Source organism: Somniosus microcephalus, chromosome 6, assembly GCF_052327205.1.
Source record: "Somniosus microcephalus isolate GS21.2 chromosome 6, FLI_Smic_1.0, whole genome shotgun sequence".
Classification (NCBI taxonomy): Eukaryota; Metazoa; Chordata; class Chondrichthyes; order Squaliformes; family Somniosidae; genus Somniosus; species Somniosus microcephalus.
This window is the reverse complement of record NC_140992.1, coordinates 40,410,262-40,554,440: the sequence shown is the minus strand read 5'-3', so window position 1 is coordinate 40,554,440 and position 144,179 is coordinate 40,410,262. Positions and strand designations below refer to the sequence as shown.

Genomic DNA, 144,179 nt, shown 5'->3' with positions numbered 1-144,179 from the left:
ATTTTTAAATACTTTAAAGAAAGGTTAGTTTATTTTTAGCCCTGTTAGAAAATGTAATAAATTTTTTCAAAAATTTAAATTATTGTTTAAAATAGTTATTTCATGTAATTTATAGTTATTTTAAAAATGTGATGATTTTTTAAACGTTTATTTGAAGTTTTAGTGATGTTTTGGGGCTTGTAGTATTTATAGGTTTGACAGCTCTTCCTGTCAAATTTATGAATGAAGCATTCCCTGCTACCATTGGCTCTCCATGGCCCACGTGATCCCAGGGGATGCTTTGAACTAACTGCGCCCCTGGGATACGCAAGCACTGCCGTCGGCAGTTGGAGGAGGCCCAGGATCGGAATACCACGTGGGCCAACAGCTCAATGGCTGGCGCGCAAGGTAAGTGCATGTCGGAGGCTTGCACCCGCGGGAAGTCTCCGACCTGAATTTCTGGGCCATTATTTTATTTAAGAGCCGACATTCAGTTAACATCTGTTGAATCAGTCGCAACATTAACAATTCAAAATACAATTAGCTTACATTCCTTATTTCTCAGAGACCCTTATTCTCAAATCTTTACTTCGTTACATTTCTTATTTCTTATTTCTTTCTAAATCTAGAACGTCCACCAAAATCAATCAATTTGACTTCCCGAGACTCATATTTAAAGACTTACAGAGATGCCTCTGGAGAGTTGAGAAACGCTTTGCCCATTCAGCAAGTTCTGCCTTTCTGTTGAAAAGGTCTATTTTTATATTCTTTTGGCAGTGGTTTCTTCTTTGATGTTCTCTGCTGATGTCAGCTAATTGTCTTTATTGATACTTCTGTTTGAATGCTTTCTATCTTTTCTTACCGTCAATTCAACTATTGCATGCATAATTATTTCTCTACCTTTAGGTGTTCCAAAAACCATCATAAAAACAATGACAACAATGGTTTCTGTTTGATGTCTTTCTTATCTAAGATTCTTCATTCAATTCTTAATATTGGCTTTACTGGTTTTTAGCAGACATTGTGACTATCCTTACTGCTCCAAGTTCAATACAAACACAATGAAATTGCTTGGTGCTTCTATTGAAGTCATATTTTCAAAGCCTTCTTGTTGGTATTATATTTACAATATGTAAATCAAAACCACTTTAACTGTATGTTTACTTGTTTTCTAGCTATCTCAATTGGTTGCATATTTAATCTTATGGTTCCTGACTTCCAAGTTTAACATAAAAACTATTTGACCAGCAGGTGTTTCTTTTACTTGATGTCATTCTTTCAAAGGCACTTGCCTCTTTTAATGTTTGTGTTTCTGTTTTACATGTTAACTTATAACACCTTAAACTGGGTCTCTCATTGTGTTCATTGCAAACCATAGACTTTTCGGAAGCACCAATGGTTTGCTCCAATCTTTCATTGTTTAAGAATTTTTAACGAATTCCCATTTCAAAGTTTGTTTACAACTTTGTTATCAACTGGTCTTTAGCTCAGAAGCCTGTTCTCAGTTTATAGCCTATGTCGCTGAGGTTTTACATTTTTAAACCCAATATATCATGTATTAATAATATTAGAAATCTGTTCATGGTATCGTGTATTTCTCTGAATCATGGCTATTCCTTCACACCCCCGCCTTGACCAAAAGATGAGCTTAAAACTTCAGGGCAGAATTTGGCCAATATTGCTCATGAGGTTACAGTATCATGGGCCAGTAATTCCGGTCCCAACGCGTGAGTACGGACGGCGTACTCACGCGTGGGCCCGTTGGAAGTGCCGGATTCCAGCATGCACAGCGCATGCGCGGGAAACTGGCATTTCCTCTCCATCGAACTAAGGGGTTAAGAGGTCCAACGCGTGTGCACAGGACTCTGCGCGCATGCGTTGAACTTCCTTCGTTTAGACAGGTTTGCGCGTGTGCAAGGGACTGAACCTTTTGGAAATGAAAAAAGGAGGCGCAAGCAATGGATTCTTGAAGGTAAGTGGTCTATTATTTAAAATTATTACATTTTTTCCACAGCTACATTGTTTTTAAGGACTTTACAGTAAGGTAAGTTTATTTTTAGACCCGAATTCGTAAAAAAAAAATGTTTCAAAAATTTTATTAATTGTTTTAAATAGTTTTTTAAAGTTATTTATAGTTTATTTAATTATTGGGATGTTTTTTAAAATTTTAATTAAAGTTAAACTAGTCTTTTGGGCGCCCGTACTTTTCATGAGTTTGACAGTCTTTACTATCAAACTCATAAATGAGTTTCCCCTCCCCTGATTGGCTGCAGAGTGCTCACCTGATCCCAGCCGGCACATTGCACTAACTACGCCACTGGATCAGGTAAGCACATCGCGCCGACATCGGAACCGGGCCAGTGACAGGAAATGCAAGCAGGCCCGGGCTTCAGATGTCAGCGCGCAGTGTGAGTGCAGATCGGGAGCTTGCACGCGCGGCAAGCACCCGATCCTAATTTCTGGCCCCATATTAATTTTACAAGATGCACGATCATGTGCTACATGAAAATTCCTTTTACGTCATCCTAGGACAATGTTTTGTCTTATTTTAAATTGTGCACAATTTAAAAGGATGATAAGTACATAGTCATGCAATGAGCGAAACAACAATGTCCTTAAAATGTCCAATTGGCAGATGTACGTTCCGTTGAGATGAGTTATTCATACGAGTCAAGAAAACATCAGTTGAAACTAGTTGAAGCTTGACACGCTGTTCGATCCGGCGTGTGTACAGATGCGTGTTGTCGTTAAGGCCCTACCAGGCACTTAGTTGATTCCTTCTTTTATCCGTAGTGTCTTCCTCCTTCGCTGAAGTAACTCATTGATCTTTCCTTGTTTCTGTTGTTACTTTTCGCAAATCCAATTCCTGATGTGTTGCCAAGCAACATGTAGAAGTGTCGCTGACACCTTCTGACTTCCCGTCATCAGTATTTCGATCGCATCCATTTCCTGTGTCATACTCCAAGCTGGGTCTTTAAAGACAGTGTACGACTGCACCTTGTATCTGTCCTCCTATTTGGTATCCTTCAGGACATCTTTTGATATTGTCTATGGAGACATTTTTAAAAATATGCTTGCCATTCGGCTGGTTAATATGTATTTGAACTGTTCTTTCGTTAATAACAGACTGTATTTGAACAGGTTTTTCCACTTCAGTCTTAAACCAGGTTTCTGCTCGAACGTTTTTTCCTGTACCCGTTCTCTTACTATGGGTTGCCATACTTTATTTGTCAATTTTTTCTGCCTATTTGCTTCCCTTATTCTTTGATTAATTCGATGAATCTCCTCTGTTACTTTTTTTCAATCTAACTGTCGCTGTCGGGTCAAGGACTCAGAGTGTGTAGAGACAATAAAAAAACAATGGTTAAGCAGTGTATGCATCTCAACCCCATACATCAGATAATATGGAGTTTCTTAGAGGACACTGTCCCTGATGCAGATGTGGGCACATTATTGAGTGATAGCTGTACTTCCGGAATGCTGGTGGTCCACTTATTTCCCTGATTCTCAACAGTTTGACCAATAACTTTATTACTTCCCGATTTTTTACATTCCACCAGCCCCGCTGATTGCGGATGATGTGGCATGCTGTGCTCTAACCCAATCCCCCTTTGTTTACAATAGTCTTTGAAGACCTTACAGACAAAGGGCTCGATTTTCATTGAGCCGTGGAGTCGGGCTTGGAGGCGTGCGGGGGGTTAAAATCGCAAAATCTGGCAGGCGGGACCCACCCCCCCCCCCACCGCCTGGTTCCCGACTCCAAGCAATTTTAACTCATGCCTGTCTGATGGTCCCGCATCCAACAGGCAGGACTGGTCTTTAAGGCCCTTAATAACCACTAAATGGCCTCTATAATCCTATTTTAATAGGCCCTTGCAAATGTAACCCTTTTCCCACGTAAAACACACCTGGTGGGAAACAGGAATGTGAAACCTGGCGGAAGCACTATTGGATTGCTGACTATCAACTGCAGGTCAACCATTACAGAGGAGATTTGATCAGCCATGATTTGCAGGTGGCAGGACTTAGTGGTCTCACGTCTGGGGCAACTTGCAGAAGGCTTACCCACACCTGTGGAAGGTTGGAGCCTCACACCCATCTCCAGTGTGGCCTCCTGGGAAAGCCCTCTCGCTACCTTCACTCAGCGCTTCCTCAACGGAGGCATATACCAGAAGCATGGGAGCCATTTATTTCCTTCCCATCTGGGCATTAGAGGAGCTCGAGCACCAGCCGCGGCAGCAGCAGAACCAGGAACAACAGCAGCACCAGCAACAGCAGCAGCAGCAGGAGTGCCAAGCTGCTGCTCAACCACCTGAGGCTGCACAGGCCAGAAAGCGCCAGTGCCTGGAAGCCCGTCGGCGCAGGAGATATCCGCCAAACAGGGTCTACAGACGCAGGGTCACCTATCTCACCATGTCTCAGTAGCAGTGCCAAAGGCGGCTCCGACTTTCGCGAGAGGTAGTGACTGACATCTGCGCAATGCTACAGCAAGACCTGTTGCCCAGAGGACCAGATGGACAATCATTACCAGTGGCTGTCAAAGTCACCACCGCACTCAACTTTTTTGCCTCAGGCTCATTCCAGGGATCAGCAGCAGACATCAGCGGCATCTCCCAGGCGGCCGCACACACTTGCATCACGCAGGTAATCGATGCCCTCTTTGCCCTCGTGCACAATCGCATCCATTTCACCAAGGATTGAGCAAGTGTCACGGCGCGAGTGGTTGGATTAGCTCATCTGGCAGGCTTTCCAAGGGTACAGGGCGTCGTTGACTGCACACATGTGGCCCTTACGGCACCCCATCGCAATCCAGGTATTTTTGTCAACAGCAAGGGCTTCCACTCCCGTAACGTTCAGCTGGTGAGTGACCACAAGAAGGAAATTTTGCATGTTTGTGCCATGTACCCTGGCAGTTGCCATGACTCCTTCATACTGCACCAGTCTAGTGTACCTCCGCTATTCAGTCTGCCTGACTAACTTAATGGTTGGCTACTTGGAGACAAGGGCTATCCCCTGAGGACGTGGCTAATGACGCCATTGAGGAGACCATCCAGCGAAGCTGAGGAGTGCTACAACTCCAGCCACATTTCCACCAGAGCCATAATCGAGCAAACCATCAGCTTGCTGAAGATGCGCATCAGATGCCTGGATAGATCAGGTGGAGCCCTGCAGTACTTAGCAGCCACGGTCTCCAGAATGGTCATGGTTTGCTGTGTACTTCACAACATGGCACAGCGTCGTGGCTTGCAGATTCCTGAGGACCAAGTGGCTCCTCACATATCCTCCTCAGATGAGGAGGAGGAGGAGGAGGAGGGGGAAAACGAACATCCTGCAGAGGCCCATCAACCAGCGGCAGCATTACGCGAGAACATTGCTGCCAGGGGTGCAAGGAACGCACTCATCCTGGCCAGATTTGCTTAGCCTAGTCAATCAAACAATTTTGTCTCGCAGCTTCTTACCAGAGAATTGACAATGGCCAAGAACCAGAGGATTCCGAGCACTTCGACCACCATACTGACAGTTGCAAGTATTCCTAAGGCCTCAATGTGTAAGTCCAAATAGCGAAATGACAGATGCCACAACTGCAACACTTGCCATCAGAATTTTTATGTACAATTATGACGTGATGGCATTTTTACACTAAACACAAAATTCCACCCAAGTGACTACCCTTGTCACTACTTGTGCTTTATCTGCCTTTTACGCATGCTCCTACATAGTGCTTCTCCTGTGGCTTCAGCAGATGTGGAGGCCCCTTGCTCACTTTCCTGCTGCTCCTGTCTCGACACCTTTGGCGGGCCTCCTCTGGGGTTGCGAGCCTGTGAGGGCTCGTCAACAGTCTGCTGCTCCTGCGGCTGTGCAGGTGTTGAGACGTTTATCTCACTTGGGTGTGGACTCCAGTGGGGCTCTGACCGAGGGCTCTGCAGTGCATGGAAGTGTGAGCACTTGGAGAGGAGCCCCCACTTCCTTGAGGTATGTCACCAACCTCCCTCTCATGGGTCAGGTCCCCCTCAGCGCCTGCAAGTGGCTGGAGAGCACCTTGCTGCATATCAGGGGGGCCATGGGGACCCGTATCTGCAATGGCAGTCCTACTCAGAAGGACTTCCATGAAGGTCTGGTTTCTCTGTTCAATAGATGCCCATCGCTCCTCAAGAGATGTCATTCTATTCTGAACAATGACCATGTTTTCCATACCCTGGCGACTAAGCTCCTCCATGGCCGTAGCCCTCCTCTCCTCTACCGTAGCCATCCTCTCCTGTACGGTAGCCAGCCTTACCACGGAGGTAGCAATCCCTTCCACGGAGGTAGCCATCCTTTCCGTGGTGATGCGTTCATGCGCCAATGACTCCACAAAGGCTCTGCTCATGTTCGCTATGGACTCCTCCATTCGCTCCACACTCGCAGCGACCCTAGAGACAAAACCTGCCAGAGACTCCTGCATCTGTGCCTGGAGTTCCATTACCTCTGATCTTATGGATGGACCCAGAGGCAGAGGGTCGACATGCTGCTGAGCCGAGCTGGCAGAGTCCTGCGCCCTCCGACTAGGGCTCTCCACTGCTGTCCCTGTCTCCACAATCTGCTGATGCTCACTTGTGAGCTCTGATACACCAGGTGACAACATTAATCTATGTCCTGAAGGTCCCACCGAGGTGTGAATGTCTGCGCTGGTGCTGGGTGCGCTGAATTCTGCTGATGCTGCGCCCTCAGAGGTTGCAGCTTCCTCTGAGGAGTCTGGCTGCTCAGCCTCTTCTTCCTGGCTAGGGGGGACAGATGCTTGTGATGGTCCTGTGGGGGAGTAAAGGAAAGAGTCAGAGATGTTATGCAAAGGCTACATGCACATAGCTTTTTGCAGATGCTCATAAGTGCATCTGTTACAGCTTCACAATCATTATCAGCGACTCATGCAATGTCAAAGAGAGAGATGGGAAACTTTTCTGTCACCAGCTTGCTGTGTTGCACCTGTCTGTCCATCCCCCACGCGCGAATCATCCTCAATGCCCATGATTTCCAGGACGGCCTCCTCCCAGGGGGTCAGGTGGGCTAATGAGGCTCTCCCTCCTCCTGTCGTGGCTCACTCTCTTTTGTTGTGAGCTCCCTTTTCCTGCAATGAGGGAGACAAGTGGAGGTTGAGTGAGAATGAAGGAGTGAGTGTAGAGATTGCATAGCATAGATACTTAGAAGGAGACAAAGATGGAGTGTGGTGGCAAGACCAAGGGCCCTCCCTATGTGTTGTCAGTTGTGTTCAAAGCATCAGAGTGATAGGGAGTGTGAGGGCTGCATGGTCGAATAGTTATGTGAATTGAGCATAGATCGAGAGGGAATGGGTAAGGGTGCATGGATGTCAGTGTCAAGTGGGATGTGGAAGAAGAGATTGCTAAAGCTGAGTGCTGGTGAGGAAAGGCAATGAGGATCAGATTGAGGATGATGGGAAATACATACTCACTTGTCCAGTGTGCGCTGAAGGTCATGAAATCTTTTCCTGCACTGTATCCAGGTTCTGCGGGTGACTCCCAAGGAGTTGACCTCTTCAGCCACCTGCATCCGCACTGCCTTGGTCTGAGTGGGAGGCCCCTTCCTCCCTGATGAAGGGAACAGCATCTCCCTGTTGGCCACAGCCTCATCGACTAATGCCTGCAGTACCACCTCGTCAAAGCGAGCAGCTGATCTGGCCCTCCTGCTTGTCATTTTTGCAGCAGCTCCCTCACACTGCACAGTCAAGAAGCTTGGCAGTCTGCAGAAGAAGCAAGGCTTGCTGTGGACCTTAAATGCAGCAGCAATGATGATGTCATCGGAGGGGACTTTCAGTCATGAAAAACCCATTTGCAAAGGCTTCCCACACATTGGAAATCAATTGGCCAATTGAGTTAAAATTGCATCAATCTCCCACATCCATTTAGATTCGCGTGGGAAACACGAAATTCGGATAACACGACAACAGCCCGCACCTGAGTTAAAATCCAGCCCAAAGGTTCCGCCTTAATCGGAGTGTAAGATTCTGGGTGCACCAGCTACAGTAATTATATCAGAAATAGCCCTGGTGAGTGCGTTTTCCGAAACAGTTTGTGGGGACCAGCCAGGAGAAGGAAGTGCATCCATCCACACAAACGAGAACATGTCTATATCCCAAAAATGGGGGAAGTGTCAAATAAAGTCAATAAAGAATTTTCCCATTTGCTCATCAGCTTTCACAGGAGCCAATGGTGGTGGCTTAATTTAGTGATGATTTATTGGTCGAATAGCATGGCTCACAATTTGCCACCTATGTTTTACAGGGTTTAAACATGCCTGGCCATCAATATAAGGGTCAATTTGCAGAATGTTATTCTGGCACTACAATATGATTGACTTATGCCCTTGTGAGCTTCTTTTACAAGCTGTTCTCGTTTGTGGCTCGGGGGTACTTCTCGGTTTCCTTTGGGCAACTTAACTAGTACAATACCCGTAGGGGTTTCTGAGTAAAAGTACCTTGATGGACATTCTGGTGGATTCTCTGTTATTGGGTCTAATAGCTGAATCAGTTCTTCATTGATTAGCTGCCCGTTCTGCCCTAGTGATTACACTAACATTGGCAGGCCCCTCTCGAGGGGGTATCATGCAGACCGAACGTTTCGCTTGTTCATCTGTAAGGCTGTTTCCTTTTGAGTGTGCTGTTCCAGTGGTATGCCCGTTTATATGAATCACCTGACACTTCTTTTTCTCCATTCTCGAATGGAGAATATCTTCCCACAGTGTGGGTTTAATAAAGTCTGCTTTCTTTAAAACATACCATAATGTTGCAGCTTCAGCATATTGCACTGTCTTATGGCCAAGGGGTTTAAACAGTAATTCTTTTGGATATAAAGAATAGGAATCTCGAAAAGTCCCTACTACTATCTCCATCCTAGCTGAGGATTGTTGGGGTGTCTCTTTTTTAATCGTCATTGACGTTCCATCACAGTAAATAACTTGATGGTAATCTGTAAGTGGCCTCATAAGTATGTGTCTGATTCTCTCTTCCGTATTATCATCCTCCATGATGGAGAGATATTCTATCTTTCCACATTAATTTGAATGGCTTGTCGATAAGGATAGTATTTATTAATGAGTTGCTCGAGTAGGTCTTTACCTCCCCCTTCAGGACAAGTTTAATCAAGCTGTGTTCGTTTGTGGGCAAGGTTACCAAGGTATAGGGGAATTCAAAAGGTCCTGGCTGGGTGCCAGGCCTTCAATGCTGGGATTGATCATCCTCAAGATGCTGAGGTTCATTTACTGCTTTATCTTTAATTATTTTAACTGATTTTTGTTCCTTCCTCTTGGGGATTTCATGTTTTCCAGATCCCTGATGGGGTTTATCGGACCATTTACTTTCTTGACGATCCTCCTGTTGAGGTGGACTTTGGTTCAGCCGGGAATCTTTTTGATCCCAATTTTGGTTTTCTCGGTACCCTCCCATGGCTCTTTGATAACTTTGGCCAGTGTAAAAGCTGTCCCCATAGGGAGTCCACTGTCCTTCGCTTTCCTTTCGAGGTCTAGCCCCTCGTCTATCCCATCTTTCTGGGGCGAAATCTGTCTCATATTGAGGGCGGGTTGGGGGTGTAAACCTTTTGGAATACCATCTTGGGGATCCCGAGCCATGAGTTTGTGCCTGGGCAGGGTGGACTTGAGACTTGGGTCCATACAGTCCTTCTTTCTGAGTACCAAAGGTACCTTCTTCATTTTTTTTATCCCTAGTTTCTGATCTTATTATAGGTTTAGTTTGGGGTAGACCTAAGCGGTCATGATTTAATTGGAAAATGCGATCGACATTATCCCATCTTTGTTGGTTATCTCGATAATCATTTAGAGCACCCTCACAGGCAAGTTTGAGGGCTGTATTTCGATATTGATTGGCCAGGCAACCATGAACAATGTCCCAATTATCCTGTGTAAGTACATTGCCTAATCTGTAGGCAGCTATCAGCCCTTTAATTGTGGCTGTATTTGTGAGTATTTCTTTGATTGAACCCATTAAATGCCCGCCCTGAGTTGCCATGAAGGGTATATTTGAACCCAGTTGTTGCACTGGTTTAATGGGGGAATAAAGTCTGAACTTAATATCATTTGCAGTAATTGCCTCAGGTTTTGAGCATTCCAATTTTGGCAACAGGTTTCCAATTTTTCAAGGTTGGTTAGAATCCAGCAGGTTTTTTCCTGGCTGGTGTTTCCTGGTTTACCACACATTGTGTAGATAGAGGTCAGGTTTACTTGACCTAGGGCACAATTTGTGGTTGCTGGGGTTGGTTTACTGGACCATTAATCATTGCACCTCCAGATAAGAGTGAGCTAGTGCCTGTCGGCATTGATTATAATGGATTCTAAGTTGTCTATAGTTTTCTCGAAGATTGTTGTCATTTATTTCATCATGAGTTTGCCACCTTAACCGGAATCCACGGCCCCCAGGAGCATAGGCTGTGCAGGGTCCTGCTATTCAGCCATGGTTGCCACCACCTTGTTGGGCACCATTCATTAGGCCTCCCAATTGTGCAGGTGTGCACCTTATCATTAAGGAATTTATTGGATTTGGAGTATTTGTTTGATTATCCCACAGGATATTCTGTATCCCCTGGTTCTGGGGATCAATATTAATCATGCCATGAGTTCTAACGGCTCCTTCGGCATCAAAGCCTTCTATTTCAAAAATTATCACTTGGTTTTGTGGAAGTACAGGGATAGGATTATTTCCCCTAATAAAGCAATCGTTTAAATTTTCTAATAAAAAAACTTGGCCAATTCTGACTGGATTTGCCATTTCTTCAAGACCTAACCTCAGTTAGGGTTTAATATTTCATCAGGACCTAACCTCGGTTAGGATTTAATATTGCGTCAGGACCTAACCTCGGTTAGGATTTAATATGAACTTTATAAGAAGCTTCTAGACCTCAATGGTATTTTGAGGGAGTTCAGATTTAAGCTCTACAAGGCCTGATCAGGGTCTTGTCGTCTCTAGAGACTTAAATCTGGGTCTTAGAACCACTGTCAGTAAACATTCCTTCTATACTTAACAATCTACAGGATATATATAGGTATAAATATAAGTATAGGTTCTGTATCAACTCGTTAACACACACGTTGGGCGCCATCTGAAGGGATAATTGCAAGTCCTAGCCCTTTTGGGCTACCCCAGATCAGGCGTATTCCCCAGTCGTTCACCCTCAACTTAAGTTAGAGATAGCCAAATTCCATAAGACTCTTAAATGGGTCTAAAGGTTCAGGCTATCTCTCCCTAAAGGAAAGGAACGACTGAAGATGTTACCGTCCTCCAGATAGTACTTTTAATAAGTTGAACTAGACTGTAACCTTCCGGATATTATGAGAGTCCGGAATGCTCCCCCAGAATTCTGCAACGCCTTATAAAAGAGTGTACAGAGTTTGGGTTCGCGAGTTGATACAGAATTACTCTTTGAGACAATTCTAAAAATATATAGTTTTATTTAAGAGCCGACATTCAGTTAACATCTGTTGAATCAGTTGCAGCATTAACAATTCAAAATACAATTAGCTTACATTTCTTATTTCTCAGAGATCCTTATTCTCAAATCTTTACTTCATTACATTTCTTATTTCTTGCTTATTTCTAAATCCAGAACATCCACCAAAATCAATCAATTTGACTTCCCGAGACTCATAGTTAAAGACTTACAGAGATGCCTCTGGAGAGTTGAGAAACGCTTTGCCCATTCAGCAAGTTCTGCCTCTCTGTTGAAAAGGTCTATTTTTATATTCTTTTGGCAGTGGTTTCTTCTTTGATGTTCTCTGCTGATGTCAGCTAATTGTCTTGATTGATACCTCTGTCTGTTTGAATGCTTTCTAACTTTTCTTACTGTCAATTCAACTATTGCGTGCATAATTATTTCTTTACCTTTAGGTTTTCCAAAAACTATCGTAAAAACAATGACAGCAATGGTTTCTGTTTGATACCTTTCTTATCGAAGATTTTTCATTCAATTCTTAATATTGGCTTTACTGGTTTTTAGCAGACACTGTGACTCTCCTTACTGCTCCAAGTTCAATACAAACACAATGTAATTACTTGGTGCTTCTATTGAAGTCATATTTTCAAAGCCTTCTTGTTGGTATTATATTTACAATATGTAAATCAAAACCACTTTAACTGTGTGTTTATTTGTTTTCTAGCTATCTCAATTGGTTGCATATTTAATGTTATGGTTCCTGTCTTCCAAGTTTAACATAAAAACTATTTGACCAGCAGGTGTTTCTTTTACTTGATGTCATTCTTTCAAAGGCACTTGCCTCTTTTAATGTTTGTGTTTCTGTTTTACATGTTAACTTATAACACCTTAAACTGGGTCTCACATTAGCCCAGAAATTGGGGTCCCAACGCGTGAGTACACACAGGGTACTCACGTGTAGGCCCAACGAAAGTGCCAGTTTCGTGCATGCACTGCGCATGCGTGGTAAACTGGCACTTCCGTTCCCCTGAAAGAAGGGGTTGACAGGTGGATCGTGTGTGCAGGAGAGGCAGCGCGTGCGCATTGAAATTACGATTTTTTCCAGGTTTTTCTGGGAGGGTAAGTCTCCAGCAGTTACACGTTTAAAAAGCAGGCGTAAGGCCTGCTTTTAACAAGGTAAGTGGTGAATTAATTAAAATTAAAACATTTTTTCCACAGGTTTATTATTTTTAAATACTTTAAAGAAAGGTAAGTTTATTTTTTGCCCTATTAGAAAATGTAATTAATTTTTTCAAAAATTTAAATTATTGTTTAAAATAGTTATTTCATGTCATTTATAGTTTATTTTAAAAATGTGATTTAAAAAAAAATGTATTTGAAGTTTTGGTGATGTTTTGGCGCTTATAGTATTTATGGTTTTGACAGCTCTTCCTGTCAAACTTGTGAATGAAGCATTCCCTGCTACCATTGGCTCTCCATGACCCACATGATCCCAGGGGACGCATCGAACTAACTGCGCCCCGGGATACGCACGCACTGCGCGCCGGCAGTTGGAGGAGGCCCAGGATCGGAATCCCACGCGGGCCCACAGCACAACGGCCGGCACGCTAGGTAAGTGCAGGTCGGAGGCTTGCACCCACGGGAAGCCTCCGACCCGAATTTCTGGGCCATTGTGTTCGTTGCAAACCATAGACATTTCGGAAGCACCAATGGTTTGCTTCAATCTTTCATTGTTTTAGAATTTTTAACTAATTCCCATTTCAAAGCTTGTTTACAACTTTGTTATCAACTGATCTTTATCTCAGAAGCCTGTTCTCTGTTTACAGCCTATGTCTCTGTGGTTTTACATTTTTAAACCCAGTATATCATGTATTAATAATATTAGAAATCTGTTCATGGTATCGTGTATTTCTCTGAATCATGGCTATTCCTTCACACAACATCCCCAGCATCAAAGCTTTGACCACGCTTGATCAGCTCCGATGGATGGGCCACATCGTCCGCATGCCCAATATGAGGCTCCCAAAACAAGCGCTCTACTTAGAGCTCTGACACAGCAAGAGAGCCCCAGGTGGGCAAAGGAAATGCTTCAAGGACACCCTCAAAGCCTCCTTGAAAAAGTGCACCATCCCCACCGACACCTGGGAATCCCTGGCCCAAGACCGCACAAAGTGGAGGAGAAACATCCGGGAAGCCGCCGAACACCTCGAGTCTCTTCGCTTGGAGCAAGCGGAAGCCAAACGCAAGGAGTGCATGTCAAACCAAGCACCCCACCCACCTGGCCCTTCAACCACCATCTGCCCCACCTGTGACAGAGACTGTAGGTCCCGCATTGGATTCATCAGTCACCTGAGAACTCATTTTTAGTGTGGAAACAAGTCATCCTCGGTTCCAAGGGATAGGGAAAAATGTTAAAAAGACAAAATTAAAGGCTCTTTATCTGGATGCACGCAGTATTCATAACAAGGTAGATGAATTAACAGCACAAATGAAATAAATGGGTATGATCTGATAGCCATTACAGAGACGTGGCTGCAAGGTGACCAAGGGTGGGAACTGAATATTCAGGGGTATTTGACATTTCAGAAGGATTGGCAGAAAGGAAAAGGAGGTGGAGTAGCTCTGTTAATAAAGGATGAGATCAGTACAGCAGTGAGAAATTATCTTGACTCGGAAGATCAAGATGTAGAATGATATTGAGTGGAGATAAAAAATAATAATGGAAAGACATCACTGGTGGGAGTTGTTTATAGGCCCCCTCACAGTAGCTACACTGTGGGACAGAGTATAAATCAAGAAATAATGGGGGCTTGTAAGGAAGGCACTGCAATAATCAGGGGCGATTTTAATCTTCATATAGATTTATCAAATCAAATTGGCAAAGGTAGCCTTGAGGACGAGTTCATAGAGTGTATTCAGAACAGTTTCTTCGAATAATACATTGTGGAACCAACCAGGGAACAGGCAATTTTAGATCTGGTAATGTGTAATGAGACAGGATGAATTAATGATCTCATAGTAAAGGATCTTCTAGGGAAGAGTAATCATAACATGATAGAATTTCACATTCAGTTTGAAGGTGAGAAACTTGGGTCTGAATCTAATGTCTTAAACTTAAATAAAGGCAATGACAAGGGTATGAAGAAAGAGTTGGCTAAAGTGGGCTTCGAAAATAGATTAAAAGGCAAGATGGTAGATAAGCAGTGGCAGACTTTTAAGGAGATATTTCTTAACTCTCAACAATGTTATATTTCACTGATTGAGAAAGACTCTATGAGAAGGATGAATCATCCATGGCTTACTAAGGAAGTTAAAGAGGGTATCAAATTGAAAGAAAAGGCATACAATGTTGTGAAGATTAGTGGTAGGCCAGAAGATTGGGAAACTTTTGGAAACTTGCAAGGGATGACTAAAAAAATAAAGGGAGAAAATAGATTATGAGAGTAAACTAGCTAGAAATATAAAAAAAAGACTAAGAGCTTCTACAAGTGTACAAAAAGGAAGAGAGTAGTTAAAGTAAGCATTGCTCCCTTAGAGGCTGAGACTGGGAAATTAATAATGGGAAACAAGGAAATGGCAGCGACTTTGAACAAATATTGTACAGGGCTAGATTTTGTCAATGGGGAGCTTTTGGAGGCGGGATTCCCACTTGTTGGGTTTTACTCCCGCCTCCATCGACTTGTGGCCAACCCACGCTATTTTCCCTTGATTGACCTTGTTAAGCCCGCCCAGCGGGCCAATTAAGGGAAAGCGAGTTACAAGTGTCATCAGTGAGTGCCGTTTCATCTGTCAAGAGCTTTTGACAGATGAAATGTCATCGTTTGAGAGCTCTGTGAAGCTGTCAAACACTGACAATCTGTCTTCTAATTTGTGTCTTTACTCAAGACTCAATTAGAAAGCCTTCCTGAGCAGAAAGCAGAAGGCTGCAGCTTTTGACAGTTCAGCAGCCATTCTGCTTTCTGTGCCATTGAGCTGAGGGACTCCCGAGACCTGAAGGGAGGAAGCCTGCAGGAAGAAGTAAAGGTAAGTAAAACATATTAAAACACTTTACACACACCTCACACACTTACCTGCACACCGGACATCTCGGCCCCTCCGACCCCCGCAGACTGACGGCTCGCCTCGCTGACCCTGGCGAGGTTCGGAGCCATTGGGAAGCCCACACTTCAGGGCTCAAAATAGGGATTAGCCAAAAAACTGCCTGTTAACTACCTGTTAACAGGCAGTTAATTGGCATTAATCCCCTTCCCCGGCACGGGTCGGCTACCTGCCTCCTGGCAAGATGGCATGGAGGCGAGTTGGGGGCGGGTTGGGCACCCGCCCCCAAATACTGCCATTTTCCCGGCAGTCCCGGCTCCAAACCCGCCTCCCCAGGGCTGGCAAAATCCAGCCCTTTGTATCTGTCTTCATGGTAGAAACACTAAAATCATCCCAATAATATTGGAAAATCAAGACCCAAAAGTGAGGGAGGAACTTAAGACAGTCACTATCACTAGAGAAAAAGTACTAGGCAAACTTATGGGATTAAAGGCTGACAAATCCTTGGCTCTGATGGCCTGAACCCTAAGGTCTTAAAAGAAGTGGCTGCAGCAATAGTGGATGCATTGGTTGTAATCTTCCAAAATTCCCTAGACTCTGGAAAGCTGCCGGCGGTTTGGAAAACCGTAAAAGTAGCACCCGTATTCAAGAAAGGAGGGAGACTGAAAGAAGGAAACTATAGGCCAGTTAGGCTACCATCTGTCATTGGGAAAATTCTGGAATCCATTATTACGGAAGGGGTAGCAGGACATTTAGAAAATCATAATAAATCAAACAGAGTCAACATGATTTTATGAAAAGGAAATCAAGTTTGACGAATTTATTACAGTTCTTTGAGGATGTAACGAGCAGGGTGGATAAAGGGGATCCATAAGATGTAGTGTATTTGGATTTCCAAAAGGCATTCGATAAGGTGCCACATAAAAGGTTACTGCACAAGGTAACAGCTCATGGTGTTGGGGGTAATATATTAGCACGGATAGAGGATTGGTTAACTAACAGAAAAGATAGAGTCAGGATAAATGGGCCATTTTCAGGTTGGCAAACAGTAACTAGTGGGGTGCCACAGGGATTAGTGTTGGGGTCTCAACTATTTACAATCTATTTTAATGACTTGGATGAAGGGACCGAGTGAACTGCAGCCAAATTTGTTGACAATAGAAAGATAGGTGGGGAAGCAAGTTGTGAGGAGGACACAATGGGCTACATTTTCCTGGAGCCGTCAGGCGGGGTTTCAGGCATGTGGCGGGGGGGGGAAATCCCAAATTCGGGGGTCCCGACACCATCCCGCCCAAAACCCCGCCCCACGCAACTTTCAGGGGCGGCAGGTACCCGACCCGCACTGGAACCCGCCGAAACCAGGCGGGAAGGGATTAGTGCCAATTAACTGCCTGTTAACAGGTAGTTAACAGGCAGTTTTTAGCCTAATCCCTATTTTGAGTGGTTTTGTGTGGGATTCCTGATGGCTCCAAACCATGCCAGATTAGAGCAGGCGGGCCGTCGGGTTGAAGTAGTTGGAGGGGTCGCGATGTCGGTGCTCAGGTGAGTGATGGGTGCATGAGTGCAAAGGTAAGTATGTTTGGTGTGTCTAAAGTGTGTAAAGAACTTTTACTTACCTGTACTTACCTTAATAGCCTTTCTTCCTGTAGCTGTCAGGAGCCCATCACTCAGCTGGCAGTTAAAGCTGAACGGCTGCAACCTGTGAAAAGTGACAGCTTTCAGCTTTGAGTGCTGCTGAGAGTTCTAACTGAGTCTGTGCAGAAGGACTCAGCTTAGAACTCAGACTGTCAGTGTTTCACAGCTTCAAACAGCTGTGAAACAAACACTGATATTTCATCTGTCAAGAACTCTGGACAGAGGAAATTGCAGTCTGTGACGTCACCTGTTGCCGGGTGGCCCTCAATTGGCCTGCTGAGCCCGCTGGGCGGGCTCAACAAGGTCAATCAAGGGAAAATCACGCGGATTGGCCGGACGTCGAAGTAGGCGGGTCAAAAACACGAAAGTTGTAGTCCCGCCTTCTTCCCGACAGCTTCGGGAATGTCTACCCCAATGAGTCTGCAAAGGGATATAGATAGGTTAAGTGAGTGGGCAAAAATTTGGCAGATGGAGTATAATGTGGGAAAATGTGAGGTTATCCACTTTGGTAGGAAGAATAGAAAAGCAAAATATTTAAATGGGGAGAGATTACAGAATGCTGCGATACAGAGGGATGTGGGTGTCCTCGTACATGAAACACAAAAAGTTAGCATGCAGGTACAGCAAGTAATTAGGAAGGCAAATGGAATGTTGGTCTTTATTGCAAGGGGGATGGAGTATAAAAGTAGGGAAGTCTTTCTACACCTGTAAAGGGCGTTGGTGAGACCACACCTGGAGTACTGCGTACAGTTTCGGTCTCCTTCTTTAAGGAGGGATATATTTACATTGGAGGCAGTTCAGAGAAGGTTCACTATATTGATTCCTGGGATGAAGAGGTTGTCTTATGAGGAAAGATTGAGCAGATTGGTCCTATACTCATTGGAGTTTAGAAGAATGAGAGGTGATCTTATTGAAAGATTTAAGATTCTGAGGGGGCTTGACAGGGTAGATGCTGAGAGGACGTTTCCCCTCAAGGGGGAATCTAAAACTAGAGGTAATAGTTTCAGAATAAGGGTTCACCCATTCAAGACGGAGAGGATTTCTTCTCTCAGAGGATTGTGAATCATTGGAATTCTCTACCCCAGAGAGCTGTGGAGGCTCAGTCATTGAATATATTCAAGGCTGAGATAGAGAGATTTTTGAACTACAGGTGAGTCAAGGGTTATGGGGAACTGGCAGAAAAGTGGAGTTGAGGCCAAGATCAGATCAGCCATTATCTTATTGAATGGCAGAGCAGGCCCAAGGGGCTGAATGGCCTACTCCTGCTCCTAATTCTTATGTTCTTATGTAATGTAATTTAAATAGAACAAGTGAGATTGAGGGCTGGATTTTAGCAGCTCTGCGGAGGCAGGTCTGGAGGCAGGACTGCTGGGAAAATCCCCAAAAATGTGAGCGGGTCCCAAACCCGCTCCCAACCTGCCCCAACCAATCTTCCCGGGAGTTAACAGGCAGTTAAGATGCTTTTTCCCATTTTTCCAGTGCTGCTGCAGGCTTCTCGACATCGGGGAACCTCGCCAGGGTAAGTGAGGTGTGATGTGGGGCTACTGTAATTTTTGTGTATATATGACAGCTGCAGAAGTGGTTTAAAGGATTCACTGGGACACTGGTGAGTATCAGAGGTAAGGAAACATTATGAAAGTAATGTTTAATGTGTTTAGATGTTTCTGTAGGTAACAAGCTGTGAAGTGTTTGTGTAGGATCATCTCATTGGGAGAAGTGACAGATGGCTTCTGCAATCTAAGCTGCAGCTGCCATCTGTTTTATCCTAAGGAGAGAGTAATTAGAGAGCCTTGGTGCATGGGCTCACCTTTAGCCAGTGATTGTCACTGTCTGACAGCACCTCAATGCTGTCAAACACTGTCAAATCATTTGTCAAACAAGTGTGGTGCATGTGCCTTTAAGAAAACCGGCAGATGAAGCATCATCAACTGACGTCATCTGACACCGGCTTTCCCTTATTTGGCCGGCAAGCCCGCAGGGAGGGCTTAACAAGTCCAATCAGGGAAAAATAGCCTCAGTTCATCAGAAGTTGCTGGGGACGGGACTGGAACCCGAAAACCAGCAGACCCGTCTCGAACTCGGCCTTCCAGGTAAGATTCCGCCCTGAATCTCATGCTAGATTCTAAGGCTGATTTTCCATTTTGTTTACACAGCTACATCAACTACTCCTACTACAACTACTGAGACATCTTCTACATCTGTACTATCAACAACTACAACACCAATCGTTACATCCACTTCAGGACCAACAAGCACAACAGTACCAACATCTCCAGAGAGCACCACCCAAACATCAACAACCCAATTAACAACAACCTTAAGAACAGGGATCAGTCCAACAACAACAAGTAGTAAGCAAGAGAAATTTTCTTCATCCAGTATTTTACACTGCATGTTCTGGAAGGAAAGCAATAGCAGAATTCTTTTTTAAAATCAGATAACGAAAAGAAACATCTGTATTTTGGTATATACCCATGCACATATTTGACGAGGGTGAGCCTGCAACATTATTGTGTGAGGAAATTATTGTTGAACCTGCCGATATCCCCTGGAACTGATGGCCTGCATCCTAAGGTCTTAAAAGAAGTGGCTACAGCATTGGATGTAATCTTCCAAAATTCCCTAGACTCTGGAATGGTCCCAGCGGATTGGAAAACCACAAATGTAACGCCCATATTCAAGAAAGAAGGGAGACAGAAAGCAGGAAACTATAGGCCAGTTAGCCTAACATATGCCGTTGGGAAAATGCTGGAATCCATTATTAAGGAAGTAGTAGCAGGACATTTAGAGAAGCATAGTACAATCAAGCAGAGTCAACATGGTTTTATGAAGAGGAAATCGTGTTTGACAAATTTATTAGAGTTCTTTGAGGATGTAACGAGCAGGGTGGAAAAAGGGGAACCAGTAGATGTAGTGTATTTGGATTTCCAAAAGGCATTTGATGTGGTGCCACATAAAAGTTTACTGCACAAGATAAGAGCTCATGGTGTTGGGGGTAATACATTAGCACGGATAGAGGATTGGCTAACTAACAGAAAACAGATAGTCAGGATAAATGGGCCATTTTCAGGTTGGCAAACTGTAACTAGTGGGGTGCCACAGGGATCAGTGCTGGGGTCTCAACTATTTACAATCTATATTAATGACTTGGATGAAGGAACCGAGTGTACTGCAGTCAAATTTGCTGACGATACAAAGATAGGTGGGAAAGCAAGTTGTGAGGAGGACACAACGGTCTAGATTATCCGGGAGCCGTCAGTCGGGTTTTCAGGCGTGTGGGGGGGGGGGCGGGAAATCCCGAATTTGGGGGTCCCGCCCCGCACTGGGACCCGCCGAAACCAGGCGGGAAGGGATTAGTGCAAATTAACTGCCTTAACAGGCAGTTTTTAGCCTAATCTCTATTTTGAGGGATTTCGTGTGGGTTTCCCAACGGCTTCAAACCACGCCAGGTTGGAGCGGCGGGCCGTCGGGTTGAAGGAGTTGGAGGGGTCGCGATGTCGGCGCTCAGGTGAGTGATGTGTGCATGAATGTAAAGGTAAGTGTGTTTGGTGTGTCTAGAGTGTGTAAAGAACTTCAACTTACCTGTACTTACCTTAACAGCCTTTCTTCCTGTCGCCGTCGGGAGCTGCATCACTCACCCGGCACTTAAAGCTGAACGGCTGCGATCTGTCAAAAGTAACAGGCCTCAGCTTTGAGTGCCGGTGAGAGTTCTAACTGAGTCTGCGTAGAAGGACTCATGTCAGAACTCAGAGTGTCAGTGTTTCACAGCTTCAAACGGCTGTGAGACACTGATATTTCATCTGTCAAGAACTCTTGACAGATGAAATTGCAGTCTGTAACGTCACCTGTTGCCGGGTGGCCCTTAATTGGCCTGCTGAGCCCACTGGGCGGGCTCAACAAGGTCAATCAAAGGAAAATCGCGCGGATTGGCCGGACGTCGAAGTAGACGGGTCAAAAACCCGAAAGGGGAAGTCCCACCTTCTTCCCGACAGGTTCGGAAAAATCTACCCCAACGTGTCTGCAAAGGGATATAGATAGGTTAAGTGAGTGGGAAAAATTTGGCAGATGGAGTATAATGTGGGAAAATGTGAGGTTATCCACTTTGGTAAGAAGAATAGAAAAGCAAAATATTATTTAAATGGGGAGAGGTTACAGAATGCTGCGATACAGAGGGATGTGGGTGTCCTCGTACATGAAACACAAAAAGTTAGCATGCAGGTACAGCAAGTAATTAGGAAGGCAAATGGAATGTTGGCCTTTATTGCAAGGGGATGGAGTATAAAAGTAGAGAAGTCTTTCTACACCTGTAATGTGCGTTGGTGACAGCACACCTAAAGTACAGCGTACAATTTTGGTCTCCTTATTTAAGGAGGGATATATTTGCTTTGGAGGCAGTTCAGAGAAGGTTCACTAGATTGATTCCTGGGATGAACGGGTTGTCTTATGAGGAAAGGTTGAGCAGATTGGTCCTATACTCATTGGAGTTTAGAAGAATGAGAGGTGTTCTTATTGAAAGATTTAAGATTCTGAGGGGGCTTGACAGGGTAGATGCTGAGAGGATGTTTCCTCTCATGTGGGAATCTAAAACTAGGGGGTGTTAGATCCGTGATTCTGAGAGTATGATGCTTTTCAATAATTACACGGATGCTGTAACTTAACAATTAACAGGTATTTACTGGAGTAGGGTAGTCTCAAGGGGGTACAGAGGCATGCTCAAGGCTTATATACAGGTGTGGTCACTGCCGGTACTACAGTATACAGGAGCTGTAAAAGTAGTTCTCTCTTAAAGGTACATACACTACAATTCCTCCCCTTTTAGATTAGCAGTACCCATAATATTCAAATAACAATTAACACTTTAACATGTACATTAAACAACAATAGTCCATTTATAGATTCAGTCTTTGGGGCGGCTTCCTGATCCTTTCGGGATAGCGCCTTTCCTGAGGTTCTTGTTCTTGATGCGGAGGTGATTCTGGCCCCTTTTCGTTGGTTAGTTCATCGGTTTCCACTGCTACTGGTTCGGAGGTAGATGCTACCGGTATGTCGGGTTCATCCCCAGGTACGCGAGACATGGGGTTGACTCGTTCCTGTGACGCTAAGATCTGATCGACGTGGCGTCTCACAATGTTCTCCCCGACATCCACTGTGTACATTAATGGCCCCCGCCTTGTGCATATCGTTCCGGGTTGCCATTTCTCTGTTCGGTAGTCACGGGCCAAGATTGGTTGTCCTACGTTGAAGCTCCTTGTTGGCTTCTCGTTGATGTGCTGGAATTGTTTATCCTCAAAATTTCTTCGCACATTTGGTCTGAGCAAGTCCAGATGAGATCTCAACCTTCGGTTAAAGAACATCATGGCCGGGGTCTGGTTGGTAACTGCATGTGTCGCGTTTCGGTAGGCTAATAAGAAATTGTCCAGTTTATGCTGTAGTGGAATTTCATCATCGCACATGGCCTTTATCGCCTTCTTAAAGGTTTGTACGAACCTCTCAGCCAATCCATTTGTGGCTGAATGATACGGGGCGGATGTGTAATGCCTTACCCCATTCCTTCTCATAAATTTTCGAAACTCTTCGGACACAAACTGTGGTCCATTATCAGAGCAAATCTGCTCTGGCAAGCCGTTCCTGGCAAATATGGTCCGTAGGACTGCAATCGTTTTCTCTGTAGTGGTTGTGGACATTTTTATCACATCAGGCCATTTCGAATGAGCATCCACTGCTATTAAGAACATGGAGTCCACGAAAGGACCAGCAAAATCAATATGCACCCGTTGCCATGGAGAGGAGGGCCACTCCCATGGGTGTAGAGGGGCATGTGGTGGTGCATTTTGGACCTTCTGACATCCTGAACAGCTCTTGGTTAGGTCTTCGATTTGTTGATCGATTCCTGGCCACCACACATAAGCCCTAGCAAGGCTTTTCATTTTCACTCCCCCCAGATGACCTTCATGAAGCTCATTTAGCACTCTCTCCCTTAACTTGGGTGGAATCACCACTCTGGATCCACACATCACTGTCCCCTGGCATACTGACAGCTGTTCTCTTCTGGATGAGAATGCTGGCAACAGTGAGTCACCATGTGTTGGCCATCCCCTCACCGCCATATCATATACCCGAGACAGCGTCGGATCATTGCGGGTCTCCTTCTCTATATCCATGTTCGTTACTGGCAATCGTTCAATTATTGACGAATAAAATATCTCGATATGGTCCACTGCTGGTTATTCCTCCACAGTAGGGAGTGGCAGGCGTGATAGCCCATCAGCGTTTCCATGCTGTTTCGTGCCTTTATATTCTATTTCATATTGATTCGCCCCCAGAAACAGGGACCATCTTTGTAACCGTTGTGCAGTCATCACTGGAACACCCTTCTTAGGATTAAAGATGGAGACAAGTGGTTGGTGGTCAGTCAGCAAGGTGAACTTCTGCCCATGCAGATAGTGGTTGAATTTTTTTACTCCCCATACTAGGCTGAGGGCCTCCCTGTCAATCTGGGCGTAGTTGCGCTCGGCTGAGGTTAGTGACCGAGACGCAAAGGCTACTGGCCTCTCCAACCCATCTGGGAATTTGTGCGACAGCACCGCTCCAATACCATAGGGTGATGCATCACATGCCAAACGAATTGGTAGTGCTGGGTTGAAATGGGCGAACACCTCTTTTGATATAATCAGTTCTTTGCACTTTTGGAAAGCTCGTCTACGTTCGTCATTCCACTTCCATGGTACCCCTGTTTGCAGTAGGGTGTTCAGTGGGTGTAATACCGTGGACAAATTTGGTAAGAATTTATGGTAGTAGTTTACCAGCCCGAGGAATGACCTCAGTTTTGACACATTTTCCGGTGCTGGAGCCTTGACTACTGCCTCAATCTTTTCAGGGCACTTATGTAACCCCTCTTCGTTGATGACATGGCCACAATACGAGATGTGCTTCTGGAAAAACTCGCACTTGTGGCGATTAGCTCGTAGCCCATATTCCTTTAATCTGGTGAGCACCTTCTCCAAGTTGGCGAGGTGATCACTGTCATTTTCGCCCGTGACCAGGATGTCGTCCAAATAACACTGGGTCCCTGGAATCCCTTGCAGGACTTGATCCATCGACCTTTGCCAAATAGCCGGAGCCGCTGCTACCCCGAACACCAGCCGGTTGTATTGATAGAGACCTTTATGAGTGTTGATCGTGAGGTATTGTTTTGAGGCTTCTTCTACCTCCATTTGCAAGTACGCCTGGGCTAGATCAATTTTGGTGAAGCGTTTACCTCCAGATAGCGAGGCGAAAATATCCTCAATTCCTGGAAGCGGATATTGTACCGTGTGAAGGACTGGGCTCACTGTCACCTTAAAATCCCCACAGATGCGGACCTTCTTTGGTTCCCCAGGCGTATTACTCAATGACCTCTTCATTACAGGAACGATGGGTGTAGCCCACTTGCTCCAGTCTACTTTGGACAGTACTCCTGAACGTTCCAACCCTTCCAGCTCTGCTTCGACGGCTGGTCTGATCGCATAAGGCACTGGTCTGGCCTTAAGAAACTTTGGGCTTGCATTTTCCTCTATTTTAATCTTTGCTGTTATGCCTTTTAGTGTTCCGAGTCCCTCCTGGAACACTTCTTTTGCGTCAGTTAGCATTTTTGAGAGTCGTCCAGGTGTGACGTCATCATCCTTTTTGGCCTCAACCTTCAGTGCCTGTATGGAATGCCAATCTAATTGTACCTTCCGGATCCATTCACGTCCTAGCAGTGGTGGTCCTCCATCTGGCAATACATATAAGTCCATTTTAGGTATTTCCTGGCCTTTGTATATCACTTTCACCCTTATTTTTCCTTTGGGGTAGACTTTTTGCCCCATGTACATCTTCAAGACAATCTCTGTAGCTTTCGAGGGTATATGTGAAAATAGCCGCTTGTAGTCCCTTTGGTTTATGACTGTTAGGGCTGATCCTGTGTCCAATTCCATTTTTACTTGGACTCCGTCTATCTTGAGTGTAACCCAGATAGTCTGGTGATCCTCCATTTTGGTTACCTTATGTAGTTTCAGACAACCCAGCTCCTTGCTTCCGGAGTCTGTGTCACTTTTCTGTTCGTCTGAACTACTGGCCATCACCTTGTGTACCTTTTTGTACTTCTCCTGTGGAGATTTCTTGCTGTTGGTTTTCTTCCCAGACCTGCAGACTCTTGCTATGTGTCCTGCTTTTCCACACTGTCTGCACACTTGGTCCTTCAACCAACAATCCTTCTGGTCGTGTGTTGTTCTGCCGCAGCAATAACACTTCCCTGTTCCATAGGACATTTCATTGGTGCCATATTCTTGCGGTCTCCGTTGTATCTCTGCAGCGCTCCTTGCGGCTGCTTCGTGTGATACTGCCATACTGAAAGCCTTGTTCAGCGTAAGATCCTTTTCTGATAAAAGCCATTTCTGGGTTCCTTCACTTTGAAGCCCACACACAAATTTGTCCCTTAATGTATCTGCTAGTCCCACTCCAAACTGGCAGTGTTTCGATAGCTTGCGCAGTTCTGTTAAGTACTCAGCATTGCTTTCATCTTTGTGTTGGTTCCTTTTATGGAACTTAAATCGTTCTGCTATAAGCAGCGGTGTGGGGTTTAAGTGGTCCTGCAGGATTTCTATTATGCTTTCGAAATTCTTATTCACGGGCTTCTCTGGGGTTATTAGGTTTCGCAGTAACCCATAAGTTTTTGCACCCATGGAATTTAACAAAATCAGTGCTTTCCTGGCATCTGGCACTTCATTCGCCCTGCAGTACACCTCAATACGTTCCACATATGTCGCCCAATCTTCGACTTCATTGTCGAACGTAGAGATACTGCCACTCTTCGGCATCCCTGGGTGTGATTTAACTGTCCAAAATGGCATCTCCCGCGCTTTCCCTTCTTCTCCGCTGGCACAAAATGGTGTCTCCCATGCTTTCCTTTCTTCCCGCGCTCACCCTTCTTCTCCGCTGCGGCTTCTAAAAATGGCGTCTCCCGCGCTCTTCCTTCTTCTCCGCGGCTCAATGGCGTCTCCCGCGCTCTCCCTTCTTCTCCCCGCGGACACTGTTCAGCCCTTGAGCCCTGGCTGTGCTCTGCGTGTTTTTTTTCTGTGCGCCTTTCCCGTTTCCGCCGCTCGGTCCTGAACCCGGCTGCTGCTTTACCCTCTCTCTCTCCATTTTGTTTTTCCTCAACGCCGCTCGGTTTTCAACCCCCGGCTGCGCCCTGTGCGCTTCACCCTCTATCTTACCCCGTCGACGCTGCTTGGCTTTTTCTCTGCCGTCGGTCGGCTCCAACCGCCGCTGTCCGGGAAGGGTCTGCGCTGTACCTGTCGTCAGTCTGTTGCTGATCGTCGTGGCTGGGGAACCAAGCTCGGCTCTCCACAGCCTCCCCTGCGATGTTCACTCTCTGCCAGACGACTGGGCGGTCACTCGTGGTCAACGCCCGTGCTTCTGGCCTCGACTTTCTTCCACCGCCCTCCTGGAGCGAATCCTCGAAGGGAAATGCAGGGTTGCAGGTAGATTCGAATCGACACTCGTCGCCACTGTTAGATCCGTGATTCTGAGAGTATGATGCTTTTCAATAACTACACGGATGCTGTAACTTAACAATTAACAGGTATTTACTGGAGTAGGGTAGTCTGAAGACTGGGGGTACAGAGACATGCTCAAGGCTTATATACAGGTGTGGTCACTGCCGGTACTACAGTATACAGGAGCTGTAAAAGTAGTTCTCTCTTAAAGGTACATACACTACAGGGGGCATAGTTTCAGAATAAGGGTTTGCCCATTCAAGACGGAGATGATTTCTTCTCTACAGAGGGTCCTGAATCTTTGGAATTTTCTGCCCCAGAGAGTTGTGAAGGCTCAGTCATCTTGAATATATTCAAGGCTGAGATAGAGAGATTTTTGAACTACAGGTGAGTCAAGGGTTATGGGGAACAGGCAGAAAAGTGGAGTTGAGGCCAAGATCAGAGCACCCATGATCTTATTGAATGACAGAGCAGGCTCGTGGAGCCGAATGGCCTACTCCTGCCCCTAATTCTTATGTTCTTATGTAATGTAATTTAAATAGAACAAGTGAGATTGAGCGCTGGATTTTAGCAGCTCTGAGGAGGCGGGTCTGGAGGCAGGACTGCTGGGAAAATCCCCAAAAATGGAAGCGGGTCCCCCAACCTGCCTCCAACCAATCTTTCCGGGAGTTAACAGGCAGTTAAGATACTTTTTCCCATTTTTCCAGTGCTGCTGCGGGCTTCCCAACTCCGGGGAACCCCGCCAGGGTAAGTGAGGCGTGATGTGGGACTACTGTAATTTTTGTGTATATATGACAGCTGCAGAAGTGGTTTAAAGGATTCAGTGGGACCCTGGTGAGTATCAGAGGTAAGAAAAAGTTATGAAAGTAATGTTTAATGTGTTTAGATGATTCTGTAGGTAACAAGCTGTGAAGTGTTTGTGTAGGCTCATCTCATTGGGAGAAGTGACAGATGGCTTCTGCAATCTCAGCTGCAGCTGCTATCTCATAGAATCTTAGGGCTCAATTTTGCCAGTGGGGTCGGGCTGGGACGTGTCAGGTGGTTTTTGTGTCAGGACCCCGACTCCGATGGGAAGTGGGGAAAATAGTGCAATTTTCCCCTAATTGGGCACTTGATTTCCAGTGTGTGGGAACCCCTGGCCCAATTAGTTTTTCCATCCTGAATGTCACCTACGATGACATAATCAGTGCTGCTGGATTTAAGGCCTGCAAGCAGCCTTGCTTCTTCTGGAGACTGGAAACGCTTTGGGCATTGTATGAAGGACTTCATTTACCGACCATGTCCACCAGCAAGCAAAAGTGTGCATCTCACTTTGATGAGCCCTCCCTCCAAGCTCTGGTGCAGGGAGCAAGATCTAATAAGGAGGTGCTCCTCCCTTCCTCAGGGAGAAAAAAGCCACCACAACAGACTAAAGCTGTGTGGCTGCAAGTGGCCCAGGAGCTCAATGCCATCTCTATGTGCTGCAGAACCTGGCTGCAGTGCAGGAAAAGGTTTCATGACCTTCTCCGCACAGGAAAAGTGAGTATGACTTTCTCATCACCCTCAATCTCATCCCCATTGCCTCTCCTCACCAGCACTCTGCTTTGCCAACCTCTTCCTCCACATCCCACTTGACACTGAGATCCCTGCACCCTTACCCATTCACTCTCTCTCTATGGTCACATTCACTTAACTGTTCGACCTTGCAGCCCTCACACTCCCTATCACTGTGACGCAATGACAACTTACAACACATAGGGAGGGCCCTTTGTCTCCTTCAAAGCATCTATGCTATGATTCTCTACACTCACTCCTTCATTCTCACTCAAACTCCACTTGTGTCCCTCATTGTGGTCAGAGTGATAGGAATCTGCAGGTTCTTGGCCATTGTCGAAGGTCTGATAAGAAGGTGCGAGGCAAAAGAGTTTGATTCTGCAGGCTAAGCAAATCTGGCCAAGATGAGTGTGTCCCTTGCATCCCGGGCAGCAATGTGGTCGCGCGCTGGCGCCTTCTGGCCTGTGCAGCTTCAGGTGGGTGAGCAGCAGCTTGGCGCTCCTGTTGTTGCTGCTGCTGTTGGTGGTTTTGTTGTTCATGGTTCTGCTGCTGCCACGGCTGGTCTTCGCCCGAATCTGATCTCCAGGAGGAAAGGAAATAAATGGTTTCCATGCTTCAGGTATCTTCTTAGGCAGTCCCTCGGAACCGAGGATGACTTGCTTCCACATTAAAAATGAGTTTGCAGGTGACTGATGAGTCCAATGCGGGACCTACAGTCTGTCACAGGTGGGGCAGACGGTGGTTGAAGGGGCGGGTGGGTGGGGTACTTGGTTTGACGTGCGCGCCTTGCGCTGCCTGCGCTTGGCTTCCGCTTGCTCCCAGCGAAGAGACTCGAGGTGTTCCGCGCCCTCCCGGATGCTTCTCCTCCACTTTATGCGGTCTTGGGCCAGGGATTCCCAGGTGTCGGTGGGGATGTTACACTTTTTCAAGGAGACTTTGAGGGTGTCCTTGAAGCATTTCCTCTGCCCACCTGGGGCTCTCTTGCCGTGCCAGAGCTCCGAGAGTGTTTGAAAACCAGGACCTCAAACCCGGCACTAAGCTCATGGTCTACAGAGCAGCAGTGATACCCGCCCTGCTGTATGCTTCAGAGACATGGACCATGTACAGCAGGCACCTCAAAGCACTGGAGAGGTACCACCAATGCTGCCTCCGCAAGATCCTGCAAATCCATTGGCAGGATAGGCGCACCAACATCAGTGTTCTTGCTCAGGCCAACATCCCCAGCACCGAAGCTTTGACCACGCTCGATCAGCTCCGATGGACGGGTCACATTGTCTGCACGCCCAATATGAGACTCCCAAAACAAGCGCTCTACTTCTGGTATATGCCTCAGTTGAGGAAGCGCTCAGTCAAGGTGGCGAGAGGGGTTTCCCAGGAGGTCACATTGGAGATGAGTGTTGTTATAAATTTCATCATTCATCAAGAAACTACTCGTGAAATAACGCTGGACGGCCAGGGAGTATAAATACTTGGGCGTCGGCCCCAGCTTGCCAGGGACATTTTGTAAGACAAGGAACTAATGAAGTACAATTAGACCTCCATGTTCTGAAACAAGTTGATTAAAGCCTTGCTTTATGCTCAAACCAAGTGCATAGTGAGTTTTATTACGTCAATTTAATCAACTTGATATCGATTCCACGCTTTGGGTGATTTCGGGAACAGCCAGCTACGACTCAAACCATAGAAGAGAACTCAGACAAGTAATCAATCCATCATGGAGAAGCTACTCTGACCCGCCCGTCTCGACCTGGACCCGAATTCACTTACAGCTGCTAAGGTTTGGAAACACTGGCATCGTACTTTCAGCAACTTCCTCAGGGTGTGTGGTGAGAATGTTCCTGATAAATTAGAGATACTTGCTAATTATGTATCCCATCATGTGTTTGATTATATCAAAGACTGTGTAGACTATGACGTCGCTATCCAAATACTACAGCAGCTATATGTCAAGTCTCCAAATGAAATTTTTGCTCGGCATCTACTGGCCACAACTCGACAACAACCCGGGGAATGACTTGATGAATTCCTTCAGAAACTTCATAGGCTCAGCAAGGGTTGTAATCTTAAAGCTGTTACAGCTGAGCAGTACCAGGAGGAATTAATTCGTGATTCCTTTATTAATGGGATAGCGTCTCCCTTCATACATCAGCGTCTGTTGGAGAATAAAACTCTCAAGTTACAGGCTGCCTATGACCAGGCATGTTCTCTGGACTTAGCAAAGACAAATGCAGACACCTATCTTTCACCACGTGCATGGGCTGCTGCTATCACTTTTAGTGACTCTTGCGATAGGCCTCAGGCCTCACGGATGATGACTCCAACCCGGCTGATGACAACCCTACCCTAGAAACCTACACTAATGACAACCCCGCCCTAGCGGCATCTTGGCAATCTGGAAGGAAGTGTTTCTTCTGTGGAGGTGCATTCCATTATAGGAAGTTTTGTCCTGCTCGTAACGCGACCTGCAATCATTGCAGCAAGAAAGATCACTTTTCTAAGGTATGCCAGTCAAGAGCCGCTGTTAGTAAGAAAGGCCACTTTTCTAAGGTATACCGGTCGAGAGCTCCTGTTAGTTTTGCAGCTACTATCTATAAAACTGCTCCTCCCCCAAGAGCCACCACTAAGGTTACAGCTGCAATCTATAAAACTGCTCCTCCCACAAGAACCACTACTAAGGTTACAGCTGTCAAGGGTAAAACTGCCCCTCCTCCCATCACAGCTGTTTTTCCCCAAAGTCTGTCCCATGCAGCCACGAAGGTTTCGGTAAATGGACACATTTTGAGTGCACTAATCGGCTCATGCAGCTCTGACAGCTTCATTCGTAAGCGGGCTATCAGTAAGTTAAAACTGCATATTTACCCCTCGGACAGGGAAATTGCAATGGCTCTGACGACACTGACCACCAACTCTTCCGGCTTTTGTCTTGTCGACCTTATTCTCAATGGCCGCACTTATTTCTCCACCCGGCTCGGGGTGCTCAAGAACCTATGCAATGATGTGCTCCTGGGACAGGATTTCCAGAAACAACACAAAAGACTGACTTTCGAGTTTGGAGGGTCAAAGCCGCAGCTTACTATTTCCAAAGTACCGTTTTGTGCGCTTTCGGCGGCTTCGCTCGACGAGCCCTCCTTGTTTGCCAATCTTTCCCCCCGATGTAAGCCCATAGTCACTAAATCATGACGTTTCAGCCAAGATGATTGATCCTTTATCGAGACAGAAATCTCTCGCCTTCTAGCTGATGGTATCATTAAGCCATGTTCATCTTCCTGGCAGGCTCAAGTCGTCGTTGTTAAAAATCCTCTGAAGCAACACAAGAAATGTCTTTGCATCGATTACTCGCAAACTATTAACCAGTATACCGACCTGGATGCCTACCCACTACCACGCATTGATGACATGGTCAATAACCTTGCCAACTACAAGGTATTTTCAACTTTTGACTTAAAGAATGCATATCATCAAGTGCTGTTAAAGGACTCTGACAAGAAGTATACAGCCTTTGAGGCCAATGGTCGGCTTTACCAGTTTTGTCGCCTTCCATTTGGGGTCACCAATGGGGTGGCCGTCTTTCAACGGGCAATGGATAGCCTAGTCAAACAGGAGAACTTAACGGACACTTTTCCATATCTGGATAATATCACCATTGCTGGTCATGACCAGAAGGAGCATGATGCCAACCTCCAGAAATTTTTTGATGTTCTCCGTCGTCGCAACTTAACCTTAAATGAGTCCAAACCTGTGAAATCAGTACCATCAGTCAACATCCTTGGCTACTGGGTGGGCAACGGTGTCATCAAACCTGATCCGGAGCGACTTCGTCCACTTCAGGAGCTCCCTCCCCCTACGAATCTCGGCTCTCTTCGTCGGGCACTCGGCATGTTCGCCTATTATGCAAAATGGATACCCCACTTCTCTGACAAGATCCAGCCCCTGCTTCACGCAAAGTCATTTCCATTAGAGGCAGCAGCTATTTCAGCTTTCAACCTCCTCAAGCAAGAACTGGAAAATGCCACGCTTCGTTCCATTGATGAAAATCTTCCTTTCGTGGTCGAGTGCGATGCATCAGATGTGGCGATCTCTGCTACCTTGAACCAAGGTGGTCGACCTGTTCCATTTCTGTCCAGAACTTTGCAGGGTAGCGAGCTCCATTATCCTCCTGTCGAGAAGGAGGCTACGGCTATCATCGAAGCAGTACGTAAATGGAGTCATTTTCTCGCTTGTCGCCATTTCACACTTATAACCGATCAGCGCTCCGTGGCCTTTATGCTGGATAACCGGAAACGCACTAAATTCAAGAATAACAAAATACAACTCTGGAGGATGGAATTGGCCGCCTTTGGATACACCATACATTATCAACCCAGAAAAGAGAATGTTGCCCCGGATACCCTCACGCGGGCATTCTGCTCTTCTATGTCAACTTCGACTCTGGCCGATCTTCATACTGACATATGCCATCCTGGCGTTACCCGTATGTTGCACTTTGTGCGATCTAAAAATCTCCCATTTTCTACGGAAGATGTGAAAAGAACATGCTCCTCCTGTAGAATTTGTGCGGAATTAAAACCGCAATTCATCCGTCCATCGGATGGCTCGCTCATACACGCTATGCAACCTATGCAGCGACTCAGCATTGACTTTAAAGGGCCATTGCCCTCCTCAACACAAAACACCTACTTACTGACTATGGTGGACGGATATTCACGCTTTCCCTTTGCTTTCCCCGTCCCAATATGCTTACTTCCACAGTGATCAAATGCCTTGATCAAGTCTTTTCCCTTTGCGGTACGGTCAATTTCATCCACTCTGATCGGGGTCCCTCCTTCATGTCAAGCGAACTCAAAAGTTCTCTCTCCCAACGGGGAATCGCCACAAGTAAAACGACACCGTACCATCCCATTGGTACCGGACAGGTTGAGAGATACAACGCTAACATTTGGAACGCTGTTCGTCTTGCGCTGAGGTCACGCAACCTACCAGACCAGCAGTGGGAAACTATGCTCCCTGACGTGTTGCATTCCATCAGGTCTCTCCTTTCTACATCTACCAATGTCACACCTCATGAGCGATTCTTCAGCTTCCAGCGTCGCTTCACCCATGGGACGTCTCTACCGTCATGTTTGGCCGCTCCCAGCCCCGTGCTGCTCCGAAGATTCATCCGATCATCTAAAACCGATCCTCTCGTCGACGAGGTAGAACTCACGGACGTCAACCCCACGTACGCGCACGTGCGGTACCCGGAGGGCCGGGAGTCCACTGTTTCGCTCCGGGACCTGGCTCCCTGTCCGGCCGGTTCCACGGACCCAACCAATAGACGGACCCACGGGGATGATGCCAACAATCTGCGCTCCCCCGAAGATGACGCCCTACCTGGGGCATCGAGAGATCTGCCAGCTGCCCCACCAGATCCATTCAGGGAGCCGAGCGCTCCCCGTGGGATGGCCACCCGAGGCCAGGATGCCGGTCAATCCCCGGCTATCCAACAGGATGAAGCCAGTTCTGTGCCTGTGGGGACCCGCACCTGGAGTCACGATCTCCCCAGCCTCCCTCGGGTCGATCAGAGCAACACGGGCCCTGTCGATCCACCAGTACGGATCAAGCGGCCCGGGGACCAAGACACAGTCCGGGGAGATGTGCTTTCTAACGATAAACAAAAATCTAAAAGACTGCGGCTATTCGTGGTCTGCCTGATCTGCTAAGAGGAAGTCGTCAGACTTCCAAATCTTTTAGGCAGGAAGAATCTCATCATTCATCAAGAAACTAATCGTGAAATAATGCTGGACGGCCAGCTGGTGGCGCCGTCCAGATTCTAACCACACTCTGGGTGAATAAGTCTTTCCTCAAATCCCCTCTAAACCTCCTGCCCCTTATCTTGAAACTATGCCCCCTGGTTATTGACCCCTCTACTAAGGGGAAAAGTTCCTTTCTATCTACCCTATCTATGTCCTTACAATTTTGTATACCTCAATCAGATCCCCCCTCAGCCCTCTCTGCTCCAAGGAAAACAACCCCAGCCTGTCCAGTCTCTCTTCATAGCTGAAACGCTCCAGCCCAGGTAACATCCTGGTGAATCTCCTCTGCACCCTCTCCAATGCAATCACATCCTTCCTATAGTGTGGCGACCAGAACTGCACACTATTCAGCCCCAGCTTGCCAGGGACATTTTGTAAGACAAGGAACTAGTGAAGTACAACTAGACCTCCATGTTCTGAAACAAGTTGATTAAAGCCTTGCTTTATGCTCAAACCAGGTGCGTAGTGAGTTTTATTACGTCAGGTGTCAGGCTCCAAACTTCCACAACAATGGGTATGCCGGCTAAAAGTTCCCCCAGACCTGAGACAACAAAGTTCTGCCACCTGCAAATGATAAGTGGTGAAAACTCCTTTTTAATGCTGGAGCTGCAGCTGTTAGTAAGCAGTCCACTTGTGAGGCCGCCAGGATTCACTGGCATGTTCCAGAGGAGACGTGCAGGACATGGGAAAAGTGGGACAATCAGAAAGGCCTCTCAAAATGGGATTATAGAGGCACTTAACTGGTTGTTAAGGGCCTTAAGAGCCTATTCCGCCTCTTGGAGGCGGGATGAAAATGGGATCAGAAAACACGCATTTGGGAAAATTGCTTGGAGGTGGGATGGAGGTGGGAATCAGGCCCGACTGCCATCTTTTGCGATTTTACCACCTCACATGCCTCCAATCCCGCCTCCTTGGGCCTGGCAAAATCGAGCCCATAGAGTCATACAGCACAGAAAGAGGCCCTTCGGCCCATTGTGTCTGCGTCGGCCATCAAGCCCTGTCTATTCTAATCCCATTTTCCAGCACTTGGTCCATAGCCTTGTATGCTATGACGTTTCAAGTGCTCATCTAAATGCTTCTTGAATGTTGTGAGGGTTCCTGCCTCTACCATTCTTTCAGGCAGTGAGTTCCAGATTCCAACCACGCTCTGGGTGAAAATCTTTCCTCAAATCCCCTCTAAACCTCCTGCCCCTTATCTTGAAACTATGCCCCCTGGTTATTGACCCCTCTACTAAGGGGAAAAGTTCCTTTCTATCTACCCTATCTATGTCCTTACAATTTTGTATACCTCAATCAGATCCCCCCTCAACCCTCTCTGCTCCAAGGAAAACAACCCCAGCCTGTCCAGTCTCTCTTCATAGCTGAAGCGGTCTAGCCCAGGTAATATCATGGTAAATCCCCTCTGCACCCTCTCCAATGCAATCACATCCTTCCTATAGTGTGGTGACCAGAACTGCACACACTATTCCAGCTGTGGCCTAACTAGCGTTTTGTACAGCTCCATCATAACCTCCCTGCTCTTATATTCTATGCCTCGACTAATGAAGGCAAGCATCCCATATGTCTTTTTAATAAACTTATCTACCTGTCCTGCTGCCTCCAGGGATCTATGTACATGCACACCAAGGTCCCTCTGACCTTCCTATGTTCCTACCATTCATTGTGTATTCTCTTGCCTTGTTAGTCCTCCCAAAATGCATCACCTCACACTTTTCAGGGTTAAATTCCATTTGCCACTGTTCTGCCCATCTAACCAACCAGTCTATATTGTCCTGTAGCCTGAGGCGTCCCTCCTTGCTATTTACCACTCCACCAATTTTCATGTCATCTGCAAACTTACTGATAATACCTCCTACATTCATATCAAAATCATGAATGTACACTACAAACAGCAAAGGCCCCAGCACTGATCCCTGCGGTACACCACTGGACACAGGCTTCCAGTCACAAAAACAACCTTCGACCATCACCCCCTGCCTCCTGCCACTAAGCTAATTTTGGATCCAATGTGCCAAATTGTCCTGGATCTCATGGGCTCTTACCTTCTTGACCAGACTTCCATGCGGGACTTTGTCAAAAGCCTTACTGAAGTCCATGTAGACTACATCAACTGCACTACCCTCATCCACATACCTAGTCACCCCCTTGAAAAACTCAATCAAATTGGTTAGACATGATCTCCCCCTGACAAAGCCATGCTGACTATCCTTGATTAATCCTTGCATCTCCAAGTGGAGACTAATTCTATCCCTCAGAATTTTTTCCAATAATTTCCCTACCACTGATGTTAGGCTCACTGGCCTATAATTCCCTGCATTATCCCTACTACCCTTCTTGAATAATGGTACTACGTTAGCTGTCCTCCAGCCCTCGGGCACTTCCCCTGTGACCAGAGAGGTTCTGAAAATGTGTGTCAGAGCCCCTGCAATCTCCTCCCTTCCCTCACACAGCAGCCTGGGATACATCTCATCTGGGCCTGCGGATTTATCCACTTTTAAGCCCACTAAAACCGCTAGTAACTACTCCCTCTCAATACTAACTTGTTCAAGTATATCACAATCCCCCTGCCTGATTTCTATGCCTACATCGTCCTTCTCGATAGTGAACACAGATGAAAAATATTCATTTAAAACCTGTCCTACATCTTCTGGCTCTACACAAAGATTGCCACTTTGGTCCCCAATGGGCCCTACACTTTCCCTGGTTATCCTCTTGCCCTTAATATACTTATAAAACACCTTGGGATTTTCCTTTATTTTGTCCGCCAGTGTTTTTCATGGCCCCTCTTCGCTCTCCTAATTTCTTCTTTAAGTACCCCCCAGCAATTTGTATACTCCTCTCGGGCTTCCACTGTTTTTAGTCCGTTGTAAAGGAACTTGGCCTCCCAGGTAAGATTCCACACTAAGTCCATTCTATTTACACGGCTACAAGAACTGTTTTATCCTAAGCAGAGAATTGGAGAGCCTGGGTGCAAGGGCTCAACAATGGACAGTGATTGTCAGTGTCTGACAGCACCTCAATGCTGTCAAACACTGTCAAATCATCTGTCAAACAAGTGTGGTGCATATGCCTTTAAGAAAACCGGCAGATGAAGCATCATCACCAATCGTTACATACACTTCAGGACCAACACGCACAACAGTACCAACAACTACAGAGAGCACCACCCTATCATCAACAACCCAATTAACAACAACCTTAACAACCTTTCCCTTAATCAGCCGGCAAGCCCGCAGGGCGGGCTTAACAAGGCCAATCAAGGGAAAATAGCGTCAGTTCGTTAGACGTCACTGGGGGCGGGACTGGAACCCGAAAATCAGCAGTCCCACCTCGAACTCGGCCTTCCAGGTAAGATTCCGCCCTGTGTCTCATGTTAGATTCTAAGGCTGAATTTCCATTTTGTTTACACAGCTACATCAACTGCTCCTGCTACAACTACTGAGACATCTTCTACATCTGTAGTATCAACAACTACAACACCAATCGTTACATACACTTCAGGACCAACACGCACAACAGTACCAACAACTACAGAGAGCACCACCCTATCATCAACAACCCAATTAACAACAACCTTAACAACAGGGATCAGTCCAACAACAGCAAGTAGTAAGCAAGAGAAATTTTCTTCATCCGGCATTTTACACTACAAGTTCTGGAATGAAAGCAATAGCAGAATTCTTTTTTTTAAATCAGATAACGAAAAGAAACATCTGTTTTTTGGTATATACCCATGTACATATTGGACGAGGGCGAGCCTGCAACATTATTGTGTGAGGAAATTATTGCTGAACCTGCCTATATCACCTGGATCTTATGGCCTGCATCCTAAGGTCTTAAAAGAAGTGGCTGCAGCAATAGTGGATGCATTGGATGTAATCTTCCACAATTCCCTAAACTCTGGAAAGGTCCCAGCAGATTGGAAAACCGTAAATATAACGCACATATTCAAGAAAGAAGGGAGACAGAAAGCAGGAAACAATAGGCACATTAGCCTATCATCTGTCATTGGGAAAATGCTGGAATCCATTATTAAGGAAGTAATAGCAGGACATTTAGAAAATCATAATACAATCAAGCAGAGTCAACATGGTTTTTTGAAAAGGAAATTGTGTTTGACAAACTTATTAGAGTTCTTTGAGGATGTAATGAGCAGGCTGGAAAAAGGGGAACCAGTAGATGTAGTGTATTTGGATTTCCAAAAGGCATTCGATAAGGTGCCATATAAAAGTTTACTGCACAAGATAAGAGCTCATGGTGTTGGGGGTAATACATTAGCACGGATAGAGGATTGGCTAACTAACAGAAAACAGAGAGTCGGGATAAATGGGTAATTTTCAGGTTGGCAAACTGTAACTAGTGGGGTGCCACAGGGATCAGTAGTGGGGTCCCAACTATTTACAATCTATATTAATGACTTGGATGAAGGGACCGAGTGTACTGCTGCCAAATTTGCTGACGATACAAAGATAGGTGGAAAGCAAGTTGTGAGGAGGACAAAAAGAGACTGCAAAGGGATATAGATAGGTTAAGTGATTGGGCAAAAATTTGTCAGATTGGGTATAATGTGGGAAAATGTGAGGTTATCCACTTTGGTAGGAAGAATAGAAAAGCAAAATATTATTTAAATGGGGAGAGATTACAGAATGCAGCGGTACAGAGGGATGTGGGTGTCCTCGTACATGAAACACAAAAAGTTAGCATGCAGGTACAGCAAGTAATTAGAAAGGCAAATGGAATGTTGGCCTTTATTGCAAGGGGGATGGAGTATAAAAGTAGGGAAGCCTTTCTACACCTGTGAAGGGCGTTGGTGAGAGCACACCTAGAGTACTGCGTACAATTTCGGTCTCCTTATTTAAGGAGGGGTATATTTGCATTTGAGGCAGTTCAGAGAAGGTTCACTAGATTGATTCCTGGGATTCCTGGGTTGTCTTATGAGGCAAGGTTGAGCAGATTGGTCCTATACTCATTGGAGTTTAGAAGAATGAGATGTGATCTTATTGAAAGATAGAAGATTCTGAGGGGGCTTGACAGGGTAGATGCTGAGAGGATGTTTCCCCTCGTGGGGGAATCTAAAACTAGGGGGCATAGTTTCAGAATAAGGGGTCGCCCATTCAAGACGGAGAGGATTTCTTCTCTCAGAGGGTCATGAATCTTTGGAATTCTCTACCCCAGAGAGCTGTGGAGGCTCAGTTAATTGAATATATTCAAGGCTGAGATAGAGAGATTTTTGAACTACAGGTGAGTCAAGGGTTATGGGGAACAGGCAGAAAAGTGGAGTTGAGGCCAAGATCGGAGCACCCATGATCTTATTGAATGACAGAGCAGGCTCGTGGAGACGAATGGCCTACTCCTGCCCCTAATTCTTATGTTCTTATGTAATGTAATTTAAATAGAACAAGTGAGATTGAGCACTGGATTTTAGCAGCTCTGAGGAGGTGTGTCTGGAGGCAGGACTGCTGGGAAAATCCCCACAAATGGGAGTGGGTCACAAACCCGCTCCCAACCTGCCTCCAACCAATCTTCCCGGGAGTTAACAGGTAGTTAAGATGCTTTTCCCATTTTTCCAGTGCTGCTGCGGGCTTCCCGACGTCGGGGAACCCTGCCAGGGTAGGTGAGGCGTGATGTGGGACTACTGTAATTTTTGTGTATATATGACAGCTGCAGAAGTGGTTTAAAGGATTCAGTGGGACACTGGTGAGTATCAGAGTTAAGGAAACGTTATGAAAGTAATGTTTAATGTGTTTAGAATTTTCTGTAGGTAACAAGCTGTGAAGTGTTTGTGAAAGCTAATCTCATTGGGAGAATGACAGATGGCTGCTACAATCTCAGCTGCAGCTGCCATCTGTTTTATCCTAAGGAGAGATTTACTGGAGAGCCTGGGTGCAAGGGCTCACCTATGGACACCTCAATGCTGTCAAACACTGTCAAATCATTTGTCAAACAAGTGTGGTGCATATGCCTTTAAGAAAACCGGCAGATGAAGCATCATCAACTGACGACATCTGACACCAGTTGTCCCTTATTTGGCCGGCAAGCCCGCAGGGTGGGCTTAACAAGGCCAATCAGGGGAAAATAGCCTCAGTTCATCAAACGTCGCTGGAGGTGGGACTGGAACCCGAAAATCAGCAGTCCTGCCTCGAACTCGGCCTTCCAGGTAAGATTCCGCCCTGAGTCTCATGTTAGATTCTAAGGCTGAATTTCCATTTTGTTTACACAGCTACATCAACTGCTCCTACTACAACTACTGAGACATCTTCTACATCTGTACTATCAACAACTACAATACCAAACATTACATCCACTTCAGGACCAACAAGCCCAACAGCACCAACAGCTACAGAGAGCACCACCCAACCATCAACAACCCAATTAACTGCAAGCTTAACAACAGGGATCAGTCCAACAACAACAGCAAGTAGTAAGCAAGAAAAATTTCTGCATCCGGCATTTTACACTGCAAGTTCTGGAAGGAAAACAATAGCATAATTCTTTTTTAAAATCAGATAACGAAAAGAAACATCTGTTTTTTGGTATATACCCATGCACATATTTGACAAGGGCGAGCCTGCAACATTATTGTGTGAGGAAATTATTGTTGAACCTGCCTATATCCCCTGGATCAGATGGCCTGCATCCTAAGGTCTTAAAAGTAGTGGCTGCAACAATAGTGGATGCATTGGATGTAATCTTCCAAAATTTGCTAGACTCTGGAATGGTCCCAGCGGATTGGAAAACCACAAATGTAACGCACATATTCAAGAAAGGAGGGACACAGAAAGCAGGAAAATATAGGCCAGTTAGCCTAACATCTGTCATTGAGAAAATGCTTGAATCCATTATTAAGGAAGTAGTAACAGGTCATTTAGAAAATCATAATAAAATCAAGCAGTGTCAACATGGTTTTATGAAGAGGAAATCGTGTTTGACAAATCTATTAGAGTTCTTTGAGTGTGTAACGAGCAGGGTGGATAAAGGGGAACCAGTAGATGTAATGTATTTGGATTTCCAAAAGGCATTCGATAAGGTGCCACATAAAAGGTTACTGCACAAGATAAGAGCTCATGGTGTTGGTGGTAATATATTAGCACGGATAGAGGATTGGCTAACTAACAGGAAACAGAGAGTCGGGATAAATGGGTCATTGTCAGGTTGGCAAACTGTAACTAGTGGGGTGCCAACTATTTGCAATCTGTATTAATGACTTGGATGAAGGGACCGAGTGTACTGCAGCCAAATTTGCTGACGATACAAAGATAGGTGGGAAAGCAAGTTGTGAGGAGGACACAAAGGGCTCGATTTTCCCAGCTCCGAGGAGGCGGGTTTGGAGGCGTGCGAGTTGTTAAAATCGCCAAAACTGGCGGGCGGGCCCGTTCCCGCCACCGAGCAATTTTCCCAAGTGTGTATTTTCTGACCCGCTTTCCATCCCGCCTCCAAGAGGCAGGATAGGCCGTTAAGGCCCTTAACAACCACTTAATTGCTTCTATAATCCTATTTTGAGAGGTCTTTCCAATTTTAACACTTTTCCCCCCATCCTACACGCCTCCTCTGGAACACACCAGGTAATCCTGGCGGCCTCACTAGTGGCTTGCTTACGAACAGCTGCAGCTCCACCATTATAAAAGAGTTTTCACTGATGATCATTTGCAGGTGGCAGAACTTTATGTTTCAGGTCTGGGGGAACTTTTAGCAGGCACACTCAGTGTTGTAGAAATTTGGAGCCTGACACCCATCTCCAGTGTGACCTCCTTGGAAACCCCTCTCCCCACCTTGACTAAGCGCTTCCTCAACTGAGGCATATACAAGAATCATGGCGACCATTTAATTCCTTTCCTCCTGGATATCAGATTCGGATGAAGACCAGCCGCGGCAGCAGCAGAACCATGAGCAACAGCAGCACCAACAGCAGGAACATCAACAGGAACGCCAAGCTGCTGCTCACCCACCTGAAGATGCACAGGCCAGAAGGCGCCAGAGCGCCACCATATTGCTGCCCGGGATGCAAGGGACGCACTCATGTTGGTCACATTTGCTTAGCCTGCACAATCAAACAGTTTAGCCTTGCACCTTCTTACCAGAGCATCAACAATGGACAAGAACCTGCGGATTCCTCTCACTCTGACCACCATACTGACAATTGCAAGTCGCCCTAAGCCCTCAATGTGGAAGTCCCATTATCGAATTGACACATGCCAAAACTGCAACAGTTTGCCATCAGAATTTTTTATGACAATAAGCAACTGATGGCTTCTCAAAATTAAACACTACATTACACCCAAGCAATAACCCTTGTGACTACTTGTGCAATATCTTCCTCTTACGCGTGCTCCTACATAGTGCTCCCCTTGTGGCTTCAGCAGATGTGGAGGCCCCTTGCTCACTTTCTTGCTGCTCCTGTCTCGACTCCTTTGGCGGGCATCCTCTGGGGTTGCGAACCTGTGAGGGCTCGGCAACAGTCTGCTGCTCCTGCGGCTGTGCAGGGGCTGAGATGCTGATCTTAGTTGGGTGGGGACTCTGGTGGGGCTCTGCAGTGGCATGGTTGTATGAGCGCTTGGAGAGGAGTTCCCACTTCCTTGTTGTATGCCACCAACATCCCTTTCATGAGTCAGCCCAACTTCAGAGCTAGCAAGTGGCTGGACAGCACCTTGCTGCACTGCAGGGGGGCCATGAGGACCCGTTTCTGCACTGGAAGCCCTACTCCAGAGGACTTGCATGAAGGTCTGGTTTGTTTGCTCAATAGCTGACTGTCATGAATCTTATCATGACTCATGAAGTAACACTGGGCGGCCAGCTGGTGGCGCCGTCCAAGGAGTATAAATAGTTGGGCGTGGGCCCAGTTGCTCAGCATGTTTCTGTAACCAGGAACTAGTGATGTAACTAGAAATCTCATGGTTTTGAAACAGTTGATTAAAGCCTTGTTTTATACTCAAACCAAGTGCTCAGTCGTCTTTTTACATCACTGACCATCGCTCCTCAAGAAATGTCAGTCTATTCTGAACAATTACCATGTTTTCCACACCCTGGGGACTAAGCTCCTCCATGAACGTAGCCATCCTCTCTTCTACCGTAGCCATCCTCTACTCTACGGTAGCCAGCCTTACCATGGAGGTTGCCATCCTTTCCGTGGAGGTTGCCACCCTTTCCATGGTGATGCGTTCATGCGCCAATGCCTCCACAAAGGCTCTGCTCATGTTCGCGATGGACTCCTCCATTCGCTCCACACTCGCAGTGAGCCTGGAGACAAAACCTGCCAGAGACTCCTGTAATGATCAATAACATGTCATTCTATAGTGGACACTAGGTGGAGCCGTAGAGCTGTATATAGCTGTATGTATAAGACTACACTACCCAGCTGTATATATATTAAGACTACATTACCCATGAGGCACTAGGCTACCCACAAGGCAGCAGTCAAGATGGAAGCCTCTACAGATACTGTACCTAGTCCACATGTGCTCAATAAAAGGTCTAGCAAAAGCTAGCTGTGTTCATAATAAGAATGTCTATTTATTAATGAACATAACAACTCCTGCACCTGTTCCAGGAGTTCAAGCACCGCTCTCCTTCTGGATGGACCCGGAGGCACAGGGTCGACATGCAGCTGAGCCGAGCTGGCAGATACCTGCGCTCTCCGACAAGGACTCTCCATTGCTGTCCCTGTCTCCACCATCTGCTGATGCTCACTTGTGAACTGTGATACACCAGGTGACAACACTACTCTATCTCGCGAAGGTCCCACCGAGGTGTGAGTGTCTGCGCTGGTGCTGGGTGCTCTGAATTCTGCTGACGCTGCGCCTTCAGAGGTTGCAGCTTCCTCTGAGGAGTCTGGAAGCTCAGGCTCTTCCCCCTGGACAGTGGGGACGGGGGTTCTCGATGGTCCTGTGGGGGAGTAAAGGAAAGAGTTAGAGATGTGAGGTCAAGATTACATGAACATTGAAAAGTGCAGCTGATCATAAGTCAATCTGTTAGAGCATCAGATTCATTATCAGTGACTCATGCAATGTCAATGAGAGAGATACCAAACTATTCTGTCACCAGCTTGCTGCGATGCTCCCATCTGTCCGTCACCCACTTGGGAATCGTCCTCGATTCCGGCGATCTCCAGGGCCGCCTCCTCCCAGGGGGTGAGCTGAGCTATTGAGGGTGGCCGTCCTCCGGTCATGGCTCTTTCCCTCTTATTGTGGGGTCTCTCTTCCTGCAATGAGGGACACAAGTGGAGTTTGAGTGAGAATGAAGGAGTGAGTGTAGAGAATCCATAGCATAAATGCTCAGAAGGATACAAAGGACCCTCCCTGTGTGCTGAAAGTTGTTGTCATGGCATCACAGTGATAGGGAGTGTGAGGGCTGCATGGTCGAATAGTTAAGTGAATGTGACCTTAGAGAGAGAGGGAATAGGTAAGGGTGCAGGCATGTAAGTGTCAAGTGGAATATGGTGGAAGAGGTTGACAAAGCGGAGTGCTGGTGAGGAGATGCGATGGGGATCAGATTGAGGGTGATGGGAAAGTCATAATCACTTTTCCTGTTCAGAGAAGATCATGAAACCTCTTCCTGCATTGCAGCCAGGTTCTGCGGCTCAGCGAGATGGAGCTGACCTCCTGGGCCACTTGCAGCCACACAGCTTTTGTCTGCTGGGGTGGCTTTTTTCTCCCTGAGGAAGGGAACAGCACCTCCTTCCTGGATCTTGCTCCCTCCACCAGAGCTTGCAGGGAGGGCTCATCGAAGCGTGGTGCACACTTTGGCCTACTGCTGGACATAGTTGATGAAGAAGGCGAAGACAGCAATGGCCATAAAGGTTGCAGTCTCCAGAAGAAGCAAGGCTGCTTGCAGGCCTTAAATCCAGCAGCACTGATGACATCATTGGAGGCGACTTTCTGTCTGAATAGACTCATTGGGCCAGGGGCTCCCACACGCAGGAAATCAATTGGCCAATTAGGGGAAAATCCCACTTTTTCAGCACTTCAATTAGGAGTCGGGGTCCTGGCACGATTTCCACCTGACACGTTCCAGCCCGCCCACACTGACAAAATCCAGCCCAAAGCGTCTGCAAAGGGATATAGATAGGTTAAGTGAGTGGGAAAAATTTGGCAGATGGAGTATAATGTGGGAAAATGTGAGGTTATCCTCTTTGGTAGGAAGAATAGAAAAGCAAAATATAATTTAAATGGGGAGAGGTTACAGAATGCTGCAGCACAGAGGGATGTGGGTGTCCTCGTACATGAAACACAAAACGTTAGCATGCAGGTACAGCAAGTAATTAGGAAGGCAAATGGAATGTTGGCCTTTATTGCAAGGGGGATGGAGTATAAAAGTAGGGAAGTCTTTCTACACCTGTAAAGGGCGTTGGTGAGACCACACCTGGAGTACTGCGTACAGTTTTGGTCTCCTTATTTAAGGAGGGATATATTTGCATTGGAGGCAGTTCAGAGAAGGTTCACTAGATTGATTCCTGGGATGAAGGGGTTGTCTTATGAGGAAAGATTGAGCAGATTGGTCCTATACTCATTGGAGTTTAGAAGAATGAGAGGTGATCTTATTGAAAGATAGAAGATTCTGAGGGGGCTTGACAGGGTAGATGCTGAGAGGATGTTTCCCCTCGTGGGGAATCTAAAACTAGGGGGCATAGTTTCAGAATAAGGGGTCGCCCATTCAAGACGGAGAGGATTTCTTCTCTCAGAGGGTCATGAATCTTTGGAATTCTCCACCCCAGAGAGCTGTGGAGGCTCAGTTAATTGAATATATTCAAGGCTGAGATAGAGAGATTTTTGAACTACAGGTGAGTCAAGGGTTATGGGGAACAGGCAGAAAAGTGGAGTTGAGGCCAAGATCAGATCAGCCATGACCTTATTGATTGGCAGAGCTGGCTCGAGGGGCTGAATGGCCTACTCCTGCTCCTAATTCTTATGCTCTTATATTCTTATGTAATGTAATTTAAATAGAACAAGTGAGATTGAGGGCTGGATTTTACCAGCCCTGAGGAGGCGGGTCTGGAGGCGGGACTGCTGGGAAAATCTCAAAAAATGGGAGCGGGTCCCAAACCTGCTACTATCCTGCCTCCAATCAATCTTCTCGGGATTTAACAGGCAGTTAAGAGGCTTTTTCCCATTTTTCTGGTGCTGCTGCGGGCTTCCCGACATTGGGGAACCCCGCCAGGTTAAGTGAGGCGTGATGTGGGTCTACTGTAATTTTTGTGTATTTATGCCAGATATCAGATAATAAAAAGAAACTTCTGTTTTTTGGTATATACCCATGCACATATTTGATGAGGGTGGGGCTGCAACATTACTGTGTGAGGAAATTATTGTTGAACCTGCCTATATGATAATATGTAGAATTGTTCTCACGTACTAAACTTCTACTGAATCAGAAGAGGCACCACAGTCCGTAATGCACTGATTATAGTATCCCACACTGATTTTACTGTTTTGTTCAAGCAGCTACATCAAGCACTGCAACGACAACAGAAACCTCTTCTTCCTCTGTACCATCAACAACTACATCACAGACCTCTTCACCCACCTCAGGGACAACAGTACCAACAGCTACAGAGAGCAGCACTCACCCATTGACAACCCAAACCACAACAATCTCAACAACCGCTGTCAGTCCCACAACAGGAAGTAGTAAGGATCAGACTTTCTCTTTAACAGCGATTTTGTACTAATGGTGCTGAAAATAATGATACTGAAGTTAAATTTCTGAGCAATATCAAAACCTGTAATTTTATATTGTTTATAATTAGAACTGTAGCTGCTACAATTTGCAACATTAATTCATAAAGAGTTCCTTGTTGAGCAATACAACTTTGTATTTCTCAGAATTTCACTGATATACAGTACCTTTTATAAGTAATATTGAGTGTCATGTCAAGCCCTTATGCCAATTTTCCTTTTCATTTACACAGATGCGTCAACTACTACAACAGGTACTACAGAGACACCTTTTGTATCTGTAGAACTGACGTGTGCAACATCGAGCCCTACCTCTACTGAATGGGCAACAAGCACATCTACAGAGGGAACAATCTCACCAACACCACTCAATTCCTCAACAACAAAAGGTAGTAATCATCAGATCTTACCTTTACCAGCTCTCTTGTACTGATGATGTTGAAAATAATGTAACTCATGCAGGATAGATGAGCAATTTCAAACCTGTCATCCTGGTGTGCCAAAACATGCTGAAGGGTAGGGTAATCAAAGCAATAGTCCCTGGAACCTCTTAAATGTAAAAACAATTCCTGGTGAAGAAGTGGTGGCAGATTATAAGTCACAATTTCCATCTTTGAGGGTCGGGAAATTGTGACAGGGCCGAGTCACGCCGTGGTTCTACTGCAGAAGCGCCCTGACTTAAATTCAGTTTCAGTTTTCAGGGCAGGCTGAAGGAGCCCCTGTCCACAGTGGCAGCCACAGGCAAATGGAAAAGATAGGATGGGATGGCATCACCTATCCTAAATTTCATGCATTCCAACTTCCTATGTGCTACTGAGAATGTGCTCCACTGCTGAAAATGTGACATTTTCCAGTACCTTTTCATCCTAGCGGAAGTGCTTGGTTAAAGGGACACTGCTGAACTGAAACTGTTTGTACGGACTTTTGGCCATATCTTGGAACTCACCACATGAATTGGGAAAAAAATGCTCTCATAAGTTGAGGTAGCGTTCACTTACAAGAGCATTTTATTTCAAGAGAATTACTGAGCTAGGAACTGAAGGCTGCTCAATGGACTTGCCAATAGGAATCCTATTTTACATGACCAAATACTGGGGGAGAAGGAACTGCAGGAGGCTGCAAAGGAAGCCAGGTTAGTCAGGCAGTGTAGTGTATATGCCTTTAAGTCAGAACCAATTTTTACAGCTCCTGTATACTGTAGTACCGGCAGTGACCACACTGGTATATAAGCTGTGTGCATGCCTCTGTACCCCAGTCTAGAGATTACCCTCCTCCAGTAAAGACCTGTTATTTGTTAATGAACAGCATCCGTGTGATTATTTATCCACTGAACCATGGATCTAACAGTGGCGACGAGTGTCGATTCGAATCTACCTGCAACATAAAAAAAAATAGTCGAGCCCAGGAACACGGGCGTCGACCGCAAGCAACCGCCCAGCAGTCAGGCAGAGATCCAACTTCGCTGGGGAGGCTGTGGCGAGCCGGGCTTGGTTCCCCAGCCACAACGAGCATTAAGAGACCGACGACAGGTCCAGAGCAGACCCTTCCCGAGCAGCGGCGGCTGGAGCCGACCGACGGCAGAGAGAGAGAGCTGAGCAGCGTCGACGGGGTAAGAAAGAGGGTGAAGAGAGCAGGGCGCAGCCGTGGGTTGATCACCGAGCGGCGTCGAGGAAAAATACTGCAAACCAGAGAGAGAGAGGGTAAGAAACAGCCGGGTTCTAGACTGAGCGGCGTCGACAAATATCAAGAGAAGAATGCGCAGAGCACAGCCAGGGATCACGGACTGATCAGGGTCCGCGGGGCAAAGCAAGGGGAGACGCCATTGAGCCGCAGAGAAGCAGGGAGTGCGCGGGAGACGCCATTGAGCCGCGGAGAAGCAGGGAGAGCGCGGGAGGCGCCAGTGAGCCGCGGAGAAGAAGGAAGAGTGCGGGAGACGCCATTTTGCGAAGCCGCAGTGGAGAAGACGGGCGAGCGCGGGAAGGAAGGAAAGCGCAGGAGATGCCATTTTGTGCCAGCGGAGAAGAAGGGGAAGCGCGGGAAGCGCCATTGGTGATAGTTAACGCACAACCAAGGATGCCGAAGAGTGGCAGTATCTCTACCTTCGACAATGAAGTCGAAGATTGGGCGACATATGTGGAACGTATTGAGGTGTACTGCAGGGCGAATGAAGTGCCAGATGCTAATAAAGCACTGGTTCTGTTAAATTCCATGGGTGCAAAAACTTATGGGTTACTGCAAAATCTAATAACCCTGGAGAAGCCGGTAAACAAGAATTTTGAAAGCATAGTAGAAATCCTACAGGATCACTTAAACCCCACACCGCTGCTGATAGCAGAACGATTTAAGTTCCATAAAAGGAACCAACACGAAGACGAAAGCAATGCTGAGTACCTAACGGAACTGCGCAAGCTATCAAAATACTGCCAGTTTGGAGCGGGACTAGCAGACACATTAAGGGAGAAGTTTGTGTGTGGGCTACAAAGTGAAGGAACCCAGAAACGGCTTCTATCAGAAAAGGATCTTACGCTGGACAAAGCTTTCAGTATGGCAGTATCACACGAAGCAGCCGCAAGGGGCGCTGCAGAGATACAACGGAGACCGCAAGAATATGGCACCAACGAAATGACCTATGGAACAGGGAAGTGCTATCGCTGCGGCAGAACAACACATGACCAGAAAGATTGTTGGTTCAAGGACCAAGTGTGCAGACAGTGTGGGAACGCAGGACACATAGCAAGAGTCTGCAGGTCTGGGAAGAAAACCAACAGTAAGAAATCTCCACAGGAGAAGTACAAAAAGGTACACCAGGTGATGGACAGTGGTTCAGACGAACAAAAAAGTGACACAGACTCCGGAAGCAAGGAGCTGGGTTGTCTGAAACTACATAATGTAACCAAAATGGAGGACCACCACTGCTAGGACGTGAATGGATCCGAAAGATACACTTAGATTGACATTCCATACAGGCACTGAAGGTTGAGGCCAAAAAGGATGACGACGTCACACCTGGACGACTGTCAAAAATGCTAACTGATGCAAAAGAAGTGGTCCAGGAGGGACTAGGAACACTAAAAGGAATAACAGCAACAATTAAAATAGAGGAAAATGCAAGCCCAAAGTTTCTGAAGGCCAGACCAGTGCCTTATGCGATCAGACCAGCCGTCGAAGCAGAGCTGGAAGGGTTGGAATGTTCAGGAGTACTGTCCAAAGTGGACTGGAGCGAGAGGGCTACACCCATCGTTCCTGTAATGAAGAGGTCGTTGATTAATACACCTGGGGAACCAAAGAAGGTCCGCATCTGTGGGGATTTTAAGGTGACAGTGAACCCAGTCCTTCACACGGTGCAATATCCGCTTCCACGAATTGAGGATATTTTTGCCTCGCTATCTGGTGGTAAACGCTTCACCAAAATTGATCTAGCCCAGGCGTACTTGCAGATGGAGGTAGAAGAAGCTTCGAAACATTACCTTACGATCAACACCCATAAAGGTCTCTATCAATACAACCGGCTGGTGTTTGGAGTAGCCTCGGCTCCGGCTATCTGGCAAAGGGCGATGGATCAGGTCCTGCAAGGGATTCCAGGGACCCAGTGTTATTTGGACGACATCTTGGTCACGGGCGAAAATGACAGTGATCACCTCGCTAACTTGGAGAAGGTGCTCGCCAGATTAAAGGAATATGGGCTACGAGCTAATCGCCACAAGTGCGAGGTTTTCCAGAAACAGATCTCGTATTGCGGCCACGTCATCGATGAAGAGGGGTTACATAAGTCCCCTGAAAAGATTGAGGCAGTAGTCAAGGCTCCAGCACCGGAAAATGTGTCACAACTGAGGTCGTTCCTTGGGCTGGTAAACTATTACCACAAGTTCTTACCAAATTTGTCTATGGTATTACACCCGCTGAACACCCTACTGCAAACAGGGGTACCATGGAAGTGGGATGACGAACGTAAACGAGCTTTCCAGAAGTGTAAAGAATTGATCACATCAAAAGAGGTGTTGGCCCATTTCAACCCAGCACTACCAATTCGTTTGGCATGTGATGCATCACCCTACGGCATTGGAGCGGTGCTGTCGCACAGATTCCCAGACGGGTTGGAGAGGCCAGTAGCCTTTGCGTCTCGGTCACTAACCTCAGCCGAGCGCAACTACACCCAGATTGACAGGGAGGCCCTCAGCCTAGTATGGGGAGTAAAAAAATTCAACCACTATCTGCATGGGCAGAAGTTCACCTTGCTGACTGACCATGACTGACCACCAGCCACTTGTTTCCATCTTTAATCCTAAGAAGGGCGTGCCAGTAATGACTGCACAGCGGTTACAAAGATGGTCCCTGTTTCTAGGGGCGAATCAATATGAAATAGAATATAAAGGCACGAAACAGCATGGGAACGCTGATGGGCTATCGCGCCTGCCACTGCCTACGGTGGAGGAAGCACCAGCAGTGGACCCTATCGAGATATTTTATTCGTTGATAATTGAATGATTGCCAGTAACAAACGCGGATATAGAGAAGGAGACCCGCAATGATCCAACACTGTCACGGGTATATGAATTGACGGTGAGGGGATGGCCAACACATGGCGACTCACTGTTGCCAGCATTCTCATCCAGAAGAGAACAGCTGTCAGTATGCCAGGGGACAGTGATGTGTGGAGCCAGAGTGGTGATTCCACCCAAGTTAAGGGAGAGAGTGCTAAAAGAGCTACATGAAGGTCATCTGGGGGGAGTGAAAATGAAAAGCCTTGCTAGGGCTTATGTGTGGTGGCCGGGAATCAATCAACAAATCGAAGACCTAACGAAGAGCTGCTTAGGATGCCAGAAGATACAAAATGCACCACCACATGCCCCTCTACACCCATGGGAGTGGCCCTCCTCTCCATGGCAACGGGTGCACATTGATTTCGCTGGTCCATTCATGGACACAATGGGCCAGAAATTCCAGGCCAGAAGCGTGAGTACGGTCGGGTTACTCACGCATCTGGCCGTTGGAAATGCCGACGTTCAGCAGGAACAGCGCATGCGGGGAACGCCGGCATTTCCAGACCCGAGGTCTATTCACAGCGCGTGCGACTGCACAGGCAGCACTTGCGCAGTGAACTTTGTAGATTTCACTGATGGATTCAGTGAGGGTAAGTCCCTAGAACTTACACTTGAAAAAAGCAAGTGTAAAGTTGTTCATTGGCTGGGGAAGGAGATATATTTTATGGAGGAGCTTATGAAATGCAATATTTAGGTTTGGGAAAGGGAGGGAAGTTATTTTAAGAAATTTTAAGTAAGTTTTAAACTTTAATTTTTTTTTTTTAAACGGGTTTTCAGAACGGTAGGTAGAAGGAGCAATTGTGGCTGTGTGAATGGAATGTGAGAATGAGTTATGTATGTATGTCCACATATATTCCTTTACGTATATGTATGTATGTTTTATATTCCTTTACTAATGTGTATGAATGTATATTTTTAATTATGATTTTCCAATAAGTTACTTTCTCTGAAAGTCATAATTAAATAATACATTCATACACATAAGTAAAGGAATATATACATAACACGCAAAGGAATATATACAGACATACATACTTTCAGAAGCTCCACGATAAGAAATATCTTCCTCCGCAGCCTCTGGAGCAACTGTACCCATGCTTTTTTCATGTGTAAGTTGTAATGACTGGACCTCACTGAAAGCATTAATGAAAGCGGCGAATTATACTGCGCACGCGCTGCCTGTGCAGTCGCACGCGTTCTGCCTCTGAACCCCTTCGTTCAGAGGACAGGAAATGCCGGTTTTCCCCACATGCACTGTGCATGCTGAAAACCGGCATTTCATCCGGCCAGATGCGTAAGTACCCCGACCGTACTAGCGCATTTGGAAGGGAATTACTGGACCAACATTTTACATGTCAATAAAATAAAAAATTTAACAATTGCACGACTTGCCCCCTCGCATCTGCGACTGAGGGTCCAAGGAGGTGCATTGCGCAAGAGGTCATCATCGTACGTATCCTCACACTGTTCCCTTTTGGGGAACTGTATGAAGTGGTGGAAGGATTTATGGCCGTGATTAACGCTCATTCCGTGACCGTAACCATCTTTGAACCAGCCATTAGGGTGGTTAGTCCTATGGCGGGAGGGTTTTACGGGCTCCCACAACCCATCTGAGGGGGGGGGGGCCACCAACACCCACGGACGCAAGTATCCCGCTGGATGTCCACCCAGAATTTAAAGTTGGAGCTCCGACTCCACTTGCCGGGACTGTCTGGAGTGGGGTTCAAAACCCTACTCCTTCTGGCCCAGCGGCGGGGATGCTTACTGCTACGCAAAAGGCCCACTCCGCACAAAAGGTGACACCCATACGTTTCCTGCGCCTTTTCCCTCCCCGTGACTGGAGCCCTATGCTGCCATATCACGTTGCTAATCGGATTGGGCCTTTGTCATAGCGGTAGGATCCCCGCCGCTGGGCCAGATCAGGGTAGGGTTTCGAACCCCGCTCCAGACAGTCCCGGCAAGTGGAGTCGGAGCTCCGGCTCTAAATTCTGGGTTGACATCCAGTGGGATATTTGCATCCGTGGGTGTGGGTGGCCCCCCCTCCTTCTATAGCTTGTGGGAGCCCGTAAAACCCTCCCGCCATAGGACTAACTGCCCTAATGGCTGGTTCAAAGATGGTTACGGTCACGGAATGAGCGTTAATCACGGCCATAAATCATTCCACCACTTCATACAGTTCCCCAAAGGGAACAGTGTGAAGACACGTATGACGACGACATTGCTAAATAAATAAATGGAATTTAAAAAATTCTTTTAGGGCTTTTAAAAGTCTTTAAATTGCTTTAATTCTCTTTAAAACTACTTCAGATTACTCAAAATAATGTAAACTTTTTAAAAAGTTTATAAAAGTTACCTAAATCTTCAAAAAACTTCCAAAAACCTATTTAAACTGCTGCTTTGCATGTAGAAATGCTTAGCAGCTTGACAGAAACATTGGGGGCGTGTCCAGTGAAACTGAGACCTCAAGGGGCATGTCTCACTTACACTGCACGCTCCTGGCTTCGCGCTGGCTGCACTCCTGGGCGGCGTGACGTCATACGCTGCCCGGGATTCTTCTTTTTCATTCACCAAGTCCAGGCGTCCCTGGAGCTGATCGTCAGTAGCGCGGGGTAAGTGTAAATACGGGGCTTGCATGCGCTGCAAGCCCCGTTCTGGAATTTCTGGGCCATTGTTCTTAATAGCAGTGGATGCTCATTCAAAGTGGCCTGAGGTGATAAAGATGTCTTCAACCACTACAGAGAAAACGATTGCAGTCCTACGGACCATATTTGCCAGAAACGGTTTGCCAGAGCAGATCTACTCTGATAATGGACCACAGTTTGTGTCCGACGAGTTCCAAAAATTCATGAAAAGGAATGGGGTAAGGCATTACACATCCGCCCCGTATCATTCAGCCACCAATGGATTGGCTGAGAGGTTCGTACAAACCTTTAAGAAGGCGATAAAGGCCATGTGCGACGAGGAAATTCCACTACAGCATAAGCTGGACAATTTCTTATTAGCCTACCGAAACGCGACACATGCAGTTACCAACCAGACCCCAGCCATGATGTTCTTTAACCAAAGGTTGAAATCTCGTCTGGACTTGCTCAGACCAAATGTGCGAAGAAATGTTGAGGACAAACAATTCCAGCACATGAACGAGAAGCAGACAAGGAGCTTCAATGTAGGGCAACCAGTCTTGGCCCGGGACTATCGAACAGAGAAGTGGCAACCCGGAACGATATGTACAAGGCAGGGGCCATTAATGTACACCGTGGCTGTCGGGGAGAACATTGTGAGATGCCACGTCGATCAGATCTTAGCATCACAGGAATGCGCCAACCCCATGTCTCGAGTACCTGGGGATGAACCCGACATACCGGTAGCATCTACTTCAGACCCAGTAGCAGTGGAACCCGATGAACTACCCGATGAAAAGGGGTCAGAATCGCCTCTGCACCAAGAACAAGAACCTCTGGAAAGGCGCTATCCCGAAAGGGTCAGGAAGCTGCCCCAAAGACTGAATCTATAAATGGACTTTTGTTATTGAATGTACATGTAAAAATGTAATTGTTATTTGAATATTAAGGGGGTATTATTAATCTAAAAAGCGAGGAATTGTAGTGTATGTGCCTTTAAGTCAGAACTACTTTTTACAGCTCCTGTATACTGTAGTACCGGCAGTGACCACACCGGTATATAAGCTGTGCGCATGCCTCTGTACCCCAGTCTAGAGATTACCCTCCTCCAGTAAAGACCTGTTATTTGTTAATGAACAGCATCCGTGTGATTATTTATCCACTGAACCACGGATCTAACAGGCAGCACCAGTGGAGAGCCAGGGCATCCCAGCACTACCTACTCAGCAGGATGTATAGACCCAGGCCCTGAGGCATTTCTCAGGAGGCTTCAGTCATGAAGCTTTAGAAGAGCTCTGATTGCTGCTGCAGCCATATCTGGAACCAAGATCCACAGCACGCACGACTTCCACTGTTGCAGAGACATTGACCACAGCTCTAAACTTTTATGCCAAAGGCTCATTCCAGAGGGCCATGAAGAACTTTTGTCAGATCAGCCAATTTGCTCTGTACTCCCCTCTATGGCAAATCACCAATGCCCTTTTTGCCAAGGCAGTTCATTTTTTACAATTTGACAATGCTCCCAACACAGATGCTCTGAAGAACCATCAGATTTATTAGAATTGCTAGATTCCCCAGGGTTAATGATTGCAATCGTGTGGCATTGTGCGCCCCAAATGCAACTGCCATATTTATATGAACTGCAAAGGCTTCTATTCTCTAAATGTGCAGCTCATTTGTGACGACAGGCACAGCTTCTTGTACGTGAGTTCTCAACATCCTGGAGCTGTCATGATGCTTTTATACTTATCAGACCTGTGTCTTGGTCTAATTCAACAGCAGGAGCAAGAGTTAGGATGGCTGCTGACTGACAAGGGATACTTTGTACCCTGGCTCATAACAACTCTTTGCAGGACCACTAGTGCAGTAGAGGAGCACAACAATGCTGCACACATGAAGGCAAGAAGGAGAATTGAATAATCAACTGGGATGCTCAAAGGGAGTGCCTGGTGTCTGGATAAGTCCAGGGATGCCTTGCAGGATACTCCCAGCACTATCCTGTAAATTGTGGAAGCAAGTTGTGTGCGTCACAAGTTTGCAATTAGGAAAGGACTGTCCCAGAGGATGCCACAGAGCTGATGATGCTGATGCTGTAGAACCTGGCCTATGAAGTACAGGAAGCAGGTGCAGTGGCAACAGCTGCTAGACACCCAAGAGACAGGCTCATTCAGCTCACCTTCACAGATGAATAGAGCACTACTTTCTAAAAGTCTCAGCCCATCAGAGATCTGCCTCTTCTCATCAAACACTCCATGGTCTATGTAGAATCCTTGATCCTCATCGCTAGCCATCATATTCTAATCCTGAGCCCCAACATCAACATATTACCTGTTCCCCAATGTCATAACAGTAAATCAAACATCAAGCAATCCTTGCATCAAATATCACAACCATTTATTATAACTACTTACAAAGACATTAGTTAGTTCTGTTACTATGCACACCCGCTGTGATCACACGGGTTTTTCTCTGTCCTATTGTAAAATTTCATCTACGTGCCACCTTATGACCTGGCTTCTAAGATGTAGTTGACTGCTGAAAAGTAGCATGTGATGGAGGTAGCCCTTCTTTCAAGGCCCCTAACTCCTAGGATGGACACAGGACAGGTTGACTCTTTGTCACAGGCTCCTTGGCAGCCTAGTCCTGCAAAGATGTGTGCAGATGCATATTAAAAGAGCTGCAGCAAGGAGCTGATGGAGTGATGCTGCTATTAGGGGAAGTAGCCTCTGAGGCACGCACACAGGCTTCTCCACTGCTACAGGCAACAGGATTCTGGTTATCAATGTTCTGAGGGAGAATGGACCTCATGGAATCAAATTGGTATTAAAAGTTTGTTTTCCATGTTAAGTTCTTATTAAGAATTAAAGGGAAATGTGAGCATTTGCTCAAGGTTTATGTCATTCTCACATTGCCTTAAATTCCCACAATTGAAGCTGGCATAAAAGCACCAAAGGAAGCCAGCAGAGTTCAAGAGGGAAGTAGAATAGTAGATAGCCTACAGAAATAGATAAGGAGAAGTTCTTCAATATGCACAGCAATATAGGCACAGCGACAAGTCTGTCTTTAGTGAACATGCTGGAGGAGGAGAAGCAAAAACAAAAGGAGAGGACTGGCTGTCATTTTTACAAGCACAGGGAGCAGATAATAATGATTTATTACTCCCAATGCAATGTGAGTAAAATATATGCTCAATCGCCTGCATCAGACAGAGGAACAGTTTTGCCGAGGCAGCGCCTCATAAGAGAACAATCAATCACGTGTCTATTCCTGAAAGAAGACCTGCAGACAACAAGGAACATCTGGTTGACATTCTCAGTGGAAGTGAAAGTTACCACTGAACTAAAGTTCAACAGCAATAACAGGAGACATCAGTTAAATCAAACACTACAATTCAGTGCTGCCCCACAGAGGCATCTGCACACGTTCTACACTAACATTCAACAGTACCCGGGCAGGCAGACCCAATTTTCTGATTTGCAGGTACAGGGTGCATTTATTGCAATCATGTCACCGTGTGTGCCTGTAGGCAATGGTCTCTCTTTAATCAACAGGAAGGTTCATTGCTCCATTAAGGTCTAGATGGTATGTGGCAACCAGTAAAATATATGCAAGTTAATGCTCGTTTACCTGCGAATGTTCATGCCTACCAATTGTAATACAATTAACCATTCTCCAACCAGTTGGAGGTGAAAGCAGAATGCAAGCAGCTGTTGATACCTGTGCAGAACCCCCATATCCTTCAAAAAGGGCTTATAATGACACACATTTATGAAGCAGTCTATAGTCTATAGATAATAGTCTATAGTCTAAAGATAATATCTATAGACCCTTGAATCAATTAATCTAAAGAACGCAGTAATCCAGGGGTAACATATAGAATGATCCAGAATGAGTTGGATGAATAATTGTAGGATTTAAAAGGTGCTATATAAATGCAAGTTCTTTCTTTCATTTCTTTCTGGACAAAAGTCAGAAGTTTGTAATTATACATTACTACCAAAGATCTTGCGATTTCTGTTATACATGTTTTATCACAATTTTAAGTTTAATATTTTGGAATTAGGCAAAAAGTAATGATTGCAATATTTATACTGTTGAACATTTACCAATTTATAATCCATCCTTCGCCTGGATGTAGAATGCTAATGAGTGTGCATTTCAAATTATTGCTAGAAATGAATTGAGAAATTCCCCAGTCGTTGCCACTTTTCCAAAACTGGAATCTTTTTTGCACTCAGAACATATATAATTGGAGACATTATTTATCTATATGATTACAAACTGGTCATTGTTACAATTCATTTAAACACATTATTGGTATGTTTCAAGTAATGTTGATTGCTTTCAATCTTGAGCTGAAAATTGAACATTTTTCTGGTGCCAGTTCTGTATATCCAAATTTGAATTAACAATTTCATAGGAAATGGCTTGCTGGACAAAATATCATTGGCTTTGGTCAGAATAAATCATATCAGTTGGATTTACAAAACTTTCTGTCACAACTGATTGAGGAATCATTTAACTTCCGATACTGATGAATGTGCAGCAAACACATTGGGTGCAATTTTCAACTATGGCAGGGGAGGAAAACTGGCAGTTTCGAGCAGTCGCCCCACCTGAGATTCCTTTCCATTGAAGCCAATGGAAAGGAAAATGGGTGGGTGTATAATAGGCGGCCGATCTGCTATGGCATGTTTTTCAACCCTGTCAAAGTTCAAAGTTACCCCATCATCCTGTCAGTAAATCTGCAACAATACAATTGGAAGCTTTAACTGCAGGTGTCACAGTGGCTACAGGATCAAACTTACCAACACTTCCCTTTGTGATGGTAAAAATGCTTTATGCTTAGATTCTTTGACAATTTATCGAATGCCATATCAAACAAAATGCAAAATCTAATATCTAGAATCATAGAATCATAGAAATTTAAGGCACCGAAGGAGGCCATTCGGCCCAAAGAATCTGTGCTGGCCGAAAAAGAGCTATCTAGCCAAATCCCACTTTCCAGCTCTTGGTCCGTAGCCCTGTAGGTTACGGCACTTCAAGTGCATATCCAAGTACTTTTTAAATGCGATGAAGTTTTCTGCCTCTACCATCCTTTCAGGCAGTGAGTTCCAGACCCCTCACCACCCTCTGGGTGAAAAAAATTCCCCTCAACTCCCCTCTAATCCTTCTACCAATTACTTTAAATCTATGCCCCCTGGTTATATATCTCTCTGCTAAGGGAAATAGGTCCTTCCTTTCTACTCTATCTAGGCCCCTCAATTTTATACACCTCAATTAAGGCTCCCCTCAGCCTCCTCTAAGAAAACAACCCCAGCCTATCCAATCACTCCTCATTCCTACAAGCTGGGTGGGAATGTAAGTTGTGAGGAGGATACAAGGAGGCTTCAAGGGGATATAGACAGGCTAAGTGAGTGGGCAAGAACATGGCAAATGGAATATAATGTGGAGAAATGTGAAGTTATCCACTTTGGTAAGAAAAATAGAAAAGCAGAATATTTTTTAAATGGTGAGAGATTGGGAAATGTTGGTGTTCAGAGGGACCTGGGTGTCCTTGTACACGAAGCACTGAAAGTTAACATGCAGGTACAGCAAGCAAATAGCAAAGCAAATGGTATGTTGGATTTAAGTATAAGAATAAAGACGTCTTACTGCAATTATATAGGGCCCTGGTGAGACCACACCTGGAGTATTGTTTACAGTTTTGGTCTCCTTGCCTAAGGAAGGATGTACTTGCCATAGAGGGAGTGCAACCAAGGTTCACCAGACCGGTTCCTGGGGTGGGGGGGATTGTCCTATGAGGAGAGATTGAGTAGACTAGGCCTATATTCTCTAGAGTTTAGAAGAATGAGACGTGATCTCATTGAAACATACAAAATTCTTACAGGGCTTGACAGGGTAGATGCAGGGAGAATGTTTCCCCTGGCTGGGGAGTCTAGAACCAGTGGTCACAGTCTCAGAATAAGGGGTCGGCCATTTAGGACTGAGATGAGGAGAAATTTCTTCACTCAGAGGGTGGTGAATCTTTGGAATTCTCTACCCCAGAGGACTGTGGAGGCTCAGTCGTTGAGTATATTCAAGACAGAGATCGATAGATTTTTGAATATTAAGGCAATCAAGGGATATGGGGATAGTGCATGAAAGTGGAGATGAGGTAGAAGATCAGCCATGATCTTATTGAATGGCAGAGCTGGCTCGAAAGTCCAAATGGTCTACTCCTGCTTCTATTTCTTATGTTCTTATGTTCTCATTGCTAAAATTCTCCAGTCCTGGCAACATCTTCGTAAATCTCCAGTGCAATCACATCTTTGCTGTAATGTGGTGACCAGAGCTGTATGCAGTACTCTAGCTGTGGCCTAACTAGTGTTTTATACAGTTCTAGCATAACCTCCCTGCTCTTATATTCTATGCCTCGGCTAATAAAGAAAAGTATCCCGTATGCCTTCTTAACCACTTTATCTACCAGTCCTGCTACCTTTTGGGATCTGTGGACATGCACTCCAAGATCCCTCTGTTCTTCTACACTTCTCAGTATCCTACTATTTATTGTGTATTCACTTGCCTTGCTAGCCCTCCCCAAATGCATTACCTCACACTTCTCCGGATTGAATTCCATTTGCCACTTTTCTGCCCACCTGACCAATCCTGCAGTCTACAGTGTTCTTCCTCACTATCAACCACACGACCAATTTTCATATCATCTGCAAACTTCTTAATCATGCTCCCTACATTGAAGCCTAAATCATTGATATATACCACAAAAAGCAACGGACCTAGTACTGAGCCCTGCGGAGCCCCACTGGAAACAGCCTTCCAGTCACAAAAACACCTGCCGACAATTACCCTTTGCTTCCTGCCACTGAGGCACCTTTGGATCCAAATTGCCACTTTAATTTGGATCCCATGGGCTTTTACTTTTCTGACCAGTCTGCCATGTGGGACCTTGTCAAAAGCCTTGCTAAAATCCATGTAGACTACATCAAACATGCTACCCTCATCGACCCTCCTCGTTACCACCCCAAAAAATTCAGTCAAGTTTGTCAGACACGACCTTCCCTTAACAAAACCATGTTGACTGTCCTTGATTAATCCGTGCCTTTCTAAATGACGATTAAAACTGTTGTATCCGTGTGTTAATGGAGACACGGAATGCAGGAGTTGGCTTAACAGGTGTTTACTGAACAAAGTCTGGAGGTGAACTAAAAGATACAAGACACTATACAGGCTTATATACCCGAGTGGTCACTACCGGTATTACAGTACACAGGGGCTCTTAAAGGTACATACACTACAATTCCTCCCCTTTTAGATAATTGGTACATAACATTTTAAGTAATCATTAATTAACATGTTTACAAGAACAATAATCTACACATTTGCTGCAGTTAATCAATTATAAGTCAGTCTCTCTGGAGGCTTCCTGACTCGGTCCGGATAACGCCTCGGTGGTGTAGTAGTTTTCGGTGGTGTAGTAGGTACTTTTGGCAAGGTCGATTCGGCTTGAATGCCAGTGTCGGGTTCATCTGGTTCCAGTATCACCGGATCGGAGGTAGATACTATGGGTATCTCTGCTTCATCATTAGGCATATAGAGTTGTGGTGTAGGTTGTCCATTTTCGGATGACTCTATGATCTGGTCAGCATGGCGCCTTATTATACTTTCTCCAATGTCCACGGTACACATCAGTGGTCCTAGTCGTGTGCAAATAGTTCCAGGCTGCCATTTCTCGGTACGGTAGTCCCGGGCCAAAACTTGTTGACCTATCTGGAAGGTTCTAGTTGGCCTTTCATTCATGCCTTGAAATTGCCGGTTCTCTACGTCCCTTCTGATGTTTGGCTTGATCAAATCCAGCCGGCATCTTAGTCTTCTATTGAAAAACATCATGGCGGGAGTTTGGTTTGTAACCACATGTGTTGCATTCCTGTACGCAAACAAGAAGTTATCCACCTTATGTTGTAGATTTATGTCTTCATTACCCATGGCCTTTATGGCCTTCTTGAAGGTCTGGACAAACCTTTCAGCTAATCCATTGGTGGCGGGATGGTATGGGGCGGACGTGTAGTGCTTAACCCCATTGTTTTTTAAGAACTTCCTGAATTCTTCGGGCACAAATTGCGGTCCATTATCAGAACAGATCTGTTCAGGCAGCCCATTCCTGGCAAATATTGTCCTTAATACTGTGATGGTTTTTTCCGTGGTGGTGGAGGACATCTTTATTACCTCCGGCCACTTGGAGTGTGCATCAACCGCGATTAAGAACATTGAGTCCATAAATGGACCAGCAAAGTCGATATGTACCCTTTGCCATGGAGATGAGGGCCACTCCCATGGATGTAGAGGGGCTTGTGGTGGGGCGTTTTGGACCTTCTGGCATCCTAGACAGCTCTTGGTCATTTCTTCGATGTCTCCATCGATACCTGGCCACCACACAAACGCTCTGGCTAGGTTCTTCATTTTCACTCCACTCAGATGCCCCTCGTGAAGCTGCTTTAGCACTTTATCCTGGAGTTTGGGTGGAATCACCACTCTGGATCCACACATCAAGGTTCCTCAGCACACTGACAGCTGTTTTCTTTGCGAGAATGCTGGCAACAGTGGTTCGCCATGTGCTGGCCATCCCTTCACCGTTAAATCGTAGACTCGTGAGAGAGTCGGGTCATTTCTCGTTTCCTTTTCAATGGTAGAAGACATTCCACTATGGTTGAGTGGAACATCTCCACTGGGTCCACTGTAGGTGCCTCTTCTACCGTTGGCAATGGTAGGCGCGATAAACCGTCAGCATTTCCATGCTGTTTTGTTCCTTTGTATTCTATGTCATATTGGTGTGCCCCTAGGAAAAGGGACCACCTCTGTAGCCTTTGCGCTGTCATAATGGGAACGCCCTTTTTAGGGTTGAATATGGAGACGAGGGGTTGATGGTCAGTCAACAAGGTAAATTTTTGTCCGTGTAGGTAATGGTTGAATTTCTTCACTCCCCACGCCAGGCTGAGTGCTTCCCTATCGATCTGGGCATAGTTACGCTCAGCTGAGTTCAATGAGCGTGACGCAAAAGCTATCGGCCGCTCCGAGCCATCAGGGAATCTATGCGATAATACCGCTCCTATTCCGTAAGGGGATGCATCGCACGCCAGTCTGATTGGCAGTGATGGGTTGTAATGAGCCAACACTTCCTTGGACGTGATCAAGCCTTTGCATTTATGGAAGGCACGTTTACAGTCTTCGCTCCATTTCCAAATTACTCCCGTTTGTAGCAGTGCGTTAAGAGGGTGCAGAACAGTTGACAAGTTCGGTAAAAATTGATGATAGTAATTTATCAATCCCAGGAATGACCTTAATTGTGAGATATTTTCAGGTGCTGGGGCCTTTATGACCGCTTCAATTTTTTCAGGTGACTTATGCAACCCTTCTTCGTTAATTATATGGCCACAATATGATATTTGTTTCTGGAAAAATTCGCACTTGGGGCGATTTGCTCGTAGGCCCCGTTCTCTCAGCCTAGTGAGCACCTGCTCCAAATTGGCAAGGTGCTCGTTGTCGTTTTCTCCTGTTACAAGGATGTCGTCTAGGTAGCATTGAGTCCCCGGAATCCCTTGCAAGACTTGCTCCATAGCTCTTTGCCAGATAGCTGGAGCTGATGCTACTCCGAAAACCAGTCGATTGTACTGGTACAGGCCTTTGTGTGTGTTTATCGTGAGATACTTTTTAGAGGCCTCCTCAACCTCCATCTGTAGATATGCCTGTGCCAAGTCAATTTTGGTGAAACGTTTCCCTCCGGATAGTGAGGCGAAAATATCTTCTATCCTCGGAAGAGGATACTGTACCATGTGAAGGACCGGGTTTACAGTCACCTTGAAGTCCCCACAGATGCGAATTTTTCTCTGTTCTTCAGATTTATCATTATTCAACGTTTTCTTCATGACCGGGACGATGGGTGTTGCCCACTCGCTCCAATCTACCTTGGATAACACGCCTGCCTTTTCCAAATTCTCCAGCTCTGCCTCGACTGCTGGACGAATTGCGTATGGCACCGGCCTTGCCTTAACAAATTTGGGAATTGCCGCATCTTCCACTTTTATTGAGGCGGTGACGCCTTTCAAGGTTCCTAGTTCCTGTTGAAACACTTCTTTGGCATTGGCCTAGAGGTCTTTTAATCGTTCAGGTATGACGTCATCATCATTTTTTTTCTTACTGGTCACCGTCAGTGCCTGAATGGAGTGCCAGTCTAAACGTATCTTCCTGATCCATTAACGTCCCAACAGTGGTGGACCACCATCTTGCAGAACGTATAAATACAACTTCTGTATTTCCTTGCCGTTGTCTACAACAGGCACCCTTATGTTCCCTCTGGGGTATACTTTCTGCCCTGTATATGTCTTCAAGATAATGGATGTGTCTTTCAAAGGTATATGCGGAAATAGCCGCTCGTAATCCCGTCGACTTATGACGGTCAGAGCTGATCCTGTATCTAGCTCCATTTTAACTGGGGACCCCGCTATCATGAGGGTAACCCAAATGGTCTGGTAATCTTCTTTGGCAATTACATTATGTAATTTGAGACAGCTTAGTCTCTTGTTTCCGGAGTCGCTATCGCTCTTCTGGTCTTCGGAGCTACTGTCCGTCATCATTTGTACCTTCCTGTACTTTTCCTTATTGATTTTTTTTCTGTCAGTGGATTTTTTGTTTCCAGATCGGCATACACGTGCAATGTGTCCCATCTTTCCGCATTGCCTGCATGCTTTGTCCTTGAACCAACAGTCCCTCTGGTCATGGGTGGATCTGCCGCAGCGATAACATCTCTCGAAACCCCGTGTCATTTCATGGGTGCCGAAGTCCTGTGGCTTTTGCTGTATCTCTGCAGCTCCTCTTCCTGCTGCTTCGTATGATACAGCCACACTGAAAGCCTTGTCCAGTGTCAAATCTTTCTCAGAAAGTAACCTTTTCTGTGTTCCTTCATTAGGAGACCGCAGACGAATTTGTCTCGTAGAGAATTTGTCAGTCCTGCCCCGAATTGGCAGTGCTTTGACAGTTTTCTTAATTCGGTGAGGTAATCAGCGTTACTTTCATTCTTGTGCTGATTCCTCCTGAAGAATTTGAATCGTTCCGCTATCAGCAGCGGTGTTGGGTTTAAGTGCTCCTGTAGGGTATCAACAATCTCCTTAAAATTCTTGTCCATCGGTTTGGCTGGAGTGATTAAGTTTCGTAACAGCCCGTATGTCCTTGCGCCCATCAGATTTAGAAGTACCGATGCCTTTTTATCATCCTCTACTTCATTCGCTGTGCAATATACCTCCACTCTTTCCACATATGTGGTCCAATCCTCTATATCACTATCGAAAGCAGTAATATTGCCAGTCTTAGGCATCCTGAAAATCAAAAATGGCGCCTCCCGCGCTTTCCTTTCTTCCCTGCCGAGAAAAAAATGGCGCCTCCCGCGCTTTCCCGCCACTGCCGCTGCTGACAACGCTGTTCTCCACGGTTTTTATTTACACAGATATTTTTAATAGTTGGAGACTTGTTCCCGCCGGGCTCTCTGGGACTTTTCCCTCCCTCTGCTTGGTCCGAACGCCGACCTGCTTTGCAGCGCCGGCCGTCTCCCGAGTGCTCCACCCTCCGTCTCTGTTTGCCTCTGCCTTCCGACTCGCTGCTCGGCCCCGCTGCAGAGCCACCCGATCGAGAAGGATTAGTGCAGTACCTGCCACCAGCCCGGCTAGCTGGTGAAACCACAGTTTTTCTTTTTTTTTTCTTTTTTTTTCTTCGACCTTCGTCTGAGGAATCGATCTCCTTGAGGTGCTGCCGAATTGCAGGTAAGTCCGTTTCCAATTCGTCGCCACTGTTGTATCCGTGTGTTAATGGAGACACGGAATGTAGGAGTTGGTTTAACAGGTGTTTACTGAACAAAGTCTGGAGGTGAACTAAAAGATACAAGACACTATACAGGCTTATATACCCGAGTGGTCACTACCGGTATTACAGTACACAGGGGCTCTTAAAGGTCCATACACTACAAAAACTGTCCCTCAGAATTTTTTCCAATAATTTCTCCACCATCGAGATTAGGCTGACTGGCCTGTAATTACTCGGTCTATCCCTTTCTCCCTTTTTAAACAACGGTATAGCGTTAGCTGTCCTCCAGTCCTCCGGCACCATGCCTTGAAAAGAAAATAGTGAGCATGATAATAGTTCATTGCAGTAGTTCCAATGATAGAGATCAATTAAGGTTTACAACATGCCCTGTAACTTCTGTAAAAAATTGTCTGAGGAGTGATTTAACTTGTGCCTCCAGATATCGCTGAAAGTGAAACCAACTGTTAACAAATCTGCAACAAAATAATTGGCGGCTACACATGCATTTGCCAACCTGGCTCTAACATGAAACTTCAGGAGGGCCGTAAAGTAGGCGATAGTGGATCAGTCGCCTGTTATACACCTGCTCCAGCTTCCTTTCCAACCAAGTCAATGTAAAGGAAAATGAGGCTGGGTGCACAATGGATGGCTGATGCACGACCACTCATTTTATGTGTCTGCAGATCTTAAAATTTACCCACATTGTATACATAATTTCAGCAAGTTCTTTGATCGCAATTTTATATTTTGAAGAAAAACAAAACTCGAGATATTACTATTTGAATGTAGATAGCAATCTGGCAAATTATCGTGCATCGGGATCTGTTCAAAACACATCATTTAATTTGACACAATATGCCAAAGGAATGAGGTAACTTACTAAAGAGTTGAACTTTTTTCTCCAGATATCGATGAATGTGCAACCAACACATCAACCTGTCAACAAATCTGCAACAGTACAATTGGAAACTACACCTGCAGTTGCCGTCCTGGCTTCAGCATCAACAGGAACAACACTTCTCTTTGTGATGGTAGGAAATCTTCAAACATAGAGGCCGGAATTTTCCCAGTCCCGAGCATACGGGTTTGGGGGCGGGTCAGCAGTAAAAATTGTCAAAATTGCCAGCGCGTCGGGAACCCGCTGTCATCCCGCCGACTTCCGCATTTAACTCGGGCGCGTTTCCCCGCGCACCACGGACCTGCCCGGCAGAGGCGGGTGACCTCATTGAAGTACTTAAATGATTGTTGAGAGACACTTTACAGGCTTTTTAACAGCAGCTTTTGGTTTTAACTTCTTGAGCACGGGATTCACGCACCACAGGAACCTCGCCTGTGAAGGGGAGGCTGAAGCTCACTGGGCATTGTGCGAGTCCATTAATTGACAGCTGCGAAAAACACATAAATGCTTCCACATTACACCTGCTTACTTGGCTACTGGAAAGACTCTTGCTGACTCCATTTTGTGCACAGATTTAGCTGTCAGCAGTTTGCAGGTCATTTCTACAACCTCGGAAGCAGCTCTCACCACATTCACTAGTCACTATAACAACATTGAGAGATTGGGCCTCTGATCTCCACTTTACCTGCCATCAATTACATGAGCATGGATGTCGCTTATGCTGTCTCACCTTGGACCTCAGAATCGGACCAAGGTAAGCTCCATCACCAGCAGCAGCAGCCACAACACCAGCAGCAGCAGCAACCACAACAGCAGCCTTCTCCTCAATGACCTGATGCTCCACAAGAGATAAGGGGTCAACACAGGGCTGCATGGCGCTGGAGGCGATACCCCCAACACAGGGTATACAGGCAGAGGATGAGTTTCCTGGATATGACTGAGCAGCAGTGCTTCAGGAGGCTCAGGCTATCACGCCAGGTCATTACAGACTTTTGTAGCTTGCTGGAACAAGACCTGCTGCCCAGAGGACTTGGTGGACACGCTGTCAAAGTCACCACCGCCCTCAACTTCTTCACCTCAGGCTCATTCCAGGGATCTGCAGCAGACATTTGCAGGATCTCACAGTCAGCTGCCCACAGATGCATCACCCAGGTGACCGATGCCATGTTTGACAAGTCAGCCAATTATGTAAACTTTGCCATTGATGAAGCCAGTGTTACTGAGCGGGCACTTGGCTATGTGGCTCTGGCTGGCTTTCCACAGATGCAGGGCGTCATCGACTGCACACATGTGGCCATCACCCAGGAGTGTTTGTGAACCGCAAGGGCTTCCACTCCCTCAATGTGCAGTTCGTCTGCAACAATAAAAAGATCATCATGCATGTGTGCACCAGATTTCCTGGCAGCTGTCATGACTCTTTCGTGCTGAGCCAGTCCACTCTCCCTCAGCTCTTTGCATCTCCGAACAGACTTACCGGCTGGCTGCTTGGAGACAAGAGTTATCCACTAAAGACGTGGCTCATAACACCCTTGAGGAGGCCAAGTACTGAGGCCCAGGAGCATTATAATGAGAGCCACATGTCCACCAGATGTGTCATAGAGCAAACAATAGGCATGCTGAAGAGGCGCTTCAGATGCCTTGATAGAACTGGAGGAGCCCTTCAGTACGCACCAGTCACAGCCTCCAGAATCATAGTCATTTGCTGCGAGCTGCACAACATAGCACAGCAGCGAGGATTGGACCTACAGGAGGAGCAAGGCGCAGAGTGCACAGCCTCTTCAGAGAAAGAGGAGGACAAGGAGGAACAGGTGGAAGACGAGGAGGAGGAGGAACCTGAGGTAGAGATGGCACCAGCAGCAGTGCACATTGCTGCTTGGGAGGCCTGGGATGTCCTCATAATGGCCAGATTTACTTAACTTGCCCCAATGCACCCATATGGCTGCCACATGCTATACTAAGTCCCCCCACTCCCCAACCTCACAACAACACCACAAAGCAGCCCTACAATGACCAAGCCATTCCTCTCACCCAAACCCCCATTGCTCAAGGTTAAGTAATGTCTCACCATTCACTCCAAGTGACAAGGCCACTTCCCAGGTAGCAGGCAAAAATGGACAAGACAGGAAATAAATTTATCTGTGTCGTAAATATAACTGAAACTTATTACTAACATTTGTACATGCACCCATGTGCATACCCTTGTGCATCTAGGATTGTGTCTTTGTTCTTTTCCGAGTACTTCTACAAGCTGTAACTCCTATGGCTTCAGCAATGGTAGAGGCAGGCTGTTCATTTTCCTGCTGCGACTGCTTTGGCACTTTTGGTTCTGGGTTTTGGAACCTGTGAGGGGCCTGCCTAAGACAGCTCCTCCTGCGACTGTGCAGGGGCAGACTTGGCCATCGGGATCCGAGGAAGCATGTGGGACCCTGATTGAGGGGGAGGCAACAGGGGAGAAGTGTGAGCACTTTGAGAAGAGCCCCCACTTCCATGTCCCCTTGCACCATCAACCCTCTCATGGGCCACCCGTATTTCCCTGCTAGCAAGGAGCTGGAGAGCACCTTGCTGCACATCAGTGGGACAATGAACGCCCAAGTCTACGTTTATATCCCTACTCGAGATGAGGTCAATGAGTGTCTGCAATCTGTTGTCCACAGCAAGCATGTTCTCGTTTGACTGACGCATTTGCTGCTCCATGCAGGTGGCCATATCTTCCATGGAACAGCACATCGTCGCCATCACGTGTGACATGGTGGTGCTCATGTTGGAGATGCACTCCTCCATTCTCTGCACATTTGCAGACATCATGGCTGCAAAAGCTGCCAGAGTCTCATGCAATTGTTGCTGCCCCTCCAAGATCACCCTCTTTCTCGCTGGCCCCCGAGGTTCAGCATCTGCATGCAGCTCAGCAGAGCTTGGAGTGTCCTGTGCCCTCCGGCGAGGAGTCTCCACTGCTGTCCCTGTCACCATCTGCTCTTGCTCACTTGTGATATGAGAGACACCAGGTGACAACACTACTCTATCTTTCACAGGACCCACCGAGGTGTGCATATCTGCGCTGGTGCTGGGTGCGCTTGAGTCTGCTGATGGTGCACCCTCAGAGGCTGGAGGTTCCTCTGAGGAGTTGTCTTCCTCCTCCGGCTGGACAGTGTGGTCGGGGAGGCAGGGGGCACTTGATGCATCTGTGGGAGAGTAAAGAGATGAATTAGAAGTGTTATAATAAGAATGGGTAATGTTACCACTATGCACATGATGACATTTCACTGGCTGCTGACATCAGTCACCATATGAGTGCCTGCTGTATGCCATGTGGCTGTAATCTGTCACCAGGTTGCTGGGATGTCCCCCTCTCTCTGTCTCCCACCGCCAGCAGCTCTACAACTCCAGAGACTCCAGGGCTGCCACCTCTGCTGGAGTCAGTTGACTGAAGACTGGAGGGCGACCTCCGGTTCTCTGCCTCTCTCTATTGTTGTGGACTCTCTTCTCCTGCAAGGAAGGAATGAAGTGATGGAATGAGTGTAAGGAATGGATGGGCTACATCTGTAGAGGGTGACTATGAGGGAGTGGCGTTACATTGCCAAATGGCCTCCTTCTGTGGTATTATTTGCTATGATTGCATTTGGATGAGGGTGAGTGTCAGTGGTGGTTAATCAGATGGAGATGTGAGTATGTACATAGAGAGAGAGGGATGGGTGGACATGCATGGTAGGTTGGTGTGAGGAATGATGTGCATGAGTAGGCTTGGGAAGCCAGAGTGATGGGGTAGTGGTGACAGGTACATCAGGATGTAGGTGAGTGTGGCATTGCACTCACCTTTCCTGACCTCATGAGATCATTGAATCTTTTCTGGCAGTGGATCCACATCCTCCTGACCACATCCCTGCTACTGACCTCATCTGCGTTCTCCAGTCATGCTCTTTTTGTGTCTTTGGGTGGTCGTTTGCGTCGATCGCCAGGGAAGAGGACCTCCCTGCGTGCTCTTACTGCCTGCACCAGAACATCGAGGGAGACATCATTGAATCTTGGCACGACTCTCTGCCTTGTCTGCATGACCCACAGTCTTATCAGCTTTATCACTTTATTGAGACCTCTGGAAACCAACTTATGCACTCCTACATCAATTTTCAACTGAGATGTGTGCAAGGCTGCTTTAAATATCCACGCTGGAAACGAGTCATCGATGATGTCCTCAGGCCCGCTCCATTTAATTGGGCTGGGAAACACGTGGCAGTTTTAATTGGGGCCATTAAGTAAAACTTGCACTGCCGGACAGGCTGTTCATACTTTCGGGTTCTCGACCTGCTACGAGGCCCGCATGCACGCAACCCGACTACAAGGTAAAGATTCCGGCCACAGATTCTCTGCCATTTATGATTTTGAAGTTATACCCAAACTAGCAGTTCTCATTGCTCCGCACAATTGAGGAGGCTTCAAGCAAAGTCTTTTGTTTTCCTTAATAAAGAAACAATCAGAGACTCACTACAATTTTCAACATCCCTATGCAATTGGGATATTTTGATTGCAGAATATGGCCAAACTATCATGGTAAATCAATGTTACTCAGAAATTTCAAGTACTTTTCACAGTTGCTAATCAATGGGCTGTGCTTGCAGTTCTGGACTCGCTAATTAACTCAATGTTCCTGTCGTTCTTAATCAATGGGGGCGGGAACATTATAGTTTGGTGAGGGCAGGTGACGAAAGTCACACCCAATAGTACCCATACATTTAGTAAGATTTTATAATGCTGATTTTATATTTTAAAGAGAAACAGCACTAATGATATTGCTGCTGAATGTAAAGAGGAATCTGACATTGTAAATTGCATCATGATGTGTTGAAAACATGTGATTTAGGTTGACAATGTACGGTCAAAGGTCAATCAAACTGAATGAGGAGTAATTGGACTTTTTTCTCCAGATATCGATGAATGCGCAACCAACACATCAACCTGTCAACAAATCTGCAACAATACAATTGGAGGCTTTCACTGCAGCTGTCATAATTTCTTCAGCATCAGCAAAGACAATTCATCTTGTGATGGTACTGTTTATTTGCACATTACTTATTAACTGTAACGTTTAATTTGTTGCACAATGCAGCTGTGTGAATAATGTTCTATTTAACATTAATTGAACAGCATTAATATTGGAATACAAAATTTCTGAAGTGACTTCAATGCAGTTATTTGAGTTTCCTTTCTCTTTTATTTGAGGCATTGTTCAGTTTAAAGTAAATGATTTAATGTCTGCTAAAAGAGTGTATATTGCAGTTTCAGATGAGTACATTAGCAGTCACATGTTGGTCCCCTACAGTGTAATTTCAGTGCACAAGTGACTACTGAATCTGCCCACTTTGTCAGTTTACCAGATTGGATTTCTTTTTGCAATAAAATTCCTTGTTGCAGTTGCAGACACTGAGAACAATGTATTACAAACATAATTTGTACACTTGCATTTGAAAGCATACATTTTGGGGTAAATTTTATGAGTGCATATGGCATTGCAGGACCTTGGCTGTAGCCAGCGCATTTTGGAAAATCGCAGCCACTGTGCCCCCTCCCCCAACCCCCCCTCTCCCCAATGTCCAATATGCAAGGCCCTCCTGGCATGGACTAAAGAATATAATGTAGTTAGGACACACTGTAGCCACGGAACGCCGGTGATGGAGTGGGCAGATGTTTAGGCTACTGGATGAGGAGCTGACCAGGCGAACTTCTTTGTCTGGGATGGTGTCGGGCTTCTTGAGTGTTGTTGCTGCTGCACCCATCTAGGCAAATGGAGAGCATTTTATTATACACCTGACATGGGCATTGAAGGTGTGATTAGAAAATTTGAGAAGTCAGGAGGTGAGCTACGTGATACAGAATACCCAGCATCTAACCTGCTATATTAGCCACATCATTTATGAGGCTGGTCCAGTTGAGTTTCCAATCAATGGTGATTCCCAGGATGTTGATGGTGGGGACTCAGTATTCGTAATGCCTTTGATTGTCAATGGGAGGTGATTAGGCTCTCTCATGTTGGAGATGTTCATAGCTTGGCATGTGTACTACGCGAATGTTACTTGCCACTTATCAGCCCAAGCCTGGATGTGGTCCAGGTCTTGCTGTATGCAGGCATGAACTGCTTCATTATCTGAGGTGTTGCGACTGGAGCTGAGCAATATGCAGCCCTCAGTGAACAGCCCCACCTCTGACCTTACGATGGACGGAAGGTCATTGATGAGCAGCTGGAGATAGTTGGGCCTAGGATGATGAGGAGCTCCTGCAATGATGTCCTGGGGCTGAGACGATTGGCCTCCAACAACCACAATTATCTTCCTTTGTGCCAGGTATGACTCCAGCCATTGAAGAGTTTTCCCCAGTTTCCCATTGATTTCAATTTTACTAGGGCTCCTTGGTGCTACACTCAGTCGAATACTGCCTTGGTGTCAAGGACAGTCACTCTCACATTACATCTGTAATTCAAGTCTCGTGTCCATGTTTGGACCAAGGCTTGTAATGATCAAAGCATGTCATTCTATAGTGGACACTAGGTGGAGCCGTAGAGCTGTGTAGAGCTGTATATAGCTATATGTATATAAGACTACACTACCCAGCTGTATAGATATTAAGACTACATTACCCATGAGGCACTAGGCTACCCACAAGGCAACAGTCAAGATGGCAGCCTGCACACAGGAGCACACATGCTGCATCTCTACAGATACTGCACCTAGAGAACGTGTACTGAATAAATGACTAGCTAGAAGCTAGCTGTGTTCATAATAAGAATGTCTAGTTATTAATGAACATAAGATGGTACCAGGATGGTGAAGATCTGCTGAAAATTGTGAAAAGCGACATGGAGAATTTGAAGCCACCAGAGCGTTTGAAACTCACAGGAAATATCGACTACAATTGGCAGACTCTTAAACAACAATTCGAACTCTACATTGCAGCCATCGGATTCGGTACGAAGCCAGACGCAAGGAAGATAGCGTTGCTGCTTACGGTTGCAGGCCCACAGGCAATAGAGGTATTTAATACATTTGTATTTAATCCAGAGGAGAACAGAGACAAATTAGAAGATGTGCTAAAAAAATGTGATGCACATTGCTCTCCCAAAAAGAATGAGACCTATGAAAGATACATGTTCTGTTCAAGGACACAGCAGCAAAATGAGACTTTCGATAGCTTTATAACTGATCTGAAACTGAAAGCACAGACATGTAATTTCTCTGAGCTGAAATCATCCATGATTCGTGACCAGATTGTGTTTGGTATTCATGATAAAAAAGTCAGGGAACGTCTGTTGAGAGAAACCGAACTAAATTTGGAAAATGCAGTGAAAATATGCCAAGCCAGCGAGTTAGTTCGAAAGCACGCGAAGACTTTCAGTGAAATCAATAATGATGCGATTGTAATGAGTGATAATGCTGCTGTCGGTGCTGTGTCCTACAAGGGGAAGAAACGTGGGCAGAACAGAAATGAAAAGCAATCGGAGGATGACATTTTTAATTGTAAACGCTGTGGTTACAAACACCAGTTAAGACAATGCCCAACATTTGGAAAAATGTGCACAAAGTGTAATGGAAAGAATCACTTTGCCAAACAATGCTTTTTAAAAGTACAAACTAAGAAAGGGCAACGAGTTAATGTAATTGAGGACACTGATTTAAGTGAGACATTTTTTGTAGGAATGGTGTCATGTGACAATATCAAAAAGGATACAGAAAATGTGCAGCCCTCAGAAATGGACAATGCTGAACATAAAGTTAATGCAGTAAAAGAGGACAAATGGATGATCCGACTACAGGTAAATGGAGCATTAGTTACCTTGAAACTAGACACTGGGGCAAAAGCAAACTTAATCAGTATGAGTGACATTAACAATATGAAAGAAAAGCCCAAAATACAGAAAAAGTCAGTACTACTGAAGGACTATAATGGACAGAAAATAGATAGCTTAGGTGTATGCAGACTTAAAGTGGCAGTCAAAGACAAAGTGCATCATCTCATGTTTTCTGTTGTGGCTGAAAGACTTGATTCACTGCTGGGTGACAAAGCTTGTGAGGACTTAGAACTGGTCAAGAGAGTCTACCGTATAAACTGTGCCATAAGCAGACCAGATGACTCGGTGGATTCTGTAGTGAATAATTTCCAGGATGTGTTCAAAGGATTTGGAGTTCTACCATTCACTTACAAGATCCAGCTAAAGGAGGATGCTCAGCCAGTGGTACATGCTCCACAAAGAGTTCCAGCACCCCTGCGTGACCGGCTCAAGAATGAACTGGACAGAATGACCACACTAGGAGTCATCAGGAAAGTCGAAGGGCCAACAGACTGGGTTAACTCCATGGTATGTGTAAAGAAAAAGAACAATGATCTAAGAATAAGCATGGATCCAAAGGACTTAAATGCAAACATAAAACGTGAACACTACCAGATTCCCAGCGAGTCAAGTCTCGTGTCCATGTTTGGACCAAGGCTGTATTGAGGTCTGGTGCCAGGTGGTTCTGGCAGATCCCAAACTGAGCATTGGTGAGCAGGTTATTGTGAGTAAGTACTACTTGAAAGCACCACTGATGACTCCTTCCATCACTTTGCTGATGATTGGGAGTAGGCTGAAAGGGTGGTATTGGTCGGGTTGGATTTGTCCTGCTTTTTGTAGACAGGACGTACCTGGGCAATTTTCCACTTTGGCGGGTAGATGCCAACTGCACTGGAACAGCTTGGCTAGACGTGTGGCTAGTTCTGGAGCGCAAGTCTTCACCACTACAGCTGGGATGTTGTTGGGCCTGTAGCCTTTGCTGTGTCCAGTGCACTCAGCCATTTCTTCATGACATGTGGATTGAAGAAAATTGGCTGAAGACTGCCTGAAGATGGTGGAGACCTCGGGAGAAAGCCGAGAAGGATCATCCACTCGGTACTTCAGGCTGAAGATGGTTGCAAATGCTTCAGCCCTGTCTTTTGCATTCATGTGCTGGGCTCCATCATCATTGAGGATGGGAATATTCATGGAGTCTCCTCCTCCCGTTAGTTACTTAATTGTCCACCACCATACATGACTGGATGTGCCAGGATTGCAGAGCTTTGATTTGATTCATTTGATCTCATCTTTATTTTCAACTCCCTCCATGGCCTCGCCCCTCCCTATCTCTGTAATCTCCTCCAGCCCTACAATCCTCCAAGATATCTGTGATCCTCCAATTCTGGCTTCTTGAGTATCCCCGATTTTAATCGGTCCACTATTGGCAGCCGTGCCTTCAGCTGCCAAGGCCTTAAGCTCTGGAATTCCCTCCCTAAACCTCTCCGCTTCTATCTTCCCCATTTCACTCTTTCTTTCCCTGATTTCTCTCATTTCTCTTAATTTTTCCATTGCTTTTTCTCGCTCTTCATTCATGAGTTCACCTGTTTTCTTCCCTTGGCAGTCTGGATTCTATGGATTTAGTGCCGTGGTCCACAGTTCTTCAGCTGATTTGCCACCAGGAATAGAGATTTGGCTCTTTGTGGCCATGGAGTGACTGAAATTCCTATTTCAGGAGATGGAGGTCTGCAAGCAGGGGTGTAGGCCAGAACAGTCGAGAGTAGGCAATTTAATTACAAAGGGTATGGTCCTTACTGTGTGGGAGAAATGTAACATGAAGATTAGGCTGACCTTTAAACATAATTTTTTTTAAACTTGGAGCACAGAGCTCTGCCAGAATGCTGGGGCCAACATTCCAAGAAAATGGTGTTTCTCAGAATGGGGCCTGGAGCAGTATGACTGGCTTTTTACACCATTGAGAGGAGTACAATGAAATGAGGTCACCAGGGAAGCTGCAAATTTAGGAGCTAGGAAAAGGCAACAACTGTTACAGAGACACCCCTGGAAACAGAACTGGGCAATGAAAATGTTTCAGTGTCACCACTGGTGGGAGGGTGCAACTACAGTGTGACACATTTACATAGGCAGTTCCATTATAAATGCGGACAATGGAATTTATATGTAAATAAGTTAACACAAAAGTGTGACAAAAAGTGACAACAGGAAATGTTTGCAGATGTACATTTCTAATAAGATGTAAATTGAGAAAAGCAATGATCCTAATACTGATGTTTGGGATGCACTATTGTATACATCCCTTCAGGCTGAAAAACATCCATTAGCCACTATTGTGTTTTCTGTACTTAAACCAACCTCCTAGCCATTCCTTGTAATCCTTTAGTTTTCCTTTCACCTCTAGCTACTGTGGCCAAAACTATGCCATATTGATGGAACCTCTCATAGAACCATAGAAATTTATGGCACAGAAGGAGGCCGTTCAGCCCATCGTTTCTGTGCCGGCCAAAAAAGAGCTATCTAGCCTAATCCCACTATCCAGCACTTGGTCCGTAGTCTTGTAGGTTATGACACTTCAAGTGCATATCCAAGTACTTTTTAAAGGCAATGAGAATTTCTGCCTCTACCACCCTTTCAGGCAGTGAGTTCCAGACCCCCACTGCCCTCTGGGTGAAAGAAATTCTCCTTAACTCCCCTCTAATCCTTCTACCAATTACTTTAAATCTATGCCCCCTGGTTATTGACCTGTCTGCTAAGGGAAATAGATCCTTCCGATCCACTCTATCTAGGGTCCTCATAATTTTATACACCTCAATTAAATTTCCCCTCAGCCTCCTCTGTCCAAAGAAAACAACCAAAGCCTATCCAATCTTTCCTCATAGCTAAAATTCTTCAGTCCTGGTAACATCTTTGTAAATCTCCTCTGTACCCTCTCTGGTGCAATCACACCCTTCCTATAATGTGGTAACCAGAACTGTATGCAGTATTCCAGCTGTGGCCTAACTAGTGTTTTATATAGTTCCAGCATAATTTACCTGCTCTTCTATTCTATGCCTCAGCTAATAAAGGAAAATATCCCGTATGCCTTCTTAACTGCCTTATCTACCTGTCCTGCTACCTTCAGGGATCTGTGGACATGCACGCCAAGGTCCCTCTGTTCCTCTACACTTCTCAGTATCCTACTATTTATTGTGCATTCCCATGCCTTGTTTTCCCTCCCCAAATGCGTTACCTCATACCTCTCCAGATTCAATTCCATTTGCCACTTTTCTGCCCATCAGATCAGTCCATTGATATCTTCCTGCAGTCTACAGTGTTCTTCCTCATTATCAACCACATGGCCAATTTTTGTGTCATCCACAAACTTCTTAATCATGCCCCTTACATTGAAGTCTAAATCATTGATATATACTACGAAAAGCAAGGGACCTAGTACTGAGCCCTGCGGAACCCCACTGGAAACAGACTTCCAGTCACAAAAACACCCGTCGACCATTACCCTTTGCTTCCTTCCACTGAACCAATTTTGAATCCAACTTGCCACTTTCCCTTGGATCCCATGGGCTTTTACTTTTCTGACCAATCTGCCATGTGAGACCTTGTCAAAGGCCTTGCTAAAATCCATGTAGACTCCATCAAACGCATTACCCTCATCGACCCTCCTTGTTACCTCCTCAAAAATTCAGTCAAGATAGTCAGACATGACCTTCCCTTAACAAATCCATGTTGACTATCCTTGATTAATCCATGTCTTAATAAATGACGATTAATACTGTCCCTCAGAATTTTTCCAATGATTTGCCCACCACCGAGGTTAGGCTGACTGGCCTGTAATTACTCAGTCTATCCCTTATTCTCTTTTTAAACAATGGTACAACATTAGCAGACCTCCAGTTAAACGGTCTTACTGAAATCAGTCTGAATAGTCAACTAAGTATTATGTGGATGTACGCCTAATGTGCAAAACTACCCACAATTTGGGATAAGGAGCTCAATACTAGCCATGTCACTCAAAAAAGTCACAGCAAGGCTGGTGTGAGAAATGGGAAATGTTGCTCTGGTGTAGTGAAGGGTACTGCTCTAAAGTTGGTTTCCTGATGCATTGTTTGGCAGAGCAGAAGGAACTTTATTGTCATCTGCTTGATGCTGACACTGTGGCCTAGAAATTCGGTATAGCCGCGTTTGGGGCGCTAGTCCTGGCGATGCGCAAAGTTTAGCACCAGGCGCAATTTAGCGCCACCTAGCGCGATATTGGGTTGCAGCGCCCCTAAAGGTGATTGCGGCGCTAAATCAGGCGCTGCACGCTACTCTTAAGGCGCTAACCCGGCGGCGCAAACCAATTTCGCGGCGGCGGGGCGCAGCGAGGGTGCTGTCAATAATCACTTTCCCTGAGACACAGTGGCGCCGGTCAGCTCTTAAAGGGACAGGTCAATTGGCATCACCAGACACACTCACTGCCTTGTAGGCCTTCAAAGCTGTGGGAGCCTACCTGTGGCGCACCAGCCTAGCAAGACATGGAAAGGGTGAGGCAGAGGGCGGAACGCCTCACTGATGGGGCATTGGATGCTTTGGTTGGCGCAGTGGATTCAAGGCCAAGGAAGATGGTCGGAATGTGATTTATGTTTTGGACAGTCTCCCAGGTGTGAGAGCAGTTATGTGTCAGTGTATTAGTTTTGCTTTCTGTTGCCATAGCTTTCTCATGTTTGAAGGAACCACATTTTGCGTAATGAAACACTTTCTTCATTTACAATGGCCATGCCTGCTATTTACATGCATCTTGCCCTTCACAGGCTTGGGGGTATCAGACCGGTTCCATTCCTGTTCTTGGAATGGCAGCAAGCATTCCGTGAGAGGGGCCTAGAAGCTACTTCTGATCAGCCTCTGACGCGCAGCCTGAGAAGAGCCGGTCGCGTAGAAGTTCAGGCCAGCAGCCATCTTCTCAGCCGCCGACAGAGATATCCTGCACCTTATCTGAGGCTGCAGATCTGGCTGAAGCAGCTGGCACAGCACAGTCACCACCTCCTTTCTAAATCGCAGCCTTCTGACACACTGCTCCTCCAGCATGTTCATGTAGGAAAACTGCTGTCGGATAACCCTGCCAGCGTAAGGTCTGCTGTGGTGACGTCTGTTGGCCCTCCTCCATCTGGCCATGCCCGCCCCCCTCTCCCTGCGTCTCAGTGCCCTTTCCAGATGATTCAGCAGCAGGACGTTCCCCTCCAATGCAGCCCCCATAATAAGTGCCCACAGGAAGGTTCCCCATTGTCAAGGCTCACCAACAGCAAGGTGATGGTCAGAAGGCTGAAAATCATCTGCCTGCGCTGGCCCAGTGGTCAAATGGCTCTCAATGTGCAGCTCAGCAACTCTTTGTAGCTCTCGAGAAAGTTGTGATCCAAAAATGGCTGCCGCTTTTAAACCACACCAGTCCCCTTTAAATAATGCTCCTCCAGCCCGAGAGCAACTTGGTAAGGCCCAGGTAAGCTGTCACTATTAGCGCCAGGCGCTACGGAGGGGGGCGCCACTGAATTTCCGGTCCGGGGCACCCAAAAGGCGTTGCACACTCAAATGACGTCATAATCAGCCTGCGCCCATGAGCGGGTGCTAAGATTTAGCACCGGCACTGAATGCATGCTCAATATGGGGTGAGGCAGTAGACGCCTTGCGCCTGCCCGGAAATTGGCTAACACCCCAAATCTGGGGCTCTTTAGGCGCTAATCGCTGGTGCTACCAACCGAATTTCTCCCCCTGTGTATGTAAGGTAGAAAAGACCTCTGTTCCCCATAACCAGCGTCCCAGACCATGGTAAGAATGCAACAGCACAGTACTAGCCTTTCAGAATGGCTCACTTACGCCAAATGATTATGGAATTTTTAAAACTTATTCATTCACGGGATGTGGGCATCGCTGGCGAGGTCAGCATTTATTGCCCGTCCTTAATTACCATTGAGAAGGTGGTGGTGAGCCGCCTTCTTGAACCGCTTCATGATGAAGGATCGGCGATATACTTCCAAATCAAGATGGTGTGTGACTTGGAGGGGTACTTGAAGGTGATGGTGTTCCCATGCGCCTGCTACCCTTGTCCTTCTAGGTGATAGAGGTCATGCGTTTTGGAGGTGCTGCCGAAGCCTTGGCAAGTTGCTGCAGTGCATCCTGTAGATGGTACACACTGCAGCCACGGTACACCAGTGGTGGAGGGAGTGAATGTTTAAGGTGGTGGATGGGGTGCCAATCAAGTGAGCTGCTTTGTCCTGGATGGTGTCGAGCTTCTTGAGCATTGTTGGAGCTGCACTCATCCAGGCAAGTGGAGAGCATTCCAGCACACTCCTGACTTGTGCCTTATAGATGGTGGAAAGGCGTTGGAGAGTCAGGAGGTGAGAGACTCGCTGCAGAATACCCAGCATCTGACCTGCTCTTGTAGCCATTGTGGCTGGTCCAGTTAAGTTTCTGGTCAATGGTGACCCCCAGGATGTTGATGGTGGGGGATTCGACAATGGTAATGCTGTTGAATGTCAAGCTGTAGTGTATGTACCTTTAAGAGAGAACTACTTTTACAGCTCCTGTATACTGTAGTACCGGCAGTGACCACACCTGTATATAAGCCTTGAGCATGCCTCTGTACTGTCAGTCTTTAGACTACCCTCCTCCAGTAAACACCTGTTGATTGTTAAACTTACAGCCTCCGTCTAGTTATTGGGAAAACATCATACTTTAAGAATCACGGATTCAACAGTGGCGACGAGGTCGATTCGAATCTACCTGCAACTCTGCATTTCCTTTCAAGGATTCGCTCCGGGAGGACGGTGGAAGAAAGTCGAGGCCAGAAGCATGGGCGTCGACCACGAGCAACCGCCCAGTCATCCGGCAGAGAGTGAACATTGCAGGGGAGGCTGTTGAGAGCTGGGCTTGGTTCTCCAGCCAAGACGATCCAGCAACAGACTGGCAACAGGTACAGCGCAGACCCTTCCCGGACAGCGGCGGCTGGAGCCGACCGACGGCACAGAAAAGGCCGAGCAGCATCGACGGGGTAAGAGAGAGGGTGAAGAGCACAGGGCGCAGCCGGGGGTTGAAAACCGAGCGGAGCCGACGGAAAACAAAAAGAGAGAGAGTGTAAAGCAGCAGCCGGGGTTCAGGACTGAGCGGCGGCAACGAGAGAGGCACACAGGAGAACGCGCAGAGCACAGCCAGGGCTCAAGGGCTGAATAGCGTCCACGGGGGGAAAGAAAGGAAGCGCGGGAGACGCCATTGAGCCACGGAGAAGAAGGGAGAGCGCAGGAGACGCCATTTTAGAAGCCGAAGCGGAGAAGAAGGGCGAGCACGGGAAGAAAGGAAAGCGCGGGAGACGCCATTTTGTGCCAGCGGAGAAGAAGGGAGAGCGCGGAAGACGCCATTTTAGACAGTTTAATCACACCCAGGGATGCCGAAGAGTGGCAGTATCACTGCGTTCGACAATGAAGTCGAAGATTGGGCGACATATGTGGAACGCATTGAGGTGTACTGCAGGGCAAATGAAGTGCCAGATGCTAGGAAAGCAATGGTTTTGTTGAATTCCATGAGTGCAAAAACTTATGGCTTACTGCGAAACCTAATAACCCCAGAGAAGCACATGGATAAGAATTTCAAAAGCATAGTGGAAATCCTACAGGACCACTTAAACCCCACACCGCTGCTGATAGCAGAAAGGTTTAAGTTCCACAAAAGGAACCAGCATAAAGATGAAAGTAATGCTGAGTCCTTAACAGAACTGCGCAAGCTATCGAAACACTGCCAGTTTGGATTGGGACTAGCAGATACGTTAAGGGACAAGTTTGTGTGTGGGCTTCAAAGTGAAGGAACCCAGAAACGGCTTCTATCAGAAAAGGATCTTACGCTGGACAAGGCTTTCAGCATGGCAGTATCACACAAAGCAGCCGCACGGGGTGCTGCAGAGATACAACGGAGACCGCAAGAATATGGCACCAATGAAATGTCATATGGAGCAGGGAAGTGTTATCGCTGCGGCAGAACAACACACGACCAGAAGCATTGTTGGTTCAAGGACCAAGTGTGCAGACAGTGTGGAAAAGCAGGACACATAGCAAGAGTCTGCAGGTCAGGGAAGAAAACCAACAGCAAGAAACCTCCACAGGAGAAGTACAAAAAGGTACATAAGGTGATGGACAGTAGTTCAGACGAACAGAAAAGTGATACAGACTCCGGAAGCAAGGAGCTGGGTTGTCTGAAACTACATAAGGTAATCAAAATGGAGGATCACCAGACTATCTGGGTCACACTCAAGATAGATGGAGTCCAAGTGAAAATGGAATTGGACACAGGATCAGCCCTAACAGTCATAAACCAAAGGGACTACAAGCGGCTATTTTCACATATACCCTTGAAAGCTAGAGATTGTCTTGAAGACGTACACGGGGCAAAAAGTCTACCCCAAAGGAAAAATAAGGGTGAAAGTGATATACAACGGCCAGGAAATACCTAAAATGGACCTATATGTATTGCCAGATGGAGGACCACCACTACTAGGACGTGAATGGATCCGGAAGATACAATTAGATTGGCATTCCATATAGGCACTGAAGGTTGAGGCCAAAAAGGATGACGACGTCACACCTGGACGACTGTCAAAAATGCTAACTGATGCACAAGAAGTGTTCCAGGAGGGACTCGGAACACTAAAAGGCATAACAATGACGATTCAAATAGAGGAAAATGAAAGCCCAAAGTTTTTTAAGGCCAGACCGGTGCCTTATGCGATCCGACCAGCCATTGAAGCAGAGCTGGAAGGGTTGGAACGTTCAGGAGTACTGTCCAAAGTAGACTGGAGCGAGTGGGCTACACCCATCGTTCCTGTAATGAAGAGGTCGTTGAGTAATACGCCTGGGGAACCAAAGAAGGTCCACATCTGTGGGGATTTTAAGGTGACAGTGAACCCAGTCCTTCACACGGTACAAAATCCACTTCCACGGATTGAGGATATTTTCGCCTCGCTATCTGGAGGTAAACGCTTCACCAAAATTGATCTGGCCCAGGCGTACCTGCAAATGGAGATAGAAGAAGCCTCGAAACAATACTTCACGATCAGCACTCATAAAGGTCTCTACCAATACAACCGGCTGGTGTTCGGGGTAGCATCGGCTCCGGCTATTTGGCAAAGGGCAATGGATCAAGTCCTGCAAGGGATTCCAGGGACCCAGTGTTATTTGGACAACATCCTGGTCACGGGCGAAAATGACAGTGATCACCTCGCCAACCTGGAGCAGGTGCTCACTAGACTAAAGGAATATGGGCTCCAAGCTAATCGCCACAAGTGCGAGTTTTTCCAGAAGCAGATCTCGTATTGTGGCCACGTTATTGATGAAAAGGGGTTACATAAGTCCCCTGAAAAGATTGAGGCAGTAGTCAAGGCTCCAACACCGGAAAATGTGTCACAACTGAGGTCGTACCTCGGGCTGGTGAACTACTACCATAAGTTCTTACCAAATTTGTCTACAGTATTACACCCGCTGAACACCCTACTGCAAATGGGGATACCATGGAAGTGGAATGACAATTGTAAACGAGCTTTCCAGAAGTGCAAAGAATTGATCACATCAAAAGAGGTGTTGGCCCATTTCAACCCAGCACTACCAATTCGTTTGGCATGTGATGCATCACCCTATGGTATTGGAGTGGTGCTGTCGCACAAATTCCCAGACGGGTTGGAGAGGCCAGTAGCCTTTGCGTCTCGGTCACTAACCACAGCCGAGCGCAACTACGCCCACATCGACAGGGAGGCCCTCAGCCTAATATGGGGAGTAAAAATATTCAACCACTATCTGCATGGGCAGAAGTTCACATTGCTGACTGACCACCAACCACTTGTCTCCATCTTTAATCCAAAGAAGGGCGTTCCGGTGATGACTGCACAACGGCTACAAAGATGGTCCCTTTTTCTAGGGGCGAACCAATATGAAATAGAGTATAAGGGCACGAAACAGCATGGAAACGCTGATGAGCTATCACGCCTGCCACTGCCTACTGTGGAGGAAGCACCAGCAGTGGACCCTATCGAAATATTTTATTCGTCGATAATTGAACGATTGCCAGTAACTAACGCGGATATAGAGAAGGAGACCCGCAATGATCCGACACTGTCTCAGGTATATGATTTGACGGTGAAGGGATGGCCAACACATGGCGACTCACTGTTGCCAGCATTCTCATCCTGAAGAGAACAGCTGTCAGTATGCCAGGGGACAGTGATGTGTGGATCCCGAGTGATAATTCCACCCAAGTTAAGGGAGAGAGTGCTCAATGAGCTTCACGAAGGCCATCTGGGAGGGGTGAAAATGAAAAGCCTTGCTAGGGCTTATGTGTGGTGGCCGGGGATCGATCAACAAATCGAGGACCTAACAAAGAGATGCCAGAAGGTCCAAAATGCACCACCACATGCCCCTCTACACCCATGGGAGTGGCCCTCCTCTCCATGGCAACGGGTGCATATTGATTTTGCTGGTCCATTCATGGACTCAATGTTCTTAATAGCAGTGGATGCGCACTTGAAATGGCCTGAGGTGATCAAGATGTCCTCAACCACTACAGAGAAAACGATTGCAGTCCTACGGACCATATTTGCCAGGAACGGCTTGCCAGAGCAGATTTGCTCTGATAACGGACCACAGTTTGTGTCCGAAGAGTTTCGGAAATTTATGAGAAGGAATGGGGTAAGGCATTACACATCCGCCCCGTATCATCCAGCCTCAAATGGATTGGCTGAGAGGTTCGTACAAACCTTTAAAAAGGCGATAAGGGCCATGTGCGATGATGAAATTCCACTACAGCATAAAGTGGACAATTTCCTGTTAGCCTACAGAAATGCGACACATGCAGTTACCAACCAGACCCCGGCCATGATGTTCTTTAACCGAAGGTTGAGATCTCGTCTGGATTTGCTCAGACCAAATGTGCGAAGAAATGTTGAGGATAAGCAATTCCAACACATCAATGAGAAGCCGACAAGGAGCTTCAATGTAGGACAACCAGTCTTGGCCCGCGACTACCTAACAGAGAAATGGCAACCCGGAACGATATGCACACGGCAGGGGCCATTAATGTACACAGTGGATGTCGGGGAGAACATTGTGAGACGCCATGTCGACCAGATCCTAGCGTCACAGGAACGAGCCAACCCCATGTCTCGCGTACCTGGGGATGAACCCAACATACCGGTAGCATCTACCTCAGAAACAGTAGCAGCGGAAACTGATGAACTAACCGACGAAAGGGGGCCAGAATCGCCTCCGCACCAAGAACAAGAACCTCAGGAAAGGCGCTATCCAGAAAGGATCAGGAAGCCGCCCCAAAGACTGAATCTATAAATGGACTATTTCAGTTTAATGTGCATGTTAAAGTGTTAACTGTTATTTGAATGTTATGGGTACTGTTAATCTAAAAGGGGAGGAATTGTAGTGTATGCACCTTTAAGAGAGAACTACTTTTACAGCTCCTGTATACTGTAGCACCGGCAGTGACCACACCTGTATATAAGCCTTGAGCATACCTCTGTACTGTCAGTCTTTAGACTACCCTCCTCCAGTAAACACCTGTTGATTGTTAAACTTACAGCCTCCGTCTAGTTATTGGGAAAACATCATACTTTAAGAATCACGGATTCAACACAAGCGATGGTGGTTAGACTCTCTCTTGATGGAGTCTGTCATTGCTTGGCACTTGTGCGACGCGAATGTTACTTGCCACTTATCAGCCCAAGCCTGAATGTCATCCAAGCCTTGTTGCATGCAGGCATGGACTGCTTCATTATCTAAGCAGTTGCAAATGGAAATGAACATCCCCACTTCTGACCTTATGATGGAGGGAAGGTCATTGATGAAGCAACTGCAAATGGCTGCGCCTAGGACACAGCCCTGAGGAACTCCTGTAGCAATGTCCTGGGGCTGCGATGAATGCCCTCCAACAACCAGAACCATTTTCCTTTGTGTGAGGTATGACTTCAGCCAGTACAGAGTTTTCCCCCATGAACACAATTGATGTCAATTTTGCTGGGGCTCCTTAGTGTCATACTCGGTCAAATGCTGCCTTGATGACAAGGGCAGTCACTCTCACCTCGCCTCTGGAATTCATCGGCTTGTTCTGGAGCACAAGTCTTCAGCACGACAGCTGGGATTTTGTTGGGGTCCATAGCCTTTGCTATGAGTGTGATCAGCCATTTCTTGCTAGCACGTGGAGTGAATAAAATTGTCTGAAGACTGCCATCTGTGATGGTGGGGACCTCAGGAGGAGGCCAAGATGGATCATCCACTCATCACTTCTGCCTGAAGAAGGTTGCGAACGCTTCAGCCTTGTCTTTTGCACTCAAGTGCTGGGCTCCGCCATCGCAGAGGATGGGGATGTTCATGGAGCCTCCTCCTCCCATTATTTGTTTGATTGTCCATCGCCATTCATGACTGGATGTGGCAGGACTGCAGAACTTTAATCTGATTGGTTGATTGTGGGATCGCTTAACTCTGACTGTAGCATGTTGCTGCTGCTGTTTAGCATGCATGTAGACATCTGTTGTAGCTTCACCAGGTTGGCACCTCATTTTCAGGTACGCCCTGCTCCTGGCATGCTCTTTGACAGTCCTCATTGAATCAGGGTTGGTTGCCTGGTTTGATGGTAATCGTAGAGGGATATACCAGGCCATGAGGTTACAGATTGTGGTGGAATACACAATCTGCTGCTGCTGATGGCCCACAGGGCCTCATGGATGCCCAGGTTTGAGCTGCTAGATATTTTTCTGAGTCTATCTCATTTAGCACGGTGGTAGTGCCACACAACACGATGGAGGGTGTCCTCAGTGTGAAGACAGGACTTCGTCTCCACAATGACTGTGCGGTGGTCATGGCTACCAATGCTGTCATGGACAGATGCATCTGCAACAGGTAGATTGGTGAGGACGAGGTCAAGTAGCTTTTTCTCTCATGTTGGTTCTCTCACCACCTGTCGCATGCCCAGTCTGGCAGCTATGTCCTTCAGGACTCGGCCAGCTTGGTCAATAAAGGTGCTACCGAGCCACTCTTGGTGATGGACATTGAAGTCCCCCAACCAGAGTACATTCTGTGCCCTTGCTACTCTCAGTGCTTCTTCCAAGTGGTGTTCAACATGCAGCAGTACTGATTCATCAGCTGAGGGAGGTCGGAAGGTGATAATCAGCAGGCGGTTTCCTTGACCATGTTTGACCTGATGCCATGAGACTTTATGGGGTCTGGAGTCAATGTTGAGAACTCCCAGTGCCACTCCCTCTCGACAGTATACCACTGTGCTGCCTCTTCTGGTAGGTCTGTCCTATTGGTGGGACAGGATATACTCAGAAATGTTGATGGAGGCGTCTGAGACATTGGCGGATAGGTATGTTTCTGTGAGTATAGCTATATTAGGCTGTTGATTGACTAGTCTGTGGGACATCTCTCCCAATTTTGGCACAAGTCCCCAGGTATTATTGAGGAGGGCTTTGCAGGGTCGACTAGGCTGGGGTAAGGACAGAGTGGGTAAGGACAGCGGATTTCCTTCCCTAAAGGACATTAGTGAACCAGTTGGGTTTTTATGACAATCCAATAGCTGCATGGCCACTATTACTGATACGAGCTTTTTATTCCAGATGTATTTAATTAACTGAATTCAAATTCACAAACTGCCATGGTGAGGTTTGAAATCAAAATTTTAACGGTGGTAGTGCCACATAACATGATGGAGGGTGTTTTCAGAGAAAATTCAAGATTTGCCATGAAAAACATAGTCCAAAAGTAGTATAAAAGAGACATTTTGTTTTTATTCATTCCTGGGATGTGGGCGTCGCTGGCAAGGCCAGCATTTATTGCCCATCTGTAATTGCCCTTGTGAAGGTGGTGGTGAGCCGCCTTCTTGAACCGCTGCAGTCCTTGTGGTGAAGGTACTCCCACAGTGCTGTTCGGTAGGGAGTTCCAGGATTTTGACTCAGTGACGATGAAGGATCGGCGATATACTTCCAAGTCAGGATGGTGTGTGACTTGAAGGAGAACTTGCAGGTGGTGGTGTTCCCATGTGCCTGCTGCCCTTGTCCTTCTAGGTGGTAGAGGTCGTGAGCATGGAAGGTGCTGCCGAAGAAGCCTTGGCGAGTTGCTGCAGTGCATCTTGTAACCCATTTGCCTGTGGAAATTCGTGAAGCATACAGATGCAATCAAAAATATCCAATGGTTACTAACATTAGTGTACACCTAAAAACCCAAACCACTAACCCCCTTGGGCTATCTCTATAATTATGTGCGTTAACCTAAAACAAGTGCACGGTGGCATAGTGGTTAGCACTGTTGCCTCACAGCGCCAGGGACCCGGGTTCGAGTCCGGCCTCGGGTGACTGTCTGTGTGGAGTTTGCACATTCTCCCCGTGTTTGCGTGGGTTTCCTCCGGGTGCTCCGGTTTCCTCCCACAGTCCAAAGATGTGTGGGTTAGGTTGATTGGCTATGATAAATTGACCCTTAGTGTTAGGGGGATTAAATACGTGGGGTTACGGGGATAGGGTGGGATATGTGTTGATGTAGGGGTTACGGGGATCGGGTGGGATATGTGTCGGTGCAGGCTCGATGGGCCGAAATGGCCTCTATCTGCACTGTGGGGTTTCTGTGATTCTGTGAAGTGCAATAAAAAAAGAGATGGTGAAAATATTACTGAGGTATTATAGAGGAATATTGGAATGTACAGGACAAAAGAGGCATCATAGTCCACCAAGCAACCAAAATGTTCAAAAAATACCATATACAGCTCTGCCTGACATGCTGCTCCATTGCTTTGACTGCCAGATACCGAACCATTTCCTCTTCAATTTGCTAATACTATCCACTTCCACTGACAGCCTGAGCACTCTGTTCAATATATTCACTTCGGTGCAAAGCAGCTAAATCTATTGTCTGTTCATTTTCTCTCGATAAAGCTTCCCCTTGAAGATTATAAATACTCCTTAGGATCTTAACTAACTCAATGATCTTTCAGAAAATCATAGAATTGTAGAATCTTACAGCACAGAAGTGGGCCATTCGGCCTGTTGTGCCTATGCCGGTTCTTTGAAAGAGCTGTCCAATTTAGTCCCATACCCGAGCTTTTCCCCCATAACCCTGCAAATGAGTTCTTTTCAAATACAATTCTCTTTTGCAAGTTCCTGTGGAATCTAATTCCACCACGCTTTCAGGTTTTTTTTTAATTTGCTCATGGGTTGTGGGCGTCGCTGGCAAGGCCAGCATTTATTGCCCATCCCTAGTTGCCCCTGAGAAGGTGGTGGTGAGCCGCCTTCTTGAACCGCTGCAGTCCTTGTGGTGAAGGTACTCCCACAGTGCTGTTTGGTCGGGAGTTCCAGGGTTTTGACCCAGTGACGATGAAGGAATGACGATATACTTCCAAGTCAGGATGGTGTGTGACTTGGAGGGGATCTTGAAGGTGATGGTGTTCCCATGCAGCTGCTGCCCTTGTCCTTCTAAGTAGTAGAGGTCGCGGGTTTGGGAATTGCTGCCGAAGAAGCCTTGGTGAGTTGCTGCAGTGCATTTTGTAGATGATACACATTGCAGCCACGGTATGCCAATGGTGGAGGAAGTGAATGTTTAAGGTGGTGGATGGGGTGCCAATTAAGCGGGCTGCTTTGTCTTGGATGGTGTTGAGCTTCTTGAGTGTTGTTGGAGCTGCAATCATCCAGGCAAATGGAGAGTATTCCATCACACTCCTGGCTTGTGCCTTGTAGATGGTGGAAAGGCTTTGAGGAGTCAGGAGGTGAGACACTCGCTGCAGAATACCTAGTCTCTAACCTGCTCTTGTTGCAACAGTATTTATGTGGCTGGTCCAGTTAAGTTTCTGGTCAATGGTGACCCCCAGGATATTGATGGTGATGGATTTGGTGATGGTAATGTCGTTGAATGTCAAGGGGCAGTGGTTAGACGCTCGCTTGTTGGAGATAGTCATTGCCTGGCACTTCTGTGACGCGAATATTACCTGTCACTTATCAGCCCAAGCCTAAATGTCGTCCAGGTCTTGCTGCATGCGGGCATGGACTGCTTCATTATCTGAGGAGTTGTGAATGGCACTGAACACTGTGCAGTCATCAGAGAATATCCCCACTTCTGACCTTATGATGGAGGGAAGGTCATTGAGGAAGCAGCTAAAGATGGTTGGGCCCAGGACACTGCCCTGAGGAACTCCTGCAGCGATGTCCTGGGGCTGTGATGATTGACCTCCAACCACCACAACCATCTTCCTTTGTGCTAGGTATGACTCCAGCCAGTGGAGAGTTCCCCCCCCCCCCGATTCCCATTGACTTCAGTTTTACTAGGGCTCCTTGATGCCACACTCGATCAAATGCTGCCTTGATGTCAAGGGCAGTCACTCTCAGCTCACCTCTGGAATTCAGCTCCTTTGTCCATGTTTGGACCAAGGCTGTAATGAGGTCGGGTGCCAAGTGGTCTTGGCGGAACCCAAACTGGGCATCAGTGAGCAGGTTATTGGTGAGTAAGTGCTGCTTGATAGCACTGTCGATGACACCTTCCATCACTTTGCTGATGATTGAGAGTAGATGTGGTAAACCACTTTTATCGTTCACTATCGTTACACTATGGTTATCACTGTTTATATCGTTACACTATGGTTATCACTGTTTACACTGTTGTATCACTACACAAGGTCACCTCTTGCCACGCTGTTATACCTGGGCTGACCACAGCTGACTCCGCCCATGGCTCCGCCTGCTTGCCCAGGTATAAAGGTGGTCGACTGGCTGGTATTCCTCCTTGTTGGATCCGATCACCCACGAGGGTGGGCTCTGTTATTTAGCTAATAAAAACCTATAGTTACTAACTTAACTCATCGCTTTTCATGAACTGAATTGATAGGTATATCAGTAGATTGATGGGGCAGTAATTGGCCGGATTGGATTTGTCCTGCTTTTTGTGGATAGGACATACCTAGGATAGTTTTCCACATTGTTGAATAGATGCCAATGTTATAGCTGTACTGAAACAGCTTGGCTAGAGGCATGGCTAGTTCGGGAGCACAAGTCTTCAGCATGACAGCCAGGATGTTGTTGGGGCCCACAGCCTTTGCTGTATCCAGTGCACTCAGCCGTTTCTTGATATCACGTGGAGTGAATCGAATTGGCTGAAGACTGGCTTCTGTGGTGGTGGGGACCTCAGGAGGAGGCCGATATGCATCATCCACTTGGCACTTCTGGCTGAAGATGGTTGAAAACGCTTCAGCTTTGTCTTTTGCACTCACGTGCTGGGCTCCACCATCATTGAGGATGGGGATATTCATGGAGCCTCCTCCTCCCGTTAGTTGTTTAATGATCTACCACCATTCACGACTGGATGTGGCAGGACTGCAGAGCTTTGATCTGATCCGTTGATTGTGGGATCGTTTAGCTCTGTCTATAGCATGCTGCTTACGCTTTTTAGCATGCATGTAGTCCTGTGTTGCAGCTTCCCCAGGTTAGCACCGCATTTTTAGGTACACCTGGTGCTGCTCCTGGTATGCTCTTCTACACTCCTTATTGAACCAGGGTTGGTCCCCTGGCTTGATGGTAATAGTAGAGTAGATAGTGCTTTCTAGAACATAACAGCCCTCTAGTTACTGATCCACTTGCCAAAGGAAACAGTTTTTCCATACTAGCTCTATCAACACCCCATATAATTTTGAATATCTCTTATTAGGTTTCCCCTTAACCATCCCTGCTCTAAGGAGAACAATTCCAGCTTCTCCAGCCTCTCTACATAACTGAAGTCCCTCATCCCTGGTATCATCCTGGTCAACCTCCTCTGTACCCTCTCTAAGGCCTTGATATCCTTCCTGAAGTGTGGTGCCTAGAATTGTACTTATTACTCCAGCTGAGGCCTAACCAGTGATTTGTAAAGGTTTAGCATGACTTTCTTGTTTTCGTATTCAATGCCCCTATTTACAAAGCCCAGTACACCATACGCCTTCTTAACTGCCTTATCAACTTGCCCTGCCACCTTCAAGGATTTGTGAATATGCACCCCCAGGTCCCTCTGCTCTTGCACCCTGCTCAAAATAGCACCATCCCCCTTCATGTTGTTTCTCCCAAAGTGCATCACTTCACACTTATCCATATTAAATTGCATCTGCCATGTGTCTGCCCATTTCACCAGTCCGATTCGGGAGAATATATAATGGAGAATAAGGAAATGGCAGACCAATTAAACTCATACTTTGGTTCTGTATTCACAAAGGAGGACACAAATAACCTCCCAGGAATATCGGCAAACATAGGGACTAATGAGAGGGAGGAGCTGACAGAAATTAGTATCTCTAGGGATATGGTGTTGGGTAAGTTGAGGGGACTGAAGGCCGACAAATCCCCGGGGCCTGATAAACTACATCCTAGGGTACTTAAGGAGGTGGCCCTGGAGATAGCAGATGCTCTAAGGATCATCTTCCGGAACTCCATTAACTCGGGAACAGTACCCGTGGATTGGAGGGTAGCTAATGTTACCCCAATATTTAAAAAGGGGGGTAGAGAGAAAGCAGGGAATTATAGACCAGTAAGCCTTACATCGGTTGTGGGCAAAATGCTAGAGTCCATTATTAAGGATAAAATAGCGGAGCACTTGACAAATGGGGAAAGGATCGGACAGAGTCAACATGGATTTACAAAGGGTAAATCGTGTTTGACTAATCTGCTGGAATTTTTTGAGGAAGTAACTGGTAAAATAGATGGGGGAGAGCCAGTGGATGTGGTGTACCTTGACTTCCAGAAAGCCTTCGATAAGGTTCCACACAAAAGATTATCATGCAAAATTAAGGCTCATGGGATTGGGGGCAAAGTATTAACGTGGATAGAGAACTGGCTGGCGGATAGAAAACAGAGAGTTGGAATAAACGGCTCGTTTTCGGAGTGGCAGGCAGTGACCAGCGGGGTGCCGCAAGGATCTGTCCTGGGACCCCAGCTGTTCACAATATATATAAATGATCTGGATCAGGGAATTGGATGCAATATTTCCAAATTCGCTGACGACACTAAACTAGGAGGAGGGGTGGGCTCTGATGAGGATGTCAGGAGGCTACAGTGCGATTTGGACAGGTTGGGGGAATGGGCGGATACGTGGCAGATGCACTATAATGTGGATAAATGCGAGGTTATCCACTTTGGGGGTAAAAACAGGAGGGTAGATTATTATCTAAATGGCAATAGATTGGGAGATGGGGAAGTGCAGAGGGACCTGGGTGTTCTTGTGCACCAGTCACTGAAGGAGAGCATGCAGGTGCAACAGGCGATTAAGAAGGCAAATGGTATGTTGGCCTTCATATCAAGGGGGTTCGAGTATAGGAATAGGGATACCTTACTACAGCTGTACAAGGTGCTGGTGAGACCGCATCTGGAGTATTGTGTACAGTTTTGGTCGCCCCATCTGCGGAAGGATGTTCTTGCCATGGAAAGAGTGCAACGGCGATTCACCAGGCTGATACCTGGAATGGCGGGAATGACCTACGAAGAGAGATTAAATAGTTTGGGCTTGTACTCACTGGAGTTTAGAAGATTGAGAGGGGATCTCATCGAAACATATAAAATTATGGCAGGCCTGGACAGGCTGAATTCAGAGAGAATGTTTCCAATGGCCGGGGAGCACAGAACCAGGGGCCACAGTCTAAAAATAGCGGGCAAATCATTTAAAACAGAGATGAGGAAGAATTTCTTCACTCAAAGAGTGGTGAGCCTGTGGAATTCCCTGCCACAGAGGGCTGTGAAGGCTAATTCAATAAATATTTTCAAGAGAGAATTGGATATATTTCTGAAGGCTAAGGGGATTAAGGGTTACGGAGAAAAGGCGGGGACGGGGTACTGAACTGGTAAGATCAGCTATGATCTCAGACGAAGATCAGCCATGATCTCATTGAATGGCGGAGCAGGCTCGAAGGGCCGAATGGCCTACTCCTGTTCCTATCTCTATGTATCTATGTATGTCTAGATCCTCCTGAATCTGCTACTATCCTGCTCACTATTTATTACATTACCAAGTTTTGTATCATCTGCAAGTTTCAAAATTGTATATCCTGTACCCAAGTCCAGGTCTTTTATATATACACAAGAAAAGCAATGGCCCTAATACTAACCCACTGCATACTTCTCTTTAGTCACGAAAACATCCACTCACCACTACTCTCTGCCTCCTATCCCTTAGCTAATTACATACCCAAGTTACCACTGTCCCTTTAATCCCATGTGCTTCTATTTTGCAAATAAGTCTGTTGTGAGGTACTTTATCAAATGCCTTTTGAAAGTCCATATATACATCTACTGCACTACCTTCATCAACCCTCTCTGGTATTTCATCAAAGAACTCAATCAGGTTAGTCAGACATGATTTGCCTTTAACAAATCCATGCTGGCTGTCCCTTATTGACCATGTTTCTCCAAGTCTCTAGTAGTTTTCCCACCACTGACGTTAGCCTGATTGGCCTGTAGTTACCAGGTTTATCCTTCTCCCGTTTTTTGAACAGGGGTAACATTTGCCATCCTCCAATCCTCCAGCATAACTCCCATATCCAAAAAGGATTGAAAGATTTTGGCTAGAGATTCTGCTATCTCCACCCGAGCTTCCTTCACCAACCTAGGATGCATCCCAGTTGGGCCGGGTGACTTGTTAACTGAGTGATGCCAACTTATTTAGCACCTCCTTTCTATCTATTTTTATCCTATTCAATATCTCTACTACCCCTCCTCTACTGCGACATTAACTTCATCGTCTTCTTTTGCAAGGACAGATGCAAAGTACTCATTCAGCACCTCGGTCATGCCCTCTGTTTCCACAAGAAGATTTCCTGGTTTTTGTCCATAATTGGCCCCACCATTCCTTTAACTATCATTTTGTTTTTTATATGTTTGTAATGGCCCAGAAATTCGGGTCCCGACACGTGAGTACGCATTGGGTACTCACGCGTAGGCCCAACGAAAGTGCCGGTTTTGTGCATGCACTGCGCATGCGCGGGAAACCGGAACTTCCGTTCCCTTGAAAGAAGGGGTTCAGAGGTCGAACGCATGCGCCGGAGAGGCAGCGCATGCGCATTGAACTTACGTTTTTTTTGCAGGGTTCTCCGGGAGGGTAAGTCTCCAGCAGTTACACTTTTAAAAAGCAGGCACAAGGCCTGCTTTTAACAAGATAAGTGGTGAATTAATTAAAATTAAAACATTTTTTCCACAGGTTTATTATTTTTAAATACTTTAAAGAAAGGTAAGTTTATTTTTAGCCCTGTTAGAAAACGTAATTAATTTTTTCAAAAATTTAAATTATTGTTAAAAATAGCTATTTCATGTAATTTATAGTTATTTTAAAAATGTGATTTAAAAAAAATGTATTTGAAGTTTTAGTTATGTTTTGGGTCTTATAGTATTTATAGGTTTGACTGCTCTTCCTGTCAAATTTATGAATGAAGCATTCCCTGCTACCATTGGCTCTCCATGGCCCACGTGATCCCAGGGGACGCTTCGAACTAACTGTGCCCCTGGGATACGCAAGCACTGCGCGCCGGCAGTTGGAGGAGGCCCAGGATCAAAATACCATGCGGGCCCACAGCTCAACGGCCAGCGCGCAAGTTAAGTGCAGGTCGGAGGCTTGCACTCACGGGAAGCCTCCGACCCGAATTTCTAGGCCATTGAATATGTTTATATGTATCTCTGCCTTGAATACCTGCCATTGCTCTTATAAACATATAAAAAACAAAATGATTGTTAAGTTACCCGCTAATCTTTTCTCACACTCTCTCTTTGCCCTTTTTGTATCCTTTTTCAATTTCCCCCTGCACTCTCCGTATTCTGCCTGGTTTTCTATTATATTCTGAATCTGAAATTTGTCATTAAGCTACTTTTTCTCTGTTTTATTTTAACCTCTATTTCCTTTGTCATCCAGGGAGCTCTAGCTTTGGATGCCCCATCTTTCCTCCTTATAGGAATATGCTTGGTTTGTACCTGAAGTATCTCCGCCTTGAAGGCCTGCCATTGCTCATTTACTGGTTTCAGTCCACTTGAGCTTTTCTCTCTATGGTTAAACATTCCTAGTTTCCGTGCACCTGCACCTCAGGTAGCTATTTCAAAATTCTACTTGATATTTCAACAATCTTGCCTGATAATATGACATGCTTCCATTCATGTAAGATCAACTGCTTCTTAACAGCCTAAGCCTGGGTAACATGCAACAGTATAAAAAGGAAATTACTTCAATAATCAAAAAAGTGACAATATTAATATTAATAAAATAAAAAGAAAGACTTGCATTCATATAGCACCAATGAAGCACTTTTGAAGTATTGTAATGTAGGAAGTGCGGCAGCCAATTTGTACACAGCATGGTCCCACAAACAGCAATGTATTAATGACCAGATAATCTGCTTTCAGTGCTGTTGGTTGAGGGATAAATATTGTCCAGGACACCAGGGCGATATTCCTTGCCCCTCTTTGAAATTGTGCCATGGGATCTTTTACGTCCACCTGAGAGAGCAGACAGGGCCTTGGTTTAACATCTCTTCTGAAAGCCAGCACCTCTGACAGTTCAGCACTCCCTCAGCACTGCACTGGAAAGTCCGCTGTGATATCCGAGTGGTAAGGTCAGAAACTGAGAGAAGCGAGATATTAGGAACAAAACCCAACTGTTTATTACACGGTGTAGCAGAGAGACATAGCTCTTATAAGCTGGAAGCCAGGCACATTTCTTACTGCACGAGCCAAGATGGAGGATGAACCTCTGAGTCATACCCATAATGTAATGCCACATTACCGTATAAACTGGTGTACCAGGACATTGAATACATGACCCATTACCTTAAATACTGGTGAATGTGAACCCTTAATATTTGGCTCCATCTGGTGGATAACTTAAACATTACATCCCAGATTACTGTATCCCTCCCCTCTTAAGTTGAACATTAATTTCTTAACAACATTCTTAAAAAATCCCATAAGGAAACTCCTTTAATGATAGTCCATACTGAACGAATCTAGCAGGTTGTTATCAATCTCTCTGGCGGCTTGTGAGACCTTGGTGAACGTCTTACAGTCAAGTCCCTGCTTGGTTGTGGTAGAGCCACCTGCTGCTCCTGAGCAGTACTCAGAGTATCTGACTCTGCTACGATGGTTTCCTCTTGACGAAGGGGTCCAGGTGGAACTGGCTCTGTTCGTGGTGGTGGTACCACCTTCGCATTTGGATAACTGGGGGCCAACTTGCCCTCCGACATCTCCTCTGCAACCTCCAGTTCGATTTCCCCTTGTCTGGTCAGTATCTGATCTACATGTCTGCGTACTACCTGACCAGTTCCCACCATGACCGTATATGATACTGGACCGGTCGTTGAGTCTATGACACCAGGAATCCATTTTGGACCATAACTGAAATTCCTGGTAAGGACCGCATCTCCTTCTCCAAAACTGCGGCTCTTTGTCCTTCTGTCATGGTTCTCCTTTTGTTTGATTTGTCGTTTTTCCACCTTCCTTTTTAGATCTGGGTGAACCATGTCAAGAGTGGAGCGTAGTCGGCGTCCTAACAACAGCTCAGCGGGAGAGAGTCCTGTGGTAGATTGAGGTGTTATTCTGTAGCTGAACAGAACTCGTGACACCTCGGCTGCCAAACTCCCTTCCGCACTTTTTTTCATCATCTCCTTAAATGTTTGTACGGCTCTCTCAGCAAGTCCATTTGAAGACGGATGATATGGAGCTGAGGTCACGTGCACTATGCCATTGTTTCTCATGAATTCTTTTGTTTCTGTACTCACAAAACACGTGGCATTGTCACTTACTACGATCTCCGGTAGCCCTTGATTACTAAAACTCCTACGCAGGCAGTCTATAGTAACAGTAGATGAAGCAGAATTTACAGGATAAACATCCATCCATTTGGAATGGGCATCAATGATTATGAGGAACATCTTTGCCATGAATGGACCCGCATAATCTACATGTAATCTTCTCCATGGTTTATCCGGCCACTCCCAGGGGTGGAGAGGAGCCGCTGCTGGTGCCTTCCTGTGTACTTGACAAGTGCTGCATGTCTTGACTAGATTTTCTATCTCCTCATCTAGCTTTGGCCACCACAAGTAACTCCTTGCCAAGGCTTTCATATGCGAAACTCCAGGATGACACTGATGTAGTTGCCCTAGGACAGACTGTCGTGCTGGCTGTGGAATAATCACTCGTGCTCCCCACAACACGCAACCATCCTGCACACCTAGCTCTGTCTTCCTGACACTGTAAGGTATGAAATCAGTCCCTTCCAGATGCTGTGGCCAACCCCTCATTACATATTCTCGGACTCTAGACAGTACTGGACCTTTACCGGTCCATGTCCTTACTTGTTCTGCGGTCACAATTGCCGTGTCCATGTCCTCCAACATCAAAACTCTGTCCTCTGGAGCTGCACGGATAGGTGTACCTGGCAGTGGAAGACGGCTCAAGGCATCTGCATTCCCATGGTACTTGCCCGCCTTGTAAACGATGACATACTCATATGCCCTCAACGTCACTGCCCACCTCTGGATCTGGGGTGACACCATCTGTGGTACTGCTTTCATTTCATTAAAAAGAGATAGAAGAGGTTTATGATCGGTGCATATGGTGAATTTCCTGCCATATATGTACTTGTGAAACCTCTGTAACCCAAACATTACTGCTAACCCCTCTTTATCTAACTGGGAATAGTTTTTTTCTGCTGGTGTCAGAGTTCAAGACATAAACCCTATTGGTCTTTCTGTTCCATCTTCCAAGCTGTGTGAAAGAACCGCCCCCACCCCGTAAGGTGAAGCATCACAAGAGTGAATGATGTCTTTCTCTGCATTGTAGTGAACCAGCACCTCCGAGGACAGCATCAGTTTCTTGGATTGTTCAAATGAAACCCTCTGTTCCTCTTCCCACTGCCACTGTGCCTCCTTGCGCAGAAGTTTGTGAAGAGGTGCTAACACTGTTGCCAAGTTTGGTAAAAATCTGTTATAATAGTTTAGTAGCCCCAGGTAAGCTTTTAACTCAGTCACATTGGTAGGAGCTGGGGCCTCCTGCAGTGCTTGTACCTTCTCCTTGATTGGATGGAGCCCGGTGGCGTCCACTCTGTGTCCCAGGAACACGGCCTCATTCCCCAGGAAAGTGCACTTACTCCTCTTGAGCCATAACCCAGCCTTATCCAATCTTTGTAGTACCTCTCTCAGAGTGCTCAGATGCTCCTGGTCGGTTCTTCCCGTCACCAGAATGTCATCCAGATAGATTGAAACATGTGGGATCCCTTGCAGTACACCCTCGATAGTCCTCTGGAAAATAGTTGGACTAGATGAGACACCGAATGGTAAGCGGTTATAGGTAAACAAACCCTTGTGTGTATTTATGGTTACATACTTCTTGGATTCCTCATCTAGTGTAATCTGCAAGTATGCATGACTCATATCCAGCTTTGTGAATTTCTTCCCTCCAGCCAGGTTCGCAAAGAGATCCTCTGTTTTGGGAATAGGATACTGTTCTAGTTTAGGCACCCTATTTACTGTCAATTTATAATCTCCACAGAGTCTTACTGAATTGTCCGGTTTTAAAACAGGTACAATGGGAGCTGCCCATTCTGAACATTTCACGGGTTCCAGTATGTTCTCTCTCAAAAGACACTCAAGCTCAACCTCTAACTTCAGTTTCATGGCATACGGCACAGGTCGTTGTTTAAAAAACCTTGGCAGTGCCTCCTTGTCTACATAAATCTTAGCTGGGGGGCCATTTAATGTGCCAAGTTCTTCCTTCAACACGTTCTCATGTTCAATCAACACTTCTTGCAAAGACAACTGTTTGCCTCCCTCTATTTGATTTATTGCTCCCCAATCTAATTTAAGTTCTTGTATCCAGCCCCGACCTAACAGGTTTGGTCCGGAACCCGATACTACAACTACAGGTAGCTGTTCCACGGTGTCCCTGTGTTGTACAGTTACAGTAGCTGTACCCAATGTCGCCACTCGCTCACCGGTATATGTTTTAAGCTGCATAGAGCAAGACTTTAACTCTGGATCTTTTGCACGGTTCCACAATTTTGAGTACTCCTCCCTGTTCATTATGGTTACGCCGCATCCTGTATCCACTTCATTATGGTTACGCCGCATCCTGTATCCACTTCAAAGTTGACCTTAGAGTCATTTACTGTCAGTTGCAAAGTGATAGGATCCACTTTTGGAATGTTCTCTACCATACTATGGATTATGAACATGTCTTCTTTCTCAGCTTCTCCGCTGATGTGATGTGCTCCCTGTTTTTTCACTTCTCTTCCTAGGTTTTGCTATCCTCCCCCTTTTGGTTTGTATTCCTCCACGGTTGCTTTTGCCCTGCATGCACGTTTTATGTGTCCTTTTTTCCCACACTTGTGGCACTTTTCCTCCAGAAACCTGCATTCCCTCACCAGGTGATCGCCATTGCATCTATAACATGCCTTTACATGCACACGTTGTGGTTTCTGATGCATATTTAACTTGTGCACATCAACCTGACCTGCAACTTGCTTTGTAGTAGCCCAGTCGGAACCTTGTATTTCTTTTACATCTCGGTTCGCTGTCTCTATGGCTTGAGCAAGTTCCAATGCTTTTTCATACGTAAGCCCAGTCTCGGACAATAATCTCCACTGCATTCGATCATCCATTATCCCGCAAACTAGCCTATCTCTCAGCATGTCTTTCAGGTTGTTGCCGTAATTGCAATCGTGTGCCAATTTTCGCAACACCGCTACATAATCCAATACAGTCTCTCCCGGATTTCTGTTCTGTGAATTAAATTTGAAACGCTGTACAATCTCACTCGGTCTGGGATTGAAATGGTCCTTTAGCAAGGCCACTAAGTTAGCAAATGATCTGTCTCCAGGCTTTTCAGGACTGCATAAGTTTCTCATTAAACTATATGTCTGACTTCCCACGGAAGTGAGCAAAATAGCTCTCCTTTTTCCGACATCAATTATATCATTTGCTTCAAAGAAATGCATCAACACCTCGCAGTATTCATCCCAGGTCTGCGTCTGAACATCAAAAGCAGAGATCTTTCCTACCGTAGCAGCCATGATCTGTTATTCAGTGCTCCTTTTCTTTTTTTTTCTTCGTCAAGATGTGATCTGTTGATCCTCGTCGCCAATATGTGATATCCGAGTGGTAAGGTCAGAAACTGAGAGAAGCGAGATATTAGGAACAAAACCCAACTGTTTATTACACGGTGCAGCAGAGAGACATAGCTCTTACAAGTTGGAAGCCAGGCACATTTCTTACTGCATGAGCCAAGATGGAGGATGAACCTCTGAGTCATACCCATAATGCAATGCCACATTACCGTATAAACTGGTGTACCAGGACATTGAATACATGACCCATTACCTTAAATACTGGTGAATGTGAACCCTTACTACTTGGCTCCATCTGGTGGATAACTTAAACATTGCATCCCAGATTATTATACAGCCTAGATTTTTTGCTCAAGTCTCTGGAGTGGGACTTCAACCCACAACCTGCTGACTCATAGGCGAGAGCACTGAGCCATGGCAAACACTTGACACCAGCTAACACATTAAAAGATTATGATAAAATATTCACACACACACACACACACACATTGCCTGCTCTTGGAGATTGCTGTTTCACAGCTTATATTATTCACAATATGTATGTTTAAATTAGGACACCTATAATAAGATTGGCATCAGATGACAAGCAAACAGTAAATATATATCCGAGTCAGCTATTCCTGTATTTCCGTACTTCTCCTAATATCCAGGACCATAAGAATCTATCAAAGCATGGAATGAGAAAAGGTAGTTTGCCTTAAAGGACATTCGTTCCACAAACCAGGTACAACCTGTTCGTTCTGGGACTGGAACCAGTGTTCTTCAAAAATATTCCTGCCGCCAGAGATAGCAAATGCAAAACTTGACAATAACTTCAGTATTGTGGCCAATTCTGGGCACCACACTTTAGGAAGGATGTTAAGGCATTAGAGAGGGTGCAGAGGAGATTTACTAGAATGGTATTAGGGATGCAGGACTTCAGTGATGTAGAGAGACTAGAGAAGCTGGGGTTGTTCTCATTAGAGCAGGGAAGGTTAAGGGGTGATTTAATAGAGGTGTTCAAAATCATTAAGGGTTTTGATAGAGTAAATAAGGAGAAACTGTTTCCAGTCGCAGAAGGGTCATAAGATCATAAGACATAGGAGCAGGAGTAGGCCATTTGGCCCTTCGAGCCTGCTCCGCCATTCAATAAGGTCATGGCTGATCTTCTACCTCATCTCCACTTTCCTGCACTATCCCCATATCCCTTGATTTCATTAACATTCAAAAATCTATCGAACTCTGTCTTGAATATACTCAACGACTGAGCCTCCACAGCCCTCTGGGGTAGAGAATTCCAAAGATTCACCACCCTCTTAGTGAAGAAGTTTCTCCTCATCTCAGTCCTAAATGGCTGACCCCTTATTCTGAGACTGTGACCCCTGGTTCTAGATTCCCCAGCCAGGGGAAACATCCTCCCTGCCTCTACCCTGTCAAGCCCTGTAAGAATTTTGTGTGATTCAATGAGATCATCTCTCATACTTCTAAACTTTATAGAATATGGGTGAAAAATTCAGTTGTTAGCGCCTCCCGTTAGCGCCTTAAGAGGGCGCTAATGGGGCGCAAAGCAACTAGCGCCCGGGCGCGGCGATGTTTGCGCCGTTTGCGAAATTAACTAGACATTTTGCGGTGGCGCTAAACACTACCGCCACGATCCCCTGTGCCGGCAGATCGTGACATCAGTCGAGTGCGCAACGCTCCGGTAGCGCCCCGGACCGGATATTGAGTGACGCCCCATGCCTTACCGCCTGCCGCTAGCAATGACAGGTTGAGGGGAGTGTTTTGCAGTCAAAAAGGGACTGGGGGAGCACTATTTAAAGGTGACCGCTTCCTGCCTTTTTTTGTTGGTGACATTTTTGCACCATGCATTCTGAGAGAGAGAGAATTCTGGAGAGATTCAACGCTGTGTGAAGGAGTTTTGGGTACTGAGCAGCACTTTGCAGGTTCATTTTGACTTGCCCTTCCTTGCTTCGCCAGCGCTCTGAGGTAGCGTCTCGCTCCTCGGCATTTGTGCCTTAAGACAGGTGTGAAGCACCTGATTTAGTGCTCCAATCACCCCCAGGGGTGAGAAAAGCCAAGTTTGCCGTCGGAGGCGATAATTAGTGCCAGGTGCTAAACTTTGCGCACGGCCAATAATGGCGCCCCAAACGGGGCGATACTGAATTTTTCCCCCCTTAGGCTTAGTCTACTCAATCTCTCCTCATAGGACAATCCCCCCATCCCAGGAACCAGTCTGGTGAACTTTTGTTGCACTCCCTCTTGTAATGATCAGTAACATGTCATTCTAGAATGGTGGAGCTGTATGTTGCTGTATGTAGGAGCTGTATGTATATAAGAGTGGGCTACCCACGATGCACCAGGCTACCCACAAGGCAGTAGTCAAGATGAATGCCTGTATATGAGTCCACATGGCTGAATAAAGTGACTAACTCAAGCTAGCTGTTCATAAATAAATAGACATTCTTATTATGAACATAACACCTCTATGGAAGTAAATCCTTCCTTAGGTAAGGAGACCAAAACTGTACACAATACTCCAGGTGTGGTCTCACCAGGGCCCTATATAATTGCAGTAAGACGTCTTTACTCTTATACTCAAATCCTTTTGTAATAAAGTCCAACATACCATTTGCTTTCCTAATTGCTTGCTGTACCTGCATGTTAACTTTCAGTGATTCGTGTACAAGGACAACCAGGTCCCTCTGAACACCAACATTTCCCAATCTATCACCATTTAAAAAATACTCTGCTTTTCTATTTTTCCTACCAAAGTGGATAACTTCACATTTCTCCACATTATATTCCATTTGCCATGTTCTTGCCCACTCACTTAGCCTGTCTATATCCCCTTGAAGCCTCCTTGCATCCTCCTCACAACTTACATTCCCAGCCAGCTTTTGGGTCGGTAACCAGATGACACAGATTTAAAATGATTGGCAAAAAATACAGGTGACATGAGGGAAAAAAATGTACGCAGCTTGTTGTTGTAATCTGGAATGCACTGCCTGAAAAGGTGGTGGAAGCAGATGTAATAATAATTTTCAGAAGGGAATTAGATAAACACTTGAAGTGGAAAATTTTGCAGGGCTACGGGGAAAGAGCAGGGGAGTGGGACTAATTGGTTAGCTCTACCAAAGAGCCGGCACAGGCACGATGGGCCAAATGACCTCCTTTTGTGCTGTATCATTCTATAATTCCTTGGCCTAGAAATTCGGTATAGCCGCGCTTGGGGCGCTAGTCCTGGCGATGCGCAAAGTTTAGCGTCAGGCGCAATTTAGCGCCACCTAGCGCGATATTGGGTTGCAGCGCCCCTAAAGGTGATTGCGGCACTAAATCAGGTGCTGCACGCTACTCTTAAGACGCTAACCTGGCGGCGCAACCCAATTTCATGGCGGCGGGGCGCAGCGAGGGTGCTGTCAATAATCACTTTCCCTGAGACACAGTGGCGCCGGCCAGCTCTTAAAGGGGCAGGTCAATTGGCATCACCAGACACACTCACTGCCTTGTAGGCCTTCAAAGCGGTGGGAGCCTACCTGTGGCGCACCAACCTAGCAAGACATGGAAAGGGTGAGGCAGAGGGCGGAACGCCTCACTGATGGGGCATTGGATGCTTTGGTTGGCGCAGTGGATTCAAGGCCAAGGAAGATGGTCAGAATGTGATTTATGTTTTGGACAGTCTCCCAGGTGTGAGAAGCAGTTATGTGTCAGTGTATTAGTTTTGCTTTCTGTTGCCATAGCTTTCTCATGTTTGAAGGAACCACATTTTGTGTAATGAAACACTTTCTTCATTTACAATGGCCATGCCTGCTATTTACATGCATCTTGCCCTTCACAGGCTTGGGGGTATCAGACCGGTTCCATTCCTGTTCTTGGAATGGCAGCAAGCATTCCGTGAGAGGGGCCTAGAAGTTACTTCTGATCAGCCTCTGATGCGCAGCCTGAGAAGAGCCGCTCGCGTAGAAGTTCAGGCCAGCAGCCATCTTCTCAGCCGCCGACAGAGATATCCTGCACCTTATCTGAGGCTGCAGATCTGGCTGAAGCAGCTGGCACAGCTCAGTCACCACCTCCTTTCTAAATCGCAGCCTTCTGACACACTGCTCCTCCGGCATGTTCATGTAGGAAAACTGCTGTCGGATAACCCTGCCAGTGTAAGGTCTGCTGTGGCGACGTCTGTTGGCCCTTCTCCGTCTGGCCATGCCCACCCCCCTCTCCCAGCGTCTCAGTGCCCTTTCCAGATGATTCAGCAGCAGGACGTTCCCCTCCAATGCAGCCCCCATAATAAGTGCCCACAGGAAGGTTCCCCGTTGTCACGGCTCACCAACAGCAAGGTGATGGTCAGAAGGCTGAAGATCATCTGCCTGCGCTGGCTCAGTGGTCAAATGGCTCTCAGTGTGCAGCTCAGCAACTCTTTATAGCTCTCGAGGAAGTTGTGATCCAAAAATGGCTGCCGCTTTTAAACCACACCAGTCCCCTTTAAATAACGCTCCTCCAGCCCGAGAGCGACTTGGTAAGGCCCAGGTAAGCTGTCACTGTTGGCGCCAGGCGCTACGGAGGGGAGCGCCACTGAATTTCCGGTCCGGCGCGCCCAAAAGGCGTTGCACACTCAAATGACGTCATAATCAGTCTGCGCCCATGAGCGGGCGCTAAGATTTAGTGCCGGCGCTAAATGCATGCTCAATATGGGGCGAGGCGCCTCGCACCCGCCTGGAAATTGGCTAGCGCCCCACTTCTCGGCCTCTTTAGGAGTTAATCGGTGGCGCTAACAACCGAATTTCTCCCCCTATGATTTTATGAAGGGTTATACACCTCAAATGTGAATAACCTATCATTTCTCTTTACAAATGGCATTGTGTATTTCTAGCATTTTCTGTTTTTATTACAGGATTCCAGCATATGCAGTTTTCTTTTTCTTTCCGTTGACATTTATATGCATGACCTCCAGTTTTACACTCACCAGTCAATTAACCAGATTACCATCATGTTTGATAGAGCATTTGGATATCTTGTCTCTAGCTATACAATTATCCATAGTCAGAGAAATAAAATATTTAATGAACATACTGGCTACAACTTGCAATCATTAATCACTTCTTTACATTATGTGCAGCACAACGCAAAGTTATCCTAAGGTATACTGTCACAAGTGAGGATCTGAATTTGACTGATCAACGAATAAGAGAGAAAGTTTTGCAAACTATTCAAAATTGTCAAGTTCAACTTCTTAGCAGTCTTCTTGTTCGTGACAGGTATGTTGTGGAAAATAACCATCAAATGTGTACATGCTATGTTATTAACTGACCCTCCCACAACTGAATGGCTGAGTGCTTTGTGAAAAAATGTTTGACCTCACCTTATTTTGTGAATGGTTTTCTGCCTCAACTCAATGGTAAATACTGGGAACAACTGAGATCAACCACAACCTTCAAGCAGAATACTTTTCATTATAAAGGCACCATATTGATTTAGTAAAGGGTAATTATTAAGATGAAGAAAGTGCCTTTTTGGCTTTACATATAATTTAACAGCAATTATCATAGAAAAATAGAAATCGCACAGAAAAATTCCATTAAACCTATTGGGGTCAATTTTCCTGAAGCTGTCGGGAAGAAGGCGGGACTACAACTTTCGGGTTTTAGACCCGCCTACTTCGACGTCCGGTCAATCCACGTGATTTTCCCTTGATTGACCTTGTTGAGCCCGCCCAGTGGGCTCAGCAGGCCAATTAAGGGCCACCCGGCAACAGGTGATGTCACAGACTGCAATTTCATCTGTCAAGAGTTCTTGACAGATGAAATATCAGTGTTTCACAGCTGTTTGAAGCTGTGAAACACTGACAGTCTGAGTTCTAACCTGAGTCCTTCTACGCAGACTCCGTTAGAACTCTCAGCAGCACTCAAAGCTGAAGGCTGTCACTTTTCACAGATCGCAGCCGTTCAGCTTTAAGTGCCAGCTAAGTGATGGGCTCCCGACGGCTACAGGAAGAAAGGCTGTTAAGGTAAGTACAGGTAAGTAAAAGTTCTTTACACACTTTAGACACACCAAACACACTTACCTTTGCACTCATGCACCCATCACTCACCTGAGCACCGACATCGCGACCCCTCCAACTCCTTCAACCCGACGGCCCGCCTGCTCAAACCTGGCGTGGTTTGGAGTCGTCGGGAATCCCACACGAAACCCCTCAAAATAGTGATTAGGCTAAAAACTGCCTGTTAACTATCTGTTAACAGGCAGTTAATTGGCACTAATCCCTTCCCGCCTGGTTTCGGCGGGTCCCAGTGCGGGGCGGGTACCCGCCGCCCCTAAAACTTGCGTGGGGCGGGATTTTGGGTGGGATGGTGTCGGGACCCCCAAATTCAGGATTTGGGGGTCCCGAACCACACACCTGAAACCCCGCCTGACGGCTCCAGGAAAATCGACCCCATTGTGTCTGAGCTGGTGATTATTAGCCCAATATTGTACTAGAAGCTAGTGACTCCCAAATGTAGGCACACTTTGTCCCCACAATACACTTGAGATGATACTTCACGAGACACAATGGGGGCTATTTTGCCAATGGGGGCACGTTGGAGGCAGGACTGCTGCTTGGCGGGTCATTGTCGCACCTCCATCGACTTGTGGCCAACCCACGCCATTTTCCCTTGATTGACCTTGTCCCAGCCGGCTTAGCAGGCCAATTAAGGAGAAGCTGATTACAGAGAACGTCAGTGTATGACGTTTCATCTGTCAAAAATATTTGACAGATGAATTGTCATCATTTGACAGCTCTGTGAAGCTGTCAAACGCTGACATTCTATGTTGTTTGATGAGTCCTTGTATTCAAGGCTCATCAAACCTCTTTCTTTAGCAGAAATTAGATGGTTGTTGTATCGGAGAATGCAGCAGCCATCTGTCATCTCTGCCGGTAAGATGCGAGACTCTCCCCATCCCCAAATGTTGAAGCCTGCAGGAAGAAACAAAGGTAAGTAAGCATTTTCTATCACTTTCCACTCACCTCACATACTTACCTCTCCACACTTGCACCCATCACTTACCTTCACAGTGCACTTTTGCACCCCTCCAACCTCCGCAGACCCACTGCTCGCCTTGGTGACCCTGGCAGGGTTTCCCAGCGTTGGGAAGCTCGCACCTCTGTTGGAAAAATGGGGATAATCCTCTTAACTTCCTATTAACTACCTGTTAACAGGCAGTTAAGTGGCTGTAATCTCCTTCCCGCCACCAGGAGACGGGACCTGGTGCAGGTCGGCTACCCGCCTCCTGGCAAGATGGTACGGAGGCGGGTTGTGGGCAGGATGGGCACCTGCCCCCGGATTCTGCCATTTTCCCAGCAGTCCCATCTCCATACCCGCCTCCCCAGAGCTGGCAAGGTCGTGCCCAATCTGTTTGAATCATTTCATTTACCAGACCCTGCCTCTCTGAAGAAGAATATTCAAATAATGTTGTTTGCTATACATTTTTGTATAAACTCTAGAAGCAGGGCCACTAGATACTAAATTAATACTATAAAGGTATATATTTCAGTTAATATTCGTAATAGAAATTTAATCTGTTCTTAAGTATAAACATCACTTTTTGTAAACTACACTCAGTCTACAATATTGTACTAACGTTGTGATATTGAATCTTGTAAACAGAAGGAACATTGGACAAGGAGAGAATTTCAGCGAAGAGAAATCTCTAATATATACAATAATGCACTTTACGTCTTAACCTGAATAACAGTGTGTGACCTTCATTATTCTTAAAGTGGAACAAGAATGCCTCATTGCTGTACAATTTAATTTAATATTAACTTTATGTTGGACTCCTTACCTCTGACCTATACTACCTATATTCTAATTGTATAATCGTTAATTTATCAATATGAATGGAAATTTTATTATACTAGGTAGATTGATGTTTCCACTAGTTAAGTGCATAAAACTGGCACACTTTTAAATTAAACAAAACTAGTTCTAGAATTTTTGAAAGGCGACTCCAAACAATTTTAGCAGTTACTCAAAGACCTGGAGGAAGATTTTTAACTTGCTGCCCGGGTGTGAAACTGCCACTGCATTTAATGAGAAACCACTTCATTTCCATTTCCATTGAAACCAGCCAATCTGCAACACAGATTTACGCACGGGCAGCACATTGAAAATCTACCTGCTGAGATTACACAATAGGAATTTAAAGTGGTATTAATTTAGGCAATGACAGCAAGAAATGCTCAATGAATTCTTACAAAATTCCTATTCTCTACTACGATGGGGAGACCAAACACAGATTGGGTGACCGCTTTGCGGTGAAGGGATAATTACAGGTCCTAGCCCTGTCTCGGGCTACCCCAGATCAGGCGTATTCCCCAAACGTTCACCTTCAACTTAAGTTAGAGATAGCTGAATTCTATAAGATGCTTAAATGGGTCTAAAGGTTCAGGCTATCTCTCCCTAAAGGAAAGGAACGACTGAAGATGTTACCGTCCTCCAGATAGCACTTTTAATAAGTTTAACTAGACTGTAACCTTCCGGATATTATGAGGGTCCGGAATAGCCCCCAGAATTCTGCAACTCCTTACAAAAGAGTGTACAGAAATTGGGTTTGCGAGTTTATACAGAAATACTCTTTGAGACAATTCTAAAAATATATAGTTTTATTTAAGAGCCGACATTCAGTCGCAAAATTAACAATTCAAAATATAAATAGCTTACTTTTCTTATTTCTCAGAGATCCTTATTTTCAAATCTTTACTTCGTTACATTACATTTCTTACTTATTTCTAAATCCAGAACATCCACCAAAATCAATTACTTTGATTACCCGAGACTTAAAGTTAAAAACTTACAGAGCGTGCCTGTGAAGTTGAAAAATGCTTGCCCGTTCAGCAAGTTCTAACTTTGTTTGAAAAGCTATTATTTTTGTACCCTTTTTGCAGTGGTTTATTCTTTGAAGTTCTCTGCTGATGTCAGCTAATTGTCTTTATTCATTCTTTCTTTTGAATGCTTTCTATCTTACTGTCAATTCAACTATTGCATGCATAATTATGTCTCTACATTTAGGTGTTTCAAAAACTATCATAAAAATATGACAGCAATGTTTCTGTTTGATGCCATTCTTACAAAATTCTTTCATTCAATTCTTAATATTGGCTTAACTGGTTTTTAGCAGATGTTGAGTCTCCTTACTGCTCCAAGTTCAATACAAACACAATGGGCTCGATTTTGTTACTGGGGCGGGCTGGGGTCGTGTAATCTGCTTTTCGTGTTAGCCACCCGATTCTAAATCGATGTGGGAGAATGAAGCGATTTTAACTTAAGTGGGCAATTGAGTTCCAGCGTGTGGGAACCCATGGCCAAATTAGTTTTTTCAGTCTGAAACTCGCCTCCGATGGCGTCATCATTGCTGCTGCATTTAAGGTCTGCAACAAGCCTTGCTTCTTCTGCAGACTGCCAACCGTTTGGCCTTTCATGTTAGAGGGACCTGGAGGCAGAATGACCAGCGAGAGACCTAGATCTGCTCCCAGGTTTGATGACGTCGCCCTGCAAGCTTTAGTGGAGGAAGCAAGAGCCAATAAAGAGGTTCTCTTCCCTTCTTCAGGGAGGAAGAAGCCTGCCCAGCAGACCAAGGCTGTGTGGATCCAGGTGGCCCAGGAGGTCAACTCTTTGTCGATAACCCGCTGAACCTGGCTTCAGTGCAGGAAGAGGTTTCACGACCTTCTGCGTACTGGAAAAGTGAGTATGACTTTCACATCACCCTCAATCTGATCCCCATTGCCTCTCCTCACCAGCACTCAGCTTCAGCAATCTCTTCCTCCACATCTCACTTGACACTGACATTCATGCACCCTTAACCATTCCCTCTCTCTCTATGGTCACATTCACCTAACTTTTCGACTATGCAGCCCTCACACTCCCTATCACTGTGATGCTATGAAAACAGCTTACAAAACACAGGGAGGGCCTTTGGTCTTGCCACCTCGCTCCTTCTTTGTCTCCTAAGCATCTATGCTATGGATTCTCTACACTCACTCCTTCATTCTCACTCAAACTCCACTTGTCTCCCTCATTGCAGGAAAAGAGAGCTCACAATAAGAGGGAAAGAGCGAGGATAGGAGGAGGGCCACCCTCAGTAGCCCAGCTCACCCCCTGGGAGGAGGCAGTACTGGAGATCGTGGGAGTGGAGGACAATACACAAGTGGGGGATGGACAGATGGGAGCATCACAGCAAGCTGGTGACAGAATAGTTTTCCATCTCATTGACACTGCATGAGTTGCTGATAATGATTATGAAGCTCTAACAGATGGACTTATGATCATCTGCAATATGCAATGTGCATGTAACCTTCGCATCACATCTCTGACTCTTTCCTTTACTCCCCCACAGGACCATCGACAGCACCCATCCCCACTAGACAGGAGGAAGAGCCTGAGCATTCAGACTCCTCAGAGGAAGCTGCAACCTCTGAGGGTGCAGCGTCAGCAGAATTCAGCGCACCCAGCACCAGCGCAGACACTCACACCTCGGTGGGACCTTCGGGACATAGAGTAGTGTTGTCACCTGGTGTATCACAGCTCACAAGTGAGCATCAGCAGATTGTGGAGACAGGGACAGCAGTGGAGAGTCCTCGCCAGAGGGCGCAGGACTCTGCCAGCTCGGCTCAGCTGCATGTCGACCCCCTGCCTCTGGGTCCATCCACAAGATCAGCGGTGCTGGAACTCCAGGAACAGATGCAGGAGTCTCTGGCAGGTTTTGTCTCCAGGGTCACTGCGAGTGTGGAGCGAATGGAGGAGTACATTGTGAACATGAGCAGAGCCTTTGTGGAGTGATTGGCGCATGAACACATCACCATGGAAAGGATTGCAACCTCCATGGAGGTGATAAGTTGCCAGAGTGCAGAAAACATGGTGAGTGTTCTGAAAAGAAAGACATCTCTGGAGGAGTGATGGTCATCTATTGAACAGAGAAACCAGACCTTCATGGAAGTCCTTCTGAGTAGGACTGCCAGTGCAGATACAGGTCCCCATGGCCCCCCTGATGTGCAGCAAGGTGCTCTCAAGCCACTTGCAAGTGCTGAGGGGGACTTGACCCATGAGAGGGAAGTTGGTGGCAGACATCAAGGAAGTGGGAGCTCCTCTCCAAGCACTCACACTTCCATGCCACTGCAGAGCCCTTGGTCAGAGCCCCACCAGAAGAGTCCACACCCAACTGAAATAAAGGAAACTACGATGGTCTGAGGAGCGAGTTGGGTAGGATTGATTGGGGAATGGCACTCAAAGGGTTGATGGTGGATAGGCAATGGCAAACATTCAAAGACCGAATGGATGAGCTACAGAATTTGTTCATCCCAGTTTGGCATAAAAATAAAACAAGAAAGGTGACTCAACCGTGGCTAACAAGGGAAATTAGGGATAGCATAAGATCCAAGGCGACGACATATAAATTGGCCAGAAAAAGCAATAATCCTGAGGATTGGGAGCAGTTTAGGATTCAACAAAGGAGGACAAAGGGATTAATTAAGAAAGGGAAAATAGAATATGAGAGTAAGCTAGCGAGAAACATAAAAACTGACTGTAAAAGCTTTTATAGATATGTGAAGAGAAAAAGATTGGTGAAGTCAAGCGTAGGTCCCTTACAGTCAAAATCAGGGGAATTTATAATGGGAAACAAAGAAATGGCAGACCAACTAAATTCATACTTTGGTTCTGTCTTCACAAAGGAGGACACAAATAACCTCCCAGAGATGCCGGGGAACATAGGGTCTGATGAAAGGGTGGAACTGAAAGAAATCAGTATTTTTAGGGAAATGGTGTTAGGAAAATTGATGGGACTAAAGGCCGATAAATCCCCAGGGCCTGATAATCTACATCCCAGGGTACTTAAGGAAGTGGCCATAGAAATAGTAGATGCATTGCTGGTCACCTTCCAGAACTCGATAGACTCTGGAACAGTACCCATGGATTGGAGGGTAGCTAATGTTACCCCACTATTCAAAAAAGGTGGTCGAGAAAAAGCGGGGAATTATAGACCGGTAAGCCTGACATCGGTAGTGGGGACAATGCTAGAATCTCTTATAAAAGATATAATAGCAGAGCACTTGGTAAGCAGTGACAGGATCGGACAAAGTCAACATGGATTTACAAAAGGTAAATCATGCTTGACTAATCTACTGGAATTTTTTGAGGATGTAACTGGTAAAATAGATAAGGGAGAACCAGTGGATGTGGTGTATTTGGACTTTCAGAAGGCTTTCGATAAGGTCCCACATAAGAGATTAGCGTGCAAAATTAAGGCACATGGGATTGGGGGCAAGGTATTGACTTGGATAGAGAACTGGTTGGCGGACAGAAAGCAAAGAGTTGGAATAAACGGGTCATTTTCCGAGTGGCAGGCAGTGACTAGTGGGGTACTGCAAGGATCGGTCCTAGGACCCCAGCTGTTCACAATATATATTAATGATCTGGACGAGGGAATTGGATGTAATATCTCCAAATTTGCAGACGACACAAAGCTGGGTGGGAGGGTAAGCTGTGAGGAGGATGTCGTGAAACTCCAGTATGATTTGGACAGATTGGGTGATTGGGCAGAAACATGGCAAATGCACTATAATGTGGATAAATGTGAGGTTATCCACTTTGGTGGCAAAACAGGAAGGCAGATTATTATTTGAATGGCAATAGATTGGGAGAAGGGGAAGTGCAAAGAGACCTGGGTGTTCTTGTGCACCAGTCGCTGAAGGTAAGCATGCAGGTGCAGCAGGCGGTTAAGAAGGCAAATGGTATGTTGGCCTTCGTAGCAAGAGGGTTCGAGTACAGGAACAAGGATGTCTTGCTACAGTTGTACAGGGCCTTGGTGAGACCGCACCTTGAGTATTGTGTGCAGTTTTGGTCGCCTTACCTGATGAAGGACGTTCTTGCCATGGAAGGAGCGCAGCGAAGATTCACCAGGCTGATACCTGGGATGGCAGGAATGACATATGAGGAGAGATTGTGTCGATTGGGCTTATACTCACTGGAGTTTAGAAGATTGAGAGGGGATCTCATCGAAACTTATAAAATTCTGTCAGGCCTGGACAGACTAGATGCAGGAAGGATGTTTATGATGGCCGGGGAGTCCAGAACCAGGGGTCATAGTCTAAGGATAAGGAGTAAGCCATTTAGGACTGAAATGAGGAGGAATTTCTTCACCCAGAGAGTGGTGAACCTGTGGAATTCTCTGCCACAGAGGGCGGTGGAGGCCAGTTCATTAAATATATTCAAAAAAGAGTTGGATATATTTCTTACGGCTAAAGGGATCAAGGGATATGGGGAGAAGGCAGGGACAGGGTACTGATTTTGGATGATCAGCCATGATCTCATTAAATGGCGGAGCAGGCTCGAAGGGCTGAATGGCCTACTCCTGCTCCTATCTTCTATGTTTCTATGTCTCAACCCCTGCACAGCCGCAGCAGCAGCAGACTGTTGGCAAGCCCTCATAGCTTCGAAACCCCAGAGGATGCCCACCAAAGGTGTCGAGACAGGAGCAGCAAAAAAGTGAGCAAGGGGCCTCCACATCTGCTGAAGCCACAGGGGAAGCACCACGTAGGAGCACGTGTAAGAGAAAGATACTGCACAAATAGTCACAAGGGTAGTCACTTGGGTGAAATTTGATGTTTAATATTAAATAGCCATCAGATGGTATTTAAAGGTGGAGCTGCAGCTAATAGTCAGCAATCCAACTGTGCTCCCACCAGGTTTCACTGTCATGTTTCAGAGCAGGCTTGCTTCACGTGGGAAGAGGGTTAAAATCACCAAGGCCTTTCAAAATGGGATAATAGAGGCAATTTAGTGCTTGTTAAGGGCCTTAAGGGCCTATCCCGCCTCTTGGAGGTGGGACGGAGATGGGAGCAGTAAACACGATTTCTTGAAAATTGCTTGGAGGCGGGATGGAGGTGGGGTTGGGCCCGCCCACCACTTTTTGCAATTTTAACACCCCACATGCCTCCATTCCCACCTCCACGGCCCTGTGAAATTCGAGCCCAATGTAATTGCTTGGTGTATCTATTGAAGTCATATCTTGAAAGTGTTCTTGTTGGTATCATATTTACTATGTATAAATTAAAGACACTTCAACTAGGGTGGTTCATGCATTTCTAGCTATCTCAATTGGTTGCAAATTTAATCGTGTTTCCTGTCTTCCAAGTTTAACATAAAAACTATTTGACCAGCAGGTGTTTCTTTTACTTGATGTCATCTTTTCAAAGGCACATGCCTCTTTTAATGTTTGTGTTTCTGTTCAATGTGTTAGCTTATAACACCTTAAACTGGGTCTTCTCATTGTGTTATTCCCAAACTCCACACCTTTCGGAAGCGCCAAACTGCCATTTCAATAGGGTAATTGTTTTAGTATATTTTAACTAATTCCCATTTCAAAGCTTGTTTGGTTTTTACAACTTGTGTTAGCAACTGATCTTTATCTCAGAAGCCTATTTTCTGTTTACAGCCTGTGTCTCCGAGGCTTTAGATTTTTAAACCCAGTATATCATGTACAGTATTAATAATATCAGAATTCTGTTCATGTTATGGTGTATCTTTCTGAAATATGCTTTATTTCCTCCAGCAGAACACCTCCGTTCAGTCCGTAAGGGGGACCAAGAGCACCCGGTGGCCTGTCACTTTAATTCTCCGCTCCATTCCCACTCAGACCGCACCGTCCTCGACCTCTTGCACTGTTCCATGGAAGCTCAGCGTAAGCTCGAGAAACAGCACCTGATCTTTCGATTAGGCACTCTACAGCCCTCTGGACTCAACATAGAGTTCAACAATTTCAGATCATAACTTCGGCCCCTATCACATATATATATATTTTCTTCTTTTTTTTATCCACAATTTTTGTTTGGCCCCTTTTTTTTCTCTTCTTCCCTCCCACATGGCAGCTGTCCTTCATTCTACCAGCACAATTCACACCCCATCTAAAGCCATCCTTTGTTCCTTAACCTGTCCCATTACCACCTCCTCTTGCCTTGAATATCTCTTAATGTCTCTCAATGTCTCTTAATCTCTCCTGCTTTCTATCCTAGCACTGACTTTCCCTTTTGTTCTTTCATCCCCTCCCCCTTTTCCCAGCCCCTAAACCTGCTTTCCATTTCCTGCTTTTTTCCAGTTCTGACGAAAGGTCATCGACCTGAAACGTTAACTCTGTTTCTCTCTCCACGGATGCTGCCCTGGCCTGCTGAGTTTTTCCAGCATTTTCTATTGTTATTTCCTTTTCTCTACTATCTTGGTGGAGGTGCTATGGCCTCTGCTAGAAAAGTAGACAAAGGCATTAAGCATTCGCCTGCAAATATTTGCAGTTTAAATTCAAGGCCTAAGTAAATGTTTCTGATTGTCTATGCAAATTGTATTTTAAAAAATATTTTCTGTAACATTGCTACATCCATTCATAAAGGCTGTAATATGATTGGCAAATGAAGTTCAACACAGATAAATGTGAGATATTACATTTTGGTAGGGAGAATAGGGAGATCACTTATCACTTGGAGGGTGCGAGTCTGGGTGGGGTAGAGGAACAAAGGGATCTGAGTACAAATACACAAATCACTAAAAATGCGACACAGGTTAGAAAGGCCATAAAAAAAGCAAACCAAGCACTGGGGTTTATTTCTAGAGGTATAGAATTGAAAAGTAGGGAAGTTATGCTAAACCTGTATCGAACCTTGGATAGGCCACACTTAGAGTCCTGGGTACAGTTCTGGTCACTATATTATAAAAAGAATATAGATGCACTGGAGAGGGTGCAGAGAAGATTTACAAGGATGCGAGGGTATACATATCAGGAAAGGATGAACAGGCTAGGTCTCTTTTCACTTGAAAAAATGCTGAGGGGTGACCTAATAGAGATCTTTAAAATTATGAAAGGTTTTGATGGAGTGGATACAGAGAGAATGTTTCCACTTGTGGGGAAGAGCATAACTAGAGACCATCAATATAAGATAATCATCAAGAAATCCAATAGGGAATTCAGAAGAAACTCCTTTACCCAAAGAGTGGTGAGAATGTGGAACTCATTACCACAGGGAGTGGTTGAAGCGAATAGTATAGATGCATTTAAGGGGAGGCTAGACAAGCATATGAGGGAAAAGTAAATAGAGGGTTATGCTGATAGATTTAGATGAGGAAAGACAGGAGGAGGCTCGTGTGGAGCATAAACGCCGACATGGACTGGTTGGGCCGAATGGCCTGTTTCTGTGCTGTATATCCTATGCAATCCTATGTAATCACTGATTGCAGTCAATTTGTTGACATTACAGAGATAATTTTCTGAATTCACGCTCCCAGTGCATATGGAAATTCGATTGTGCGGTAAATGCCCTAATTTTCAATATGTACTCCTGGCATGCAAGGCTCCCTGCTGTGAGCACTGTCAGAAAATTATCCCATATTAGATATGTATAAATAGTTATTCCTGATTCTGAAAATAAATGGACAAAGGTTGGACATGCAAGATGATGTAGTGAATATTGTTCACGTGACATTGGGTTCTCCTGTGCTCAGTGAGTTCTGGGGGGGAGTGAACCAAATCGTACCAAAATCTTTGAGATTCACTGGCTAACTTAGATGCAGCTAGTGATTCTCAAAGCATTGCTTGTGTGGTAGTGCAACCGGAAAACAAAACATAAGCAACTCTCACTTATGCTGATGCTCCGGAGCAGAATGATATTCAAAATGACAATGGTAAGTGATCAGGGGGCGGGCGGTTCTGCAATAGGAAGGCATATAAAAAAAATTACATGTGCAGGTTGTGGAATAAAATGAATTTGGAAAGATTCTGTTTATTATGTAAAAAATCAAGATGAATGATGATCTGACTGTGTATAATTGTAATGACTGTATTACAAAACCAATTAAAGTCTTCAATTTAAAGAATTGTGAAGAGCCTGTGTTTTTAGAGAAAATTAATCCATTTTGCTGCATTTTTTCACAACACAACTGCTTGATCTTGATAAGTTGCAGTTGCTGCTGTCTTTGTGCTTCTGTTTGTCTGTCTCTCCTTTTCTGCTTCTGTCGCTCACTTACTTTTTTCTACGGCTTCTTTCTTCCTAACTCTGGTTTATGCTTCTCTCTCTGTCCACTTCTGCTTCAGTGCCTGTCGTTTATTAATTTTTTTATTTCTTTTTTGAGTGGGAGATGGTGGGTGACATGAGGTGGTGTGGCACGCAACAAGCCAGCAGTAGCTTCACGCTGCATTTGGGGTGGGTGTTGGAAGGAAAATTTGGCTCCCATCAACTTCCTTCTCATCCCCTCCCCCAGTCACTCATTATTGCCCCCGACCCACTCAGTCCCATCATGGTCCCTACCCTTCCACCTTCCCATTATCTCTTTCTCCTTCCACCACCCCATCACTACCTCTGCCTCTTTCCCTTTGAACAACAACTCAACTGCTGTACCTTCCCCTCCCCCTTGCTGTGCTGTCTCTCACTTCACCATGAATCCTCTAACCACTCGCACTGGCCTGCAGCATCTCCACTAGGGTTGCAAAGGGGTGGAAAGTTTCCGGTAAATTTCCAGAAATTTTCCACGGGAAGTTTAGCTTGGGAATTTTGGGAATTTTGCCCAAAAAAGCACATGCTAGCATAATATTGTTTTTTTTGTATTTCTTTCTTTTTTTTCCACAGGTCCTCTCTTAATATTACTAACAGAGATGGAATCTTAATTATTAAGGAATTTCTTAATCAATATATGTTTATCTTCTTACTTGGCTTGTTTTAATAATTACAAGTTTTGTGTGTGACTGTGAACAAATGTGTCCTGATTGGTTGGCTGAGTGGATGAGCGATTAGCTCCCTCTATTTGTAATATTTGCATATCGAATTGTGATTGGCCTGCAGGCATCTGTAAGAATGCTATAGTTTTTTTACGATCCAGGTTAGGGGTCCTGAGGGAAGTCATTTTGTTTTCTGCTGATGTTGTGATGATGCAGTAAGTAAATCAGACTTTATACCAAATAAACCAGTTACTTGTTGAACTCTGTTGTCCTTCAATTTAAAATATACAAAATAATACACTATTGGTGATGTAGCGTCATGTGTGTACAGGTCATGCTTCCATCACATGGAGCATCAGCAAAAATATACTCACCCTGTTGCAATCGTGCTGATCGACCGCAGTTCGACACAGAGATGAATGCCCTTTATTTCTCTGCATAGAACAATGCCACGTTTACCGTCGGATGTGTGGAAGCATTTTACCCCAGACATTAAAGATGGAAAGACTGTGTACATGTGCAAACACTGTAGAAAGCCATATGTAAAGAATGCCACAAAGATGCAGCAGCATTTATCCAAATGCAACAACTTCACTCAAAGCTCACAGCAGTCAGCCCAGAGTTCCTCTGCTTCCATTCAAGAAGATGATGGTTCTCATTCAGCATCAGGCTCCTTATCATCAGCAACTCCTGGCCCACTTGGAAGGTTCTTTGATACAATGGATAACCATAGCCAGAAGAATGCAGATGAGTGCCTTGCTCGAGCTGTATATGCAACAGGCTCACCCCTCATGCTCACAGCCAATGTGTACTGGAAGAGATTTTTCAATGTTATTCGCCCTGCATACTGTCCTCCCACCAGACATGCTTTGTCTACTTATTTGCTGGAGGCTGAGTATAACAGAGTCCAAGGAAAGCTCAAAGAACCGATAGCGATGGCAGACTGTGTTGCAGTTATCTCAGATGGGTGGTCAAATGTACGAGGGGAGGGCATCATAAATTACATCGTCTCCACTCCTCTCCCAGTGTTCTTCAAGAGCACAGACACGAAGGACAACAGACACACAGGCACATACATTGCTGATGAGCTGAAAGCGGTCATCAACGATCTTGGATCACAAAAGGTCTTTGCAGTAGTTACTGACAATGCTGCGAATATGAAGGCTGCTTGGGCTCAAGTGGAGGAGGCCGACCCTCATATTACGTCTATTGGGTGCGCAGCTCATGGGCTTAACCTGCTCCTCAAGGACATCATGGGTTTGAGAACCATGGAAGCACTGTACAAGAGAGCCAAGCAAGTTGTTAAGTATGTCAGGGGAAAACAGGTAGTTGCAGCAACCTACAACTCCAAGCAAATGACAAAGAACAAGAACACCACACTGAAGCTGCCCAACAACACTAGATGGGGTGGTGTTGTCATAATGTACAACAGCCTTCTGGAGGGTAAGGAGTCGCTGCAAGAAATGGCAATATCCCAGTCTGGGGATATGGAAACCACCATCAAGAAAATACTGCTGGATGATGTGTTTTGGGAGAGAGTGGTTAGCAGCCTTAAACTACCCTCACCAGTAGCATCTGCAATTGCTCAGATTGAAGGAGATGACGCTGTCTTGTCAGATGTTCTCAGGCTTTTTACTGATTTAAAAGAACAAATCAGCATTGCCCTACCCACATCCCTGCTGCTCAAAGCAGAGGAGAAGGCAATTGTTCAATTCATACAAACGCGTCAAGAATTTTGTGTCAAGCCGATTCATGCTGCAGCATACATGCTGGACCCAAAGCATGTTGGGAGACCAATACTTTCTGGAGAACAGATCAACAGCGCTTACAGTGTGATTTCTACCCTCTCACACCATCTCAATCTGGATGTGGGCAAAGTTCTGGGAAGTCTGGCAAAGTTCTCTACCAAGCAAGGTCTTTGGAATGGGGATGGGATATGGGAATCATGCAAGCATATCAGTGCACATACCTGGTGGAAGGGACTTTGTGCATCTGAGGCCCTGTCACCTATTGCATCGGTGATACTCCAAATCCCACCTTCATCAGCGGCCTCTGAACGAAACTGGTCACTTTTTGGGAATACGCATCCAAAGGTGCGCAACAGGCTGACTAACAAGAGAGTGGAGAAACTGGTGGCTATCCGGGCGAACCTACAACTTATTGAGCCAGATACAGAAGTGTCCACCACACAGCTGGACACTGACACAGAGGAGGAAATGGACACATCAGAGCCAGAGTCAGAGAATCAGGAGGAGCAATGAGGAGTAGAAGACTCATGAGTAGAAGACTCAAAGGGACAAAATAAGGACAAATTACAGGCTAAATAAGCTGACGCTCTTTTTATTTTATTTTAGATGGGTCTTTTTTGTGGGGGTTCAATAAAGTTCAAAATTATAACCTAAATAAAGTTTTGAAAGCCTGTTTTTATTTGTATGGAACAGTATGTCTATTTTGACGACAAAGATAATATAAGGGTCAGAGACAAAAACCATCAGTATGCAAAAAAACTCAAAATTCCCATAAATTCCCAAAATTCCCATAAATTCCCGAAAATTCCCATGGAAAGTTTCCTCTTTTAAAAATTCCCAGAATTTTGCAACCCTAATCTCCACTCAAGTGTATTTACAGTATGCAAAGCTTACTTTGGCATATTCCATTTTTAATCCTGTTATAGGAATTTATAATGCAGAAAATTGACAGGAGGTAGATGCAAATGTAAGATTTTTGAGATTTATTATATATTAAATTCAGGATGTGGGGCATGCAACCCATTGCAAACTCCTATGTCAACCTCCTCTAACAGAAAATCCTATTTTAAATGTTTCAACATTTAGCTGCAATACCTGTTATGCATGTACAGGAAACTCTTTGGTATCCGGCACCTACGGGACCGGGATGGTGCCGGTTGATTAAAAATTCTGGATAACAGAGAGGTATACCTACCAATTCAATTCAATTCAATTCAATTTTATTCGTCATATATGCAGCAGACGTGTGTACTGCACAATGAAATGTTGATTTTTGTGAGTCCTCCCAACATTGGAATAAATGTGGCATAACAATGATAAAAATACAAATAGAAATACAGTAATAATAAATAAAACAACAGTAATAAATAATAATAAATTATATGTTCATGAGTCTTATGGCCTGGGGGTAGAAGCTATTTCGAAACCTGCTGGTACGAGACCGTATGCTTCGGCCTCGTACCAGCAGGTTTCGAAATAGGGGGTGGCTCGTGTCTTTAATGATTCTCAGGGCCTTCCCCCGGCACCTCTCGGGGTAGATATCCTGGACAGTAGGTAGTTTAATTCCTAGGTACGAGAGCCCCGTTACACAACACATCGGTTACATGGCCATAGATCCAGGAGTCCCGGTTACACGGCCACAGGTGCAGGAACTCCGGTTACACAGCCACAGATCCAGGAGTCCCTGTTACACGGCCACAGGTGCAGGAACCCCGGTTACACGGCCACTAATATACAGTAAAACTTACCTGAACCTACTCCTGAATTTTGCCGGTTAATAGAGATTTCCAGATATTTAGGTGCCGTTTAAACAATAGTTTCCTGTAGATGGCGCTGCGATAGGACTTTCAATGTTAAAGGTGTAACTTCCCTGTCACACAATACCTGGGGACATCTTGCAGTAGGTTTAGCGAGAATGGTAGCATAGTGGTTATGTTACCGGACTAGTAATCCAGAGACTTGGACTAATGATCCGGAGACGTGAGTTCAAATACCACAGCAGCTGGGGAATTTAAATTCAGTTAATTAAATAAATCAGGAATAAAAAGCTAGTATCAGCAATGGTGACCATGAAACTATTGAAATGTTGTAAAAACCCATCTGGTTCTGGAAATCTACCATCCTTACCTGGTCTGGCCAAAATGTGACTCCAGACCCACAGCAATGTGTTTGACTCTTAACTGCCCTCTGAAATGGTCTAACAAGCCATTCAGTTGTAATAAACCACTACGAAAAACAATAAGAAAAAAAACAGACGGACCACCCGGCATTGACCTCGGCACCGGCTATGGACACAGCAATGGTAAACCCAGCCCAGTCAACCCTGCAAATTTCAGCATTACCATCGCCAAATCCACCACCAACAACCATTGACCAGAAACTTAACTGGACCAGCCACAATGGTTACAAGAGCAGGTCAGAGACTGGGTATTCTGCGGCGAGTGTCTCACCTCCTGACTCCCCAAAGCCTTTCCACCATCTACAAGGCACAAGTAAGGAGTGTGATGGAATACTCTCCACTTGCCTGGATGAGTGCAGCTCCAACAACACTCAAGAAGCTTGACACTATCCAAGACAAAGCAGCCCGCTTGATTGGATTCCCATCCACCACCTTAAACATTTACTCCCTCCACCACTGGTGTACCGTGGCTGTAGTGTGTAACATCTACAAGATGCACTGCAGCAACTCGCCAAGGCTTCTTTGGCAACACCTCCCAAACCCACAACCTCTTCCACCTAGAAGGACAAGGTTAGCAGGCACAACATGGAAACACCAGCACCTCCAAGTCACACACCATCCTGATTTGGAAGTATATCGCCATTCCTTCATCGTCACTGGGTGTAAATCCTGGAACTCCCTCCCTAATAGCACTGTGGGAATATCTTCACCACACGGACTGCAGCGGCTCAAGAAGGTGGCTGACCACCACTTTCTCAAGGGCAATTAGGGATGGGCAATAAATGCTGCTCTTGCCAGCAACGCCCACATCCCATGAACAAATAAATAAAAAGATTTTGACTTTGTGCGAGTGTAAAATGGGTGATAGCGAATCGCTGCCCATTTTACATCTCTCCCGATTTTTGACTTCAGGTGATGGAGCCGAAGAGGCCAAGCTTGGAATTATTCTTGTGGGGCTAGGGCAACAGAAGTACACTTGCAGGCTCCACAAAAATAACCTGGGCTGCTGCTGTCATAGAGTCATAGTTATAGAGTTATACAGCACAGAAAGAGGCCCTTCGGCCCATGGTGTCCGCGCCAGCCATCAAGCCCTGTCTATTCTAATCCCATTTTGCAGCACTTGGTCCATAGCCTTGTAAGCAATGGCGTTTCAAGTGCTCATCTAAATGCTTCTTGAATGTTGTGAGGGTTCCTGCCTCTACCACCCTTTCAGGCAGTGAATTCCAGATTCTAACCACCCGCTGGGTGAAAAAGTTTTTCCTCAAATCCCCTCTAAACCATCAAACTATGCCTTCTGGTTATTGACCCCTCTACTAAGGGGAAAAGCTCCTTTCTATTTACCCTATATATACCCCTCATAATTTTGTGCACCTCAATCAGGTCCCCCCTCAGCCTTCTCTGCTCTGAGGAAAAGAACCCCAGCCTGTCCAGTCTCTCTTCATAGCTGAAGCACTCCAGCCCAGGTAACATCCTGGTGAATCTCCTCTGCACCCTCTCCAATGCAATCACGTCCTTGCTATAGGTGTGGCGACCAGAACTGCACAGAGTATTCCAGCTGTGGCCTAACTAGCGTTTTGTACAGCTCCATCATAACCTCCCTGCTCTTATATTCTATGTCTCGGCTAATGAAGGCAAGTATCCCATATGCCTTCTTAAGCAGCTTAGTTACCTGCACTGCTGCCTTCAAGGATCTATGTACATGCACAACAAGGTCCCTCTGATCCTCTGTCCTTCCTAGGGTCCTACCACTCATTGGGCCAGAACTTCGAATCCCCACGGGTGAGTATGCGCTGGGTACTCACGCGTAGGCCCAACGAAAGTGCCGGTTATGTGCATGCACTGCACATGCGCGGGAAACTGGAACTTCCGTTCCCTTAAAGGAAGGGGTTCACAGGTCGAACGCGTGCGCCGGAGAGACAACGCGTACGCCTGGAACTTCCATTTTGTTTGCAGGTTTCTACGGGAGGGTAAGTCTCCAGGAGCTACGCTTGTAAAATTAAGTAAAATTAAAACATTTTTTCCACAGGTTTATTATTTTTAAATACTTTAAAGAAAGGTAAGCTTATTTTTAGCCCCATTAGAAACTGCAAATTAAATTTTTTTAATTTAAATTATTGCTTAAAATAGTTATTTTATGTCATTTATAGTTATTTTAAAAATGTGATTGAAAAAAAAAAATTATTTGAAGTTTTAGTGATGTTTTGTGGCTGTATAACTAGGGCTGTAGAGAGGGCTTTAAACTAACTAGTGGGGGGGAGGTTCCTAGAGAGCAAATAATAAAAATAACAACAGAGAAGGTCATAGACTTAGGTAGCAGCAGGGAAATTAAAAACCAGAGCGTGTCAGGAAGGGGCAGAAGGTATGGAGTAAAAGGTAAAGTAATAAAAAGGGCAAAAGCAGGAACTAAGTGTCACAAAACATCTTTGAAAGTTCTCTATCTGAATGCACGTAGCATTCGTAACAAAATAGAGGAGTTAATGGCACAAATAACTACATATGGGTATGATCTTGTGGCCATTACAGAAACATGGCTGCAGGGTGACAATGCCTGAGAATTAAACATACCAGGTTATTTAACGATCAGGAAGGACAGGCAGGAAGGAAGGGGAGGTGGGGTGGCTATGTTAATAAAGGAAGGAATCACTGTAATACAGAGAAATGATATTGGGTCAAAAGATCAGGATAATGAAACAGTCTGGGTGGAGGTAAGGAATAATAAGGGGAAAAAAACATTAGTGGGCATAGTCTATAGGCCTCCGAACAGTGGCAACTCTGTTGGACGGAGTATCAATCAGGAAATAGTTGAGGCTTGTAATAAGGGAACATCTATAATTATGGGGGATTTTAACTATCATATTAATTGGACAAATCAAATTGGGCAGGGCTGCCTTGAGGATGAGTTCATTGAGTGTATTAGGGATGGGTTTCTTGAGCAGTATGTAACTGAACCGACCAGGGGGCAAGCAACCTTAGATCTGGTCCTGTGTAACGAGATGGGATTAATTAAAAATGTCCTAGTAAAGGATCCCCTTGGAATGAGTGACCATAACATGGTTGAATTCCATATTCAATTAGAGGGTGAGAAGGTTGGATCTAAAACAAGCATGCTACACTTGAATAAAGGAGACTATGAAGGTATGAGAGCGGAATTGAGTAGAGTGGATTGGAAAAATAGATTAAAGGGTAAGACGATACATGATCAGTGGTGTACATTTAAGGAGTTATTTTACAACTGTAAGAGCCATGAAAGCTTAAGAAAATACTTTAAAATAGTGGTTAAATGGCATAATACAGTTAATTTACCTGACCGACTTATTGTATTAAGAAACCCCCTATTTTCTTGCTCCAGTAGTATAGTCCGAGACACCCCCTTCATTCTTGCCACAATGGTACAGTCCCTAAGCCACACATGGTGTGCAGCCATTTTACAGTTTAAACTGCACGTGGCTGAAGGAGGCAGAAGTTGTGAGGTTTGGAGCAATACAGTTTTTGACCGTGTTCGTTTATACGTGTTTGCTTTGTAATTCCGTTTGTTAAGTGTTATAGTAAACAGTTTAAAAGACAAAGCTACGTTTGGGAACATTTTATTTCGACACGCGTCTACTCGTTGTTAAAAGCCCCACAGCTCAGTGGCTGCCTGTTTGGAAACTAAGAAGCGCCACTACATTAGTCAAAAACTAGCTCCCTAAGAAGGAAAGGATGGAATCGTCGGCGAACGTATACATGAATGGTCACGGAGCCAGACGACAATATAAGAAAGCGAAGGTACAGTGACTGTTACTTGCTTTGTTCATTCTATTGAGAAGCTAAATAAGAGCTGCGGGTAAAATGGCCGAGGCCTTACGGAGCCAGGAGCTTCCCCCAGCCAGAAGGATTGCTGGCCAAAAGAGGGAAATAAAGCTCTCCCCAAAGGCAATGGAAGAGAAGTTACATAGAAGCATAGGTGCAAGGAAGGCTAAATTAGCTCAGATAACTGGAAAAATGAAGATAATTGATCGTCTCATGGAAGATAATGCTAATATTAAGAAAGCTGAAGACATAATGTATTACGATTTCTCCAAGCTGCATGAAGAATTTAATGTACTCAATGAAGATGTATTAGCACTTCTGTCTGAAGAAGAGGGAAACGCTGATCAGCACAACTGGTTTGATCTTAAATCAACCAGCATTAAGGACTATATCAAGGCCACGGAACAGTGGATGTTAAAGATTCGTCAAGATGCTGATACAGCAGAGAAAGACAAAGTTGACGATGAAGTCGGACCAGATGATAGCATTTCAGAGACTTCCGCCAGACCGAGCAAAAATCGAAAAGAAGGTAGCTCTGTTTCTGGACGCAGGTCAGTCGCTTCTACCACAAGCTCGTCGCGACGCATGAGAGCGGAGGTTGAACGGGCGGCGTTGATGGCGTGCGCAGCATCTTTAGCGGAGAAGCAAGCTCTTGAACGGGAAGAGGCCCAACTGCAGGTCCAAGAGGCCCAACTGCAGGCCCAACAGGCCCAACAGGCCCAACTGCAGGCCCAAGTGCGGGCCCAACAGGCCCAGGTGCAGGCAAAGAAAGAACAGCTGGAGATAAAAACAGCTATCGCGGTCTCAGACGCCAGGTTGAGTGCGTACGAAGATTATGAAGGCTCACGGGACGGCGGGAGCGAATACTGCCAGTCAATGTTGTCACATAGAGTTGGATCCAGGGCACCTTCAAGAGTTACAAGAGAGTCCGAAGGCAATCCCCTGGCATTACAGCATGGAAGAGTGGCCTCTCCACTAACAGGAGCACGTGATGCTACCCCAGACGTCAGACGGTCTAGACTAGACCCTGCTGATGACCACCAGAGGCCTGAAGACACAGGGAGAAGCCTATACCGAGTGATGCAACGTCAGAACGAAATTACAGAGATGCTTGTAAAACAACAGAATCTGTTTCGACTCCCTCAAAGAGACATACCAGTGTTCCAAGGCGACCCACTCAAGTATAAGCCCTTCATCAGATCCTTTGAAAAGCCATTGACACCAAAACAGAGAGCAGCAGTGACAAGTTGTACTACCTGGGACAGTACACCAGTGGTAAACCACAAGACCTGGTCAGAAGCTGTGAACACATGAGACCGGACCGGGGATACATAGAAGCCAGGAAGTTGCTGCAGGAGCACTATGGTAATGAGCTGAAGATAGCCACTGCATATATTGAAAAGGCTACCAAGTGGCCACAGATCAGATCGGAGGACGGAGAGGCATTGAACGCATATGTTCTTTTCCTCATAGGATGTCGCAACACCATGGAGGATGTTGAATTCATGGAAGAGATGGACAATCCTACGACTATGAGAATCATCATCTCTAAGCTTCCTTACAGGATGAGAGAACAATGGAGAAGAACAGCCTTTGAGATAATGGAGAGACGGAAAAGTAGAGCCAGGTTTGCAGACTTAGTGAATTTCATAGACAAACAGGCTAAAATTGCTAGGGACCCATTGTTTGGAAACATCCAGGATGTCAACCCTACCACCGATGGAAGAGTGAAAGCCAAGCCTGTTGAATCAAAGACTCTCAGGAAAGGTGGTCCCTGGGGAAGCAGCTTTGCAACTATCGTCACTCAGGCCGAGGAAGAAAGGCCCCAGAACTCATCTCCCAAAAGGAGCAGCACAGTGACGTCTGCTAATGCCTTTCAGAAGCCATGCTTATTCTGCCAGAAGAATCATACATTGGATTTCTGCAGCGACATCAAAGCACAGCCACATAAGGACAGAATCGAATTCCTGAAGTACAACGGCCTATGTTTTGGATGTCTCTCTCAGGGGCACCTGAGTAGAAACTGTAAGCAAAGAACAACATGCAGAGAGTGCACTCGGAAACATCCCAGTCTGCTGCATATCCATAAAGAAGAACAAGTCTCTAAGAAGAGTGAAGAAAACAATACCGACGAGAAGGTTGTTTCAAGTGCTCTGGTGTCGCTAGAACCAGAGACTTGTGGACTCACTGGGGCCGGTGACAGTGACTGTATTCTTGCCATCGTACCAGTAAAGATCAAGTCTAAGAGGAGCGAGAAGCTTGTGGAGACTTACGCCTTCATGGATCCAGGTAGCTCAGCAACGTTCTGCACAGAATCACTCATGCGACAGCTGAACGTTAGAGGCAGAAGAACAGAAATCCTATTACGCACCATGGGTCATGAGAAGTCAATGCAAAGTTATATCCTGTCAGACTTAGAAGTGTGTGGACTTGAAGAGAAGGACTTCATAGACCTGCCTAATGTTTTCACACAGAGGGAGATTCCTGTTAGAATAGGGAACTTAGCCCTGCAGAAGGATGTGGATAGATGGCCTTACCTAGAAAAGGTGCATCTCCCATACATTGAAGCAGAAATTGGCCTATTAATTGGAACCAATGCCTACAAAACTATGGAGCCATGGCAGGTGATAAACAGCAAGGATGATGGACCCTACGCCGTCAGGACAGCCCTTGGATGGGTAGTCAATGGACTGGTAAGGAGAGATGATGGCAACAAGTCGAACAAGGAGGAACGACAAAACGTCACAGTTAATCGCATCTCTATCGCAAGCATTGAAGAGCTGTTGATACAGCAGTTCAACGCAGACTTCTCAGAACGCAGCTGTGAGGAAAGGACAGAGATGTCACAAGAAGACCATCAGTTCATGGATTTGATGACAAGGTCTACACAGTTCATTGATGGCCACTATCACATTGGTTTGCCACTGAGAAGACAGACCGCGAAGATGCCGAACAATCGCTGCATAGCAGAACAACACGCCATCAGTCTAAAGAGAAAGCTGAACAAGAACCCCGACTTTCACGAAGACTACAAAGGCTTCATGAGAAACATCATAGCGAAAGGCTATGCTGTAAAAGTGCCCGAGGAACAGTTGAACAGAGACGATGGAAGGGTCTGGTACATTTCTCATCACGGTGTGTATCACCCAAAGAGGAAAAAGTTCCGGGTAGTGTTTGACTGCGCCGCCTCATTCAGAGGAACTTCACTGAATGACCAGCTGCTTCAAGGTCCTGATCTTACTAATACCCTCATTGGCGTCTTGACTAGGTTTAGACAAGAGCTCGTTGCCATGATGGCAGACATAGAATCAATGTTCTACCAAGTCAGAATCCCTGATGAAGATGCTGATCTTCTGCGTTTCCTTTGGTGGCCAGATGGCGACGTTAGTCAAGCGATGGTGGAATGTAGAATGGCCGTACACTTGTTCGGAGCCACATCATCTCCCAGCTGTGCAAGCTACGCTCTCAGAAAAACTGCAGAAGATGGCAAAGGCAAAGCACCATCAGAGGCTGTGGAGACAATCTTCAGAAACTTTTATGTCGATGACCGTCTGAAGTCCATGTCAACAGAAGACGATGCCATCGCACTGTCAAGAGACCTTAGAACTCTGTGTTCGAATGGAGGATTCCATCTGACTAAGTGGATAAGCAACAGCAGAGCAGTTCTAGCTTCTATCCCAGAAAAGGAAAGAGCCACTGAAGTCAAAGATCTGGACCTGAGCCACGATGTCCTTCCTATCGAGAGAGCTCTTGGTGTACAATGGTGCATTGAGTCAGACACGTTCAACTTCAGGATAATGGTGAACGAAAGACCATCCACAAGACGAGGGATTCTCTCTGTGGTCAGTTCCATCTACGACCCTCTCGGATTCCTGGCACCACTCATTCTGCCGGTGAAGCTGATGCTACGAGAGCTGTGTAGAGACAAGAGAGGATGGGATGAAGATATCCCAGAAGGTCAAGCTCAGAGATGGCGCAGATGGTTGACAGATTTGCAACAACTTTCTAGCTTCAACGTCAGTAGATGCATCAAGCCCGCGAGTTTTGGAGTTACAAAGATGGCTCAACTACATCATCTCTCGGATGCCAGTGAGGACGGCTATGGCACGGCTACTTACCTCTTGCTGACAAATCAACAGGGCCAGAAACATTGTGCCTTCCTCATGGGGAAATCCAGGGTGGCTCCGCTGAAGCAGGTCACCATCCCGAGACTGGAATTGACGGCAGTGGTTGTTGCAGTTAAAGTTGACCAGGTGATGCGGAAAGAGTTACAGCTCCCATTAGAAGAATCTGTCTTCTGGACGGATAGCACGACGGTGCTGAAGTATATAGAGAATGAGAAGATACGCTTCAAGACCTTCGTAGCAAACAGAATCTCACCCATTAGAGAAGCTACACAACCATCTCAATGGAGGTACGTAAACACCTCATTAAACCCAGCAGATCAAGCCTCACGAGGATTGAAGGCTGAAAACTTCATGAGGAGTGAAACTTGGATACAAGGCCCAAGTTATCTGCTGGAAACAGAGAGATCATGGCCAGAAAGACCAGATATGCCAAGTCAGATTGCTGAAGACGACGTCGAAGTCAAGAGATCAGTCACAGTAAATCTCATAAATACGAAAGAGAACTTTGACACAGTGAACAAGCTTGTTAACCATTTCTCAGGATGGCACCAGTTGAGGAAAGCAGTTGCATGGTTTCTAAGGTTGAAAGAGTTGCTGCTACACCTGAGCGGTAAGAGAAAAGAGTACCGAGCCACTATCAGTCAGTCTGAAAGTAACCCTGATAAGCAGAGAATGCTTCTACAGCAGTATATGCATCAGCACAAGACCACATTGGGCAAGAATTCATTGACCGTGGAGGATTTGGCCAAGGCTGAGAAGGAGATAGTTCGCTTCAGTCAAAGACAAAGATACCCAGAAGAAATCGAAGCTCTACAGCGAAATACTCCAATCAAGAAAGGTAGTCATATCTACAAGCTGGACCCTACACTGCAAGATGGAGTACTGAGGGTGGGAGGGAGACTAAAAAAATCTGCTATGCCAGAGGAGGCCAAGCATCCTGCTATCCTTTCTAAGGACCTCCGGGTTGCTACACTCATTCTTCAGCATATACACCAGAGTATTGGACACAGTGGGAGGAATCACGTGCTTGCGAAGCTAAGACAAAGATACTGGATTCCAGGAGCTAATTCCGTAATAAGAAAAATACTCTCTGAATGCATTGTTTGCAGACGGTTACACGCTAGAGCTGGGGAGCAGAAAATGGCAGACCTGCCTGAAGACCGTTTGTTACCAGACAAGCCTCCATTTACAAACGTAGGGGTGGACTATTTCGGGCCTTTCGAGGTAAAGCGAGGATGGAGCCTTGTCAAGAGATATGGTGTGCTTTTCACTTGTTTGACCATCAGAGCAGTTCATATTGAGGTGGCACACACGCTTGACACTGATTCCTGTATTAACGCCTTGCGGCGCTTTGTCTGTAGAAGAGGACAGGTGTCCATTATGCGTTCTGATAATGGCACTAATTTCGTCGGAGCGGAGAGAGAACTACGGGAAGCTATTGAAGGTTGGAATCAGCTTAAAATACAGGAAGCCATGATGCAAACAGGAATTAAGTGGATCTTCAATCCTCCGGCTGCATCCCACCACGGAGGTGTCTGGGAAAGACAGATACGCACCGTAAGAAAACTACTCAGTTCTGTACTGAAGCAGCAAGCGCTTGACGACGAGGGACTCCCAACCGTTCTGTGCGAGGTCGAAGCCATCATTAATGACCGACCGATAACTAAGACATCAGATGATCCCAATCACCTCGAAGCCCTGACTCCGAACCACCTGTTGTTGTTGAAAACACAGCCAGCCATGCCCCCGGGAGTCTTCAAAAAGGAAGATCTGTATGCCCGTCGGAAGTGGAGGCAAGTTCAGTATATGTCAGACCTTTTCTGGACCAGATGGACAAGAGAATACTTACCTCTGCTACAGGAGCGTCAAAAATGGTCCAAAATAAAGAGGAACTTCATTGTCGGAGACATTGTCTTAATCGTGGACGATTCAGCCCCTAGAAATTCTTGGTTGATGGGAAAAATGATTAAGACCATGCCAGACTCCAGAGGCGTCGTTCGTCGCGTTCGTTTGCAAACCAAGACCAGTACCCTGGAAAGACCGATCACAAAGCTCTGCCTGCTACAAGAAGCAGCGTGAAAGGTTCCTGAACGAAAAAAGTGGACACTTATAATGTAAATATGTTGAACTCATTAGTTTATGGCTCTTAATGTTTGAGTAATTGATATGCTTCATGTGCCTAGTCAATTAGGGGCCGGAATGTAAGAGCCATGAAAGCTTAAGAAAATACTTTAAAATAGTGGTTAAATGGCATAATACAGTTAATTTACCTGACCGACTTATTGTATTAAGAAACCCCCTATTTTCTTGCTCCAGTAGTATAGTCCGAGACACCCCCTTCATCCTTGCCACAATGGTACAGTCCCTAAGCCACACATGGTGTGCAGCCATTTTACAGTTTAAACTGCACGTGGCTGAAGGAGGCAGAAGTTGTGAGGTTTGGAGCAATACAGTTTTTGACCGTGTTCGTTTATACGTCTTTGCTTTGTAATTCCGTTTGTTAAGTGTTATAGTAAACAGTTTAAAAGACAAAGCTACGTTTGGGAACGTTTTATTTCGACACGCGTCTACTCGTTGTTGAAAGCCCCACAGCTCAGTGGCTGCCTGTTTGGAAACTAAGAAGCGCCACTACAACAACTTCCAAAAAATATATATTCCACTGAGAAGAAAAGGGTGTAAAAGAAAAGACAGCCATCCGTGGCTAAGTAAAGAAATTAAGGATAGTATTTGACTAAAAACAAGGGCATATAAAGTAGCCAAATCTAGTGGGAGGATAGAGGATTGGGAAAACTTTAAAAGACAGAAAAAAATAACAGAAACATTGATTAAGAAAGGGAAGATAGATTATGAAAGTAAATTAGCAAAAAATATAAAAACAGATAGTAAGAGTTTTTATAGTTATATTAAAAGAAAAAGGGTGGCTAAAGTAAATGTTGGTCCCTTAGAGGATGAGACTGGGAAATTAATGGTGGGAAATATGGAGATGGCAAAAACACTGAATGAATATTTTACATCAGTCTTTACAGTAGAAGACACTAAGAATATCCCAACACTGGACAAACAGGGGGCTAAAGGGGGGGGAGGAGCTAAACACGATCAAAATCACTAAGGAAGTGGTACTCGGTAAAATAATGGGACTCAAGGCGGATAAATCACCTGGACCTGATGGCTTACATCCTAGGGTCTTGAGGGAAGTGGCGGTAGGGATTGTGGATGCATTGGTAATAATTTTCCAAAACTCCCTGGACTCAGCAAAGGTCCTGGCAAACTGGAAAACTGCTAATGTAACACCCTTATTTAAAAAGGGCAGTAGACAGAAGCCTGGAAACTATAGACCGGTTAGCCTAACATCTGTGATAGGTAAAATTTTGGAGTCCATTATTAAGGAGACAGTAACAGGACATTTGGATAATCATAATTTAATAGGACAAAGTCAGCATGGTTTTATGAAGGGGAAGTCATGTTTGACAAATTTGCTGGAGTTCTTTGAGGAAGTAACGTATAGGGTGAATAAAGGGGAACCAGTGGACGTAGTGTATTTAGACTCCCAAAAGGCATTTGACAAGGTGCCACACAAAAGATTATTGCTTAAGATAAAAAATCACGGGATTGGGGGTAATATTCTGGCATGGATAGAGGATTGGCTATCTAACAGAAGGCAGAGAGTTGGGATAAATGGTTCATTCTCAGACTGGCAATCAGTAACTAGTGGTGTTCCGCAGGGGTCAGTGCTGATTCCCCAAATCTTTACAATCTATATTAACAATTTGGAGGAGGGGACCGAGTGTAACATATCAAAGTTTGCAGATGATACTAAGATGGGAGGAAAGTAGTGAGTGAGGAGGACATAAAAAACCTGCAAGGGGACATAGACAGGCTAAGTAAGTGGGCAGAGATTTGGCAGATGGAATACAATACTGGAAAGTGTGAGGTTATGCACTTTGGCAGGAAAAATCGTAGAGCAAGTTATTATCTTAATGGCAAGAAACTGGAAAGTACTGAAGTACAAAGGGATCTGGGGGTCCTGGTGCACGAAATTCAAAAGGTTAGTATGCAGGTGCAGCAAGTGATTAAGAAGGCCAATGGAATGTTGGCTTTCATTGCTAGGGGGATAGAATATAAAAATAGGGAGGTATTGCTTCAGTTGTACAAGGTATTGGTGAGACCGCACCTGGAATACTGCGTACAGTTTTGGTGTCCATACTTAAGAAAGGACATACTTGCTCTCGAGTCAGTACAAAGAAGGTTCACTCGGTTAATCCCGGGGATGAGGGGATGGACATATGAGGAGAGGTTGAGTAGATTGGGACTCTACTCATTGGAGTTCAGAAGAATGAGAGGTGATCTTATTGAAACATATAAGATTGTGAAGGGGTTGGATCGGGTGGATGCGGGGAAGATGTTCCCGATGATGGGTGAAACTAGAACTAGGGGGCATAGTCTTAGAATAAGGGGCTGCTCTTTCAAAACTGAGATGAGGAGGAACTACTTCACTCAGAGGGTGGTAAGTCCATGGAATATGCTGCCCCAAAAAGCTGTAGAAGCTACATCATTACATAAATTTAAAACAGAAATAGACAGTTTCCTAGAAGTAAAGGGAATTAAGGGTTACGGGGAGCGGGCAGGAATTTGGACATGAGTCTAGGTTCGGATCGGTCATGGCCCTATGGGTAGTGGAGCGGGCCCAGGGGCCATGTAGCCTGATCCTGCTCCTATTTCGTGTGTCTAATTCTGTTAGATTCAGGAGATGGTTCTGTGATAGTGGATTGGCGGTTAGGATCAGATCAGCCATGATCTTATTGAATGGCGGAGCAGGCTCGAGGGGCCGATTGGCCTACTCCTGCTCCTATTTCTTATGTCCTTATGTTCTTATGTATTGTATTCATAGATTTGACAGCTCTTCCTGTCAAATCTATGAATACAGATTCCCTGCTGCCATTGGCTCTCCATGGCCCATGTGATCCCAGGGGACGCATCGAACTAACTGAGCCCCTGGGATACGGAAGCACTGCGCACCGACAGTTGGAGGAGGCCCAGGATCGGAATCCCACGCGGGCCCACAGCACAATGGCCGGCGCACTAGGCAAGGGCAGGTTGGAGGCTTGCACCCGCGGGAAGCCTCCGACCTGAATTTCTGGGCCATTGTGTATTCCCTTGCCATGTTAGTCCTCCCAAAATGCATCACCTCACACTTTTCAGGGTTAAATTCCATTTGCCACTGTTCTGCCCATCTAACCAACCAGTCCATATCGTCCTGTAGCCTGAGGCATCCCTCCTCGCTATTTACCACTCCACCAATTTTTGTGTCATCTGCGAACTTACTGATCATACCTCCTACATTCATATCTAAATCATTAATGTACACTACAAACAGCAAAGGACCCAGCCCCTATTCCTGCGGTGCACCACTGCACACAGGCTTCCAGTCACAAAAACAACCTTCGACCATCACTCTCTGCCTCCTGCCACTAAGCCAATTTTGGATCCAATGTGCCAAATTGCCCTGGATCCCATGGGCACTTACCTTCTTGACCAGTCTCGCATGTGGGACTTTGACAAAAGCCTTACTGAAGTCCATGTAAACTATATCAACTGCACTACCCTCATCCACACACCTAGTCACCCCCTCGAAAAATTCAATCAAATTGGTTAGACATGATCTCTCCCTGACAAAGCCATGCTGACTATCCTTGATTAATCCTTGCCTCTCCAAGTGGAGTCTAATTCTGTCCCTCAGAATTTTTTCCAATATTTTCCCTACCACTGATGTTAGGCTCACTGGCCTGTAATTCCCTGGTTTATCCCTACTACCCTTCTTGAATAATGGTACTATGTTAGCTGTTCTCCAGTCCTCTGGCACCTCCCCTGTGGCCAGAGAGGTTCTGAAAATTTGTGTCAGAGCCCCTGCAATCTCCTCCCTTACCTCACACAGCAGCCTGGGATACATCTTGTCTGGGCCTGGGGATATATCCACTTTTAAGCCCACTAAAACCGCTAGTACCTCCTCTCTCTCAATACTAATTTGTTCAAGTATATCACAATCCCCCTCTCTGATTTCTATGCCTACATCATCCTTCTCCATAGTGAACACAGGTGCAAAATATTCATTTAAAACCTCACCTACATCTTCTGACTCTACACACAGACTGCCACTTTGGTCCCTAATGGGCCCTACTCTTTCCCTGGTTATCCTCTTGCACTTAATATACTTTTAAAACACCTTGGGATTTTCCTTCATTTTGCCCGCCGGTATTTTTTCATGCCCCCTCTTCGCTCTCCTAATTTCTTTTTTAATACCCCCTTGCACTTTCTATACTCCTCTAGGGCTTCCACAGTTTTTAGTCCTTTGTATCTGCCAAAAGCCTCCCTTTTTTTCCTAATCCATTCTTGTATATCCCTTGACATCCAGGGTTCCCTGGGCTTGTTGGTCCCACCTTTGACCGTTACAGGAACATGTTGACGTTGTACACTCTCTATTTACTTTCTGAAAGACTCCCACTGCTCTGATGTGCATTTTCCTACAAGTAGCTGATCCCAGTCCACTTTGGCCAGATCCTGCCTTATCATATTAAAATCGGCCTTCCCCCAATTTAGAACCTTTATTTCTGGTCCATCTTTGGCCTTTTACATGACTACCTTAAATCTCACCAAATTATGGTCACTGTCACCAAAATGCTCTCTTACTGACACTTCTACCACTTGCCTGGCTACATTCCCTAGAATTAGGTCCAGTACCGTCCCCTCTCTTGTAGGACTTTCTACATGCTGGCTCAAAAAGCTCTCCTGGATGCACTTTAAGAATTCCGCACCCTCTAAGCCTTTCACACTCTGACTATCCCAGTTAATATTGGGGAAGTTGAAATCCCCTACAATTATTATCCTATTATTTCTACACTTCTCTGGGATTTGCCTACATATCTGTTCCTCGATCTCCTCCTAACTGTTTGGGGGCCTATAGTACACTCCCAGCAAAGTGCTTGCCCCCTTTTTGTTTTTAAGTTCTACCCATATGGTCTTATTAGAGGAACCTGCTAAGATATCATCCCTCCTTACAGCAGTAATTGACTCCTTGATTAATAATGCGACACCCCCTCCTCTTTTACACCCCCCTCTGTCACCCCTGAAGATTCTATACCCCGGAATATTGAGCTGCCAGTCCTGCCCCTTCCTCCACCATGTCTCTGTGACAGCAACAATATCATACTCCCATGTGTTCATCAACACCTTCAATTCATCTGCCTTACTCGCAAGATTCCTTGCATTAAAATAAATGCCAACCAGCCTTGCCATACTCCCTTGTGCAATTACATATTTGCTCTGCCTTCCAGGCTGAATTGTTTTTTCCTCTATATTTGGCTGTGCATCAGCCCCTACTATAGCTCCACTCAGTATCCCATCCCCCTGCCAAATTAGTTTAAATCCCCCCAACAGTACTAGCAAACCTCCCCACAAGGATGCTGGTTCCGTTCCGGTTCGGGTGCAAACTCTCTGACTTGTACAGGTCCCACCTTCCCCAGAAGCAGACCCAGTGATCCAGGAAGCTAAAGTCCTCCCTCCTGCACCAACTCTTTAACCACGCATTCATCTGCTCTATCCTCCTATTCCTATACTCACTAGCACATGGCACGAGGAGTAATCCAGAGATTATAACCTTTGAGGTCCTGCTTTTTAAGCTGCTACCTAGCTCCCTAAATTCTTGTTGCAGGACCTCATCCCTCTTTCTACCCAAGTCGTTGGTACTAATGTGAACCACGACCTCTGGCTGTTCACCCTCCCCCTTCAGAATGCCCTGCAGCCGTTCAGTGGCATCCTTGACCCTGGCACCAGGGAGGCAACATACCATCCTGGAGTCACATCTGCGGCCACAGAAATGTCTATCTGTTCCCCTTACGATAAAATCCCCTATCACTATTGCTCTCCCACTCTTTTTACTCCCCTCCTGTGCAGCTGAGCCACTCGTAGTGCCACGGACTTGGCTCTTGCTGCATTCCCCTGAGAAACCATCTCCCCCATCAGTATCCAAAACGGAAAATCTGTTGGAGAGGGAAATAGATCCAGGGGACTCCTGCACTAACTTCCTAGTTCTTTTACTCTGTCTGGCGGTCACCCATTTTCTGTCTGCCTGTGCACTCTTTACCTGCGGTGTGACCACCTCATTAAACGTGCTATCCACGAAGATCTCAGCTTCACGGATGCTCCACAGTGACTCCAGCCACAGCTCCAGCTCCGAAACGCGGATTTCGAGTAGCTGCAGCTGGAGAAACTTCCTGCACATGTGTTCGCCCTGGACACCTAAAATGTCCCTGACTTTCCGCATAGCACAGGAGGAGCACTCCACACTGCCGAGCTGCCCTGCCATGTCCTATCCTTAATTTACTCCCTTTACTTCCTTTAAATTAAAGAATATTAAATACACCAGGGATCTTACTTTCCTTTAAACACTACTTACTCTAAACCAGAGACCTTACTTTTACATTAACGACTGGACTGTAGAAATACTCACCGGGTCCTACTTACCAATCAGTTCCTTCGGTTATGACGTAACTTTAGCAATTTTGCAGTTGGTGTTGTTTGACTGCTCCCACTCTCGGACTCTTTCCTTGGTATAAAGTAAGAACCAATTCCCAACTCGCAGCACTCTGTTTAAACTGCACTTTTATTTTTCTCCAGATGCGGTTGGGGGGTGTCACAGAGCCGAACTCCCGTTGGTTCTCCATCCCCTCTTGTGCAGATTTTTAGCTCCTGCTCTCCTGGAAGCTGACAAAGATAGAAAAAGAAAGGAACACCTCCCTCCCCGAACTCCCTCACTCACCAAACTTGCAGATTAACACTATGTTCCAATCTGCACTCCGTGCTGTTCTGGGATCCCCACCCTCCCCAAACATACTTACCTTGCTGCTGGCAGTGGCGGCTCGATTTTGGGAGGCCTCAATCTGGCGAGCTGCATTGGGATGTCCATTTGGTGCCTCATAGCCTGCTGGCCCCATGCTAATGATGCTGCTGCCTCAAAATTGTGGTCACATCTTCACCACAGTAAGAGCGATTGGCCAGTGCTACAACAGTCAAAATCAACCTGTGCCACCAAAGCCCTACAGGCTTGGTGTCTGTGAAGCCTTGAGCTTCAGGAGATAGAAGGGAGCAGGGAGGAGTAAAGAAAACATAGAATTTTAATCGATCATCCCTTCGGTCAAATGGGCTGCTATCACCAGCTCTCGAGGCCTGGCACCAACACACAAACAGCATGGTGCCTAATCACACTTTCATCATGCAAACCCACTGCTCTCTATAAGTAAGCTGTGGGCTGATATTAACACAAAAATTCAATTTTTTACCCGGGGCGGGAATCGTGCATGCGGGTAGGGGGGGAGGGGGGGCACGGCGGTGTCAAGCTCCCATGACATTTTTGGCCGTGAGGTCCAGACAATTTAAACTCCTGTGACTCATTTTAATAAGATTGACAGGCTGGCCACATGCCCACATTGTGCACTCAATTTAGGCGTGATTCCCGATTCCTACTTAAAGGTTGCACGATTTCAAGGTTGTATCCCCTATTTGGATTTTTCATTGTGCAACTGTGGAACACATTTTTAGCAGACAGCTCCTCATGGAAAGAAAGAAAGACTTGCATTTATATAGCGCCTTTCACTACCACTGGACGTCTCAAAGCACTTTACAGCCAATGAAGTATTTTTGGAGTGGAGTCACTGTTGTAATGTGTGAACCGTGGCAGCTAATTTGTGCACAGCAAGCTCCCACAAACATCAATGTGATAATGGCCAGATAATCTGTTTTAGCAATGTTGATTGAGGGATAAATACTGCTCTTCTTCGAAATAGTGCCACGGGATCTTTTACATCCACCTAAGAGAGCAGATGGGGCCTCGGTTTAATGTCTTATCTGAAAGACGGCACCTCCAACAGTGCAGCGCTCCCTCAGCACAGGTTAAGAAACAAAGGATGGCTCTAGATGAAGTGTAAATTCTGCTGGCAGAATGAAAGACAGCTGCCATGTGGGGGAGAAGAAAAAAGACACAGACAAAAAGTGTGGATAAAAAAATATATATATATATGATAGGGGACAAGGTTATGATCTGAAATTTTTGAACTCTATGTTGAGTCCAGAAGGCTGTAAAGTGCCTAATTGAAAGATGAGGTGCTGTTCCTCGAGCTTACGCTGAGAACATAAGAACATAAGAAATAGGAGCAGGAGTAGGCCAATCGGCCCCTCGAGCCTGCTCCGCCATTCAATAAGATCATGGCTGATCTGATCCTAACCGCCAATCCACTATCACAGAACCATCTCCTGAATCTAACAGAATTAGACACATGAAATAGGAGCAGGATCAGGCTACATGGCCCCTGGGCCCGCTCCGCTACCCACAGGGCCATGACCGACCCGAACCTAGACTCATGTCCAAATTCCTGCCCGCTCCCCGTAACCCTTAATTCCCTTTACTTCTAGGAAACTGTCTATTTCTGTTTTAAATTTATGTAATGACGTAGCTTCTACAGCTTTTTGGGGCAGCATATTCCATGGACCTACCACCCTCTGAGTGAAGTAGTTCCTCCTCATCTCAGTTTTGAAAGAGCAGCCCCTTATTATAAGAATATGCCCCCTAGTTATGGTTTCACCCATCATCGGGAACATCCTCCCCGCATCCACCCGATCCAACCCCTTCACAATCTTATATGTTCCAATAAGATCGCCTCTCATTCTTCTGAACTCCAATGAGTAGAGTCCCAATCTACTCAACCTCTCCTCATATGTCCATCCCCTTAACCGAGTGAACCTTCTTTGTACTGACTTGAGAGCAAGTATGTCCTTTCTTAAGTATGGACACCAAAACTGTACGCAGTATTCCAGGTGCGGTCTCACCAATACCTTGTACAACTGAAGCAATACCTCCCTATTTTTATATTCTATCCCCCTAGCAATGAAAGCCAACATTCCATTGGCCTTCTTAATCACTTGCTGCACCTGCATACTAACCTTTTGAGTTTCGTGCACCAGGACCCCCAGATCCCTTTGTACTTCAGTACTTTCCAGTTTCTTGCCATTAAGGTAATAACTTGCTCTACAATTTTTCCTGCCAAAGTGCATAACCTCACACTTTCCAGTATTGCATTCCATCTGCCAAATCTCTGCCCACTTAATTAGCCTGTCTATGTCCCCTTGCAGGTTTTTTATGTCCTCCTCACTCACTACTTTCCCTCCCATCTTAGTATCATCTGCAAACTTTGATATGTTACACTTGGTCCCCTCCTCCAAATCGTTAATATAGATTGTAAAGAGTTGGGGACCCAGCACTGACCCCTGCGGAACACCACTAGTTACTGATTGCCAGTCTGAGAATGAACCATTTATCCCAACTCTCTGCCTTCTGTTAGATAGCCAATCCTCTATCCATGCCAGAATATTACCCCCAATCCCATGATTTTTTATCTTAAGCAATAATCTTTTGTGTGGCACCTTGTCAAATGCCTTTTGGAAGTCTAAATACACTACGTCCACTGGTTCCCCTTTATCCACCCTATATGTTACTTCCTCAAAGAACTCCAGCAAATTTGTCAAACATGACTTCCCCTTCATAAAGCCATGCTGACTTTGTCCTATTAAATTATGATTATCCAAATGTCCTGTTACTGTCTCCTTAATAATGGACTCCAAAATTTTAACTACCACAGATGTTAGGCTAACCGGTCTATAGTTTCCAGCCTTCTGTCTACTGCCTTTTTTAAATAAGGGTGTTACATTAGCAGTTTTCCAGTCTGCCGGGACCTTTGCCGAGTCCAGGGAGTTTTGGAAAATTATTACCAATGCATCCACAATCCCTACCGCCACTTCCCTCAAGACCCTAGGATGTAAGCCATCAGGTCCAGGTGATTTATCCGCCTTGAGTCCCTTTATTTTAACGAGTACCACTTCCTTAGTGATTTTGATCGTGTTTAGCTCCTCCCCCCCTTTAGCCCCCTGTTTGTCCAGTGTTGGGATATTCTTAGTGTCTTCTACTGTAAAGACTGATATAAAATATTCATTCAGTGTTTTTGCCATCTCCATATTTCCCACCATTAATTTCCCGGTCTCATCCTCTAAGGGACCAACATTTACTTTAGCCACCCTTTTTCTTTTTAGATAACTATAAAAACTCTTACTATCTGTTTTTATATTTTTTGTTAATTTACTTTCATAATCTATCTTCCCTTTCTTAATCAATCTTTTTGTTATTTTTTGCTGTCTTTTAAAGTTTTCCCAATCCTCTATCCTCCCACTAGATTTGGCTACCTTATATGCCCTTGTTTTTAGTCGAATACTATCCTTAATTTCTTTACTTAGCCACGGATGGCTGTCTTTTCTTTTACACCCTTTTCTTCTCAGTGGAATATATATTTTTTGGAAGTTGTAAAATAACTCCTTAAATGTACACCACTGATCATGTATCGTCTTACCCTTTAATCTATTTTCCCAATCCACTCTACTCAATTCCGCTCTCATACCTTCATAGTCTCCTTTATTCAAGCTTAGCACGCTTGTTTGAGATCCAACCTTCTCACCCTCTAATTGAAAATGGATTTCAACCATGTTATGGTCACTCATACCAAGGGGATCCTTTACTAGGACATTTTTAATTAATCCTGTCTCGTTACACAGGACCAGATCTAAGGTTGCTTGCCCCCTGGTCGGTTCAGTTACATACTGCTCAAGAAACCCATCCCTAATACACTCAATGAACTCATCCTCAAGGCAACCCTGCCCAATTTGATTTGTCCAATTAATATGATAGTTAAAATCCCCCATAATTATAGATGTTCCCTTATTACAAGCCTCAACTATTTCCTGATTGATACTCCGTCCAACAGAGTTGCCACTGTTCGGAGGCCTATAGACTACGCCCACTAGTGTTTTTTTCCCCTTATTATTCCTTACCTCCACCCAGACTGTTTCATTATCCTGATCTTTTGACCCAATATCATTTCTCTGTATTACAGTGATTCCTTCCTTTATTAACATAGCCACCCCACCTCCCCTTCCTTCCTGCCTGTCCTTCCTGATCATTAATTAACCTGGTATGTTTAATTCCCAGGCATTGTCACCCTGCAGCCATGTTTCTGTAATGGCCACAAGATCATACCCATATGTAGTTATTTGTGCCATTAACTCATCTATTTTGTTACGAATGCTACGTGCATTCAGATAGAGGATTTTCAAAGATGTTTTGTGACACTTAGTTCCTGCTTTTGCCC

The 144,179-nt window shown here is 45.7% G+C and overlaps 1 protein-coding gene and 1 long non-coding RNA gene across 2 annotated transcripts; both read left to right on the top strand.

Moving 5' to 3' along the window:
• The first annotated feature begins 46,373 nt into the window (after nucleotides 1-46,373).
• Nucleotides 46,374-66,626, top strand: LOC147115639 (uncharacterized). The gene is made up of 3 exons (XR_015078581.1): nucleotides 46,374-46,541; nucleotides 46,823-46,978; nucleotides 66,504-66,626. It is a non-coding gene; the product is annotated as an uncharacterized LOC147115639 (long non-coding RNA).
• Nucleotides 66,627-71,417: 4,791 nt separating this feature from the next.
• LOC147115638 (uncharacterized) lies at nucleotides 71,418-121,530 on the top strand. The gene is made up of 3 exons (XM_085990075.1): nucleotides 71,418-71,535; nucleotides 106,485-106,623; nucleotides 115,952-121,530. The coding sequence occupies exon 3, from the start codon at nucleotides 119,515-119,517 to the stop codon at nucleotides 121,354-121,356; it is 1,842 nt and encodes a 613-aa protein (XP_085846201.1). The 5' UTR covers nucleotides 71,418-71,535; nucleotides 106,485-106,623; nucleotides 115,952-119,514; the 3' UTR covers nucleotides 121,357-121,530.
• The last annotated feature ends 22,649 nt before the right edge of the window (nucleotides 121,531-144,179 follow it).

Excerpts from the sequence above, each read along its gene's own strand:
- LOC147115638 (XM_085990075.1), top strand. The coding sequence starts at position 119,515 with ATGCCCTTTATTTCTCTGCATAGAACAATGCCACGTTTACCGTCGGAT.